General features: G+C 46.7%; 1 protein-coding gene and 1 pseudogene across 1 annotated transcript; one reads left to right on the top strand and one right to left on the bottom strand.

The window, feature by feature from the left end:
- Window positions 1-1398: 1398 nt before the first annotated feature.
- pdia4 (protein disulfide isomerase family A, member 4) lies at window positions 1399-50777 on the bottom strand. Its single transcript, XM_038797778.1, has 10 exons — window positions 50557-50777; window positions 33746-33917; window positions 32178-32383; window positions 21549-21687; window positions 21114-21319; window positions 17623-17781; window positions 15585-15736; window positions 13995-14151; window positions 7193-7426; window positions 1399-2093 (listed from the first exon to the last, which is right to left on the bottom strand). The coding sequence occupies exons 1-10, from the start codon at window positions 50633-50635 to the stop codon at window positions 1678-1680; spliced, it is 1920 nt and encodes a 639-aa protein (XP_038653706.1). The 5' UTR covers window positions 50636-50777; the 3' UTR covers window positions 1399-1677.
- Window positions 50778-67175: 16398 nt separating this feature from the next.
- LOC119965688 lies at window positions 67176-91325 on the top strand (annotated as a pseudogene).
- The last annotated feature ends 30571 nt before the right edge of the window (window positions 91326-121896 follow it).

The raw sequence follows: 121896 nt of genomic DNA, 5'->3' as shown, positions 1-121896 counted from the left end.
CAGGAAGTACAGAAGTCTGAAGACCCACACATCCAGATATAGGAACAGCTTCTTCCCCACAGCCACAAGACTCCTCAACGACTCCCCCTCGGACTGATCTGTTTCCTGTAAGAACACTATTCACGACGCCCTATGCTGCTCTTGCTCATGTATTTTCTTCGTTTGGCGCCTTGTTCCGTACTGTAACCAATCACTGTTTGTCAATGTACCGTTTGTCAATATTCTGTTGATTATTTCTTTGTCTACTATGTACGTTCCCTCGGCTGCAGAAAAATCAATCAATTACTGCCAATGAAATGATATGAAAGGGTGATATATAAATTAGTTATTTTCTTTCCATCTCACTTGCTTGCTTAAGCCCCCCAAAATTGGAAGCAGAGGCAGGTGGAACAACATGGAACAAGCGGATCTACCGTCAGATAAATGGTGTGGAGTCACTGCAGTAAACAGTTTTTCCAGTGGGATAGAGTGGAAAAAGATTAGGAAACGTTCAAGAGCTACTTTTAAGCAGTTTTTTTAAAAACCCGTACACAATTAGTTTTCAAAATAAACTCCAAGATACAAAATACCGGGCAAATATACTGAAAAACATGGCAAATATGCTGAAAAGCCAAGATCGATTTCAGTTATGTTGTTAGTCATACCATTACAAATGGAAAATTGGGCAGCACTAATACTGCATGGTGCCGAGGTCCCAGGTTCGATCCCTGCTCTGGGTCACTGTCCGTGTGGAGTTTGTACATTCGCCCCGTGTCTGCGTAGGTTTCACCCCCACAACCAAAAAAGTGGCACAGGTTAGGTGGATTGGCTATGCTAAATTGTCCCTTAATTGGAAAAAATTAATTGGGTACTCTAAATTTATTTTAAAAATAAATAAATGGAAAATTATTGTGGTCACGTTGCTCTGACTTTAGCTTTATTTTGATGCAAATACCCCAAGTCATAGAGCAAGGCCTGACCTGTAATGGACATAGTTTCAACAGATCAAATATAAAACAAGCTTTGATGTACTTAATGGCAATCCGTAAAATGGCATAGAACCTCATCTGCCATTTAGAGGGGCCTGAAAAGAGGATGATGGAGGAGGTGAAGAAAGTTGTTCATAATACATTATATGCATTTGCTTCTGGAATCTGGCTTTTAAAGTCAAATTTGATGTCAACAGTTTGAATTGAAGGTTTTTAATGCATTTCTACAATGGGTGCAAGTCGTAACATCAATCAGAACTTGAAATGACCCGAATAGGAAACTCATACTTCTGGAGTGAGTATCAAGTTGTTTTATTAGGGAAAAAACTATCCACCTTGGGTTATATTTAAATCAACCAGTTGTCAAGGATAAAACTCCACTGATCCAGCTAATGGGAAGGAGAGGGAAAAAAAAAATAGTTTATAGAAATGAATTCCTCAGGTCATCTTTATTTGAAGGTTTTTTACCAAAATATAAATTGAACAAACCATACAAACCTCACAAAAGTGATTTCACACATTCTAGGTAAATACCTCAATTACACAGGTAGAAACAAAATTCTCTGGCACAAGTTTAATCTCTTATTCCCAGTGATTTTTTTTTTTTTTCCAAAGGACTAAGGTTTTGAAACAGGTCATTTCACCTCAAATCCAAACTGCATGTTGGGAGTTTCCAAGGTCCCCTATAACTGAATAAACTGAACAATCCTTATAGCTCATCTTTGCTTCTTGACAGCTTGGTTGCATGTTCTTCCACAAATTTGCTCAAAGAGTCAAGGTCTCGTTCACTCTGGTCATATTGAATAGGATTGTCTTTACTGTTACTTGGAGCAAAGTAAATGGTAGGGTATCCTGCAGTTTTATATTTATCATTTGGCACATCATTTGCTGCTGCATCCATCTTTGCGATGATCAGGTGCTCTTCATTTTTGTACTTTTTACCGAGTTCCAAGTACACAGGTTCCAATTTTTTGCAGTGCCCACACCAAGGTGCATAGAATTCTATTAGCACATCTTTCTTTTTGTCCATAACTATTTCATCAAATGTCTTACCCACCACCACTTTTACTGGTCCTTTGTTATTCTTTGGGACTGGTTGTGACTTAACAATAGGCTTTAATTTACCTGTTAACAAAAAAAGTATTTGTGAGTACATAGTCCTTTATGGAGAAAACTCAAATGCTATCAAACATATAAAATAGCAAGTAAAGTCACCACAGTTCCAGATGACCATAGGCTGCTTGCCCCTTTGAGGGGGAAGAGCTGACTGAGATTTAACCAGAGGATCATACACCTCAGGCGAGGAGCAAGGTTGAGAAGGTCTTCATGAATAACCTCAGCCGGTATTGAAACTGCCTTACAAATCAGCTATCTAGCCAACCGAGCTAAATGATATAAATTGCACTTTAAACAGGAAAACATCTTAAGGTGCTTAAGAGGGGCAAGGAAAGACATAGGTGATATTAGGGTGACAAAATGTTTTAACTAGAGTTAACACTCTGCAAAAAAGGTTGAAAGTCACAAATTAGGGAGGAATCCTGAAGTATTTGTTAACCCACACAAGCTGCAAAGGGAAATAGATAAAAAGACGGAGCGAGGAAATTAAGATACTTATCAGAAAAAAAGTACTGGAAAAAAATTAGGAACTAAAATCTGACAAATTCAATTGAAGGTTCACAAGATTGGACTCTAGGAAGAGAGGGTTGTCCTTGGATGAAAGGAGAAGTTTATTCTATGATAAGATGAGTAAAGTGGGTCTATATTCTCCAGTTACAAGAATGAGGGGTGATCTCATTGAAACATGATTCTGGAAGGATTTGACAGGGTAGACAGAGGCGGTTTTCCTGCGCTGAGAAATCTAGAACACAGGAGCAGTGTCAGGATGAAGGGCCAATTGTTTATGACTGTTAGGAGGATAAATTTCTTCACTAAGGTTAGGAAATCTTTGAAATAGTCTACCCCGCAGGATTATTGATGTTCCATATTTTCAAGGCTGAAATAGGCAAGTTTTGTCTCAAGGAATTGAGGGATATGGGAAAGAGCTGGGAAAAGCAGAGTTGAAGCCAAAGATCGGCCATGATCTGATTGAATACTGGAGAAGGCTCAAAGGGCCATAAAAGTCAATTGCTGCTCCTGTTAATATTCTTGCATGGAGAGTTAAGGGATGAGTCAGTGCTGGAAAAGGAGGGGTATTAAAAAGCTATGAATTTTACACTCAAGACATAGGCGGTGGGGCAATCAGAGCCCACAAGGGTCAGCAAGGATGGATGCCTGACAGTTATAAGATTTATTTAGAGAGGTGGCAGAATTCTGCAGCAGAGGGATCTGGGTGTCACTGTACATGACTCAAAGATCATGTAGTACAGCAAGTGATTAGGAAGACAAATGGAATGCTGACCTTTACTGCAAGGGGGATGAATACAAAAGGGAAATCTTGTTACAGGACAAGGACATTAGTGAAACCACATCTGGTCTCATTTTCTTTGAAGGATATACATGCATTGGAAACAGTTCAGAGAAGGTTCACTTGGCTGACTGGATTTTTAGGACGAAAGCTTAGGCAAGTTGGGCCTAAATCCATTGGAGTTTAGAAGAGTGAGGTGATCTTATTGAAGCATATGATTTTGAAAGGACTTGACAGGGTTGATGCTGAAAATACATTGTCTTGTGGAAGAATCTAGAACTTGGGGCACAGTTTGAAAATAAGGGATCTCAATTGAAGACAAGACGAGGAGGAATTTTGAGATGTTATTATTTTGATTTCTCTTCCAGAGAGCAGTAGGAGATGGGTTATTGAATACATTTAAGGCTGAATTAGACAGATTTTTTGATTATTGATGGTTACAAGCAACAGGTAGGAATGTGAAGTTGAGACTACAATCGGATCAGCCATGAACTTATTGAATGGCACAGCAGCCTTGAGTGGGCTATTTCTGCTATTGCTCATGACATAACAATTTTTTTTTTTACATTCTAACTTACTGACTTATATCCCTTTGCAGATTCTTTGCATTTTCAACTTCTTTTCTATCACTGCGTCAGCAAATATGACTACGATACAGTCCGTCCTTCTCATCCATGTCTATTAATATAGGTTGTAAATGCTGGAGGCCCAATACTAATCCTGGTGGCATTCCACTTGTTAGTTTGCCAATCTGAAAGTGACCTATATCTTTTTGATTCCTGTTAGTTAGCCAATCCTCCTATCCATGCTAATATATTACCTCCAACAACATGAGGTCTTGTGCAGTGACCGCTTATGCTGCACCTTACTGAATGGCATTTGGAAATCTAAATATATTTTATCTACCCTGCTTATTACATCCTCAAAGAATATCAATTAAGTTAACAAATATTATTTCCCTTTCACAAAACCATGTTGGCTCAGATTGCATTCTGATTTTCTAAATGTCTTGATGTCGACTTCTTATCTAATGGATGCCAGCATTTTTCAAATGATGGATGGCAGACTAACTGGCCTATCATTTCTTATTTGTGTCTCTCTCCTTTCTTGAGCAGAGGGTGTTACACTTGCAATTTTACCAATCTGTTGGGACCTTCCAGAACTAGGCATTTTGGAAGAACACAATCAATGCATCCACTGGCTTTAAGAACCTTGGATGCAGGCCATTAGGTCCAGAGGACTTGTCAATTGGCAGTGCCATTAGTTTTTCTAGTACTTTTCCCCCTCTAGTATTCCTTTTGTATCTTGTTTTTCTACTATTCTTGCAATGTTTTGTCGTCTACCATGATGATAGATACAAAATACTTGTTTAAAGCCTTTGCCAGTTCCTGGTTTCCCATTAATATCCAACTTTACGGGACCAACATTTACTTTAACTACTCACTTCCTTACCTGTAAAAGTTTTTATTGTGTTTTTTATTTCTTCCTAGTTATTCTCTTATACGCCAATGTCTCCCTCTATTAATTCTTGGCCATCCTTGGCTGGTTTCTAAAAACTTCTCACTCTTCTCGGCCACCATTAAACCTTTGCAGCATTCAAAGGTTTTTCTTTCAATTTGATGCCATCCTTAGTTAGTTGTGGATGTTAAATTATTCTTGTAGCGTCTTTCTTTCTCAATAGAATTTAATGTATTGGGTGTTCAGAAATATCTCCAAATGTCTGCCAGTTACTCTACAGTCTTGCTCTGTAACCTATTTTTCTATTCCACTTTAGCCAATCCGGTCCTCAAACTTTAAATGAAGGCAACTACAGTAGTTGGATTGGAGGGAGAGAGCAGCGGGCAGTGTCAATTTCAGCGGCCGGCTGATTTCAGTGAGAGCAGCTTCCTTCTCCGGATCAAAGTGAGCCGGCCGCTGAAATTGACACAACTGACAGTTGGGGTCCATAATCCCCCCCCGCGGTATATCGCGAACCGCGGTATTGCGGAGCGCGGTATAACGGGGGACTACTGTATAAGGATTAAGGCAATAGTTTCAGACCCACGCTGCTCAACCTTAAACAGAATATGACATTTCATCACTCTTACCGGGAGGGTCCTTTGAGGTTATTAATTAATCCTGACTCATTACCTGGTCTAAAATAGTTTGTTCCCCGGCTAGTTCTAGAATGTATTGTTCAAAGCAATTGTCCCATGGGCCTACATACAGTTTTGGACTCATTCTCCAGGCTACTTTTGCCAATTTAATTAATCCAATGCACAAGATAAAAATTTCCCATGATTATTGCAGCATTTAAAAAAAAAACATTCGTCTGACAGTAGCTACTGTCAGGGGGCCTATAATAACTCCCACCAGTGATTTATCTCCATCAAAATAGATTCTACATCCAGATGTCCAAACCAAGGTAATTTTTCACTACTGTACTGATGTCATCTTTTATTAACAAGAGCCTCTGATTCTTTTCTATCTGCTGTTCCAAAACACCAAATAGACTTGAATATTCCTCAGCTGTGGTTACTTTGCAACCATATCTGAAATATCAACCATATCATACTCATTTATATTTTATTTGTACTAACAATTTAATCTTGTTTCAACTGCTTTATGCATTCAGATAGACGGAATTCCATCCTTTTACCACTTTCCCCACTCTGACCTTATTTGTTGGCGTATGTTCCTTCTTGTCACACTGCTTATCATGATCTGCATCATGAACCTGCACTATTGTTTTGTCCTTTCTCTTCAACTTCACAAATGTCCCTTCTTGAATCCCCACCCCCATTCAATTCATAATAATCTTTATTAGTGTCACAAGTAGGCTTACATTAACACAGTAATGAAGTTACTGTGAAAAGCCTCAAGTTGTCACACTACAGCACCTGTTTGGGCTCCCCGCGGGAGAATTCAGAATGCCCAATTCACCTAACAAGCACGTCTATCAGGACTTGTGGGAGGAAACCGGAGCACCCGGGAGGAAACCCCCAGACATGGGGAACATGCAGACTCCACACAGTGACCCAAGCTGGGAATTGAACCCAGGTCCCTGGCACTGTGAAGCAACAATGTTAACCACTGTGCTACCATTCTCGCCACGTGAAGCCCTCGTTATACAATTCACGAGTACACAGGTCCCACCATAGCCCTAATGGTACAGTTCCCTCTTTCCCCAGAACTGGTGTCACTGCCACATGAATCAATCTCCATTTCTCCCAGAGCAACATTTGAGCCATGCATTAAACTCTGGTCGTGTTTAGCCTATGCAATTTGCTCATGGCCCATATAGTAATGCAGGAAGTATTACCTTTGTGGTTCTGCTTTTTAATTTAGTTCTTGGTTGCTCAAGCAGAATCTCTTTCTGCTAATCTAAATGATTACCACTGCATCAAATTTCCCATGTTAACACTCATACCCTTCCAGGCTTCATCACATTGTGCTGCTTTACTGACAGCAAAACCAGTCGAAAGAGCGCTGATTACTCTCGCACCCAAATTGCAACTGCTAAGTCAGCTTCCCACTACAATTATTCAGAGCTAATTGATTGAAAACCATTCAGCCCCTCAAGCTGGTCCTGACATTCAATGAGATCATGGTTGATCTGTGACCCAATTTCTCATACCTGCCTTTGGCAGGTAGATAAATGCTACTGCCACAGTTTCTGTTAGTTAGGCTCCTTAACCAATTTGCAGTTTTAAAATTATGTCAGAATCTGACTGCTAATCTAAAGTATAGCCCAAGAAAAACTATCAGAAAAATTCCATGTTACATCATTTCCCCATGTTAGTATCTTGTCACACTCTGGATAAGATTGAAGATATTGCACCTTTCTTAAATGCCATTACAAATTCTCTCAGTATATCAGAATCAAACTCTTCCGGTTCCATTGCATATTTCTTGCCGGCTACATCCAGAATTGCCACATTCACTTCTTCACCACTGTCTGCCAGACCCAGGCTACTTAGTTCTGATGCATAATCCTCTTCGTCAGCAATTGCAAAAGTATATTCAGGGAAGTCCTTTGCTACCTCCAATACTTTTTTCCGCCAATATAGTGTAGCTGAAAGTACAAACAATATACAAGTATTAGCTTAGCATTAAACAGTTTGTACTTAATTTGAGTAAATTCCACTGAATGTGGAAAAGTTGTCGTCATGTGTGGCACTCCACAAACACAATAGCAGCAACCACTTTTAAAAATTTTTTTTAAATGACGCCAACAATTGTGTAGTGTTTTTCACATGAATACACTGGGGGGGGAATAAAGCCTGGAGATAAATAAAGTGGGAGCAGGAGGAGAGTTGCAAGGACAAGAAAAGGTGGAGTAAGGGACTTGGATAGTAGCAGTAAATCTAAGTCAGAAGGGCAGGGATTACAACTACAAGTAGTATTACACAGTAAAAAGAGACCATTGCATATCTATCATAGATGTGCTGGGGCAAATAGAAGGACGAAGCAGTCAATACCACAGATGGAATAAAAAAAAGTGTTGATTAGACTGAATTTCATTACCTAAAACCAGTCAGTGCTAAGAAATATCAAATCTGTGCACCATCTTACTCAGCCTATTACAGCAACTGCCTATACAGCTCAACCTGCAGTTATTAAAATAAAGCTTTAGGTGAGACAATAATACAAGCAGAAACATTTAGCTTTATGCTAAGAACGGTGGAGAAGAATAAACTATAGACAAAGGCAAAAGATAGGTTCAGAAAGAAAGATGGCGTCGGAGTGAGGCGACTTCTTGCAAGCTGTGCCCAGCATACCCTCTAATTCTATGCTTCTAAAACTTCATTCTAACTCTTTTAAACTCTAACAATGTTCTAATTCAATTACTTACAGATTTAGCTATCTTTAGGACCCTGGAGACACCTGAAACTGACAACCTGGTGCAGCCGACCACATGTGAGCAGCTGCCGGAGCTGCAGTCCCAGGCCTGGGAATCCCCAACAGCGGCTGCCAGAGACCAGGAAAATGCCCTAGAAGCCAGGGCCTTCACTCTTCAAGCTCCCAGAGACCTGGAAAACACCACAGAAGCTGGGACCTTCACTCTGCTGCTCTTCAACAACCAGACCAGCTCTCCAACGACCATACCAGTATCACAGCAGCTACAGCCCTACCCACCAGCTTCCAACCCCACTGACCCAGAGAGCTGCGACCCCCTGCAGGCCCCAAGCACTCCTTTCACTCCCCTCCTCTACAGTCACCCCACACTCCTAAAAATCAACTCCCACAGCATTCAGGTCTTGCGCGAGTCAGCTGGCGGGGGTATTCGCAGATATCGTCAACCTCTCTTTACAATAATCGGAGGTCCCTATCTGCTTCAAGAAGACGACCATCATCCCTGTACCAAAAAAAGTCAAGCAGTGCGCCTTAATGACTACCGTCCAGTGGCTCTGACATCCATCATGAAGTGCTTCGAAAGGTTAGTCATGGCACGAATCGACTCCAGCCTCCCAGATTGCCTTGATCCACTACAGTTCGCCTACCACTGCAACAGGTCCACGGCAGACGCCACCTCCATGGCCCTGCACTCTACCCTGGAACACCTAGATAACAAAGACACCCATGTCAGACTCCCATTTATCGACTACAGCTCAGCCTTCAACACCATCATTCCTACGAAACCCATCTCCAAACTCCGTGGCCTTGGCCTCGGCTCCTCCCTCTGCGACTGGATCCTGAACTTTCTAACCCACAGGCCACAATCAGTAAAGATAGGCAATAACACCTCCTCCAAGATCATCCTCAACACCGGTGCCTCACAAGGCTGTGTCCTCAGCCCCTTACTACACTCCTTATACACCTACAACTGCGTGGCCAAATTCCCCTCCAACTCGATTTTCAAATTTGCTGATGACACCACCGCAATGGGTCAGATTTCAAACAATGATGAGACAGAGTACAGGAATGAGATGAGAATCTGGTGAACAGGTGCAACGACAATAATCTCTCCCTGAATGTGAACAAAACGAAGGAGATTGTCATCGACTTCAGGAAGCGAAGTGGAGAACATGCCCTGTCTACATCAATGGGAACGAAGTAGAAAGGGTCGAGAGCTTCAAGTTTTTAGGTGAAATGAAATGAAATGGAAATCGCTTATTGTCACAAGTAGGCTTCAAATGAAGTTACTGTGAAAAGCCCCTAGTAGTCACATTCCGGCATCTGTTCGGGGAGGCTGTTATGGGAATTGAACCATGCTGCTGGCCTGCCTTGGTCTGCTTTCAAAGCCAGCGATTTAGCCTTGTGCTAAACAGCCCCAGATCACCAACAGCCTGTCCTGGTCCCCCCAGGCCGACACTATAGTTAAGAAAGCCCACCAACTACTCTTTCTCAGAAGACTAAGGAAATTTGGCATGTCAGCTACGACCCTCACCAACTTCTACAGATGCACCATAGAAAGCATTCTTTCTGGTTGTATCACAGGTATGGAGCCTGCTCTGCCCAAGACCGCAGGAAACTACAAAAGGTCATGAATAGCCCAGTCCATCACGCAAACCAGCCTCCCGTCCATTGACTATCTATAATTCCTGCTGCCTCAAAGGCAGCCAGCATAATTAAGGACCCTACGCACCCCAGGTATACTCTCTTCCACCTTCTTCCATCAGGAAAAAGATACCAAAGTTTGAGGTCACGGACCGACTCGAACAGCTTCTTCCCTATTGCCACCAGACCTCGCATGAAGTTGATTTTTTCTCTACACCTTGCTATAACTAACATTATATTCTGCAGTCTCTCCTTCCTTCCCTATGTACGGTATGCATTGTTTGTCCAGCATGCAAGAAACAATACTTTTCACTGTATACTAATACATGTGACAGTAATAAATCAAATCAGAATGAGGAGAAAAAATTAGCCAGTTGTTTAGAATTTTTGTTGGTGATATACAAGGATCCTAGGAAAGAAACTTCAGTTTTCAGAAACTACAATCTTCAAATACGGAGACTTTTTCTACCAGGGCTGTATGAAATGAAACCCAGGCTACCAGGGAGGAAATAGTGGATGCTCAAACCATCATTTACCGATCCTCACTGGATACAGAGGAATCGTGGACTGCTAACACTACCTTTGTTTAAGAATGGAACAAGCGATAGACTGAATAATTACCCTTGCCGGACAAACTGTTGAAGTAATTCTGAGAGATACCGGGATAAATCATTCAGAAAGGCACCGAGTAATTAAGGACAGTCAACACACATTTAAGGGAAGATCTGACCAACTTTATTGAAATTTTGTGAAGTGGTATCAAGGGGGATTTATCAGAATAGTGCAGTTAATGCGGTCTGCGTGGATTTCAGCAAGGCTTTTGACAATGTTTCACAAGATTAGTTAAAGAGCTTGTGGAATCCAGTGGAATGTAACAAGCTGGTACAAAATAGGCTCAGTGGCAGGAAATCAACAGTTAATGGATGTCTTTGCAACTGGAAAACATTTCCAATGGGGTTCTGCAGGGCTCAGTACTTGGTCTCCTCTTTTTGTGAATCCCGCCCCCGCTGGCAGCAGACCCCCCACCCCCCCCGGGGATTCTCCAGCCCGCAATGGGCCGAGTGTCGGTCCTTACCGGTGGGACCTGGCGGCACGGGCTGCCTCCGGGGTCCTCGGCATCTGGCTCTGGGGAGGTGCCCCCACGGTGGCCTGGCCCGCGATCGGGGCCCACCGATCCGCGGGCGGGCCTGTGCTGTGGGGGCAGTCTATTGTTCCATGTCAGCCGCTGTGGTCCTCCGCGATGGCCGACACGGAGAAGATCCCCCTGCGCATGGATGACGGCCACACATGCTGGTGGTCCCGTGCATGCGCCAACTCGTGCCGGCCGGCGGAGGCCCTTTGGGACCAGTTGGCATGGCGTCAAGCCCCTTCCGTCGATCAGCGCGGTGCAAACCACTCCAGGGCCGGCCTAGCCCCCGAGGACGTGGAGGATTCCGCACCTCGGGCAGCCGGATGCCGGAGTGGTTCACGCCACTCCTTGCCGCCAGGACCCCCCACCCTGCCGGGACGGGGAGAATCCCGCCCCTGAAGTCCCATGAACTCCATGGCTACAAATCAAGTGCTGGAAAATGAGTGCTGGGTGGTTTGTTTTTTTAGGCAGTGGCCTTCCACACCATACATTTTTTCTAGATTGTTCCAAATATCTGAATGGGAGGAATATGTGGGTGGTGGTGTGAGAGTGCACAATCCTTGGGAGAGCCACCACAGGCAAGTATGTATTTTCACTAGAGGGAGTGGCATCAGTCCATTCCCTTCCTCATTCAGAAACATCTAACATGAATAGTATATGCACAGGACATTCTTTGCATCTGTTTTCACCAAAGAAAATGGCTGTGGATGATGATTCTAAGGTAGGGCATGTGAACAGTCTGGATCAAAAAGGTGGTGCTATTGAGTGTTTTAAAAGGCATTAAGATAGACAAGTTTCCCGGGCTGGATGGGATTTACCCCAGACTGAGGGAAGCAAAGGAGAAAATTGCTGGGGCGTCAACTGACATCTTTGTATCCTCATTGAGAGGTGAGATCCCAGAGGACTGGAAAATAGCTGATGTGGTACCACTGTTTAAGAAAGGTAGCAGGGGTAATCCAGGAAACCATAGGCCAGTGAGCCTCATGTAGTAGGTAAATTATTATAGAGAACTCTCAGGGACAGGATTTATACCCATTTGGAAACAAATGGACTCATCATCAATAGACAGCATGGTTTTGTGAAGGGGAGGTTGTGCATCACTAACTATTTAAAAAATAAATTTACCCAATTCACTTTTTCCAATTAAAGGGTAATTTACCACGGCCAATCCACCTAGCCTGCACATCTTTGTTTTTTTTTTACATAGAATTTACAGTGCAGAAGGAGGCCATTTGGCCCATTGAGTCTGCACCGGCTCCTGGAAAGAGCACCCTAACCCAAGGTTAACACCTCCACCCTATCCCCATAACCCAGTAACCCCACCCAACACTAAGGGAAATTTTGGACACTAAGGGCAATTTATCATGTCCAATCCATCTAACCTGCACATCTTTGGACTGTGGGAGGAAACCAGAGCACCCGGAGGAAACCCACGCACACACAGGGAGGATGTGCAGACTCTGCACAGACAATGACCCAAGCCGGAATCGAACCTGGGACCCTGGAGCTGTGAAGCAATTGTGCTATCCACAATGCTACCGTGCTGCCCACGACAGGGGGAGAAACGCACACAAACATGGGGAGAATGTGCAAACTCCATAGGGACAGTGACCCAGAGCCAGGATCGAACCTGGGACCTCAGTGCCCAGAGACAGCAATGTTAACCACTGTGCCATCGTGCTGCCCGTGCATCACTAACTTGATTGAGCTTTTTTGAGGTGACAAAGGTGATTGCTAAGGGGAGGGCAGTGGATGTTGTTTACATGGACTTCAGTAAAGCTTTTGACAAGGTGCCTCATGACAGACTGATACAAAAGATGGAGTCACATGGGATCAGAGGCGAGATGGCAGGATGGATACAGAACTGGCTCAGTCACAGAAGGCAAAGGGTAGCAGTAGAAGGGTGGAATGGAAGGTTGTGACTAGTGGTGTTCCACAGGGATCTGTGCTGGGGTCTCTTGTTTGTAGTATACATAAATGATTTGGAGGAAAATGTAGCTGGTCTAAGGTTGGTGGAATGACAGCTAGTGTTGAGGATTGCAAGAGGACACAGGACATAGATGGGCAGAGAAATGGAAAATGGTGTTTAATCCGGACAAATGTGCGGCAATGCATTTTGGTAGGTAACATAAGAGGGGAAATATACACTAAATAGCAAAACTCTTGGGAATATAGAAAGTCGGAGAGATCTGGGTATGCAGGTCCACAGATCTTTGAAAGTGGCTACACAAGTGAACAAGGTAGTCAAGAAAGCATACAGAATGCCTGCCTTCATTGGACAGGGCTCGAGTATAAAAACTGGCATGCCATGCTACAGTTATGAACCGTGGTAAGGCTGCACTTGGAAAATTGCACACAATTCTGGTTGGCACACTACCAGAAGGATGGAGGCTTTGGAGAGGGTGCAGAGGAGGTTTACCAGGATGTGGGCTACGTAGAGAGGCTGAATAGACTGACAAATTCATTGAATTACAGAATGTGACGAGTGACCTGATAAGATTATGAGGGGCATGGATAAGAGTGGATGGGCAGGCATTCTTTCTCAGGGTGGAGGGATCAGTTACTAGGTTTAAGGTTCGTGGGGCAAAGTTTAGAGATGTGCAAAGCGGGTATTTTTAAAAAAAAAAACAGTGGTGAGTGCCTGGAACGCGTTGCCTGGGGAAGTTGTGGAAGCAGGTACATTAACAGCATTCAAAAGGCATCTTGACAAATATATGGATAGGATGGGTATAGAGATACTGCACCATGAAGTGCTGAGGGTTTTGGCCACGGGTGGCATCAGGATTGGTACAGGCTTGGAGGGCTGAAGGGCCTATTCTGGTGCTTTGTTCTTATTTCTGGTCTACATGGTGGCCATTTGTTCAAGGAACAACTACAAAGTACCAGTCTATTATGGAAAAGTTACGGAATGGATTGCGGTTGTAAGTGTTTTGATTCTATTTGGAATAATGCCCAATATTGAAAGAAATCAAAAACTTACTCATGTGTTTTAAAATGCTGTGACTATACTCACCCACACGATAATCAAAACTGAAATCTACGCCGTAGTACACCACCACTAATGGGCGTTTGCTGTATCGCTTTGCATCATTACTTTGCTTACGATGCCCAACTAAAGGCACAGCATTTTTTGCAATAAAGTCAGTCACTTCAGAATGAGGTAATGTGTCCTGCAACAATAAATTGAGGATTGAGTTTCATAAATGTAAGTGCAAGTTAATTCATAAGGCAACAATACAAGATTAATATTTCAACTAAAATTGGAACAAAGCCAGCATTTAGTCTATTTAAAGACAACAGAAAATTTCTTAATTTTTCTCATCAGACAACAGGAGCTCAAAAGTCCTGTGGCAGGATGAAGTTGACACATGCATAGGGGAGGATGGAAGTAGGTTGGAGTGTTATGAAACTATTATTTAGTGTTAGAATAAGATTGTAAATCCTTAGTTTGTTCTGAGTTTCCTTTCTAATTGCTGCCCCGCTGAGTGCCTTTAATCTAAAGTTCTTGTTGGTTGCTGCCACACAAATTTTATTTAAACAACAGACGTTAGGCAAATCGAAACATCCCTGGTCTAATGGACTAGCCAGGACTATCCTTTTCGGTTCTGCGGCAGAGCCCATGATGTCAGTTTAATAGACTTGGCAAGCAGCAAATCAGTAAATCTGAAATTGAGCCATCTCCTGTCATTGCTCGTGATTAGTAGAGCCATTCAGAATCTTCCGGAAGAAAGAAGGTTATGTGAAGAGCCCCATTTTGTCATGAGTTCTGAGAGAAGAGGTTCGGCCAGGAAGCAGCTGTAAGGCAGACCTGAAAGTCAGTCCTATTTTAAAAGACACAGGCAGAAATCAGATCTGTGAAAGGTCCTTCAGCAGTGCAAGGTTGCAAGCAGTTTCTCACCAGGCATGTAATACATCGTCCTCTGTCAGAATGGTTGGGAAGAACCCAAACTCAGAACTCATTATAATACTGCCGTGTTTTCTGCACAAACGGAAAAGCCTGTAACATCCTCAAGTATATCTCGGGGAGACGGAGGCTCCATCTGGTGGTCAATGGTCAGAATTGCACCAACCTGAATCTCTTGTATAAACCAATTTCCCGGAGGCTTGCATTCAGAGAAGACCAGCACCTATACAGGCCACAACTGCAGCAGCAAAAATTCATCTCAAACCTTCTTCCATTCCTGTTATTCTAAGCCTTTCCTTTCTCTTCACCTTGTGTCTGTTTTGTGTATGTCTGGATGGAGGGTGGAACTGGGTTTTGGGAATAGGTAGACTAGTAGACCATAGTTCCAATTATTTCTTTTACGTGTTTACCTTTTACTCTTGTTATAAATAAACAAACAGTTTGTTAATGTTTTACTTATAAATCTGGTGTCCGTAATTCACTAAAGCAATCAAGGGTTAAACCCCTTTAGGAAAACACAAACACAAATTAATTCACTTGTGTTGGGGCTCCAGGATCCGTGGGCTGGAACTGACCAGGCACTTACCCAAACTGACCGTGCACTCACCCAGGGTGTCTACACTATGAATGGAAGCAAATGTGGAAGGCACAAAGCAAAGGAGGTGTCAGAGGGGCAGAGAATCAGAGGGAAACATGTACCTTGATTGTCAAAGTGTGCATTTTGGGCTCATATTGGGAATTGAATTTTTCAGGTTGCATCATAACCAGCTGTCCTGGTGATACTTTCAAGTAGTTTTGTATTTCACTGCTAAAAGTGTGATGTAACCTGTAATCTTCTCGTACAGAGTTACCTAAAAGAAAAACAGTTATTATTACATATTTCCTAAGAGATTATTACAAAATATATAATCAGCTTCTTGGTCAGACCAGTTCGTCATTGATGGCCATTACTAGAGGATGGCAAGTCATCTTGATCAACCAACTTTTTTGACAGGAAATGAACATTGCAAATTTGTAGGAGTGCATTAGGTGGCTCCACGTCAGTTACACAAACTCGCCCTGTATGGCCTTCAGTAGCTCTATTACAAATTGTCAATGGTGGGGCCAAAAGCATAATTTTAAATCTACCAGCTAGCAATTGGTTTGGACAGCTCAGAAGCCACTTTGAAATTGCACCACAAACACTGATTTATTGGTCAAGTTTTATTGATGGCATCAGTAAAGAGTTACTGAAACATGCACAAGGTAGGGAAGGTCCAACTGCATTTGTTTCCATAAATACACTTGTACCAAGCAATCAGGTGACCGATCATTGGACTGCTTAACATTTACTCAAACAGTTGCCAGATGTTTTGAGGCCATCTGTTGGGGAAACAAAAACGTTTTGTTTCTTGAAAATGTGTAACTGCTAGCATAGGGAGTAGTTGAAACAAATAGTGCAGATGCATTTAAGGGCCTGCACAAGCACGAGGGAGAAGATGGTCACAATGGTAGATTTAGCTGAGAGATCTGGCTCAACAATGGAGGATGTTTGACAAAAAGAGCAGCAACTAAGATCAGAATGCAGCAAGAGCTGTGGAGGTTGTTACTGGCAGCACCTCAAATTGATAAGGATAAGGAGGTTAAAAACACTTTGTAGTTTGAGATGTTAATTACAAACAATAGAATATAAAGTCAAACGATAATGTGAAGTCCATATGAGGCTTGTTCAAGACTGGAGTACTGTATGCATTGTGGTTCTTTAAAAAAAAAGGTTTTGAGGCTCTAGGGAGGACATAGAACATTCATCAGGAAGCCAAAAATGGTTTTGCAAAATGCCGATTATGGTGATATTGATAGGACTGGTTAAAATCAGAATGGGTAAAAAAATGCTTCCAGTGCCCTGTGGGTGGTTAGAAGATCAAAAGAGGACCATAGTTACCAATACAGGATATTCAGATAAAGCAATAGAACCTTTAGTCAAGAAAATGAAATGAAAAAATGAAAATCGCTTAGTGTCACAAGTAGGCTTCAAATGAAGTTACTGTGAAAAGCCCCCAGTCACCACATTCTGGCGCCTGTTCAGGGAGGCTGGTACAGGAAGAGTTAAGCAAAAGTGGAATTCAGTCAGTGGTTGTGGCAGAAACTGCATGGCAGATAAACAAAGGGCTGAAGGGATATGGGCACAACATGACCCTGCTGTTCCTGGAGGGTAAACACTGCCATTGAATGTTTAAATTCAGTGTTTAAATTAGTATTTACCTCATTGCAAATTGTTTTTAACATTAGGATGAACTGACTGAAGTTGCAATTACTAGAGTTACATCCATTCTAAATGAGAGGGAAAGGGAAAACCTTCCCCTTGTGGAAGAGACTCAAAGCTAGGGGAACTTTTAGGGCTCATCATTTAAGACAGAAATTAGGAGACTTTTTTTCCCTCCAAGGGGCATTACGTCTGTGGAATTCTCTTATTCAGAGCAGTGGAGGCAGAGCCATTGAATATTTTAAAGGTAGAGTCAGACAGATTCCTGATTGACAAAGGAGTCAAAGGGAATAGGGGTAGACAAAAGCAGATTTGAGAGCACAATCAAATTACCATAATTGTATCAATTGGCGGAGCAGGCTGGAGAACAGGATGGCCTACACTTGCTCCTAATTTTCCTGTTTGTTCATTTGTAGATATACACTTAGCTAAGCCAGAGGCTATAACCCACAGCATGTACAATTACTCAGTTCTTCAGCATCACAAATTACTCACAGGCGTCTTGATAGGCGAGATAAGCTGGGTCTTTTTCTCCACTAAAAATTCCAATAATTATGACATCATCACCATCCTTAAGGAATTCTTGAACTTGCTTAAGAGCTTGAATTTGTTTGGCAGGTGGGCCAGCCTGTTCAATCATATGGTCTATAATACCTAAATAAAAAAAATGAACATTAGTTTTAGTTTTGCCATAACATTATGGCAATGTACAGTGCTCACATTTTACAGCATTTTACCTCTTGTTCTAAATTTCCCTTTGTGGAGACAGTCTTGTACAATTTATAGGCAGTAATTTTTCTTTTCTTTGTTCTGTTTTGCTCTTGGCATTTTAGTTGTTGTTGTAAGTTACCTTAAGGGTTAAGTCAAGGCAGGAGATCCCAGATCCGTGTCATGTTCCTCTTGGGCGATGTGGGAATTCAGAAAACTTTCAAGTGTCCAACTGCAGCTCCTGTTAGACCCCTTGAGGGCTCTGGAGCTGCGGATGGATTCACTTAGGAGCATCCACGATGCTGAGGAAGTCAGGGATAGCACGTTCAGTGAGTTAGTCACACTGCAGTTAAAAATTACTGAGGGAGATAGGAAATGGGTGGCCACAGACAGAGGAAGAGTAGGAAGGCAGAGCAGGGGTCCCCTGTGATCATCTCCCTCAAACAGATACACAGTTTTGGATACTGTTGGGGGAGATGGTCCACCAAGGTAAGGTGGCAGCCAAGTTCATGGCACCATAGCTGGTTCTGCTGCGCAGGATGGCAGCAAAAAAAAAAAAAAAAATGAAAAAAAAAATGGCAGAGCTGTAGTGATAGGGGACTCAAATGGCAAGGGGAATAGACAGACGACAGGGTGGTATGTTGCCTCCCTGGTGCAAAGGTCAAGGATGTTTGAGCGGCTGCAGGACATTCTGGAGGGGGAGGGTGAGCAGCCAGCTGTCAAGGTGCATTTAGGCACCCCAACGATACAGGTAAAAAAACATGAGGTCCTACAAGTTGAATTTAGGGAGTTTGGAATTACACTAAAAAGTAGGACCTCAAAAGGTAGTAATTTTCATGCTGTAAATCTCTTATGACTATGACAAGAATAACAAAAATTAGCATTGAGTTAAGGAACTCAAGTCGTAAATTTGTAGGAAATGCAAACTGTTTTTAAGACAGTTTGTACAAGAGACGAGACAGCCCTGGGTATGGTTTTAGGAAATTAATTTGAGGCAGAAAGGGTATCAATAGGACAGCATTCAGGATTATTGATGATTATGATCATTGATCATAATTAAGCAAAACAAAGAAAGGCCAAGAGTAGAAGTTTGAAATCCGGGAAAGGTAAAAAAAAACTGAGATGAGATTTGTGAACTGGAACCAGACCCTTGAAGGTAAAACAATGTCAGAACAGTGGGAAACATTAGAAAGAGACAGAGGGTTTGGAATAAATATATTCCCATAAAGAAGCAGAGTGGTGTTCTCAAATTTAAACCAGCTCCGCCAGATGTCAAAAGAGCATACAAAGCAAGATAGGCAAAAAAAGGGAAGAATGTGTCAGATAGTTCTGCACTGCAGAAAGCAGAGGAGAGTACAAGACTGTGCAAAGATAACATTAAGTTCTGACAAAATATTAACTCACAAAATTAGGAAAAACTAAAAGTTGCTTTACAAATAAATAAAGGAAAAGAACCAAGGAAACAGCAGATGTGCGAATTGGCTGAAAACACAGACATTATATTCCAGAACGCCAGGTATTGGACACACAGAAGCAAAGTCACTTTTAAAAGTTATATCTCACTTATAAGAGATACAAGTGCTATCTCTCATCACCTTTAAGACAGAGATAGATAGGTTCTTGATTAATAAGGGGATCAGGAGTTATGGGGAGAAGGCAGGAGAATTGGGGGGGGGGGGGGGGGGGGGGATGAGAAAATCATCAGCCATGATCGAATGGCAGAGCAGACTAGATGGGCCAAATAACTCCTAATTTTGCTCCTATGTCTTATGGTCTTATTTTGTATTTTTTAAAAATCTGGTAATGTTCTGGAGAACTGCTCTATTGAGTCCTAGTCAGCATTAAGCCACTTGCCAATCCAAAGAAATCTGCAGCTGACTTGTGTAAATTGTATTTCTCAGCAGTCAATTTTTTAATCTCCAGGAATCCAAAACTGCATCGCCTATTCACAATCTCTTTAAGAAACAGGAGCTGAAGAATGTAATTTGGCACCTCGAGTCTGCTCTCTCATTTAACAAGATCAGCTATGATCTTCAATTTCATCCTCCTGCATGATCCCATATTCCTCAAATTTCCTTACTATCCAAAAATCTACAGACCCAAAATCTAATGACCTAAGAATTGATTTTATTCAATATCTAGTACCCACAGGACAATCCCTCATTTCAGGAACCTTTTGAATGAACCACTGTTGCATTCACTCAATGGCAAATATGCCCTTCTCCAGGTTAAGGCAACCAAAACTGTACACAGCATTATTGTGGCCTTGTCAATGCCCCGGATTAAAAGAGCATCCCATAACCACAAGTGTCATGTGAGAGTACCTTTAAGAAGTGGATGTTTAAGCAATGTACCTTTAAGAAATGAAGCAGCTCATATTACTGAAGTGATGTCAGAGGGTGGGGGTAGCCGAGTTGAGCTCACTTCTGCTTTTAGTATCAGTTTGAGAGAGAACAGCTGAAAAATGCCTGGCTGGTTTGCTGTGAGCTGTTTTGAAAGGAGAACGCTGGTTTGAGGAGAAAGCTGGGAATGTTTGTGTGCTTTGCAAAAAGCTGCAAGAAGAAAACACAGAACTAGTCTGTTGATGTCTGAAAATCCAAAGACTATAAGTATATTGAATGTAACCTTATGTCTGTTGTTAAAGGTGAAGTCTTTTGGGGTTTGAAGGAATATTTTGAGGGATTATTTAGTGTTGTATTATTTTCAGGGTTATCTTTGAAGTAAGGGTGTTAAGAGATCCAATATTTATTTTAAAAAGTTAATTTGAGTTCATGGAATAAACATTGTTTTTGTGTTTAAAAATCCACGTGTCCATAATTGTAATACCACACCTGGGGAACAAGCCATGTGCTTCAAAAGCAACAATCCATTATAGGGAGAGGTTGGTTGAACTCCATGTACATACTCCATGATACATTTTGGGATTCTGAAACCGCCACTCCCATAACACAAGAAAAAGGAGAGGTAGGCCACTCAGTCCATCAAATCTGCTCTACCATTCAATGAGATCATGGCTGATCTAACGCAAGACTCCTCAACTCATTTCCCGCCTTACCCCCATAACCTGGATTCCCTTACCGATTAAGAATCAGTCTATCTCAGCCATGAACATACTTAAAAAGCCAGCCTCTACAGCTCTCTGCTGACCCTGCTTCATAATAGTGAACATTAGGTCATTGTGGTCACTGCTTCATTTCAGCACAAGTTTTTTTTTAAAAAAGCAGATTGCAGAAAACGTATCACAATAGGTATAAATGGATAATCAAGAAATATATCACCTTCTGTCTCCATTGGTCCATTATATTCAAAAGGTTTACCCTTGCGGAAAATTTTCAGGGTAGGATAGCCAGTGACTTGGTATTTGTTAGCAAGCTGTGTCTCAGTAGTGGCATCTACTTTAGCAAGTAAAATTGGCACAGAACGCTTGCCAAGCTCCTCAGCAGCCTCCTCATATTGTGGAGCAAGCTTCTTACAGTGCCCACACCTGTAACAAAGTGGAGTCAGTAGAATTGACATTTGATATCACATTATTAGCTGGGAAAATAACCAAAAAACAAAGGTAATTTATTAGCTATATTAACAGTAACAGTTACTTCCCATTATATAGTAGACAATAATATACATTATTTCTGTCTTTTTACTGCTGCTTGTCACACCAATTTCCAATGATGGCAATATACCATAAAAATGTTTTAAAAAGTGTACACACTAACCAAGGAGCGTAGAACTCCACTAGGATGATATCAGCATCATTCACAACATCATCAAAGTTATCTTCTGTCAACACGATGGTTGCTTCAGGTGGTGGAATCCAGTCAGGGGAAGCTACTTCTTTCACTTTAGACAAAAGTTCTGTAAATATTAGAAGGATGGTTTGATTAAAATGGAATTAGATAGTTGGAAAAATATGAAAGTTTAAGAAGGAGATATTAAGCGTATTAAGATATTAGGAGCAGGAGATATTAAGGATGAGGCCAAGACAGCGAATGTAAACTATTTCTTTGCCTAATTCTACAGCTATGTTAAAGATTTACAGGACAAAGCTTACAATGCTCATCACAAAAGTATGAATTTCAAAAGTTGATGACTGTTTGGCTGTTGTACTTTAAAAAGATTTTCTAATTGCTTTAAAATGCTCAAAATGTAAATCAATATCCAGATTCTGTATTAAGGCTAATGTACAGGACATCAATTGCAACAAAATAAATAAAAATGGTCAAACAAGTTTGTGCAGAGCAGCAACTTCTTTCAGGGCATCTGTGCCATATTGTAGATGTTGGGCAAATTCAAAAAAATATAAATTTTATTCAAGGCATTTTCATCTAAAGCATTTTCATATCAAAACAAAAACAGCCAAACAATGTAAACACCCCCACCCCCTTGCTCCCATGATACCATCCCCACCTTACCTCACATCCTGCCTTTGCCCACTTAACCCCCTTACCACCCCACCCCCCCATCCTCTCAAGCTTCCTTAGAGAAATCGATAAATGGCTTCCACATGTGGGAAAATCCATTCACCGACTCCCTCAGGACAACTTTACCTTCTCCAGACTCAGGAATTCCACACTTTATCTTGCAACACCAAGGGCGGCAATCCAGGAAAGGACAGCACCTTTCTCCTTACAAAGTCTCAGACAAGCAGGTACCCGAAAACCTTTCCCCCTACACAACCCATACTCTTCCTCCAGGTCCTCCAACTTCACAAAGTTGCTCCCTATGAACAGATCACCAAATGCCACCACCCCAAAACATTGCAACCAACCACCCAGCGATAAATTATAATTGTTACAGATCAGTGCCCACACCAAGGCAACCTCCAGCTTTAAGTGCTGCTTCCACTGCCCCCACACCCTTAGGACCAACACCACCACTAGGCTCACAGTACGTGGCCAGAGAGAACAGCAGAGGCACCGACAACGAAGCCCTCAAACATGTTCCCCTACATGATGCTGCCTCCTCTGACCACTCCCACATGACCCAATTCCTAACCATAGCAATATTCGCTGCCCAGTAGCAATTCATTCATCATGTTCGGCAATGGCAGCCCTTCCCCCACACTCCAGGAAAGCCCTCAACCCACATGGTCTTCACTGCCCACACAAATTTAGAGATCAGCACAATGACCTTCTTAAAAAATGATTTAGGGGTGAAGATTGAGGGGTTCTGGAACACAAACAGAAACCTTGGCAGCACCGCCATTTTTACTGTCTGCAACCACCCCACCAGCACACCCCACCTCTTGAAATCTACTTTCATCTCCTCCACCAGCCAAGCCATATTCAACTTATGCAGCTGTGCCCAGCCCTTCACTTGGATACCCAAGTATCTAAGCTTGTCCACACCCCCTAAATGACAACTCCCCAAACCTCCCTGCCCACTGTGCTTAAATCAGCAACACCTCACACTTCCCCATATTCAACTTGTATCCCGAAAACCAGCCAAATCTAAAATCCCCATGATGCGTCCGATACTGCTCAACGGGTCTGAACTGTACAGCAACATCTCGTCCGATGCATAGACCCTGTGCTCGGCTCGACTTCTCCCATCGCCTCCCCCTCCCCACTCGATCCCTCCTCAGTCCCTCATTGCCCGAAGCGCCATTGCTACTCTATCGTGAAGATGAAGAGCAACCGGCAAAGCATGCACCTCTGCCTCGTCCCCTAATGCAGCCCCAAGTACCCCAAACTCACTCGGTTCGACTGCACGTTCTCTGCCAGAACCACCCTAACACCTCCAGCAGTTACTTCCACTCCACCCGATCAAATGCCTTCTCTGCATCCATCGCCATCACTATCCTCCACCTCCCCTGAAGGCATCATGATTACATTAAGCAGCATCCTTACATTCACTGTCAACTGCCCCCCTTTTACAAAACTTGTTTGATCTTTGCCTTTCACCCCTGGGATGCAAACCATTATTTGCGAGGCCAGCACCTTCCTCAACAGCTTGGCATCTACATTCAACAATGATATTGGGCAGTATGATCCACACTGCTCCGTATCTTTAATATCAGGGAGATGGAAGCTGGGGTGGAGAGAAAGATCTGCCCTCTCCCTTGCTTCATTGTACACCACCCTCACCAGCAGTGACCCCGGGTCTGCCCCAAATGTTTATAAAACACCACTGGGAACCCATCCAACGTTGGGGCCTTCCCTGCCTGCATCGTCTCCATACTATCCATCACCTCCCTCAGCCCAATTGGGGCCACCAGTCCCTGAACCAGCTCTTCATCTACTGTGGGAAATTTCAGCCCGTCCAAAAACCACTGCATCCCCCCCTCCCGGCGCTCAGACTTGTATTGGCTTCTATAAAACACACTCCATTCACCCACACGGATTCCAACACTACCCAACCCTCATTATCCCTAACGGAGGGGCCAACATTCTGCTCGACTTATACCTGTAGTCATTTTTTTTTCTTCTTAAATTATTTTTATTCAAATTTTCACATTTTCACAAAAAAGAAAACAATAACAGAAAATTCTAAGAACAAAAAAAAACAGAACCCCCCCCCCCGTAAATACAAAAGAGAAACAATAAATTAACACCCGTCATTGGCAAAAAACAGATATTCACCCCAAAACAAAAACAAAGAGACAACCCCCCTCCCCCGGGTTGCTGCTGCTGACCTTTTGTTTTTACCGTTCTGTCAGGAGATCTAGGAATGGTTGCCATCTCCTGAAAAACCCCTGCACTGACCCACTTAGGGCAAATTTCACCCTCTCCAATTTAAGAAACTCCGCCATATCGTTGACCCAGGCCTCCACGCTTGGGGGCCTCGCATCCTTCCACTGACGAAGAATCCTCCGCCGGGCTACTAGGGACGCAAAGGCCAGAACACCGGCCTCTTTTGCCTCCTGCACTCCCAGCTCCACTGCAACCCCAAATATTGCGAGTCCCCAGCCTGGATTGACCTGGATCCTACCACCCTCAATACAGTCCTTGCTACACCCTTCCAAAATTCCCCCAGCGCTGGGCATGCCCAGAACATGTGGACATGGTTTGCTGGGCTCCCTGAGCACCTAATACACCTGTCCTCGGTCCCAAAAAACCTGCTCATCCTTGTCCCAGTCATATGAGGCCTATGCAGTACCTTAAACTTATGAGGCTAAGCCTCGCACACGAAGAGGAGTTCACCCTTTCTAGGGCATCCGCCCACGTCCCCTCCTCAATCTCCTCATCCAGCTCCTCCTCCCATTTATCTTTCAGCTCCTCCACCGAGGCCTCGTCTACCTCCTGCATCACCTGGGACACTTCAGAGATCCTCCCCTCTCCAACCCATACCCCTGAGAGCACCCTGTCCTGGATCCCACGCGGCGGCAGCAGGGGGAACCCTGCCACCTGCCAAACACCCGTACTTGCATGTACCTAAAGGTGTTCCCCGGGGCAGCCTGAACGTCCCTTCCAGCTCACCCAGGCTCGCAAACTTCCCTTCTATGAACAGGTCCACCAGCCTCCTGACACCTGCCCTGTGCCAACTCAGGAACTCGCCATCAATTCTCCCCGGAACAAACTGGCTGTTCCCCCGTATCGGGGACCCCATCGAGGCCCCCACCTCCCCACTGTGCCGCCTCCATTGCCCCCAAACCTTGAGGGTAGCTGCCACCACCGGGCTCGTGGTATACATCGTCGGAGGGAGCAGGAGCGGCGCCGTTGCAAGCGCTTCCAGGCTCGTACCCACACAGGATGCCATCTCCAACCTCTTCCATGCTGCCCCCTCCCGGTCCATTACCCACTTACGCACCATCGCTGTGTTGGCAGCACAATAATACCCACAGAGGTTGGGCAACTCCAGCCCCCATCCCTGCCCCACTCCAAGAACACCAGTCTCATCCTTGGAGTCCCGTGTGCCCACACAAACCCCGTAATGCTCCTGTTAACCCGCCTGAAAAAGGCCTTCGGGATAAGGATGGGGAGGCACTGGAACAGGAACAGAAACCTCAGGAGCACCGTCATCTTGACTGACTGCACCCTACCCGCCAAAGACAGCGGCAGCATGTCCCACCTCTTAAACTCCTCCTCCATTTGCTCCACTAGCCTTGTGAGGTTTAGCTTATGCAAGGCCCCCCAGTTCCTGGCCACCTGAACCCTCAAGTACCTGAAGCTCCTCTCCGCCCTTTTCAGTGGGAGCCTCCCAATCCCCCCCCTCCTGGTCCCCTGGGTGTACCACAAACAGCTCGCTTTTCCCAAAGTTAAGCTGAGAAATCCCCAAATTCCCAGAGAATCGCCATCACCACCGACATTCCCCCCACCGGGTCCGCCACATACAACAATCGGTCATCCGCATAGAGCGACACTCGGTGCGCCTCCCCACCCCGGACCAGCCCCCTCCAATCCCCCGACTCCCTCAGCGCCATAGCCAGGGGTTCAATTGCCAGCGCAAAAAAGTAGGGGGACAGGGGACACCCCTGGCTTGTCCCTCGGTATAGTCGAAAATACTCCAACCTCCTCTTATTCGTGGCCACACTAGCCATCGGGGCCTCACCCAACTGACAAACCCCTCCCCAAACCTTTCCAGCACCTCCCACAAGTACCCCCACTCGACCCTATCAAAGGCCTTCTCCGCATCTAGCGCCACCACTATCTCCACCTCCCCTTCCACCGCTGGCATCATAATAACGTTCAAGAGCCTCCGTATATTAGTGTTCAGCTGCCTCCCCTTCACAAACCCCGTTTGATCCTCGCGGATAACCTGCGGCACACAATCTTCTATCCTCGTGGCTAAGATCTTTGCCAACAACTTGGCGTCCACATTCAGGAGTGATATCGGCCTGTATGACCCACACTGCAGGGATCCTTGTCTCGCTTAAGGATCAAGGAGATCAGCGCCCAAGACATCGTCAGGGGCAAAGCCCCCCCCACTCCCTCGCCTCGTTGAAGGTCCTAACCAACAGGGGGCCCAGCAGGTCTGCATACACCTTGTAAAATTCAACCGGGAACCCATCCGGCCCCAGCGCCTTCCCCGACTGCATGTTCCCTATCCCTTTAACCAGCTCAAGCTCAACTGGCGCCCCCAGACCCTCCACCCGTCCCTCCTCCACCCGTGGGAATCTCAGCCAGTCCAAAAAGCACCCTATCCCCCCCTTCTCCGCCGGAGGTTCGGACCGATACAGTCTCCCATAAAAGTCCCTGAAGACCCCATTAATGTCTACCCCACTCGGCACCACATTTCCTCCCCGGTCCTCAACTCCACCAATCTCCCTAGCCGCATCCCACTTATGGAGCTGATGTGCCAGGATACTACTCGCCTTCTCCCCATACCTGTACACCGCACCCTGAGCCTTTCTCCATTGAGCCTCCGCCTTTCTGGTGGTCAATAAGTCGAACTCAGCAAGAAGGCTGCGCCGCTCCCTCAACAATCCCTCCTCCGGGGCCTCCGCGTACCTCCTGTCCACCCTCACCATCTCCCCCACCAATCTCTCCCTTTCTCTCTGCTCCCTTTCTCTCTGCTCCCCTCTCTCCCTGTGGGCCCGAATGGAGATCAACTCCCCCCGAACCACCGCCTTCAGCGCCTCCCAGACCGTCCCCACTCGGACCTCCCCATTATCGTTGGCCTCCAGGTACCTCTCGATGCATCTTCAAACCCGCCCCCTCACATCCTCGTCCGCCAGCAGCCCCACCCCCAAGCGCCACAACAGGCGCTGGTCCCTCTCCTCCCCCAGCTCGAGGTCCACCCAATGCGGGGCATGGTCAGAAATGGCTATCGCCGAGTACTCAGCGTCTACTACCCCCGCAATCAGCACCCTACTCAAAACAAAGTCGTCGATCCGGGAGTAGACCTTATGCACATGGGAGAAGTATGAAAATTCCCTGGCCCACGCGAACCTCCAAGGATCCACCCCTCCCATCTGGTCCATAAATCCCCTCAGCACCTTAGCCCCCGCAGGCCTCCTACCCGTCCTAGAACTGGATCGATCCAGTGGCGGATCCAACACCGTGTTGAAATCCCCCCCATTATCAGGCCCCCCCCACCTCCAAATCTGGAATCCGGCCCAACATGCGCCGCACGAAACCCGCATCATCCCAATTCAGGGCATATACATTAACCAGCACCACACGCTCCCCTTGCAGTTCACCATCATGTACCTCCCGTCGCTGTCTGCCAACACACTCGGCGCCTCAAATGACATCCTCTTCCCCACCAGGATCACCACCCCTCTGGTTTTTTGCAACCAGCCCCGAATGAAACACTTGGCCCACCCACCCCATCCTCAACCTGACCTGATCCGCCACCTTCAGGTGCGTCTCCTGAAGCATAGCCACGTCCGCCTTCAGCCCCCTCAGGTGCGTGAACACGCGGGACCGTTTGACCGGCCCATTCAGTCCCCTCACAGTCCAGGTGATCAGCTGGATCGGAGGGCCACCTGCCCCCCTCCCCCGTCAACTAGCCATCACCCTTCCGTAGTCCGCCACATGCCCGCGCCCCCCGCTCAGCCCGTTCCCCACAGCGACGGACCGCCATCCTGATCCCCTCTGCACGCTCCAGCTCCTTCTTGGCCATTCCAGCAGCAACCCGGTATCCCCCCCCCCCCCCCCCCCCCCCCTCTCCAGGCTGGGGCCCCCCCTAGCTGCGTAACTCCGGTCATTGTACTTCCGTAAGTCAGCCGACCCCGGCTGCTCCCGCCACCCCAATTACCATCCCCAGTGTCCCCCAACCATTCCCCCAATGCCGACCCCGCCCCCTGCTTCTCCAGCGCAGGAAGACAGGCACATGACCCAACAGAGCCGCGAACCCCACCCAAACCCGTAACCAGTGAAATAATAAAAGTCCCAACATGATATGATAAAACACCCAAGTAAACAGATAACAGTCCCGAAAAGCAGAAAAGGCAAGACAGCAAAAAAAAAAAAACATCGTCCAATAGAACCAAAAAGAGCGAAAGGATATCAAGGATGACAAAGCCATTCCCCAGCCCCCAGTTCAAGTCCAGCTTCTCTGCCTGGACAAAAGTCCAGGCCTCCTCCGGGGAGTCAAAATAAAGTTGGTGGTCTTTATAAGTGACCCACAGGCGTGCCGGCTGTAACAGGCCAAACTTGACCCCCTTCTTGTGGAGCACTGCCTTCGCCCGGTTAAACCCAGCCCTTCTCTTTGCCACCTCTGCACTCCAGTCCTGGTAAATCCTGATCTCCGTATTCTCCCACTCACTACTACTCTCCCTCTTCGCCCAACGAAGCACACACTCACGGTCAACCAAGCGTTGAAATCGGACCAGCACCGCCCTGGGTGGTGTGTTCGGCCCGGGCTTCCGAAGCCGCACCCGATGGGCACTCTCCAGCTCCAGGGGTCCCCGGAATGACCCCGCGCCCATCAGCGAGTTCAGCATCAGGACCACGTAGGCCCCCAAATCCGAACCTTCCAGCCCCTCCTAGAGGACCAAAATCCGCAGATTCTTCCGGCGGGAGCAGTTCTCCATCTCCTCCATCCTTGCCAACTATTTCTTGTGAAGCGCCTCGTGCGACTCCACTTTCACCGCCAGGCCGAGGAGTTTGTCCTCGTTCTCCGAAGCCTTTTGCTGCAGCTCCCGAATCTCTGCTGCCTGCGCCGTCTGATTCGCCCCGAGCCTGTCCAGCAATGCCCTCAATGGCTCCAGGATCTCAGCTTTTAGTTCCTGGAAGGAACGCAGCAGCAGCTCCTGCTGCTCCCTCGCCCACTGCTGCCACGCTGCCGGTTCTCCGCCCGCCGCCATCTTGTCCTTTTTGCCTCGCACCTTCTTCTGCTGCAAAGTTGATTTTCTGGTCGCTCCACTTCTAGTCCAGCCCATCCACCGGCCGCCAAGCGCCGAGGCTGCGTTCCCACCTGGGGAAAAATCAAATCAGCGCCGTTGTGGGCCCTTAAAAGAGCCCTTGGTGAAATCTTTTCCAGTTGTTCCCTTTGCTGCTAGAATCCAGCTTTCACAAGGGCCCTCAGGTCAGCTCGAGGCCTCTAACACAGCCCTTCCCCCGCCTGCATGCCGAATAGGCTTTGTCTCTCTGCTGCAGCCCCAGCCAAATCCTACACTGTTTCTGCAGGACTGGAAACCAAGAAACATATCATTCCTGGGTGAAAAAACTCCTCCTACCTTCACCTATACTTTTTCATAAAAATTCCACTCTGTATTGCTTAAAAAAAGAGCTCTTTTCTGTGATCTTAGCAGGAGCTGCCGTGTGTGTGTGACCACTCACTCCATGGTGCACACCGCAAGTCCCCTACCTGTACTCAAATTGACCATCTGGTCCTCCATAACTGCCCCACCACCCTCCCCATAGACACTAGCCCAAATTCTAATTGGAGTGATCTGTCCCACATTGTTTTGCTCCATGTATCCCTGAATGGCTGCCCTTGTGCTCGCATACTGTCAACAACACACACGCCGATCCCTTTCAAACTGCACCACACTGACACTGACCGATTTGACATCCTTGTTGAATACCCCCTCCCAAAAGAACCAGCCTTTCTCTCCCCACCTCCCAGAAACCTCCCACTTCACTCCAGTTAGCCCACCCAAGACTTCCAGCCTCCCCCTAGTTCCCCCTTTACATCCCTAAGGAGTAACAAAAGGTGCACTCACCATCATTGTTTCCCCATGATAAAACCTGCGTCCAAGAACACCCATCAAAAATTTTAAAAGAACATGCAAAATTCCTCCAAAGTTCTTCAATGTCCTCACACTCCACAGTACCTTGCCAATTCCATCACCTCCTCTGGTGTGCAGAAATAATACTCGCTTCTGGAAAGTCACCCACAGATGACTTCATCACCTTGTTAAAGAGGCCAGCCTTAACCTGGTTAAACTGGCCATTCTCTTCGCCAGCTCTGCTCCCGGGTCCTGGTACATGTGCAGTTCGCTCCCTTCCAGGGTACATTTCCTGGTCTGCCTCGCCCATTGAAGGATCCTCTCCCTATCCAGAAAGTGGTGCAACCACACCACAATCGCCCTCGGTGGCTCGTTCCCCTGCAGACTCACCACCCTGCATGCTCCGTTGACCTCCAGGGGCTGGTAAAAGACCCCTTCTCCCATCAATTTCTCTAGCATCTTTGCCACGTACGCCCTAGCCTCCGCACCTTGAATGCCTTCAGGCATCCCGACAATCCTAACATTTTGCCTTCTGGAGCGATTCTCCAGGTCTTCCACCTTCTCCCTCAGCCTCTCGCACATCACTCCCATCTCAGCCATCAATGGGACCAACTGCTCCTCGTGCTCCCCCACTTTCTGGATCGCCAGGCCCTGGGAGTCCAGCTTCTGCTCCACTTGCGCAATCCCAGATTTAAGCGATTCCACCACCTTGGCGAGGTCTTCCAGGACCTCTTTCCTCTGCTGCCGAAACTTATCACGGAGGAACTCTATCAACTGCTCTGTTGACACTGGGCAGGCAGAGCAGCCCCCTTGCTCGCCACCATCTTTTCCTGTGTCGCACCACGAAGACTCTCCTGCTCCAGTACCTCTTTCCCTCTTGCACCACTCCTAATCAGTGGATCCATCCACCAGCCACACCAGAGTAAAACATTCCTCAGGTAATCCTGCACCTCTTGCTCTCAAATACTTTGCCCGTCAGATGGTGAAAAGACCAAGAAAATCTGCAACACTCACTCCATGGTCACCACCGGAAGTTGGCAAATTTTGTTTTAACATACCTTCATGACAAACTATTATCGCAAATTGTTAATATTTCAATTTTCCTTCTTGCTTCTTCCGTTTTGAAGGCAAACTAAGGTGTAAAGCGGAAGTTACACTTGTCCGAATTAATTTAACATATAATCCTCGTATTCATGAGAAACAATTATGTCACAAGATAAAACCAAGACTCAAAATAATAGAATTAGTGATAGAATACTTAATGCATTGAAAGAATCCATTTGGCCCAGTGGGTATGTGCTGGCTCTCTGCAAAAGCAATACACCTAGTGTCATTCCCCTGTGTCAAGAACCAAAGAAATGCTGATGTTTCAGATGATGTGCTGAGGCAGCGATGGAGCCTGGCAATATTATGACAAATAACATGACAGATTAGGCATATGCCCAAAATAGTGTAATTTGCCTCAAGAGTTTACATCCTTCATCCAATGTGCTGAGACTTTTTGGCAAATTCAATAAAGTTTAGTGCCTCTGCTTGGAAAATGGCAGTGGTTTATTATAGAAGCATGTTACTTTGAGACCATAAAGCACCCTTCTAAGATGTACTGTACCAGAATAACAACTGCTTTGTCATGGTGCATGAAGTATCAAAGACTTGCTTAATTAAGTAGAGCTTTCAGACTGATAAATATTGTATCCAACATATAGGCTTCAGTTTGTTGCTGCAAAATTCTACTATGCACTCATTTGAAGTTTGTATTTAACAAGTAACCAGAAAATGTTCTTACCATCCTTTGACAATGTTCCTTTGTAGTGAACTGGCTGCCCATTTTTCACAATTTTGAATGTGGGGTACATAGCAATAGAAAATCGCTGACCCAGGCCAGACTGTGATAGGCCGTCAATTTTGGCAACAGGGATGGGAGGATCATATTCTTTCAGTTCACTGGCAATCTTTTCATATGCTGGTGCAAAGTCTTTACATTGTTCACACCTGTAGAAGAACAGAAATGGTGAATCCAAGAAATTAACCTCATGCTAAATGCAAGACAGAATTGAAAAATTGTGGCATTAACATTCCAAAATGCTGGCAATATTTCAGACTTCCAAAAAGTATAAAAAACATGTTTAGCACCCCCAGAACACTCCAAGTCCAGCCATTAAATGCAATTTACACACAATAAACTTTCAAAAACAGAAATGTGATAAAGACCAGATGATTTGTTCTAATTATGTTGATTGAGGGATACATAGTGGCAAGGAAACAAAAGATATCTTTCCCTCATCTTCAAATAGTGCTGTGGGATTTTCTCATGGCCCTCAATTTGTTCATGTTGTACATGTGTTTTGTCGCATCTGAAATATGGCACCTCAGTGCAACCCTCCCTCAGTACTGCACTGAGGGTGCCAGCCGAGATATCTCCAAGCCTTTGAAGTGAGACTTGAATCCATGACTTGAGTCGGTCAAGAATGCTACCCACCAAGCTATGGCGGGCATTCAAAAATCTGGTCTGAACAGATTAATTATGTAAATTCCACAAAAACAACTTTTTAAAAAACTCATCCAGTTGATGGCAGATTAAGCTTAATGTAGTGAAGTGTGATGTGTTGCATTTCAGAAGAGAAAATTAAGACAGGTAGTATAAATTAAGTGGTTAAATTTTAAATAGGGCATAGGATAAGAGGCTCAAATACACGATCTTTAGACGGTTGTAGATACGGTGGATACAGCTGTTAAAAAGCCTATGGATTCTCAGCTTCACAATCAGAAAAACGTATTGTACAAAACAAATTTATGGTAAATTTATAATTCATTGATTAGACCTCAGTATACGACATTTTAGACATACTTCAGAAGTGAGATTTACCATAATGGTACAAGGGTGTTGAAGGGATTTAGTTATTTGGAGAGCCCAGAGAGCTTGATTATTATGCTTAGAGCCAAAGTTAAGGGAGATTTAACAAAAACGTTCAAATTTATGAGGGGTAGAAAACACATAGGAAGAAAGTTTGCACTAGCAGAAGGATTAGTAATCAGAACATAAGGATTTAACATAATTGGCAAAAAGAGTTAAGAAGCAGATGAGTTCTTTTTTTAAAAACAGTGATGTTTCGGAATGCACTGCTTGAAAAGCAATGGGGAATAGCAACTATTTTCAGTGCTATGGTGAAGTGAAGAGCAGGGCGGGGGGAGCTATACCAGGCAGACACATAGGATCATCATCATGTGGCATAATTCTATGAGAACCTTTACGGTCAAATTGTTTACTTTTTTGTAAATATGAAAAAACATACTCTTAACAAACTTCTTTGCATCAATAAACATGGATTTTGTTTCATTAAAGTATACACCTACCAAGGTGCATGAAATTCAACCAGCACAGTTTCTTTGTCTGCAATGAAGGAATCATAGTTTGCATCTGTCAAAATCCAAACTCCATTTTCTTCCTTGACAGATTCATCATTGTCCTCTTCCTCATCGATATCTTCATCATCTTCTTCTTCTTCTCCTCCGCCTCCATCAGATTCTAGAAATAGTAAACAATTTTCACCGCTGTGCAAGGATACTAACATACAAACCATATGCTATGACCACAGCCAATGCTCATCGCTGATGTTATGGGCCAGGGTTTAGAGAACCCCAAATTGTATCATGGAGTTCCCCTGACCCACAACATTTAATAGATTGCAGTATGAGGAGCACACGGCCCACTCTACAGGTGTGGTACAGCAGAAATGGAAAAGTATTTTTAAAAAGCAAAATAATGTTTATTCTACGAACTCAAGTTAACCTTTTTAAAACAGTGAACATCTTAGCAACCATCAATTCAAATACAACCCCCCAAAAACTACAACACTAAGTAATTCCTAAAGCTTTCCGTTTAACATCCAAAAGACTTAAGTACCTTTTACCAGAAGCACATTAGGTTTACATTCACTACTGAGAACATTTATAATTCTGAATTCACCAAATGATCGAGAGATAGTCTTTTGATGGCAGAGAGAACAGCAGTACACCTGTTTGGTCTGACTTCAGCTCCAACACTGAAGCCGAAACTAAAACACACACTGCTCAAAAACGAAAGTAAAAATCTGACAGCCCAGTTCTACCCACACTCTGACATCACTGCAGTAATAAACACCCATTTCTTAAAGGTACTCACTGCAGATATTTACATACACACCCATTTATAACACCCATTTCTTAAAGGTACTCTCACATGACACCTCCCCCATGAAACGAAACATCAACTTCAAGATGGTTTCATTTTTCACTATCCTTAAGAAATGCACACAGTAAATATACTTTTTGTTAAAAAAAACAACACATGCAAACAGGTACAATAATATAGTCCATTTTTGTTCTTCCTTCAACTGAAATCCTTCGATTGACAGTCTCTTTGAACAAGGAGGTTGATCATCTGCATGATCCGTCCATTTCTCTACTCCTCGGCATTTCTCTTTAAAGTCAGATTCTTTGGTTCAATTTGATCAGAGTCCCTTGCAATTCTCCAACACAGGAGAATTGATCATTACAGCTTGCAGGCAGTCAAATGCCTGTTGAAACTCCGCTGTCCACTGACATTTTCGACGTTTCTTCAGCAAGTCCACCAGTGGAGCAACCACACTACAAAACGTTGGCACAAATTAGGATTAGGGTTCGGTCAAATCCACTCATGCCAAGAAATTGCATTATTTCCCTTTGTCTGGAGAGTTTCGGAAACTCCTCAATATCTGTCGGTTTCACATCCCGTGTGACCATTTGACCCTGCCCAATTGTATGGCCAAGGAAAGTTACTTGGGCTTTCCCAAATTCACTTTTGGCTAGGTTTTTCACCAAACCCACCTCCTGAAGTTGATCGAATAACTCCATCAGATTGTTTAAATGTTCTTTCCATGTCTGGCTGAAAATTATCAGATCGTCGATGTATACTGCACAATTGAGTAATCCTGAAACAACTTTGTTAGTTAACCGTTGAAATGTGGCTGGGGCGTTTTTCATGCTAAATAGCATAACTTTGAATTGGTAAATACCATCTGGAGTCACAAAAGCTGAAATCTCCTTCGCCCTTTCGGATAAAGGTACCTGCCAGTAACCTTTAAGTAAATCCAGTTTGGAAATAAAAGCTGATTGTCCCACTTTATCCTCCAAACGTGGGATACGATAAGAGTCCGTTTTTGTAACTGCATTAACCTTTCTATAGTCCACACACAACCATGGGCTACCATCTGGTTTTGGTATCATCACTATGTGTGAGCTCCATTGGCTGCAACCCATTTCAATTATGCTATTTTTAAGCATACTCAATCTCTTTGTTAACCTGTGCCAATTTTAAAGGGTTAGGTCTGTATGGATGTTGTTTGATTGGAACAGCATTTCCCACATCTACATCATGTATAGCCATTTTAGTACTTCCCAATTTATCTCCATAAACCTGCCCATGTAATATCAATAACTCTTTCAGGTCAGTTTGATTTTCCTCTGGAAGGTAACAACAATTTCTCCCAATTTTTAACAACATCTTCATTTTCCAATTTAATTTGAGGTATGTCAAATTCAAAGTCATCTGCATTTAGTTCGTCACTTTGAGTTAGAATCATTAAAACCTCCTTTTTCTCACCTTCCCTTTCAAAGTACCTTTTAAGCATATTCACACGACACACTCGGTGAGTCTTCCTTCCATCTGGTGTTTTTAACCACATAATTCACCTCACTTAATTGCCTTTCAATCTGATAAGGTCCACAAAACCTAGCTTTTAAAGGCTCCCTACCACTGATAACAATACTAAAACTTTATCTCCAATGGCTAAACTACAAACTTTGGATTTCCTGTCTGCTACGCGCTTCATCACGTTATGCAACTTTTAAATGTTATCATCTCGCCAATTCACCTGCTCTATTTAATCGTTCCCTAAAATTTGACATGTAATCCAATAATGTAATTGATGATTTCTCACTCACCAATTTTTCCTTATTCAATTTAAGTAGTCCTCTTACCTCATGACCAAAAATTAATTCAAAAGGACTAAATTTGGTTGGTTCATTAGGTGCGTTCCTAATTGCAAACAGTACGAACAAAATTCCTTTATCCCAATCCTCTGGATATTCCTGACAATAAGCTCTCAACATTGCCTTTAATGTCTGATGCACCTTTCTAACACTCCCTGCGATTCTGGATGGTACGTAGTTGATTTAAATTGTTTTATTCCTAAGCTATCCATAACTTCTTTGAATAACCTGGAGGCAAAATTTGATCCTTGATCCGATTGTATTTCTGTGGGTAGTCCATATCCAGTAAATAATTTAAGTAATTCCTCCACAATCTTTTTAGCTCTAATATTATATACTGGAATGGCCTCTGGAAACCTAGTGGAGACATCCATTATCGTCAAAAGATATTGATTCCCACTTTCGTTTTAGGAAGCAGTCCTACGCAATCAATTAGGACCCTTGGAAAATGTTTCTCAAATGCTGGAATGGTTATTAAGGTCACTTGTTTTATCACCGCTTGAGGTTTCCCTATCACTTGACATGTGTGACATGATTGACAAAATTTAACTACATTCTTTATGTAGTCCAGGCCAATAAAAATGTTTCTGGATTTTAGCTTTGAGTTTTCCTGATTCCCAAATGACCTTCCATTGGTACATCATGTGCAACTCACAACACCTCCTTTCTATACCCTACCGGCAATACTACTTGGTGAATGACTGCCCACTTTACATCTGCTGCATATGTAAAGGTCTCCATTTTCTCATCAAGACATCACTTTTACGGTAATAACACTCAGGTAAACACACAGAATCCTCTTCAGTGTATGCACCCTCATTACATCCGTTTTATTTCTATATCTTTTTGTTGTAACTCCGTCAATTTTCCTGAACGAAAAATATCCGCCTCATCCTCCACCCGTTCTTGTTCTTTTTCAACCAGCTGATCAAAAATTGTTTCTGATAATTGCACTTCAACTTCATCTTCACTCTGATTTCTCGTCTCGTCTAGACTTCGGTTTTTGGGCTCTTTAAGGGCCCGTAGCGGTGCTGGTTGGACTTTTCCCGGTGTGGGAACACATCCACTGCGCTTTTCTGCCGGTGGATGGACTGGACTAGGAGTGGAGCAGTTAAAAAATCGGCTTTGGAGCAGAGAAAGGTGCGAGGCAGGAGAAACAAGATGGCGGCGGGCTGGGAGCCGGCAGCGTGGGCGCAGGAGCAGTTTCAGAGAGCTGAAGGCTGAGCTTTTGGAACCGCTTAAGGCCTCGCTGGACAAGCTCACGGCGACTCAGACGGCCCAGGGTGTCAAGATCCGGGAGCTGCGGCAAAAGGCCTCGGAGAGCGAGGACGAAATCCTAGGCCTGGCAGTGAAGGTGGAGTCGCATGAGGCGCTCCACAAGAAATGACAAGCGAGGCTGGAGGTGGAGGAGAATCGCTCCCGTCGGAAGGACATGCGGATCCTGGGCATCCCGGAGGGGCTGGAAGGTTCGGACTTGGGGGGCCTATGTGGCTGTGATGTTGAACTCGCTCATAGGCGCGGGGTCATTCCAGGGGCCCTTGGAACTGGAGGGTGCCCATAGAGTGCTGATGAGGAAGCCCAAACCGAATGAGCCGCCCAGGACGGTGCTGGTCCGTTTTCACCGCTTCGTTGACCGTGAGTGTGTGCTGAGATGGGCGAAGGAGAGGAGCAGCAAGTGGGAGAATGCAGAGATTTGGATTTATCAGGACTGGAGTGCGGAGGTCGCAAAGAGAAGGGCTAGTTTTAATCGGACGAAGGCAGTACTTCGCAAGAAGGGGGTGAAGTTTGGCCTGTTACAGCCGGCACGCCTCTGGGTCACTTAGGAAGACCGCCAGCTCCACTTCGATTCCTCAGAGGATGCCTGGGCCTCTGAAGGGGAACTGCTGGCGATGGAGGGAGTTGGGAGGAGGGTCTGCCACCGTGGGGAACGGTCTTGGGGGGTTCTGCGGGCACGTGGTGAGCCGAGGGAGAGCTATGGCTGACCGGCGCAGAGGGCGGTGGAGGACTCCCCTGATTCGGCTGGTCACATGGAACGTGCGGGGGCTGAATGGGCCGGTGAAGCAATCCCGGGTCTTGGCACACCTGAAGGGGCTGGGAGCGGACGTAGCATGCTCCAGGAGACGCACCTTAAGGTGGTGAACCAGGTGAGGCTGAGAAGAGGTTGGGTTGGGCAGGTGTTCCACTCGGGGCTAGATGCGAAGAATCGAGGGGTGGCGATTTTAGTTGGTAAGAGCTTGTCATTTGTGGCGTTGAGTGTGGTGGCGGATAGCTGTGGCAGATACGTAATGGTGAGTGGTAGGCTTCAAGGGGAGCGGGTGGTTCTGGTTAATGTGTACGCCTCCAATTGGGACGATGCAGGTTTCATGCGGCGAATGTTGAGCCGGATTCCTGACCTGGAGTCGGGGGGCTTGATTTTGGGAGGGGATTTTAATACGGTGCTGGACCCAGCTCTGGATCGTTCGAGGTCTAAGACGGGCAAGAGGCCTGTGGTGGACACAGTGCTGAGGGGGTTTATGGATCAGATGGGTGGGGTAGATGCTTGGAGGTCTTTGAGGTCGGGAGTTCTCCTTTTTTTCCCATGTCCACAAGACTTATTCCCGGATTGATTTGTTTGTACTCAGCAGGGCGCTAATCCAGAGAGTGGTGGGGGCAGAGTATTCGGCGATAGTTATATCGGACCACGCTTCGCATTTGGTGGACCTGGAGCTGGGGGAGGGGAAGGATCAATGCCCGCTGTGGAGGCTAGATGTGGGACTTCTGTCAGAGGAGGGAGTATGTGGGTGGGTCCGTAGGTGCATAGAGGGGTATTTGGAAGCTACTGATAATGGGAAGGTGCAAGTTGGGGTGGTCTGGGAAACGTTGAAGGCGGTGGTTAGAGGGGAGCTGATAACTGTTCGGGCGCACAGGGAAAGGGGGGAGAGGGAGAGGTTGGTGGAAGAAATGGTAAGGGTGGACATGAGGTATGCGGATGACCCGGACGAGGGGCTTTTGAGGAAGCGTCGTAGTCTCCAAGCGGAGTTCGATATACTGACCACCCGGAAGGCGGAGGCGCAGTGGAGGAGGGCACAGGGAGCAGTATACGAGTACGGGGAGAAGGCAAGGCGGATGCTGGCCCACCAGCTCCGGAAGCGGGAGGCAGCGAGAGAGATAGGGGGAGTTAGGAATATAGGAGGGAACCTGGTGCGGGGTGCTAGGGACATTAATGGGCTGTTCAGGTCATTCTACGAGGAGCTGTAACGGTCGGTGCCCCCTAGGGAGGGGGCGGGATGAACCTCTTTCTGGACAAGCTGGAGTTCCCAAGGGTGGAGGAGGAGCGGGTTGAGGGGCTGGGAGCCCCAATCGAGTTGGAGCCGCCGATGGGGAGCATGCAGACAGGGAAAGCACCGGGACCTGATGAGTTTTAAAAGAAATTCTCAGACCTGCTGGGCCTGCTGTTAGTGAGGACCCTGAATGAGGCGAGGGAGGGGGGGGTGGGCTCTGCCCCCGACGATCTCCAGGGCAATAATTTCACTGATTCTGAAGCGGGATAATGACTCCCTCCAATGTGTCTTAGAGGCCGATCTCGCTCTTCAACGTGGACGCAAAGTTGTTGGCTAAGATACTGTCCAGGAGGGTGTAAGATGTGGTCCCACTGGTTGGCCATGAGGACCGGACGGGGTTTGTGAAGGGGAGGCAGCTAAATGTCAATGTGCGGCGGCTACTCAAAGTTATAATGATGTCAGCGGCGGATGGGGAGGCGGAAATAGTAGCATCGATGAATGCGGAGAATGCCTTCGACAGGTTGGAGTGGAGCTACCTGTGGGAGGTGCTGAGGAGATTTGGGTTTTGTGAGGGATTCATTAGGTGGGTGAAGCTGCTGTATAGTACTCCGTTAGCGAGCGTGGTGACAAACGGGAGGAGGTCAGAGGACTTTTGGTTGTCCCGGGTGCCCCTTGTCTCCCCTGCGCTTCGCGTTAGTGATTGAGCCCCTGGCCATGGCGCTGAGGGATTCGGAGGGTGTCCAGATAGCCAGGAGCTGGGGGGCCCTTCATAGGCTAAACTTTGAGGCTGGTGGAACAGATGGAGGAGTAGTTCAGGAGGTGGGATGCGTTGCCACTCTCCTTGGCGGGCAGGGTCCAGTCGGTTAAAATGACGGTACTCTCGAGGTTTTTGTTTCGCTTCCAGTGTCTCCCCAGGGCAGCACGGTAGCATTGTGGACAGCACAATCGCTTCACAGCTCCAGGGTCCCAGGTTTGATTCCCGCTTGGGTCACTGTCTGTGCGGAGTCTGCACATCCTCCCCGTGTGTGCGTGGGTTTCCTCCGGGTGCTCCGGTTTCCTCCCACAGTCCAAAGATGTGCAAGTTAGGTGGATTGGACATGATAAATTGCCCTTAGTGTCCAAAATTTCCCTTAGTGTTGGGTGGGGTTACTGGGTTAGGGGATAGGGTGGAGGTGTTAACCGTGGGTAGGGTGCTCTTTCCAGGAGCCGGTACAGACTCGATGGGCCGAATGGCCTCCTTCTGCACGGTAAATTCTACGATGATCTTGATCCCAAAGGCCTTTTTTAGGAGGGTGAATAAGAGTATTCTGGGGTTCGTGTGGGCGCTGAAAACACGAGAGTGAGGAGGGTATTCTTGGAGTGAGGCAGGGAGGTAGGTGGTTTGGCGTTGCCCAACCTGTGTGGGTACTACTGGGCTGCAAATGTGGCGATGATCCGTAGGTGGGTGATGGAGGGGGAGGGTGCCGCATGGAAGAGGATGGAGGTGGCGTCCTGTGTGGGCACGACTTTGGAGGCACTGGTGACGGCCCCGCTCCCCCCTGCAAGGTATTCGACGAGTCCACCAGTAGTGGTGGCTTCCTCAAAATTTGGGGCCAGTGGAGGTGGCATAGGGGGGGGAAGTGAAGGCCTCAATCTGGACGCCGTTACAGGGCAACCATCAGTTTGCACCAGGGAGAATAGACGGTGGGTTTTTGAGTTGGTATAGGGCAGGCGGGGGGACCTCTTCCTCGACAGGAAGTTTGCCACTTTAGAGAAGTTGGAGGGGAAGTGGGGTCTTCCCCACCGGGAATACTTTCAGGTATATGCAGGTTAGGGCGTTTGTTAGGCGGCAGGTGGCGGAGTTTCCGCTACTGCTGCCAAGGGGGGTGCAGGATAGGGTGCTCTCGGGGACATGGGTAGGTGAGGGTAGGATCTCGGCAATTTATCAGGTGATGCAGGAGGGGGAGGAGGCCTCAGTGGAGGAGCTGAAAATGAAGTGGGAGGAGGAGCTGGGGGAGGAGATCGACGAGGGGACGTGGGCAGACGCCCTGGGGAGGGTGAATTCATCCTTTTCTTGCGCTCGGCTCAGCTTAAGTCAGCTGAAGGTACTGCATAGGGCGCATATGACTGGGACCAGGTTGAGCCGATTCTTTGGGGGTGAGGACAGGTGTGGAAGGTGTCTGGCAGTCCCAGCGAACCACACCCATATGTTCTGGGCGTGTCCAGCTTTGGAGGGTTTCTGGAAGAGGGTGGCGGGGATCCTGTCGAGTGTGGTTGGCTCCAGGGTGGAACCGGGCTGGGGACTCGCTATTTTTGGAGGTGGCATCGGAGCCGGGAGTGCAGGTGGCGAGAGAGGCTGGTATTCTGGCCTTTGCGTCCCTAGTAGCCCGGCGCAGGATCTTCTTACAGTGGAGGGACACGAAGCCCCCAAGCCTGGAATCCTGGATCAGCGACATGGCTGGGTTCATTAAACCGGAGGGGGTCAAGTTTGCCCTGAGGGGGTTGGTGCAAGGGATTTTGGTGGTGGCAGCCTTTTCTTGATTTCCTGGTGGAGTGTTAGAGTGTGGTCAATATCAGCAGCAACCCGGGGGTGGGGGCTACCAGTCTGTTCAGGGGGATTGCTTTGTAACTGTGGGTTTGTTACTTTTTTGTTTTTCTTTCTCTTTGTGTTGTTAATTTATTGCTTTGTATGGGGGGGGGGGGGGGGGGGGGGGTGCTTTTGTTTCTGTTTATCTTATTGTTGGGAGAAAATTTGTTGTTGGTAAATTTGAATAAAAATCATTTATTAAAAAAAAGTTTTAACTAGAAGCCAGAGCAGCCTGCAGAAAGGACACTGGAGAGTGAACAACTCTCAACTCTGCCAGGCCATTCTGGCAGGGGTTTGCGGATGTTATGTCCAAGGTGTTGAAAACAAGGGTGGCGCCAAGTCCAGAGGTAGCGGTTTTCGGGGTGTCAGAAGATCCGGGATTCCAGGAGGAGAAAGAGGCAGGTGTTCTGGCCGTTGCCGCTCTGGTAGTCCGGAGACAGATATTATTAGCTTAGAGGGACTCAAACCCCCCGAAGTCGGAGACCTGGTTAATTGACATGGCTAGCTTTCTGTCTGGAGAAAATAAAGTTCACCCTGAGAGGGTCAATCTCAGGGTTCGTCCAGAGGTGGCAGCCGTTCGTCGACTTCTTTAAGGAAAATTAACCATCAGCAAAAAAAAAAAAGGGGGGGGGGGGCTGTGAGGTTAGTTTAGTGTAGAGTAGGGTGTTAGAAAAACTGAGACCTGAGAGAGAGGAAGACTGCTTTTGCACTATGTTTATATTTGTATGTACACTGTTTCTTCTCTTACTGTTATAAAACCATAAATACCTCAATAAAATGTTTATTTTTAAAAAACTTTTGCCAGGCCAAGCTGAACAGGACAAGGGAGTTGCAAAGATGCAGGCATCCTAGGGAATAAGATACACTCCAGACAACCAGGGAAAGAAAGAGTATCTAAGTAGTCTGAAGTTGAGAGAACAGAGACCAAGGTATTGTTCAAAAGAAATCAAGGAAGAGTAAACAAAGTGTTCAGAGTTAGAGGAAATTGCAATATTAGATTTAAATCAGAGTTCGGAGGGAGATGAAATGTTTGATGTCACTTTAATACAGTCTGGGAATTGAAGTTAAAGCAATTGTAATCAGCTGATATAGCTGTTAAGACAAGGAAATCTTAAAGTGGTTGAGAATCCAGGACTGGATTCACTGTTGAAAGTGGAGCGGACACTTTAAAAAAAAATGTAATTTGGAAAACCCGGTCTGGATTTCGGAATGCAAACCACTAAGGGAAAGCTTAATTCTGAGAAAAGATTTTAAAGTGGTTTTGGGAATAGCGTTTGGAAATTCTCATGTGACAATTATCAGGGGGAATTCTGAGCAGACATCCACAAATATTCACTTGGGATTCAGAGTGGAGAGTGTATGTGCCCACAGGCATCTTGTGTGCTTAAAAGGGACACGAGACCATTGTTGATTTAGATATGCTTTGTAATCTGTTTTAATCCTGAAACCTGTGCAATTGTTAAACTGGGGGGAGTAAAGGAATATTGTATCATAATCCAATTTTTTCATATTTAATAAATGTATTTTTCTTGTTAAAAAAAGATTTCTCGTCTCGTCTTAATCTGTGAGTTTGTGCGACCTTGTTAGGACACAATCCGGAAAATCCCAGGATATTCGTCCTTCAACACTTCAGTTGTCTGATTTTCCACTGGCTTATCAACCACAGTGGGCATCACTCCCAGCTGCGATCCAGCTATATTATTACCCAAGATAAACTGTATTCCTGGACAAGATAGTTTCTCTATTACTTCTACTACCACTTCACCACTCTTCACTGGACTTTCCAACCTTACCTTATATAATGGAACACTACTCCTCTCACCCTGAATTCCACATATTACCACCTTTTCTGGCACCATTCTTCCCAAATTACGTAACTCATCTCTTACCATTAAAGATTGACTAGCTCCTGTAGCTCTTAAAATTGTGACTTCTTTACCTGATACACATGAGTAAACTTTACCCACACATGTAAATTTGTTAAAGACATCTAGCACCTTCTTATCAATCATCTCTTGATCAGGCTGTACACTCTTTTGCACCTCCTTCGCTTCACTTGGGCTTTCCTTTACCACTCTAACAAACCCCACTGTCTTATCCTGTTTTACCACATCAGCCTTCCCAGTGCTTTTCTTCAACCACCAACACTTACTTTACATGGCCTAGTTTATTGCAGTGAAAATATTTGTAACTTTTCATGCCTCTTCCATCCTCCTGGATTTCTTTTTTAATATGAGGTACACTCTCCTTATTATCTCCCATCAGATCACCCTTACCACTTGAGTATTTCGCATGTCCTCAGTTTCTATCCTTCACAGGCTGAAACTGATGTCGGAAACCAAGCTTTGATTTATGAACTAATTCATAATCATCTGCTCTTTCTGCTGCTAACCTCGCAGTTTTAACCCTCTGTTCTTCCACACGAGTTCTCACTACATCAGGAATTGAATTTTTAAACTCCTCCAAAAGTATAATTTCTCAGAGCTTCATATGTTTGGTCTATTTTCAAAGCCCTTATCCACCTATCAAAATTACTCTGTTTGAGCCTTTCAAACTCCATGTATGTTTGACTAAATTCTTTCCTTAAATTTCTAAACCGTTGTCTGTCAGCTTCAGGCACCAGTGCATATGCACCCAAGATGAATTTTTTCACCTCCTCATACGTCCCAGATACCTCCTCCGGCAGTGATGCAAACACTTCACTAGCCCAACCTACCAGCTTTGTTTGAATCAGTAATACCCACATGCCCTGTGGCCATTTCATTTGTTTAGCCACCTTCTCAAATGAACTGAAAAAAGGCTTCTACCTTCTCCTCGTCAAACCTTGGCAATGCTTGGACATATTTAAATAGATTCCCACCAAGCCTTCGGCTATGACGCTCTTTACCACTATCCTCATCACTAGCATCTAACTGTACGTTTCCCTTTACGTCAGCCAATTTTAACTGACTGTCATGTTTCATGGCCAATTTCTCACTTCTATCCCAAAATCGCGATCCCTAATTTGAAAATCAGTGCAAGACTCGCCCACAAGAAACATCCTCATCCTATCCACCTAATCAGCACTGCTCATGATGTTATATACTCCAATCAAATCACCTCTCACCCGCCCAAACTCAAAACAAGCCGAGCCTGTCCAACCTATCCTCATAAAGCAACCTACTCATTCGAGTTAACAGTCTAGTAAGCCTCCAATGCATTTAGATCCTGTTAAATAAAGAGACCAAAACTACACAGTATGCGAGATGCCCTTGTATCGCTAAAGCATAATATCCTTACTTTATGTTAAATTCTTCCCGTAATAAAAGGATTACATTGTTTATCCATTTGAATACAATCATGCTGCAGTACTTCACAATTGTGTTTGGGGGGGGGGGGGGGGGGGGAGGAGGAGAGAGAAGAGACGTGGAAAATTAGGTTATAAAATAAAGCTATGGACCCACTGTAAGATTAAACTATGGGAAACCACTAACATCCACACCGTAATCAAAATATTCACTGCTTTTAGCTTTGAAGAGTGCAAGGATTGATTGGCAAGTTCATACACGGCAGTCAAATCCACCCAACTGGTAATTTTGTACATTACAGTCAATTCCCCAACTACTTTTGAGTGATTTAAATACAAGTTTGAGACATGGCATTTCATAATCTATAGGGCAAGTCAATTCAATAGGTTGTTGAAGTTAAAAAGGATCTGTAGCAGACTCAACAGCTTTTAAGCAGCGACTAACTGAAGTCACTGGGATTTTAGTATAATTTTTGGAAGTTCAGCAGATGCACAAAGTCTGGCTCAAGACTTGAGTGCAGTGAGACAAAGTGCTTCACTCTGAATTTGGTACACAGAGACAAGCTGCAATTTTGCTCTTTTGCAAGAGAGGAGTACTTCAATAGAGAAAGCAGGAGAGAGCAGGAGGCCAAGAGCTGAAGCTCAGAGGCAGTAATGAAATGATCAGCTAGATCACTGGCATCATAGTAGGGGACAATATAGTTATGGGGAATAGATACTCTGTAGCCAAAAGCATGAGACAAAAGACTGTTGCCTGCCCAGTGCCAGGTGCGAGAAATGGCCTTTGCCTGAACCACTCTGGGACCAGTGTCCTGATAAATTGTGTAATTAGGGTTGTAGAGAATTGGAGATGGGGAGGGGTGGGGTTTCATGTGAGGGAATACTTGGAACGTTGAAGAGAAAGGACAAGGTAATAGTGCAGGGTGCGATATAGATAATAATAACCAAAACGTGATGGGAAGACAATGCGCATGGTCAGAGTGGGAAAAGATAGCGAGAAGACAAAATTAAATAACTGAATGCAACCAGCATTTGTAACAAGATCGATGAATTAGTAGCACAAAAAAATAAATGAATACGATAACCGTTGAAAATAAATTATTTGAAGGTGGCCAGGGCTAGAATATTCAAGGTTATGTGATGTTGCAAAAGAACAAGGAAGAAAATAAAAGAACGTGAGGTGGCTCTGTTATTAAGTTACCATTTCAATCATTTCTTTTTTGTAGGCAGCCACCATTAATGACATTAAATAATGCCCAAAAATCATTGTTGGCTGATGAGCAGTTCAGTGGGTGTCACTGTATTGTTTGTACAGTGGTCAGCTTGTACTGTAAAAATGGTGATGATATTTACGGAACATTAACCTGCAGGCTTATCCAAGGGGTGGGGCAGGGGATGTAGGTGAAGAAAAATGTAAAGTCATACTATTAAAAGTCAACTGCTTACAATCATCAATTAAATCATCTGAAAGATCAATTTTAAATGTAATGAAACATAGATGGGTGCTGTTGAAAAAACAAATGAATAGTTGGAATGAATGAGGTGACTCGGGGATTTTCACAGCAACTTCATTGCAGTGTTAATGTAAGCCTACTTGTGATAATAATAAAGATTACTATCTTTGAAGTATATCCTGGTGAAACAAGAGTAAATGATGCATGGATAATATAGTATGGATTGTATTAGGAAGGCAAGTTCAGAAAGAGTGAAATAAATGAATGTTTTGAGAACTTGAATTAAATGCAAATCAGATCCAAACACCCAAAACAGGTAAAAGCCACATTCCAAGAGATTTCTTGTAGGAGGGTCATTTGGACACAAATTGCTCTCCACAGATATTGTCAGACCTGTTGGGATTTATACAGTATTTTCTGTTTTTATTACAAGAGAGTTTACTAATAAATGACCACGGTGAGAACAATATTGTTACAAATACAATGAACCATTATTTTGAAAATTATAAAAATAATGAACCACTATTTTGAAAGTGTTCACAAATGAAGGGGAGAAAACGCAAAATCATCAAGACAACAATCATCAACTGGAAACATGAAAGTCGCTTATTGTCACAAGTAGGCTTCAAATGACTTTACTGTGAAAAGCACCTAGTTGCAACATTGCGGCACCTGTTCGGGGAGGCTGGTACGGGAATTGAACAGTGCTGCTGGCCTGCCTTGGTCTGCTTTCAAAGCCAGCGATTTAGCCCTGTGCTAAACCAGCTTCTGGTTATAATATATAATTATGAAAGAATAACCCATTGAGGATTGAGTCCAGTCATCACTGGGCTTGGCCAAAATTTGGATGTTCTTGTAACAAACAGACTTAGAAATGAGCATGAACTGTGAAATTGGATAAAGGATACAAGAATATCCTCATGGTGTTGAGCGAGATTTGCAAGTGATTATGAATCAGTAGATAGAGTATGGAGGTTTCTAACCGGACATCAGAAACATTTAGTATTGTTCCACATAAAATATAGCATTGATTGAATTACAAATAGACTGCTCAGTAAACAGTAAGCTGTCATGCATCAGGTAGTACCCAAGTAGTAGCCACTTGTCTATGCACTGCTGGAGTTTGGTAGTGCACCTACTTTCTTACATCAGGAAAATTTATATTTAAATGCTATTCAAGACCAGAAGGAGGTAATTAAGCAATGAGCACTGTCATTAACTCAAAATGCAGAGTGAAATCTTCTCTATTCTTACAATCATTTCAAAGCTCCCAAAGCTAATTACATAAAACCATAGAGGAACTGCTCTGGATAATTCTTTGTCAGAATTATCAAACATGTCCAATGCCTGAAGCTGCAAGTGACTTCTGCAGTATCTCAATGAAAATTAAAGGTATTGGATGTTAAGTTTATTCTCTTCTTGTGTGGTTTCCTCATGTTCCATGTGTGCATCATCTGCATTACTAATTACATATCAGTGGACAGATTACCACCTGTGTTTGGTAGCATTGTTAGAATGTTCCCTAATACTGCAGTAGGTTAACTAAACTGGTTTAACTCAGTTGGCTAGACAGGCGATTTGTGATGCAGAGCAAGGCCAGCAGCACAGGTTCAATTCCTGTACAGGCCCATCTTCTCAACTGTGCCCCTCACTTGAGGTGTGGTGATCCTCAGGTTAAATCACAAATCAGCTTGCCCCCTCAAAGCAGCCTATGGTCACCTGGGACTTTACAAACTAAACAGAAAACAATCCCCGCACACAATTATTTCCCAACATATTAACATATGCATTATTAGGTGCAGCCTAATTTAAGAGATAGTACATTTGCCATCATAAAGATATTTGAGTCCAGGATTAAAGATTTGCTTGCTGTAATTATATAGAACCTTGGGTGAGACCTCACCTGGAATAACATGCACAATTCTGGTCTCCTTATTTAAGGAAGGATAATACTGCCTTAGACTGAATGTAACAAATATACCCTGGGATGGTCAGATTGGCATGCGAGAGACTGAGACTGGGTGGGTATTCCCTAGGGTTTCAAAGGACCAATTTGAAGCTTACAAAGTTCTTACAGGACAGAGGGGTGGATGTAGATTAATGTTCTTCCTGGCCTTGGAATCAAAAACCAAGGGGGACATAATCCCATAAGAGGCAAGTCATTTAAAATAATAATCCTCATTAGTTCACACGTAGGTTTACATTAACACTACAATGAAGTTACTGTGAAAATCCCCGAGTCGCTACACTACAGCACCTGTTTGGATACAGGGAGGGAGAATGCAGAATGTACAATTCACCTGATAAGCACACCTCTCAGGATTTATGGGAGGAAACCAGAGCACCCAAAGAAAACCCATGCAGACACAGGGAGAACGTGCAGACTACACATAGTGACTCAGGCTGGGAATCAAACTCAGGTCCCTGGCGCTGCAAAGCAACAGTGCTATCCACTGTGCTACCATAATACCCAAAGCCAAGGGAAAAAAAATTCACTGAGGATGGTGAATCTTTTAGAATTCTCCATCCTAGAAGATTGTCAAACCACCATCATAGAGTAGGTTCATGACAAGATTTGAAAAGACAAATGATACCAAGGGATTATGGAAATAGTGTGAGAAAGTGGCATTGAGGCAGATGAATGGCAGGGCATACTTAATAGGCCATATAGCCTACTTCTGTTCCTGTCATGCACTCTGCGACTTGATTTATTGTCACATGTACCGATGTACAGTGAAAAGCATTTTTCTGTGGCCAAGGGAACTTACACAGTACATACATAGTAAACAAAAGAATAATCAACAGAGACCAATGACAAATGGCACATCAACAAAGTGATTGGTTACAGTGCAGAACAAGGGGCCAAAGAAAAAACATGCAAAGGTTTTGCTCATACAGCACACCAAAAATTCTCAATAGTATACATAGAAAATAGAAGCAGGATGAGGCCAATCGGCCCTACAAGCCAGCTCCACCATTCATTATGGTTGATCATCGAGTTCAATACCCCAATTCCACCTCCCCCCCCCCCCTACATTCCTTTAGCCCCAAGAGCTATATCCAATTCCTTCTTGAAATTACACAATGTTTTGGCCTCAACTACTATCTGCGGTGTGAATTCCACAGAGTCCCCACTCTGGGTGAAGAAATTTCTCCTCACCTCAGTCCTAAAAGGTCCATTTAAAGGTCCTCAGTCCTTTATCCTCAAACAACCACCCCTAATTCTGCCCCCACCATCGAGAACATTCTTCCTGAATCGAACCTGTCTAATCCTATTAGAATATTTAAAGTTTCTATGAGATCCCTCTCACTCTTCTAAACTCAAATGAGCATAATCGTCATGACAGCACTGCCACCCCGGGTACCAGCCTGGTAAACCATTCTCCCGTCCTGCTGTTTGTTCTAAAAGGTCCGATTTGTTTATTGTTTGGAGGAATTTCAAATTCAAGCCCCATGATTTGGAGGTGTGTCAGCATTTCACTACCTGGGCTGAGTGGCGGGGCAGAAGAATTGAAGTCTCCAAACTGCCGCCAGTCATACCCGCGTGAAGCCATGCAACGAGCAGCTGGGGGGGGGGGGGGGGTGCTTACCCGCTTTGTCCTCGGCCAGCGCGGTCAGGGCGCACTGTGCGACGAGAAGCAGCAGCAACAACACTTTCGTCGGCTCCATTCGAGCTCAATGTGGTCCCAGGCCCGGAGGAGCTCGAGCGATTTAAACCCCCACCAAACTCTCTCTAACCACCGCTACCCTCCTCACTCCGTGTCTCGGGACGCTCCGTCAGCAGGCACGGGTGCGCGCGCAAGGCATCTCTTTTATAGACCTCTCGTTTTCCTGCCCATTCATTGGACGGCTGCTCTGAGTTGCCTACGTTCTATTGGTCAAACGCGGGGTCCAATGGGACGGTGCCACTCGGTGCGTCAGGGAGGCGGCGCGGCTGAAGCCGAGGGCCACGTTCGTGCTGGTGAGTGGCGGAGGAGCGAGGGCAGAGGAATGAGACGGGGAGGGACGAGGGGGAGGGGCGAGGGGGAGGAGCGAAGGCGGCTCGGCTCTGCATTGATTTCAATGGGCGAGTCTTGCGAGTTTATGTGTCTGAGTGACTACATTAAAATCAACCTGAGTAATGATGTGTTGGGTACTCTGGATCTGTGGAGACTGCCTTTACCCTAGCAGTAACACATACAGGCTACCAACACTTGAAATAGTACAACACTATTTTATTAAGCTAGGAACTGTTGAACATACTTTCACTGTGGGTCGACACTATGTTAGATTAAACTGAAGACCGATGCCTATCCTGACCAGTCTAGACTATCAGCACATGGTGAAGATCTGTGCTACAAGCTTGGAGCTCTGTCCTTCTTAGAGGCTGCATCCCGAATGAGCGGGAAAACTAGTGCCCTCTGGTTTTATAGTGAGCGTGCTCTAACTGGTGATTGGCTGCTGTGTTGTGTGTGTTGATTGGTCTTGCAGAGTGTCATTCAGTGTGTCTACACCATTATATACTAATGTGTATATTATGACATTCTCCCTTTTATAAAAAAATGTATGGTTGTGGCAATAAATAATGTGTGGTGAGAATGTTCCGAACTACGTGTGGTATGTGAAGGCATATTTACAAGACTATGTATATAAACACTAAGCTTTTTACATTGGAAGATGTCTAGTTCAGATGGACAGTATGCAACAAAAGAGTAACTAGAGCAACATTATGTACAAACCAGTGAGTTGATTAAACAAAGCAATAAAACAATTCAGAGAGTCCATGAATTCAAAAAGTTCATAAATTTAGTCTCTGAGGTGGGTGACGAATTCTGGTTGACCGCCTCAAGGGTGGGTCAAGAGCCGCCAGTTCTGAAACGGGCTGGACTGTGTCAGAGTCAGAGGGTGGCAGAGCGATGAGCTCCTTGCCCGGGGTATAAGCTGGAAGTCGTAGCGCCTGAGCTTGAGAAGAATGCGCTGCAGGCGAGGAGTCATGTAGTTAAGGTCTTTTTGAATGATATTGATCAGTGGTCGATGGTCTGTATCGACGGTAAACTGAGGGAGTCCGTAGTCATAATCATGGAATTTAACGACTCCGGTAAGAAGGCCCAGGCCCTCCTTTTCAATCTGCGCATAGTGCTGTTCGGTGAGGGTCATCGCACGCGCCGCGTATGCAACGGGGGCCCACGGTAGCATGGTGGTTAGCATCAATGCTTCACAGCTCCAGGGTCCCAGGTTCGATTCCCGGCTGGGTCACTGTGTGGAGTCTGCACGTCCTCCCCGTGTGTGCGTGGGTTTCCTCCGGGTGCTCCGGTTTCCTCCCACAGTCCAAAGATGTGCGGGTTAGGTGGATTGGCCATGCTAAATTGCCCGTAGTGTAAAGGTTAATGGGGGGATTGTTGGGTTAGGGGTATGTGGGTTTAAGTGGGATGATCATTGCTCGGCACAACATCGAGGGCCGAAGGGCCTGTTCTGTGCTGTACTGTTCTATGTTCTATGATGAGGCCTCATCACATTGAAGGAGCACTGCTCCAATGCCGGACTGACTGGCATCTGTAGAAATTTTGGTCTCTTTGGCTGGGTCAAAAAATGCCAAGACCGGGGCCATGGTCAGCTTCTCCCTGAGTTCCCGCCATTCGTGTTCGTGGGCAGGGAGCCATTGGAACTCTCATCTTCTTGACCAGGTTCCTGAGAGCCGTGGTGTGAGAGGCGAGGTTAGGGATGAATTTCCCTAAGAGGTTGACCATGCCCAACAAGAGGAGGACCCCCTTGTCCTCTGGTGTCTTCATGGCCTTAATGGCAGCTACCTGGTCCACATCCGGCTGCACGCTCAACTGTGAGATGTGGTCTCCGAGGAACTTAATTTCTGTTTGACCAAAGGAGCATTTGGCCCTGTTGAGGCGGAGGCCACGGTCACGTATCCGTCTGAAGACGCGCTGGAGGCGATTAATGTGCTCCTGCGGGGTCGTGGACCAGATGATTATGTCGTCCACATAGACGTGAACCCCTTCAATACCTTCCATCATCTGTTCCATAATCCTATGGAACACTTCTGATGCAGAGATGATCCCGAACGGTATCCTGTTGCAGCAATCTGCCAAAGGGGGTATTAAAAGTGCAGAATTTCCTGCTGGAGTCGTCGAGCTGGATCTGCCAGAACCCCTGCGAGGCGTCTAGCTTGGTACAGAACTGAGCACGAGCCATCTCACAGGTGAGTTCTTCGTGCTTTGGAATGGGATAGTGTTCTCTCATAATATTGCGGTTGAGGTCCTTGGGATCAATGCATATTCTCAATTCGCCGGAAAGTTTTTTCACGCATACCATGGAGCTGACCCAGTCTGTCGGTTCCGTGACTCTGGAAATCACTCCTTGGTCCTGGAGGTCCTGCTTGAGGCGGTCCTTGAGGGGTGCTGGGACCCTGCGAGGTGCGTGCACCACAGCCGTGGCATTCGGTTTCAACAAGATCTTGTAGGTATACGGGAGTGTGCCCATGCCCTCGAAAACATCGTGGTATTGGTTAATAATGGCATCCAGCTGCGCCCTAAAATCAGTGTCCTGAGAGGCAGACACGTCAGCAGGTGACAGGGAGTGAACCCTTTGGACAAGGTTCAGCAGTTTGCATGCTTGCGCACCAAGCAGGGAGGCTTTGGAGGATCCCACTATTTCAAATGGAAGGTTAGCTTTTAGTGACCTGTGCGCCACTTCAAGTTGGCATGAGCCACTGGCAGCAATGGCATTACCATTATAGTCTAACAGCTGGCAGGCTGATGGCAGGATGGTTGGCTTGACACGGAGGCTTTTGAGGTCAGACCGCGCAATGAGATTGGCTGAGGCGCCGGTGTCCAGGCGGAATCGGATTCGGGATCGGTTGACCGTGAGGGTACACCACTCACCGTCTGGATCAATGCTGTATACCAGGAGAGGCTGGACATTTTGCTTCGGGGGCACCCTGTGTTTGGTAATGATACTGACTCGAAAAGGTGCTTTTGGGTCCTCGGTGTCAAGGTCAGGCAGCAGGTCAGAATCGGGTTTGGTGACCATGGGTTGGATGGCGCGGACATCCCTGCGTACCTGGCTGGAGCGACGAGAGTTGGCAAGCTGAGCAGACCTGCATAAAGCAGCATAGTGGCCAAGTTTGCCACATTGTAGGCAGCGTTGGAATTTTGCAGGACATTGCCGCTTTAAGTGGGCGGAGCCACAGTTGCCGCACGTTGTTACGTCAGAACGCTCATTGTGCCACGGCGCATGCGCGGTCGTACGTGGTGAGCAGTGCGATCTTCGGCGTCGCCATCCCCTCGTTCAGTGCGCGCATGCGCGGGAGGCTGTGAAAAGCGCACAAATTGACCGCCCTCATCCAGGCTGAGGCCCTGGAGTTGCTTAATTGCTTGTACCCGGTCTGCCTCGTGGGGACCTTGCCGCGCCATTTCAGCCGCTTGGATGTGCGAGTATCGGTTAGTGGCGTGTTCATGCAGAACGCAGGTCTCGATGGCAATCGCAAGAGTGAGCTGCTTAACCTTGAGGAACTGCTGGCGTAAGGGGTCCGACTGAACACCGAAAACGATCTGGCCGCGTATCATGGAGTCGGAGGTGGACCCGTAATTACAGGACTGCGCAAGGATGCGGAGGTGGATGAGAAAGGATTGGTAAGGTTCATCCTTACCCTGCAAACACTGTTGGAAGACATAGCGCTCGAAACTTTCATTTACCTCGATGTCGCAGTGACTGTCAAATTTGAGGAGGACCGTCTTGAATTTTGATTTCTCTTCACCATCAGCAAAAGTGAGAGAGTTGAAGATGTGGACGGCGTGGTCCCCGGCCGTGGAGAGGAAGAGAGCAATCTTCCTAACGTCTGAAGCAGCTTCCAGGTCTGTGGCTTCAAGGTAAAGCTGGAAGCGTTCTTTGAAGATTTTCCAGTTGGCCCCGAGGTTGCCGGTGATGCGGAGCGGCAGTGGAGGGCGGACGCTGTCCATTTTGTAGGATGGCTGATTGCTGATCGAAGGCAGATCACTTGAAGGTAGGTCTAATAAGTTCTAACATCATGCACTGGTACCATGATGTGTTGGGTACATTGGATCTGTGGAGACTGCGTTTACCTCAGCAGTAACACATACAGGCTACCAACACTTGAAATAGTACAACACTATTTTATTAAGCTAGGAACTGTTGAACATACTTTCACTGTGGGTCGACACTATGTTAGATTAAACTGAAGACCTATGCCTATCCTGACCAGTCTAGACTATCACCACATGGTGATGATCTGTGCTACAAGCTGTGAGCTCTGTCCTTCTCCGAGGCTGCATCCCGAATGAGCGGGAAAACTAGTGCCCTCTGGCTTTCTAGTGAGCGTGCTCTAACTGGTGATTAGCTGCTGTGTTGTATGTGTTGATTGGTCTTGCAGTGTGTCAGTCAGTGTGTGTCTGCACCATTATATACTAATGTATATATTATGACAAGTAACGCGAGTGCTTCTCGGTCTTTTGGCTCAAATCCAGCATAGTATGGTTTTGATGAGATGGATTAAGGGGCATCTTCCTGTCCACTGTGCACGTTGGCTTTGTAACTTTTAAGATCAGAATAAAAATTGTATTAAAAAAATTATGTTCTTGTGGGGACCATGAATTGGATTCAAGGATTGCAAGCAAGGAGCTGGATTATGGGCTTTGTAACGCTGAGAAAGGAAAAGCAATTTTAAAAGACATGAATTTGTAAAAAAAACGTTTTTAGGCAACAGCATAGATAACATGCAAAATTCCAGTGAACAATTTCAATTTTGAATTGGTTATATCAAGAAGTAAAATGCAGGTTACTGCAGCTGCTGGATAGGCCACACTTCACATCCCTGCGTTGAAATTGGGTGATTTCAATTTAGCATGTTGGTGAATGTATTTAAATTTACTGATAGTACAAAGATAGGTGAAAAGTGGGCTGTGAGGACTCCTGGCTGTAAAGTATCATAGTACAGTGCAAAAAATAAATGCCCTTTCGGGTTACGTGGGTTTACGGGGATAGGACCGACGTAGGGTACTCTTTCAGAGGGTCAGTGCAGACTCGATGGGCCAAATGGCTTCCGTCAGCACTGTAGGAATTCTATGGCTCTACGGCAGAAGGACTGTGGCTGGAAACCCACACACACATTGGGAGAACTTCACAGGCCACAGTTGAACCTGGGTCCCTGGTGCTGTAAGGCAGCAGTGCTAACCAATGTGCCACAGTGAAATGGGATTGAGTGAATGGGCAACAAGTCAGATGGAGTATAATGTGGGTAAATGTGAGAATATTCACTTTGCGGAAAAGAATAAAAAGCAGAATATTTTTAGGTGGTGGGAGACTATTAAATATTGCTGCTGTATCAGAATTGTATTCATGCACCCGGGAGTGCAACATGATCTATGGAAAAGTTTAATATTATTGCACTTTCTACAATGACCATTTGAAATGTTTTTTGATGTTGGTTTAGATATTTTATGAAGAAAGTATATTTTGCAAACGAAAATTGTGGTCAGACGGATCTGGGTGACCTTGTCCAAGAAACAATGTTAACATATACAGTAAGGAAAGCTTTTATTGCAAGGGTATTGGAGAATAAGGATAAGGACGTTGTGTGGTTTCACAAGACATTGTGTCAAGATTTGGTCTCTTCTCCAAGGAAGGACGTAATTGACTTAGAAGAGATTGTAGTGAAGATTTATCAGATTGATAAGGGAATTGCCTATGAGAAGAGATTGAGGAGAAAGAGCCTATAGGGATTTAGACTGATGAGCCGTGATTTAATTGTAAAACAAGATCAGGAGTGAAGCTGCATGGCTAGAGGGTTTCCCTTGGCTGGACAGTCTTGAATGGCAGGGGTGGGGAGGTAGGTTTGAGAAGTGGGAGTTGGGAGAAGGCAGAGGGAGAGGGGGTGTGTGAGGGGGCAGCACGGTGGTGCAGTGGTTAGCACTGCTGCCTCAAAGCACCGAGGTCCCAGGTTCGATCCCGACTCTGGGTCACTGTCTGTGTGGAGTTTGCTCATTCTTCCCATGTTTGCGTGAGTTTCGCCCCCACAACCCAAAGATGTGCAGGGCCACGCTAAATTGGAAAAAATGAATTGGGTACTGTAAATTTTTTTTAAAAGAAGGGCTGTGTGAGGAGGGAGAGGGTGTGTGTGAGAAGGAGGGTGGAAGGGGGGGAGAAAGGGAGGAGAATGGAAGAGAAGAAGCGGGCTGGAGGTGGTGAGGAACGAGTGAAAAGGAGAAGGGATGAGAAGGGAGGGAGAACTGAGAAGAGTAGGGAGAAGGGGGAATGACAGGGAGAAGGGGGGTGATGGGGTGAAGTGCGGAGGGTGAGTATGGGGGAAATGGGGGAGAAGGGGGATGGGGCAAGAAGGGGTATTTTCAAAGGATAAGGAGATCAGCCATTTAAGACTGAGATGAGGAGAACTCTCTTCACTCAAAAGATTGTGATCCTTTGAAATTCTATCATAGAACTGAAAATGCTCAGTTGCGCATGCAAGGGCAGTAATTGTTAGTGACTTCAATGACCCTAATGTCAATTTTAATTTAATAATCTTTATTGTCACAAGTAGGCTTACATTAACACTGCAATGAAGATACTGTGAAAAGCCCCTAGTCGCCACATTCTGGCGCCTGTTTGGGTACAGAGAGTGTTCAAAATGTCCAAATTACCTAACAGCACATCTTTCGGGACTTGTGGGAGGAAACCGGAGCACCCGGAGGAAACTCATGCAGATACGGCGAGAACGTGCAGACTCCGCATAGACAGTGACCCAAGCCGGGAATCGAACCTGAGACCCTGGCGCAGTGAAGCCATAGTGCTAACCACTATGTTTCCCTGCTACAAAGTGAAAGGCTCAGAAGGCGCAAAATTCATGAACTACTGTAGCGATCTGGGATGGCCACTTACAACCAGGAACAGAGAAGCTCGCAAAGCATTGTGGGTAAAATGAACAATGTGAGATTCAGGCAGGCTCAGAGCCTGAAATGTATATTTGCGAGTGAGGAATCCAGACGGTATCGAAACCCCGACCAATTAGCATTTGATGGACCGACTAGCATTTGATGGCCCATCTCCGCCAGACAAAGGACCGGGACTTGAGTGACCGGTACAGTCCCAGACATTTCAGCGCCATTCCCTATACTAGGGAAGTGTAAACAACAGGGTCAGTGACCGCTTGGGACACGCCCATCCATCCAGACATCCGCCCATTTATTTGTTCGAATCGAACATAGTGATCAGGGATCACCCAATCATCCAAACTGAAGGACCGCCCAAAAGAGCGCGGAAACCCCAAGCATAAGAAGAGAGTCCACCATGTGTTCGTCCTCTTTTGGATCTGGTGGCCCGGCAACGACCATCTCCAATCGCAGCACCACCAGAAGCAAGTCCAAGTTCAACACCCGCTATCAGATGGATGAGCCTCGCTGAGCAGAAGTTACTTCTACAGACCTGATAGATCCAGAATCGAACAATGGGCACTGTTCCTCTGACCTAAGCCGGGTGCCTGAAGTTAAGTACAGGTTGTCTTAGTTGACAGGTGTAGTTTAACTAGTAGTGTTTATGTTGCATGATCAATTGCATGATCAGTTGCATGATCAATTGGGGCAGCAGGGTAGCATGGTGGTTAGCATAAATGCTTCACAGCTCCAGGGTCCCAGGTTCGATTCCCGGCTGGGTCACTGTCTGTGTGGAGTCTGCACGTCCTCCCCGTGTGTGCGTGGGTTTCCTCCGGGTGCTCCAGTTTCCTCCCACAGTCCAAAGATGTGCGGGTTAGGTGGATTGGCCATGCTAAATTGCCCGTAGTGTCCTAATAAAAGTAAGGTTAAGGGGGGGGGGGGTTGTTGGGTTACGGGTATAGGGTGGATACGTGGGTTTGAGTAGGGTGATCATGGCTCGGTACAACATTGAGGGCCGAAGGGCCTGTTCTGTGCTGTACTGTTCTATGTTCTATGTTCTAAATAAAATACCCTTTACTTTGAACTAACTAGCTCTTTGATCGATAGCCGGTTGAACCCTGTGGTGGTATGATTTGATACATGGCGACTCTGAGCATTAGAATATTGATATCCAAAGGAAGGAGGGAACCTCACTGACTTCCATATTTACAGTAGGTAAAGAAGGCACAACAGTTATTGGCGACATCTGACGGGATTCGCCCCAGTAGTGACCGTGTCACTCCGAGAGAACCCACAAAAGCATTTGAATTCGAAATCCAAATTGGCAAAGTAAAAGAAACCAGATGCGTAAGACCAGTATCAATCAAACCTCCAAAATTCGGAAGTGTGTAATTTGCATGCGTACTAACAAAGGGATATGAGGTAACCTCGATAGATTTTGTTGCGTGAAACTTTCGGGAGTTGTATAAACCGGAAAATAGCTTGAGCCGTACCCATGTTTGCACCACCGCTTTATTCCCCCTTGTTCCAAATTCCCAGTAGAGACAGAGATAATTGAAGGTTTGGCCGTGAAGGAAATGGAATGTCTTATGCATCCACAAGAGCCCGAGGTCGCAGCGACCAACAGAGCAGAACAGTGTCCCTTTTGGGAGGAAGAGATTAGGAAATACCTGAAGGGGAAATGATGGCCCCTATGGTCGGAATTCTGCACGAATGAGGAAACAGGTCCTGGCAGCATAGGACAGACTTGGTGGGACAGCCTGACCAAGATCCACAAAAAAAGTTTGAGTAAGGTTCGTAAGCCGATGGCAATCGTGTCCACTTTCCGAGCTCCTTAAGAAACAGACCCCATGGAAATGGCTTCCACAGCACACGGATGCCGTGGATGCGTTGAAACGCCCCCTGAGCACAGCCCCCGCTTTGAAAGCCCCAGACCCACACTCCCTATACGCGATAGAGGCCGGTCAATAGGGCTGACACAGGTGAACACTGGAAGAAACCTATAGTCATAATTTTGTGTCAACACTCTCTGGAAACCAGGAAGTAAGTGCTTTTGGTTCGAATGGAGCAGGAGGTGACTTGGATATTTGGAGGTGCAATGCAGTGGAACCAGTAAGAAACAGTGTGACATGGTGTGTGCTTGACAAGTCACTTAATCTCCTCTAAAGTCGTAGTTTGTTAAGTAAAAACAAGATTGTACTTTTTTCCACAATTGGTTACATTTCTAAAGAAATGTGAATATATTTAAAACAAAGTTTGTGTGTAAATGTAAGGATGCACATGTTCAACTGAAGTTGTTATAATTTTTAGCATTAAAAAGAATTTGGAAAAATTAGGTATTAGGAATAACATTTCAAAGTAACAAAAAAAGAATGCTGGGCGGCAGTTGGCGCAGTGGTTAGCACAGGGACTATGGGACCTGGGTTCGAATCCCAGCCCTGGGTCACTGTCCATGTGGAGTTTGCACATTCTCTTATGTCAGCGTGGGTTTCACCCCTACAGCTCAAAAATGTGCAGGTTAGGTGGATTGGCTATGCTAAATTGCACCTTAATTGGGAAAAAAAATAATTGGGTAGTTTATACTCCGTGTAGCGGAGTGGCACCAACCAATCCGGCGTTGGGCCTCCCCAAAGGTGCGGAATTCTCTGCACCTTTAGGGGCGAAGCCCTCACATTGAGGGGCTAGGCCCGTGCCAGAATGGTTGGCACCACACCGACAGGCGCCCAAACTGGCTCCAGCGGCCTTTGACGCCCGCCGCCCGGCGCCGGAGCTGGCCGAAAGGCCTTCGCCGCTTCGCGCATGCGCCGGTGCGTCAGCTGCCGCTGACGTCACCACCGGCGCATGCGCGCTGGGGGATTCTCTTCCACCTCCGCCATGGTGGAGGCCGTGGCGGCGGCGGAAGAAAAAGAGTGCCCCCTCAGCACTGGCCCGCCTGCCGATCGGTGGGCCACGATCGCGGGCCTGGCCACCGTGGGGGCACCCCCCGGGGTCCGATTGCCCCGCGCCCCCCCAGGACCCCGGGGGCCCGCTCGCGCCGCCGATCCCGCCGCCACCAGAGGTGGTTCAAACCACGGTGGCGGGAGAGGCCTCCCAGCGTCGGGACTTCGGCCCATCGCAGGCCGGAGAATCGCCATAGGGGGCTCGCCAATCGGCGGGTGGTGTTTCCCGCCCCCGCCAAGTCCTGCGGGGGGGTCGGAGAATTTCGCCCCAGATTCCTCCATTTTGGAGCTGCCAGCAAGCAAGCAACAGGTCTGTGTGAAGAACAGAAGATGGGTCATACTGTAATAAGGTAGAGAGGGCCAGAGATACAAACAGAACAGGATCTCACAACTAAATCTGCTGGAGAGAGCTTCACAGGAGAGTCCATGGTAGGACAAGGCAGTGCTGGTGTGAGCTGTATCCCGAGCTCCAGGGCATCTGGTGAACAAACAATTAAGAAGAAACTGAAATCGTGAACAAAGCAGATGATTTCTTGAGGTATGGCTTTAATTACGCCAATGCAAATCAAGAGGCAGAGCCATGTGTGCATTATGAAGGGAAGTACTGACAAATGAAGTTTAAAACCCTCAAATCTTCAACGGCATATAAGGACTTAACATGGCGAGTTCAAGGACAAACCTCTTGATTTTTTTCAAAGCATGCAGCAAGAACTTAAATCATCAGCTGAATCCTTAGCGCAAAAGCAACATTGAGTGACAAAGCAAGAGAGATCGTGAGGACCAAGCAGGCCCACCTGCCGCATTAAAGGTAAGCAACAATGGTGTGCCACGAAGGTCGGCCAGCGTGGCTCGCTAACGTCAGCATGGGACCGGAAGGTCCACCGGTTGTTAAAAGTGGGTCTGGGGAACAAAAGTTTGAAAAACACTGTGGTAACTTGTGGGTTGATTCAGAAGATGTGGGCTAGTTTTTCAATGAGTACTTTCTCTCTGTCTTCACTACAGAGAGGGAGAATCAGGCATCCTTGTTAAAGCGAAGGTGCGGGAAATATTAGATACAATTGTCATGAGAATGTCGCTTTAAGAAATGTTTGGCTGCTCATGTTACTGCAGTGATGTCAGAGTGTGGGTGGAGCTGAGCTCTGGCTCTGTTTTTAGTTTCACTTTGAGAAAAGCTTGGGTGTGTCTGTGTCTTTTGGTTTTGTGTTTCAGTGTGTTGCAGCTAAAGTCAAACAAAGCAGCTGTACTGCTGGTCGCTCTCTGCCATCCAAAGACTATTTCTGGATTATTTGGTGAATTCAGAATTATAAATGTTTTCAGTATTGAATGTAAACTCTGATGTGCTTCTGTTTAAAGGTTTGTTAAGTCTTCTTGGTGTTAAAAGAACAGCATACAGATTACTTAGTGTTGTATTCGTTGGGCGGTTCATTTGATTTACTGGTTGCTAAGATGTTCACTGTTTGTTTTAGAAAGGTTAACTTGAGTTCATAGAATAAACATTGCTTTGTTTAAAAAAATCCTTTTCCATTTCTGCTGTACCACACCTGCAGAGTGAGCTGCTCCCACAACCACAATCTATTAAAAGTTGTGGGTCAGGTGAACTCCATGATACACTTTGGGGTTCTCTAACCCCTGACCCATAACACAATAAGCATAGTGAGGGAGGACATACAGGAGGGACTGGCATCCTTCAAGGGGGATAAATAACCAGGGCCAGATGGATTGTCCCAGATTCTTGAAGGAATCCAGGGAGGAAACAGCAGAATCTCTGAGGATCATTTTCCAATCCTCACTAGAAACAGGCGATATCCCAGAGATTTGGAGGTGCAGAATATTGTATCTTTATTTAAAAAGGGTATGAGGGATTGCCCCAGAAACTATAGGCTGGTCAGTCTGACTACACTGATGGGCAAAATATTGGAAACAATTCTGAGAGACAGGATAAACTGTCACGTATAAAGGCACGGATTGAACAGGGATACTCAGCGTGGTTTTGTTAGGTGAAGATCGTGTTTTGCTAACTTGATGGTATTTTCTGAGGAAGTAACAAAGAGAATTTATGAGGGTGGTGCAGTGGATATTCTCTTCATGGATTCCAGTAAGGCATTTGACAAGGACCCTCATGGCAGACTGGTCAGAAAAGTGAGATCTCATGGGATGTAGGGGAAGGTGGTAAGTTGGATCCAAAATTGGCTCAGTGAGAGGAAATAAAGGGTAATGGTCAATGGATGTTTTTGAGAATGGAAAACAGTTTCCAGTGGTGTAACATAGGGCTCAGTGTTGGGGTCCTTGCTGTTTGTTGTATATATTAATGATTTTGCCTAAAATGTAGTTGGCGTGATTGGGAACTGACACAAACTTTGGCCATGATGTTGATAGTGAAGCCGATAGCTGTTGACTCCAGAATTATATCAATGGTTTGATGAGTAGGCAGAGAAGTGGCAAATGGAATTCAATCTGGAAAAGTGTGAGGTAATGCATTTGGGCAGGGCAAACAAAGCAAAGGAACACTCAATAAACAGCAAGATATTGAGAGGGGTTGAGGAAATGAGAGAACTTGGAGTGCATGTCCACTGGCCCTTGAAGGTGTCAGGACAGGTGGAAAAGGTGGTCAAGAAAGCATATTGAATACTTTCCTTTACTGGGTGAGGTATTGAATACAAAAGCAGGGATGGAACTGTTTAAAATTCTGGCTAGGCCACACCAATGGTCACCACATTACAGGATGGACATAATTGATTTGAAGAGAGTATAGAGGAGATTTACAAGAATGTTGCCAGGACTTTAAAATTGAAGCTATGAGGAAAGATTTGATAGGCTAGGGTTGTTTTCCTTAGAAAAGAGGAGATTAAAGTGTGACCTAATTGAGGTATACAAAATAATGAGGGACCTAGACAAGGTAGGGAAGAAAAAACAGTTTCCCTAGCTGAGGGGTCAATTACCAGGGAACAATGATGATTGGTAAAAGGATCAGAGGGGACATCAGGAAAAACGGCTTCACTCAGAGAGTGGTGGGCGGTCTGGAATTCACTGCCTAAATTGGTGCAGGGTTAATACTGAAATGCTTAACTAATTTAAAAGGTACTTGGATCTGCATCTGAAGGGTTGTAACCTGTAAGGCTGCAGGGCAGCTGCTAGAAAAATGGATTAACATGAACAGCTAGTTTATTTTTTCTCTTTTTTGACCGTACCGATATGATGGGCTGAATAGCTTCTTTCTGCACTGTAACATTTCTATGGTTTTGTTTAAGTTTGTGGTATTATTGAAAAGCCTTGTTCTACTCCAGAATAATCCACAAGTTTTCCAAAGTGGACTCAGTTTTAAATGAAGAGCTATTACCATCTCCTACCCAGTATGGTAGTAGCATCTGTGTCTGTGATGTCAGTTATGGTATTAAAATTCTGTGGGCAGTCAGTTAGCTCAGTTGGCTAGATGGCTGGTTCATGATGCAGAGCGCCGCCAACAGCGTAGCTTCAATTCCCATACCGGCTGAGGTTACCACGAAGGCATACCTTCTCAACCTTGTCACTTGTCTGAGATGTGGTGATCCTCAAGTTAAATCACCACCAGTTAGCTTTCTCTATCAAAGGGCAGAGCAGCCTATGGTCCTTGACTTTCATACCTTCTGTTTATTTATATGCATACATTGTGCCTTGGATTCCATTGCTGGAGCAATTTTTCCATTCCTGATCTCTTTCACTTTTCCCCCATTTGATCGCTCAGATTTCCTACCTCCTTATCTATGCACTTGTTTTCCCCGACAAGATACCTACTTTTTTTGCCTTACTCATCTCGCCTAACATAGCTTAAACCCTTTTCCATAGTTTAATTAATCTCATCACAAGAATAGTAATTCAGATATAATGGATGGATCACCGGGCAGCACGGTAGCACTGTGGTTAGCACAATTGCTTCACAGCTCCAGGGTCCCAGGTTCCATTCCGGCTTGGGTCACTGTCTGTACGGAGTCTGCACATCCACCCCGTGTGTGCGTGGGTTTCCTCCGGGTGCTCCGGTTTCCTCCCACAGTCCAAAGATGTGCAGGTTAGGTGGATTGGTCATGAAAATTGCCCTTAGTGTCCAAAATTGCCCTTAGTGTTGGGTGGGGTTACTGGGTTATGGGGATAGGGTGGAGGTGTTGACCTTGGGTAGGGTGCTCTTTCCAAGAGCTGGTACAGACTCAATGGGCCGAATGGCCTCTTTCTGCACTGTAAAAACTATGATCTATGATCTGTATTGTTTCAAAGTATTGGTTTCAGTGAGAATACTGGGAGAATCCCTCTGCCATTGTCGGCGAGGAAAATAGCTGCATCTTCAGCCACTTTAAAAAAATGTATAAGTCTCATGCCGTGCTTTAGGCGGACCATCCCTGATTCACTCGTCCTGGCATTACTTGATTTCAGCAATTTAGGGGCGCATCTTTTAAATGTATCCCCAGCACTCCCCAGCAATTATTCCAAATCCAATCAGGGGGGTGGCAGCCGAAGACAGCTCCACTTTTCTTGGAGGAAGCCCTGACCAAGATTGTGGGTGGGTTGGAGTAGATACACAACATTCTCTACCCTTGCATGGGCAGATGGTCTGCCAGTAAAGTCACTAAACTCATATGGGAGGTGGAGGCAGCGCTAGTGAGCGCCAACTTGCTACATTAGAGGATGGGGTTCCAGTGCAGGAAGAAGAAGATTGACCCTCTTCATGCAGCCAGGATAAGTCACACAACTAATTTGTCACAACGCACCCATTAACATACCCACCGCATAAATAGTTGTTTTGATTTTTTTTCTTAATAACCAATGGCTTATTTCCCAGCCCCTTGGTTTTCGTGTGATCTGATTTCTGCTAATAACCTTTCTTTCTTTGTCTTTTATCTTTATTGTCACAAGTAGGCTTATATTGCAATTAAGTTACTGTCAAAAGCCCCTACTCGCCAGATTCCGGCGTCCGTTCGGGTACACAGAGGGAGAATTTAGAATGTCCAAATTACCCAACAGCACGCCTTTCGGGACTAGTAGGAGGAAACCGGAGAACCCGGAGGAAACCCATGCAGACACGGGGAGAACGTGCAGACTCTGCACAGACAGTGACCCAGCCAGGAATCGAACCTGGGACCCTGGCGCTGTGAAGCTAGAGTGTTAACCACTGTGCTATTGTTCTGCTGTCCTCACAGCAAACCTAAAATAGGATTAACTCAGAAGGTTGACAAGGTGCCACGTAGAAGATTGTTAAATAAGTTAAGAGCCAATGGTGTTAAGGGTAGGATCCTAGCATGGATAAAGGATTGGCTGACTGGCAGAAGGCAGAGAGTGGGGATAAAGGGGTCTTTTTCAGGATGGCGGCCGGACAGTAGTGGTGTGTCTCTGGGGTCGGTGCTATACATTATACATTAATGATCTGGAAGAAGGAACTGAAGGCACTATTGCTAAGTTTGCTGATGATACTGTCATGCGAGAGTACCTTTACGAAATGGGTGTTTATCAAATAGCTGCAGTGATGTCATTGCGTAGGAGGAGCTGGTCTCTGCTCTGCATTTTACTTTTGTTTTGTGCTGAAAGCTGGCTTTGGATCTGTGTTTGGTTTCGCTTTCAGAGTTGGAGCTGCATCCAGCCAAACAAGGTGTAATTTTGATCACTCTGCATGTAAAGAATAACCTCAGATCACTTGCTAATTTAAAAGTGATAACTGCTCTTAGTAGAGAATTTAAAACATGCTCTCTTTGTCAAAGAGGGTCTTATGGATGTTGTTAGGAAAGATTAAGGGTTACTTATTGAGTACTGTATTCTTTGGGGGGAGTATTTGAGTTGATAGTTGTGAAGATGCTTACTGTGTGTTTATAACATGTTAACTGGATTCATAGAATAAACATTGTTTTGTTTTAAAAGTACTTTAGATCTCTGTTGTATCACACCTGTAGAGTGGACCCTTGTGCTCCCCATAACCAAAATCTATTCAAAGTTGTGGGTCAGGTGAACCCTATGATACACTTCGGTGTTCTCTAAACCCTGGCCCACCATAAAATTGGGGGCTTGAGGGATAAATGTCTCTCATGATTGGATTGGCTTAGTGAACTTAAAGACAGTGTGGGTTGAGCATATTTGTGGTTGCTTTTCAGGTGTGGTATACCAGTTTAAGTAGGGAGTGTGTTGTGGATAATAGCTCTTTCAGAGGCTAGGAAGTTTTTGGGGGTGGAGAAGGTCACACACAGTACCTTACGAACAGAGACTAAAAAAAAGGCTTTTGATTTGGCAAAAACATTGCAGTTAACATTACCTGACAGCATGCGAAAAGACGAGGTACTTACAGTGCTAGCTGACCATTTAAAATTGCCTGATTTACAGTCTGACTCATTAGAACTGATTAAACAACTGGAACATGAGAAAGAATTAAAGCAGCTTGAATACACAATGAGGGACAATGAAAAAGAGAGAAAGGTAAGAGAAAAAGAGAGGGAAAGGGAGATACAGATCAGGGAAAAAGAAAAGGAGAGAGAAGAAAGAAACAAAGAAAGAATAGCCCTAACAGAACAAAAAGAAAGAGAAAGAGAGGTGCAGATTAGGGAAAAAGAAAAAGAGAGAGAGGAAAGCGAAAAAGAGAGAGGGAAGGGAAAAAGAGAGAGAGTTTGAACTGCAGAAAATGACCATGAAACATGACAGTCAGTTAAAATTAGTGGATGTAAAGGGAAATGTACAGTTGGAGGATAGTGATGAAGATAAAGAGAAAGAGTGTCATATTTGAAGGCTTGGTGGGGAACTATTTAAATATGTCCAAGCATTGCCAAGTTTTGATGAAAAGGAGGTAGAAGCCTTTTTCATTCCATTTGAGAAGGTGGCGAAACAAATGAAATGGCCACAGCACATGTGAGTATTACTGATTCAAACAAACCTGGTAGGTAGGGCTAGTGAGGTGTTTGCATGACTATCAGAGGAGGTATCTGGGATGTATGAGGAGGTGAAAAAATCCATCTTAGGTGCATATGAACTAGTGCCTGAAGCCTACAGACAAAGGTTAAAAAATTTAAGGAAAGAATTTGGTCAAACATACATGGAGTTTGAAAGGTCAAACCGAGTAATTTTGATAGGTGATAAGGACATTGAAAATAGACCAAACGTATGAAGCGCTCAGAGAAATTATACTTTTGGAGGAGTTTAAAAGTTCAATTCCTGCTGTAGTGAGAATGCATGTGGAAGAACAGAGGGTTAAACTGCGAGATTAGCAGCAGAAATGGCAGATGATTATGAATCAGTTCATAAATCAGAGCTTGGTTTCTGACATCAGTTTCAGCCTGTGAGGGATAGAAACTGGGGAAAAGAGAAATACTCAAGTGGTAAAGGTAAAGGAGATCTGATGGGAGATAATAAGGAGAGTGTACCTCAGATTAAAAAAGAAATCCAGGAGGGTGGAAGAGAAATGTAAAGTTTCAAATGTTTTCACTGTAATAAACTAGTCCATGTAAAGTCACAGTGTTGGCGGTTGAAGAAAAGAACTGGGAAGGCTGATGTGGTAAAACAGGATAAGAGTTTGTAAAAGTGGCAAAGGAAAGGCCAAGTGAAGCAATGAAGGTGCCAAAGATTGTACTGCCTGATCAAGAGGTGATTGATAAGAAGGTGCCAGATGTCTTTAAAGCATTTACTTGCGTGGGTAAAGTTTACTCATGTGTACCAGAAGTTGCAGGTAAAGAAGTCACAATTTTAAGAGATACGAAAGCGAGTCAATCTTTATTGGTAAGAGATAAGGAGTTATGTAGTTTGGGAAGAATATTGCCAGAAAAGGTGGTAATATGTGGAATTCAGGGTGAGAAGAGTAGTGTTCCATTATATAAGGTACGGTCGGAAAGTCCAGTGAAGAGTGGTGAAGTGGTAGTAGGAGTAATAGAGAAACTATCTTGTCCAGAAATACAGTTCATATTGGGTCATGATATAGCTGGATCGCAGGTGGGAGTGATGCCTACTGTGGTTGATAAGACAGTGGAAAATCAGACAACTGAAGTGTTGAAGGACAAATATCCTGGGATTTTTCCGGATTGTGTAGCAACAAGGTTGCAAATTCACAGGTTAAGACAAGAGGAGAAATCAGAGTGAAGATAAAGTTGAATGTTCAATTATCAGAAACGACTTTTGATCAGATGGTTGGAAAAGAACAAGAACAGGTGGAGGATGAGGCGGATATTTTTAGTTCAGGAAAATTGGCGGAGTTACAACAGAAAGACATACCCATTCTGGCATTTGAGGAACCTTTTACAAGGGTCTTAATTGATTGCGTAAGACCGCTTCCTAAAACGAAAAGTGGGAATCAATTTCTTTTGACGATAATAGATGTGTTTACTAGGTTTCCAGAGGTCATTTCAGTACATAATATTACCGCGAAAAAGGTTGAGGAGGAGTTACTTGAATTCTTTACCACAGGAATACAATCAAATCAAGGATCAAATTTTACCTCAAGGTTATTCAAAGAAGTTATGGATAGCTTAGGAATAAAACAATTTAAATCAACTGCGTGCCATCCAGAATAGCAGGGAGCGTCAGAAAGATAGCATCAGACTTTAAAGACAATGTTGAGGGCTTATTGTCAAGATTATCCAGAGGATTGGGATAAAGGAATTCAAATCGTACTTTTTGCAATTAGGGATGCACCTAATGAGTCAACCAAATTCAGTCCTTTTGAACTAATTTTTGGTATTGAGGTAAGAGGACCACCTCAATTGATTAAGGAAATAATGGTGAGTGAGCAGTCGGAGCTTACATTATTAGATTGCGTGTCAAATTTTAGAGAACGATTAAATAGAGCAGTGAATTGGCACAACAACATTTAAAAGTTACACAAAATGTGATGAAACAGGTAGCGGACAAGAAATCAAAAGTTCGTAGTTTTGCTAGTGGAGATAAAACTTTAGTGTTGTTACCAGTGGTAGGCGAACCTTTAAAAGCAAGGTTTTGTGGACCATATCAGATTGAAAGAAAATTAAATTAGATGAATTATGTGGCTATAACGCCAGATGGAAGGAAAACTCACCCAGTGTGTCATGTGAATATGCTTAAAAGGTACTTTGAAAGGGAAGGGGAGCAAATGGAGGAGATTTTAATGATTCTAACTCAAAGTGAAGAACCAAATCCAGATGACTTTGAATTTGACATTTCTCAAATTAAATTGGAAAATGTGGATGTTCTTAAAAATTGGGAGAAATTGTTGAGTTAACTTCCAGAGGAAAAACAAACTGACCTGAAAGAGTTATTGATATCACATGGGCAGGTTTGTAGAGATACATTGGGAAGCACTAAAATGGCTATACATGAAGTAGATGTGGGAAACGCTATTCCAATTAAACAACATCTATATAGACTTAACCCTTTAAAATTGGCACAGGTTAACAAGGAAATTGAAAGTATGCTTAAACAGGCATAATGGAAGTTGGTTGTCAGGCATGGAAGGAACATTTAAAGCATCTGATGGAGTTATTCGATCGACTTCAGGAGGCGGGTTTGGTGGTAAACCTAACCAAAACTGAATTTGGAAAAGATCAAGTCACTTTCCTTGGCCATACAATCGGACAGGTCGAATAGTCCCACGGGATGTGAAAACAAAAGTTATTGGGGAGTTTCCAATACCCTCGACATGAAGGGAAATAATGCGATTTCTTGGCATGAGTGGATTCTACCGGAAATTTGTGCCAAATATTAGCAGTGTGGTTGCTCCATTGATGGACTTGCTAAAGAAGCGTAGCAAATTTAAGTGGACAGGGGCGTAACAACAGGCATTTGACTGCCTGAAGGTTGTGTTAACCAATGCTCCTGTTTTGGAGAATTCCAGGGGCTCTGTGACCGGATTGAATTAAAATATCTGACTTTAAAGAGAAATGCCGAGGCATAGAGAAATGGATGGATCGTGCAGAGACCTTCTTGTCCAAAGAGACTGTCAATCAAGAGGAATTCCAGTTGGAGGAAGAAGTACTAAAATGGACCATGTTATTATACATGTTTGTGTGTTTAGTTTTGTTTAAAAAAACATATATTTACTGTCAATATTTTTTAAAGGAAAGTGAAAAGGTGAAAAATGAATCCATCTGAAAGTTGATGGTTTCATTTTTCTTGGAGGGAGATGTCATGTGAGAATACCTTTAGGAAATGCATAGTTGTAGTGGGTGTACCTTTAAGAAATAGGCTGCAGAAGGACTTGGACAGGCTAGGAGAGTGGGCAAAGAAGTGGCAGATGGAATACAATGTGGAAAAATGTGAGGTTATGCACTTAGGAAGGAGAAATAGAGGTATAGACTTCTAAATGGAGAAATGCTGAGGAAATCAGAAGCACAAAGGGGCTTGGGAGTCTTTGTTCACGAGTCTCTTAAGGTTAACGTGCAGGTTCAGTTGGCAGTTCGGAAGGCAAATGCAGTGTTAGCATTCATGTCGAGAGGGCTGGAATACAAGACCAGGGATGTACCTCTGAGGCTGTATAAGGCTCTGGTCAGACCCCATTTGGAGTATTGTGACCAGTTTAGGTCCACGTATCTAAGGAAGGATGCACTGACCTTGGAAAGGGCACAGAGGGGTTCACAAGAATGATCCCTGGAATGAAGAGCTTGTCGTATGAGGAATGGTTGAGGACTCTGGGCCTGTACTCATTGGAGTTTCGAAGGCTGAGGGGGGATCTTATTGAAACTTACAGGAAAATGCAAGGCCTGGATAGAGTGGACGTGGAGAGGATGTTTTCACTAGTCGGAAAAACTGGAATCAGAGGGTACTATCTCAGTCCAAAGGGATGATCCTTTAAACAGAGATGAAGAGGAATTTCTCCAGCCAGAGGGTGGTGAACCTGTGGAACTCTTTGCTGCAGAAGGCTGTGGAGGCCAAATCACACAGTGTCTTTAAGGCATGGATAGATAGTTTCTTGATTAATAAGGGGAATCAGGGTTATGGGGAGAAGGCAGGAGAATGGGGATGAGAAAAATATCAGCCATGATTGAATGGCATAGCAGACCCGATGGGCTGAGTGGCCTAATGGTGCTCCTATGTCCTATGGTCTTGTGGTTAATTTATTGCATGCACACATTCAAAAGCCATGACAATGGCTTTTTGGAACAGCTTGTCATGGAGCCCACAAGGGAGCAGGCTATTCTGGACCTAGTGCTATGTAATGAACCAGACTTTATAAAAGATCTTAAAGTAAGGGAACACTTAGGAAGCAGCGATCATAATATGGTTGAGTTCAGTCTGCAGTTTGAAAGAGAGAAGGCAAAATCGGATGTAATGGTGTTACAGTTAAATAAAGGTAATTACGAGGGCATGAGAGAGGAACTGGCGAAAATCGACTGGAAGCAGACCCTAGTGGGGAAGACAGTAGAGCAAAAATGGCAGGAGTTTGTATGCATAATTGAGGACACTGTACAGAGGTTCATCCCCAAGAAAAGAAAGATTATCCGGGGAGGGATTAGACAGCCATGGCTGACAAAAGAGGTCAGGAAATGTATCAAAGAAAAAGAGAGATCCTATAAAGTGGCCAAAAGCACTGGGAAATCAGAAGATTGGGAAGGCTACAAAAACAAACAGAGGTTAACAAAGAGACAAATAAGGAAGGAGAGGATCAAATATGAAGGCAGGCTAGCCAGTAATATAAGAAATGATAGTAAAAGTTTCTTTCAATACATAAGAAACAAACGACAGGCCAAAGTAGACATTGGGCCAATTCAAACTGATTCTGGAAGGCTAGTGATGGGAGACGAGGAAATGGCTGGAGAACTTAATAAGTACTTTGCGTCTGTCTTCACAGTGGAAGACATGAGTAATATCCCAAAAATTATAAAGGGTCAGGGGGCTGAGTTGAGTATGGTTGCCATTACAAAAGAGATGGTGCTAAAAAAGCTAAAAGGTCTTAAAATTGACAAATCTCCTGGCCCCGATGGGCTACATCCTAGAGTTCTGAGGGAGGTGGCTGAAGAAATAGCGGAAGCGTTGGTTGAGATCTTTCAAAAATCACTGGAGTCAGGGAAAGTCCCGGACGATTGGAAGATCGCTGTTGTAACCCCCTTGTTCAAGAAAGGATCAAGACAAAAGATGGAAAATTATAGGCCAATTAGCCTAACCTCGGTTGTTGGTAAAATTCTAGAATCGATCGTTAAGGACGAGATTTCTAAATTCTTGGAAGAGCAGGGTCGGATTAGAACAAGTCAACATGGATTTAGTAAGGGGAGGTCGTGCCTGACGAACCTGTTAGAATTCTTTGAGGAGGTGACAAGTAGGTTAGACCAGGGAAACCCAGTGGATGTGGTCTATCTGGATTTCCAAAAGGCCTTTGATAAGGTGCCACACAGGAGGCTGCTGAGTGAGGTGAGGGCCCATGGTGTTCGAGGTGAGCTACTGGCATGGGTTGAGGATTGGCTGTCTGACAGAAGGCAGAGAGTTGGGATAAAAGGTTCTTTTTCGGAATGGCAGCCGGTGACCAGCGGTCTTCCACAGGGTTCAGTGTTGGGGCCGCAGCTGTTCACCATATATATTAATGATCTGGATGAAGGGACTGGGGGCATTCTAGCGAAGTTTGCCGATGATACGAAGTTAGGTGGTCAGGCAGGTAGTGCTGAGGAAGTGGGGAGGCTGCAGAAGGATCTAGACATTTTGGGAGAGTGGTGCAGGAAATGGCTGATGCAATTCAACGTGAGAAAATGTGAGGTCTTGCACTTTGGAAAAAAGAATCCAAACATAGACTACTTTCTAAACGGTGAGAAAATTCATAATGCCAAAGTACAAAGGGATTTGGGAGTGCTAGTCGAGGATTCCCTAAAGGTAAACATGCAGGTTGAGTCCGTGATTAAGAAAGCGAATACAATGTTGTCATTTATCTCAAGAGGTTTGGAATATAAAAGCAGCGATGTGCTACTGAGCCTTTATAAGGCTCTGGTTAGGCCCCATTTGGAGTACTGTGTCCAGTTTTGGGCCCCACATCTCAGGAAGGACATACTGGCACTGGAGCGTGTCCAGCGGAGATTCACACGGATGATCCCTGGAATGGCGGGTCTAACATATGAGGAACGGCTGAGGATCCTGGGATTGTATTCATTGGCGTTTAGAAGGTTAAGGGGAGATCTAATAGAAACTTACAAGATAATACATGGCTTAGAAAGGGTGGACGCAAAGAAACTGTTTCCGTTAGGCGAGGAGACGAGGACCTGTGGGCACAGCCTTAGAATTAGAGGGGGTAAATTCAGAACAGAAATGCGGAGACATTTCTTCAGCCAGAGAGTGGTGGGCCTGTGGAATTCATTGCCGCGGAGTGCAGTGGAGGCCGGGACGCTAAATGGCTTCAAGGCAGAGATAGATAAATTCTTGATGTCGTGAGGAATTAAGGGCTACGGGGAGAATGCTGGTAGGTGGAGTTGAAATGCCCATCAGCCATGATTGAATGGCGGAGTGGACTCGATGGGCCGAATGGCCTTACTTCCACTCCTATGTCTTATGGTCTTATGGACAAGGAAGGTCCACAACGTCCCCCCACTGCACTCATACAGTGGGGGGGGGGGGGGGGGGGGGGGGTTGATAGAGAAAAGAAGGCTTTGTAGTACAGAGACTACAGAAAAAATTAATATTGGTTTTTCCAGAGCAAAGTCCTATGAGTTATTTCACGGAGGTCAACGGGCTGAAAACCAGCATTGTAAAATTCTGGTGGTTTTGACATCACAAGATGTGAAGTCACAAGGCTCAGAAAGATGATTCGGTTTTATAGGTGATGGTACAAAGCTTCCAACAGTCAGGTTAGGTGGTGGCCAGTTGTCCAGCTTGGTCTGGGCTTGCTTTGGTGTGGCCTGCAAATAAAATGTTGAGCAGACTGGAGCTTACAGCTCAGGAAAGCGATGTTAATTTGCTCAACAAATCAGAGTCTTGGGTTAAGTGACCTTACCTCTCCACAATGTCTCCAATGAAGGAATTTTTTTTTAATAAACAATTTTATTGAGGTCTTTTTGGCATATAAAACAATGACATTGTATAGTACCGTATGATGCACTATCAAATACGACGAGACGAGAGTAGAGTGTAATCGAGGCTTTATTAAGCAGGATGTGTAGCCTCCTGCAGCTGCTGCCGAAATGGCTGCAGCTCAGTGAGCGCACACATTTATACTCCGCCTACTGGGCGGAGACAGCAGGCAGGGATCTACCCCCATCCCTGTAGTACAGGAGCCTTACCGTATTACATCTCGTATGTGATATATACAACAGTGGTGACTACCACATTCATCCCCTGTTAAACAGAGTCCAGCAGGGGTGGTGGAAAAACTATTTACATGCATTTTAAGGTTAACATTTTGGGGAAAGTTCCCAAATTCAGCCGATCGGATGCCTTGATCCTCCGTTGTGAGCACGGCAGTCCCGGTGGTGATGCAGGCGCCGGCTCGGTCGCCGGTGACTCCAGGAGCGTGTAGACCTCATCTTCATCCCCAGGTGGGACCAAGGGGAGGACGGATCATCCTGGAGTGGGGGCTGTGGTGAGGTGCGTTGGGGGGAGGAAGGATGGCGCCGGGGCAGAGAGAGTTATGGGGAACCAGCTGGTGCCAGGTCCCTGAGGGAGACTGTTTCTTGGCGGTCGTCGGGGTACGCCACCTAAGCGTACTGCGGGTTTGCATGGAGTAGCTGTACCCTCTCGACCAACGGGTCCGCCTTGTGGAGCCGTACGTGCTTGCAGAGGAGAACGGGTCCTGGAGCTGCCAGCCACGTTGGGAGTGAAACCCCGGAGGTAGACTTCCTGGGGAAGGCAAGGAGATGTTCATGGGGGGTTGCATTAGTTGCAGTGCAAAGTAGCAACCGAATGGAGTGAAGGGCGTCGGGGTGGACTTCCTGCCAGCGGGAGACCGGGAGAGTTTTGGACCATAGGGCCAGCTGGACGGCCTTCCAGACCATCCCATTCTCCTGCTCCACCTGCCCGTTTCCCCGGGGGTTGTAGCTGGTAGTCCTGCTCGAGGCGATGCACTTGCTGAGCAGGTACTGACGCAGCTCATCGCTCATAAAAGAGGACCCTCGGTCGCTGTGGACGAAGGCGGGGAAACCGAACAGGGCGAAGATGGCGTTGAGTGCTTTGATGACTGTGGCAGACGTCATATCAGAGCATGGGACGGCGAAGGGGAATCTGGAGTATTCGTCTACCACGTTAAGGAAGTACGTTTTTCGGTCGGTGGAGGGGAGGCGCCCTTTGAAATCCACGCTGTGGTGTTCAAAGGGACGGGAGGCCTTCACTAGATGCACGCGGTCTGGCCGGTAGAAGTGCAGTTTGCACTCCGCGCAGACCTGGCAGTCTCTGCTGATAGCCCTGCCCTCCTCAATGGAGTAGGGCAGATTGCGGGCCTTTATGAAGTGAAAGAACCGGGTGACCCCTGGGTGACAGGGAGTGTCGGATAGGGTCTGGAGTCAGTCCACTTGTGCGCTGGCACATGTACCTCGGGATAGGGCATCGGGGGGCTCGTTGAGCTTACCGGGGCGATACAAAATCTCGTAATTGTAGGTGGAGAGCTCGATCCTCCACCTCAAGATTTTATCATTTTTGATCTTGCCCCGTTGTGTGTTATTGAACATGAAGGCAACCGACCGTTGGTCAGTGAGGAGAGTGAATCTCCTGCCTGCCAGGTAATGCCTCCAATGCCGTACATCTTCTGCGATGGCTTGGGCCTCCTTCTCGACAGAGGAGTGCCAAATTTCAGAGGCATTGAGGGTGCGTGAAAAGAATGCCACGGGCCTGCCTGCCTGGTTGAGGGTGGCGGCCAGAGTGACGTCTGATGCATCGCTCTCGACTTGGAAGGGGAGCGCCTCGTCGACCGCGTGCATCGCGGCCTTGGCGATGTCGGCCTTGGTATGGTTGAAGGCCTGGTGAGCCTCGGCCATCAGGGGTAAAATGGTGGAGTGAATGAGTGGGCGGTCCTTGCCCGCATAGTTAGGGACCCACTGGGTGTAGTATGAGAAGAACCCCAGGCATCGTTTGAGGGCCTTGGGGCAGTGGGGGAGGGGGGGTTCCATGAGGGGATGTATGCGATCGGGGTCGGGACCTAGAACTCCATTTTGCACCACATAGCTGAGGATGGCTAAGCGGTTGGTGCTGAACATGCACTTCTCCTGGTTGTACGTAAGGTTCAGGAGTTTGGCGGTGTGGAAGAATTTGGAAAGGTTAGCGTCGTAGTCCTGATGGTCGTGGCCGCAGATGGTGACGTTATGCAGGCACGGGAAGGTGGCCCGCAGTCCATACCGGTCAACCATTCTGTCCATCTCCCGTTGGAAGACCGAGATTCCATTAGTAACGTCGAAGGGAACCCTAAGGAAGTGATAAAGGCGGCTGTCCGCTTCAAACGCAGTGTACGGGCCGTGCGAATGGGGAGCTGGTGGTAGGCAGATTTCAGGTCCACTGTTGAGAAGACCCGGTACTGTGCAATCTGATTGACCATATCAGATATGCGTGGGAGGGGGTACGCGTCGAGCTGCATGTACCAATTGATGTCTCTGACTGTAGTCAACGACTATCCTGTTTTTCTCCCCAGTTTTCACAATTACCACTTGGGCTCTCCAGGGGCTGTTGCTGGCCTCGATGATGCCTTCCCGCAGCAGCCGCTGGACTTCAGACCTGATGAAGGTCCTGTCCTGGGCACTGTACCCTCTGCTCCTGGTGGCGATGGGTTTGCAATCCGGGTGAGGTTTGGAAACAGAGAAAGTGGGTCGTCCTTAAGGGGCATGAGACCGCATTAAGGGGTGGTAGGGGCCAGCCGAATTTCAGAGTGAGACTTTGGAGGTTGCATTGGAAGTCCAGGCCGAGTAGCAAGGCAGCGCAGAGGTTGGGGAGGACGTAGAGCCGGAAATCGCTGAATTCTACGCCCTGGATGGTGAGGGTGGCAGTGCAGTACCCCCGGATCTCCACGGAGTGGGATCCGGAGGCCAGGGAGTTTTGTTGTGTGATGGGGTGTACCGCGAGGGAGCAGCGCCTTACCTTATCGGGGTGGATGAAGCTCTCTGTGCTCCCGGAGTCAAGAAGGCATGATGTCTTGTCCCCATCGACCTTTACCGTCGTCGACGCGGTTGCGAGGTTGTGCTGCCAGGTCTGGTTGATCGTGATGGAGGCGAGCTGTAGCTGGTGTTGGAAGGCCCCGACTGGTCGCCGGCGGTTGCAGGCGATGAGCGGCCCGATGAGGTGGCCGACGAGCAGGGCTCCTGAGGCGGGGAAGATGGCGGCGCTCACGGGGCGCACGTGGCGGGCAGCGTTAAAGATGTCAGCGCCCAGGGGCCGCACGAGGCCTGATGGGGGAAGATGGCGGCGTCCACGGGCCGCACGTGTCCTGAGGCAAGCAAGATGGTGGCGCCCACGGGCCGCACGTGTTCTGAGGCAAGCAAGATGGCGGCGCCCACGTGCCGCACGTGGGGTGCGGAGGCGGAAATGGCGGCGCCCACAGGTCGTGGGGGGTGCAGGAACAATGGGCCTGGTTACAGCGGCGATTGAGCGGGCCTGGCACACCGCAGCGAAATGTCCATTCTTCCTGCAGGCCTTGCAGAGTGCGCTCCGTGCCGGGCAGCGCTGCCAGGGCTGCTTTGTCCGCAGAAGTCGCACATGGGTCCCCCGGGGTTGGCTGGCTGCCGCGCGGTGCAGGCTTGGGGTTGGCTGGGGGTGGTCGCTGGTGGGGATCACGATGGGGTGTTCGCTGGTGGGGTCCACGATGTCCAGGAGGGAGGCGCCGTGCGTCGGGGGCGTACACCTGTACATTACGGGAGGTGACCGTTAGTGAGATCGCGAGTTTCTTGGTCGCCGCGAGGTCGAGGGTAGCCCCCTTCTAAGAGGCGCTGGCGGATGTACGCCGACCCTATGCCCGTAATGAAAGTGCTCCTGATTAGGAGTTCGGAATGTTCAACGGCTGAAACGGCCTGGCAATCGCAGTCCCTCGCCAGGGTGTGCAGGGCATGCCAGAAATCTTTCACAGGAGTTGATGTCGCGTGGGCAGGAGGTGCCTGGCGTAGAGTTTGTTGGTCTGCTGGGTGTAGTTCTCTTTCATAAGCGCCATGACCTCAGCGTAGGCAGGCGCGTCCCAGATGAGGGGAAAGATATCGGAGCTCAGCCGTGTATATAGAATCTGGGGTTTCTGTGCCTCTGTGGGTGGTTCTGGCGCAGATCCGATGTCGGCTTCAAAGCAAGCTAGCCAGTGGGTGAAGGCCGACTTGGCTATGTCTGCTTGAGGGTGCAGCTGCAGGCGATCCGACTTGATGCAGAGGTCCATCATTGTAAAATCTCTGCTTAATAAATTGATGCACTATCAACTACAACGAGATGAGAGTAGAGGGTAATCGAGGCTTTATTAAGCAGAGATGTGTAGCCTCCCGCAGCTGCTGCCGAAATGGCTGCAGCTCGGTGAGCACACACATTTATACTCTGCCTACTGGGCGGAGCCAGCAGGCAGGGATCTACCCCCATCCCTGTAGTACAGGAGCCTTACCGTATTACATCTCGTATGTGATATATACAACAGTGGTGACTACCACACCGTGCAAAAGGAAAAGCAAATAACACATAGTGCAAACCTCAACTCCATTCGCGCAAGGACCTGCCTAAACCACCCCTTACTCTACAAATGAAGGAATGTTTATCCACTGCTCGAAAAATAGTTGTCTTCATAGACTCACAGACTCTGTTGATAGGCATGATTAGTCAAATGCAAATGGCCTTCCGAAAGCTCCCTTTGAAGTTGGGCTGTGCAATCCCCAGGTGGTTTGGTAAAAACTCTGCCTACTGGGCGGAGCCAGCAGGCAGGGATCTAACCCCGTCCCTGTAGTACAGGAGCCTTACCGTATTACATCTCGTATGTGATATATACAACAGTGGTGACTACCACACCGTACAAAAGGAAAAGCAAATAACACATAGTGCAAACCTCAACTCCATTCGCGCAAGGACCTGCCTAAACCACCCCTTACTCTACAAATGAAGGAATGTTTATCCACTGCTCGAAAAATAGTTGTCTTCATAGACCAGGGGTGGGCAAACTTTTCCGTGCAAGGGCCGCATTCAGAAATTCACAATTCACAAAGGGCCGCATAGCATATTAAGTAAAATAATTACTTCACCCGGTTATGATTGTGGGCGCCTCATATAGAACATAGAACAGTACAGCACAGAACAGGCCCTTCGGCCCTCGACGTTGTGCCAAGCAATGATCACCCTACTCAAGTCAACATATCCACCCTATACCAGTAAGTAACCCAACAGCCCCCCCACCCATTAACCGCTAAAAAAAATTTAAAAAAAAATAAAAAAAAATTTTTTAAAAAAAAATTTTTTTTTTTTTTTTTTTTAATGACTTGGTGGGCCGCAGAAATACCTTTGGCGGGCCGCATGCGGCCCGCGGGCCGTAGTTTGCCCACCCCTGTCATAGGCTCACAGACTCTGTTGATAGGCATGATTAGTCAAATGCAAATGGCCTTCCGAAAGCTCCCTTTGAAGTTGAGCTGTGCAATCCCCAGGTGGTTTGGTAAAAACTCTGCAGACATAATGAGCTGTGACATTTCCAAAACTGAGAAATAATTATTTTGGAAGGGTCAGCCATCTTAATCGTCTCTGTTCAGGTTGAAAATAAGAGATAATAATAATTATATTTTCATTAAGATATGCAGAGTTAGGTTCGTGATGGAACAGATGGAGTAAGAATGTTTACTTTTATCAGATTCGGATTTTTGAATTTGCACTTTTAGCACCCTCTCAGATTGGAAGGCTTCCTAATTCATTCAGAGTTCTTAATATTTCTTCAAATCTCTCCAGACTATTTCCACCCTCTTCTACAGTTGATTTGGATGTCAAAAATATCACTTTCATACAAAAGCAAAGTACTGTGCTGGAATTATAATCTATTGAAACACACTTCATTTCACAAAGCAAGTCCTCTTTCCCAATTTTTTTATGAAATGAAATGAAATTAAAATCGCTTATTGTCATTGACCCAACCAAAAATGAAGGTGATGAAATCAATCTGATGGGATTTACATTGCTGTGGGTCTGGAGGGGTGGCGGTGTTGTAGTAGTATTGTCACAGGACTAGTGATCCAGAAACCCAGAGCAATCCAGGTTCGAATCCCATGGCAGATGGTGAAATTTGAATTCAATAAAAAATCTGGAATGATGACCATGAAACCATGACTGATTGTCATAAAAAAACCCTTCTGTCTTTCAGAGAAGGACATCTGCTCTCCTTCCCCAATCTGGCTTACATGTGTCTCTAGACCCACACAGCGATGTGGTTGACTCCTATCTGGAAATCCAGCAAATCTAACCCTGATGTATTTAAAGGTATGGCACATTACCGTTCCAGTGTAACATTTTACTCGGGAAGGATGCCAAACCATTAATTCACTCGCATAGGAGAATTTCTGCTCCTTTGCGAGAAAGGTTATCATTAGAACTTGATCGACTTCAATAAAAAGGTATTTATCTCGAGTCACACACCGGCTGACTGGGTCAGCTCATTGATTTGCGTTAAAATACACCTGGAGATCTTCGAACATAGGAGGTGTCCTCCACAACCTGGCACAGCAGCAGGGTGACGAGCTGGAGGCAGGGGATGACAAACATGTGGCCACCTCCGAGGAGGAGAGGGATGATGAGCGGTGCTGGACCAGCAGGGCTGGAGGACGATCCCAGGGAGGAACCGGTGGACCAGACGGAGGCTGCAGGTGGTATCGGCGAGAGTAGAGCAAGACTGGATGGCCAGAGAGGTCCTCATACTTACCCGCTTCACATAGGTGGTGGCCTGGTCCATTAACGCTATCTTACCCATCCCCCCACTCCCACTTCCCACCCTCCCAGGGTCTGTGCCACATCACCCCAGGGTGCCGGGACTGCTTCGGCACTATCAGCTAGTCACTGTCGAGGGCAAGTAGGTAATGAAAACCCGCAGAGAGCTTGGCGGTGGTGCTCCTCAATCTATGCCATAGTCTGTCCCCTGCCTGTCTGAGTGCTTGTTGACACCCATCACCAAGTGCAGTGTGCCCAGGGGAAGGGTCCAGATTGACACCCAGCGTCCTCGCCTCCTTCTCGGTGCCCATAGGGCCCTCGGGTTCACCTTGGGATGGAGGGGCAGCTGGTTCGAGGCCAGGCTGCCCCTGCATCATCTGGCTCTGCCAGCCCTGCTGGCTCCTCGATTTTTGCACCAATGTCTCAATGCCCTCAGCGATGTTCCTCAGTGACTGGGACATGCTCTGCAGCACCTTGGCCATTCTCATCTGAGAGCGGGACATGTCCTGCAAAACCCCATCATGATCAGCCTGGTGTTCGGTCACATCCCTCAGTGAGTCGGACATTCTGATGATGCCCTCAGCCATTGCCGTTGCCAATTGCCCGACGCCTTGGACACCTTCACTAATGCTGCCTACATTGTGCACCAGGCTCTCTATTGCGGTTGCCACCCTCGCAGTGTAGGCCTTGGTGCCATGCATTGCTGCCAACATCTCCTGCGACCTTAGCCTCTGGGACTACTCCAATCGGCTATGGGCCTGCTGGAGTGTTGCTGACATCTCCCTCTGAATGTCCTGGCCACACCCTAGCATCACTCAGCTCCGGGCAACACTATATCAGAGGCTCAGCATCAGGCTGGAATCCATCTGTGTCCTGGGGTCCAGCAGATCCCCGACTGCTGTGCTCCCTGGGGGCTCCTGCCCCCCACCTGATCTGCATCAGCAGCTGTGTGGCGCTCACCAGATTGTATCCCAGAAGCCTGTCCACTAATGTTTCCCACCAAGGTGTGCGTCTCAGTGCTGGTGGAGGGTGGGGATGACAGCTGTGACGTATCGATCGTGCCTTCCTCGGAACTCTCCTCCAAGGTGTTCGTCGAGGAGGCTGCAGAGGGGGCCACCCGGGATGGGCTGTGCTGTCGTGGAGGTCCTGTGGGAGAATGGACACGTGATCAGTCGGAGGGATGGGTCAATCAGTAAGGCAATCACTACTCGTGTTTGACAGGTCCTCCGGGTGGGGCCTGGTGGATTCTCACTTCTGCGGCTTCCGCCAATGTCCACGCGGGTGACCGCTCTGTCCACGGCCACCCCCGTCACCTCCAGGGCCCGTTCGTCGAAGGCTTTCTTAAATCCAGTGCACCTCTGCGAGTCTGGGCCCTCTCTCGATGATTATGTGTGAGCTTCTCCTGTGGAGACACAGAGAGGGCATCGTTAGCTGCTCGCGTGGCTCACATTGGTGGGAAGTGGGGTGTGAAGGAAGGATTGGAGGGTGGGATTGAAGGGGGGTGGTGAAGGGAGGGTTGGGGGCCACACGGAGAGTTGGGGGTGGATGCTCGCATGGAGGTGGAAAGATCTGGTGAGGGGTGGGGGGCGGGGGCCTCTGGTGTCAACTCACCTGTGCTGCCTGGTGTAAGTCATTGACCTTCTTACAGCAATGGAGGCTAATCCTCCTGGTCACACTCCCTGAGTTTACAGCCGCTGCCACCACATTCCAGATGGCACTGGCTGTCCTGTTATTTACCCTCCAGGACCGTTGGGAGAACAGGACATAATAATAATCTAATAATCTTTATTAGACATCCCTCCTGGCCTCGACCACATCTAGGAGCCTCGCCAGGTCCACATCGCTGAATCTTGGGGCCGGTCTTCTTGATGCCATGTGATGTGTTGGGTAAGCTGGGTCTGCAAGGACTGCGTTTACTGCAGCAGTGAGAGAGACAGGCTTCCAACACTTGAAGAAATGCAACTCTATTTTATTGAACTCTTAACTATTAAACATACTTTAACTGTGGGTTGACATTATGCTGAGTTGACTTGAGACCTGAGGCTAACCTGACCAGACAATCTTACTACCAAATGGTGTATGTTCTAGTTGTTGCTCACGGGCTCTGACTGTCTCAGAGGCTGTCTCCCAAGAGAGCGGGAAAACTAGTGCCCTCTGGGTTTATAGTGGCCGTGTCCTGTCTGGTGATTGACTGCTATGTTCTGTGTGTTCACTGGTCATCCTGTGTGTCAATCAATGCCTGTCTGTGCACCATCGTATACTTGTGTGTATATTATGACACCATTGTAGCCACCTGGGGTGGCCACGTCCCGATTCCAAAATGGACACTCGCAAAGAGTGCAGGGAAAAATGGACAGCACTAGAGAAAACAAGCAGGTGCAAGGTTTCCTGTGTATTAGGACTTGCAGAACCCAGACAGAACTGAAACTACTAGCCATTAGCATAGTAATGAGCTATCTCCGGGGACAAAAAGAAACATTGAAACAATCGAGACCAGGACAGACTTCCCGGCGCCAGTGGAAGCTAAAACAAAGGCAGGCCAACAGTTACATAAGGCCCGCCCAACGATCAGGGAACGACCCCGGTATTGGAGAAAATCAATACGACCGATTGGGACATGGTCCAATTAATTGGGACCAAGTCCGGGTCTGCCCAGAAGGGCGCAAAACCATTAAACAGAGTCCCCAAGGTCAGTTCGCTCTCTTGGAAGCTCTCGGAAGCTCTTGGAATATCTCTTCACCTTCACCTTGGTATTTGGCTCTCAGCGACGAGAGACCGCCAAGCACCAACCAAGTAAGTCTAAGGTCAACGCACGCTATGAGATAGGTGCTCCTAGCTTCTATCCCATACCAGTTCGAAGCCAGCAGTATCAGAACCGGACAACGGCCATTGTTCCTCTGACTGAGTGGGCCACTTGAAGCTAAGTATAGGCTTTTAGTAGTAGTTGTAGTTTAGCGAGTAGAGTTTATGTATGAGTAATAATTGACTGTGTGTGTAAATAAATGTGTATTGATTTCAAACTTACTAACTGGTGTATCGAGTCATTGATCAGTATGAGTAGGGAGCGAAGAGCTCTCCCACCATGGAATGTAACATCAATGCTGTGGTGCCAGCGGTAGATTCTCGTGATGGTGCCCAGGTTCATGGGCAGGGAACGCAAAAACCACTGGCCGGACTCTGTGAGAGAATGATGGTGTCTTGCATTGAGAACAGAGCGATGCTCCTCTCATCCACAGCCATATGTTTGGCTCCTGTCTGATGGAGAACTGAACGCATTCTGCTAATGAACAGGCTCATCATGGGGTTCAGAGATGCTAGATTAACTCTCATCTGTTGCAGCTCCCTCCAAGGTCAGGCGTCCTGGTGTTTTCCTCCAACTAATATCTGAGGTGGGCAGCCTCTCTACACTTTGTCAACCCATGGCCTCCTCATCACTAGAGAAGAGAGGCAGGAATGAGAGATGCCTGAGCATTGATGCTGAGGTGAGGGGCCTGCCAGCACCAGTGTGTTTTTACTAAGTCATCAGTGTGGAAGGTATAAAGCTGCCATTCTCACACTGAACAGGGACGAAGCAGCAAGTGTGTGCGAGGGTTCGCAGAGCATGGTGCCATGAAATGACAGGGTTGAGGATCTGCAGTGGTGTTTACTGCAAGAGCTACTTTAAAATGATGACCGAATGCCTAGGTTCACCCTTGCCCACTAGGTGTCTACAGTTTCTTACTCTTCCTCACTCTCTCGCTACATCTAGGTATATCCCCAGAATCCATAGCTGAGGTTGAGGTGGTTAGCTGCCTTCCACACCCTGTTTCCTGAGATTACTTGTTGGACATCCCCTGTGGGGCCTGATCCCTGAAGGTCTGGGCCTATTTTCAGGCAGCACGAGTGTTGCAGTACCACTCTCCTTGGTGCTCTAGGATGGAGATGTGTTGTTCACAGGGAAGGGGGTGTCAGATGGGCTGGGCATCCCCAGCGTCCCTGGGCTGAGCTCTTGCTGATCATCTTCCCTTCGTGTGCCATGGGTCCCTTGTGCTTCTCTATGGGATAGAGGGGCAGCTGGAGTGAGATCCAGAAGCCCAGATTCCCACCAAAACCTGCATCATGCAGTTGAAGCCTACTGCCAAGGAGCTCATGTCCTCAGTAATGGAGCACATTAGTTGAGCCATGGAGTGGACACCACCGCCATGGAATGCACATCCTGCACCAAGGTCTCCACTGCGGATGCCATCCTTGCAGTGTTGGCTTTGTCGTGTTAGGTTGACGGCACCATATCCTCGGACAATAGGCGAGTGGATTCCTCCAGTTGACAATGCAGACCGAGAAAGGATGCTGTCATCTCCTCATGATTTTAGTGACTTTACAATTCCATCAGCTCTGGGATGACTGGACCCAGGGGCGTGTCATCGGCCAGGGACTCAGCAGTGTCCTGGGATCCAGCATCCCTCAGAATGCCGGAATCCTCGGATGTCCCTGCTTCCACCTGCTATGGATCGTTAGCTGTGGAGTTTTGACCAGTGAGTGACACAGATGGCTGCCTACTACTTAATCCCACCAAGGTGTAACCACTGGACTGGTGGAGGGGATGAGTGACAGCTGTGAACCCTCTTCCAAAGGTATATCCGAGAAGTCCCCATCTGAGCTGCTTAGGTCTGTTAGTTCCAGGGGCCATGAGGATAGTCTGAGGTGCTGTCCTGTTTACCCTGCAAGGGAAGGGATATGGCAATGGTGCATCGCTGGGGATAAAGGGTGCAACATGTTTACTCATGTGAGGTTTCAGGAATGACTGTTTATCATTTTGACTGATAGAAAAAGGAAAAGGAAATAAACCGTTCCATTCCCACGGAACTTTCCCACTCTCGAAAATTCCAGGAATACACTCAGTTCCAAAACTGCTCTCGTTTGCCTTAGTTAGAAACATAGTAAAAATAGGAGCAGGAGGAGGCCATTCGGCCTTTCAAGCCCGCTCCGCCATTCATTATGATCATGGCTGCTCATCCAACACAATAGCCTAATCCCGCTTTCCCCCATATCCTTTGATCCCCTTCACCCTAAGTGCTATATCTAACTGCTTCTTGAAAACATAAAATGTTTTGGACTCAATACTTCCTGTGGCAACGAATTTCACAGGCTCACCACTCTCTGGGTGAAGACGTTTTTCCTCATCTTTGTCCTAAATGGTCAATCCCATATCCTTAGACTGCCCCCCCCCCTCATTCTGGACACACCCACTGTCGGAAACATCCTTTCTGCATCTACCTTGTCCATTCCTGTTAGAATTTTGTAGGTTTCTATGCGATCTCCCGTCATTCTTCTAAACTGCAGTGAATACAATCCTAACCGATTCAATTGCTCCTCATAAGTCAGTCCTACCATCCCAGGAATCAGTCTGGTAAACCTTCGCCACACTCCCTCTATAGCGAGAATGTCCTTCCTCAGATAAGGAGACCAAAACTGCACACAATATTCCAGGTGTGGCCTCACCAAGGCCCTGTATAATTGCAACAAGATATCCCTGCTCCTGTACTCGAATCCTCTCGCATTGAAGGCAGCATACCATTTTTCCTTCTTTACCGCCTGCTGTACCTGCATGCTTATCTTCAGTTACACTATAGATCCCTGGATTTGTAATAGTCTGAATCGGAGCTAGAGAAACCAGATTCAACCAGGTAACTTGTAAACCCTTCAATGTATACCAATGGTAGACAGTAAGAGTGGGAGAGCTCCCTGGTCAATCATGTGATTGAAAGAAATTGGAGCCTCTCCCATCACTCGAAAGCTCCAGGTTACAACATGCAAATAAAACTGTATGGTGCCACAGCAACTCCAAATCCTTGTGGGGCTGGTTGGCTCAGTTGGCTGGATGGCCAGTGTGGTTCAGATTACTGCCAACAGCACGGAGTTGGATCCCCGTTTTGGCTGTGATAGATTCAGGGCCTGTAACCTTGCTCTGCATGCGGTGGAGATTTTGGGTGTTACAGGTCAGATCTACTTCTGTGCAGAAAATGGATGACAAAGAAGTTACAGCCGTAGAATAAGAAAAGTGAGGGCAGACTTTTACTTTTAATTTGCATAAGCTGATGAGAGTTTTGCTTTTAGAAAACAAATTACGTTGCTGACATCTGGCCAAGAACTTATATCAAAGAAAAATATGTAATGTGTATCCAGCATTAATAGTACAGTTAGTGCCTGCCAGACTGTGAGGTGCCTGCCAGAGTGTGAAGGACTGCATTTTTAAATCTTCTGAAGTACTTGTACAAATCACAATCAGTTTACATTGTGTTCACACAACACAGGATACATTCATATCTTAGACAAACTCACAGTGCTTTACTTGCTTGGATTTATGTGGCTCTGCCCGGGGCTGGTAATATAGTTTCTGTGAGTATGACTAATTCATGTTGTTGCTTGACCAATCTGTGGGCATCTCCCAATTTTAGCACCAGCCCCTAGATGTTAGAAAGGGAGACAGGTGTAGACAGGATTGGATGTATCTTCGTCAGCTCCGGATTCCAGAAGATTGATGCTGGTGATGCGCCCGGTTTCATTTCTTTTATGCTTTGTAGCGGTTTGATACAACTGAATGGCTTGCCCAGAAATTTCATGGGACATTTAAAAGTCAACCACATTGCCGTGGGTCTGGAGTCACATGTAGGGCAGACCAGGTAAGAATGACAGATTTCCTTCCCTAAAGGACATTCGTGAACGATATGGATTTTTACAAATCACCATTAGACTAGCTTTTAATTCCAGACTTATTAATTGAATTCAAATTCCACCAGTTGCCGTGGTGGGATTTGAACCTGTATCTTCAGAGCATTAGCTTGGGCCTGTGGATTACTAGTCCAGTGATATTACCATTACTACACCACCACCTCCCCTTATTTGTTCCCTTGCTTTAAAAAAAAATTCCTTCTATCTCTGGTACTGTAACCTTATCTTCTAATTTGCAGGCTAACACAAAGTGAGTATTTAGCATGTGTGCTATTTCCTGATTTGGAAAGAACACCCCACCGAAGCCCACACCTCCACCCCATCCCCGTAACCCTACCTAACCTTTTTGAACACTAAGGGCAATTTAGCATGGCCAATCCACATAACCTGCACATCTTTGGACTGAGGGAGGAAACCAGAGCACCCGGAGGAAACCCACACAGACAAGGGGAAAGCGCAGACTCCGCACAGACAGTGACCCAAGCCGGGAATCGAACCTGGGACCCTGGAGCTGTGAAGCAACAGTGCCAATCACTGTGCTACCTTGCTGTATTATCAGGCAATTGAATTTCCAACACGTTACCTCAATAATTTATAATGGGACAGCTGCGCTGCAGTGAGTTCTATGGTCCTGAGTACTACTAAAGCTACTCAGTGAATAAGATTTGAATGTATTTAATTGAACAGTACAACAAAACACCACCTGGGAGCATAGTAACTCACAATTCATAATAAGTATGAAAGCAAACAACAGCTTCTGGCCATTCACGCTGGTGGAAACTTCTGATCCCGGATTTCCCGGCGATGTGGCGTAGATTCAATGACAACAGCAGGACAAGAAGATCCTGCCGCTGGTCAACAGTGGGCCACCTCCCCCCACCGGGAAACACACTGCGGGGAGGCCAGAGAACCTCGCCCAGTGTTTTGATGCAGAACAGATTTCCTGCAAGGGTTGTATTAATATGATATTGAAAGCCTTAAAATCCAAATGTTTCTACTTTTTGTCACAATTTTTCTTCTCCAAAAGGGCGGGGCCGGGGGGGGGGCACACAAAGTGAGAGCTGAGAGGCGGTGCCACCCCCGTGGATCAGCTGCAGACGGGCAATTCGGAGCCGCCATCTTGATCCAGGGCAGACACTGAGGCCGCGGCGGCTGTACTGAGGCGGTGGAGAGCTGCGGCGGCAGCTGACTGTCAGCGTCCTTCCTGCTACATCAGTACCATTGGTGTCTTCAAAATTCGAACCATCGAACTGGAGGGTACAACCATTAAACTGGGCGGCATGTGGCGCAGTGGTTAGCACTGGAACTGCGGCGCTGAGGATTCGGGTTCGAATCCTGGCCCTGGGTCACTGTCCATGTGGAGTTTGCACATTCTCCCCATATCTGCGTGGGTTTCACCCCCACAACCCAAAGATGCGCAGGTTAGGTGGATTTGCCACACTAAATTGCCCCTTAATTGGGTCCTCTAAATTTATATTAAAAAAAAATCATTAAACTACAGATTTGGAAATGCCGATTTGGGGGAACCACAGATTTGAGCCAGGGAAGTGGGATGGAAATTTTCGTAAATGGGAGGAGAAGGGGATTAAGACACTAAAAGGTTTGGTTCTTGGGGGTTGGTTTGCAGGATTGAAGGAGCTGGAAGCAAAGTATGGGCTGGAGCAGGGGAAATGTTTAAATACATACAGGTTCGAGATTTTGCCAGAAAGAAGATACAGAGCTTCCCGGTGGAGCCGGCATCCACATTGCTGGAGGAGGTGCTGACGACAGGGGGACTGGAGAAGGGGGTAGTGTCAGCGGTTTACAAAGCTATTTTGGAAGAGGAGAAGGCACCGCTGGAAGGGATCAAAGCAAAGTGGGAGGAAGAGTTGGGAGAGGATATGGAGGAGGGGTTCTGGCGTAAGGTGCTCTGGAGGGTGAATGCCTCCACCTCGTGTGCGAAGTTGGGGCTGATACAGCTGAAGGTGATATATAGAGAGTATCTCACTAGGGCGAGGATGAACCACATCTTTGAAGAGGTAGAAGATGTGTGTGAACGTTGCGGGGGAGGTGGGGGGGGGGGGTAGGGGGAGGGGGGGGGGGGACCCGCAAACCATGTTCATAAGTTTTGATCCTGTCCAAAGTTGGAGGATTACTGGAAGGAGGTTTTTAGGGTAATCTCTTAAGTGGTGCACGTGAAACTGCATCCAGGGCCTCGGGAGGCCATATTCAGGGTGTCGGACCAGCCGGGGTTGGAAACGGGTGCGGAGACATGTTGTAACCTTCGCCTGGTTGATCGCCCGAAGGCGGATCCTGTTAGGGTGGAAATCAACCTCTCCACCCTGTGCCCTGGCATGGCAGGGGGACCTGCTGGAATTCTTGAATCTTGAGAAGGTTAAGTTTGAGTTGGGGGGGAAGGAAGGAGGGGTTCTATAATTCGTGGGCATTATTCATTACGCGCTTTCAAGAACTGGATAACATCGAACATTAGGGGGCGGGGGGGGGGGGGGCTGGGAGGGTTGGGGAGGGGGACTGTGTGTGTTAATAGTGTCTATGGGTGATTCCTGATTCCTTTTTGCCATTTTTTTATGTGAACATGCGGGCTAAGGTTTGGGGTTTGCTGGGAGGATAGGATTGTTGTTATTGATATGGGGATTGACATATTTGTTACTGATTATTGTTTATTGTTGGTGGGTGTAAATTTGGGAGAAAATGTGAAAAAGGAGAACAAAAATATATATTTTAAAAATTACAGATTTAGGATACAGCAGGACAGGAGCGATTCTGGAACATCACTTCCAGTTACTACAGAGGAGCGCACGGGATTATTATTATATAATGATCAGGATTCCTTCACTAATGTTAAGCAGTGGCTGGAGGAAATAGTTTGCTATGCCAGTGAGAATGTGAACAAATTACTAGTAGGAAATAAATGTGACTTGACTACTAAGAAGGTAGTGGATTATACTACAGCTAAGGAATATGCCAACTAGTGCAAAGAATGGCACTAATGTTGAACAGGCATTTGTGACGATGGCTCCTGAGAACCACATGGGCACGGGCCCGATACACAATGATGAAAAATCCAATGTCTGAATCCAGAGCGCTCCACTGAAGCAAGGCCGTGCTGGAGGTGGCTGCTGCTAAGGGTATTAGTCCAGCACAGACAGATCTGTTCCTATTGCACAGTATACTTAAACGTCTCCAGCATTCGCCTCCTGACCATCAAAACATAATGGCCTGTTTTGATTTTTGTGACAAGTTATTTGGCAGACACTTCTGCCCAAGTGGACTTGAGACCGATTGGAAACTCCAGAAAAAATTGTCTTTATGCGGTTAACGTTTTGTCTTGAAAAGGTCTTGTGTACTGCTGTTGGAAACACTTGGATTGTAAGATATTTTGTAGTTGTCCATGTAAACCTGCATGAAAGCCCATAGTGAAATCGGTGTATTACCTCTTGTGTAAATTGTTTGGCACTTCTATCCATTTAATGAGCCCAAATATGATTAACACTGGCAAACGCTTTTAAACTGCATAATTGCTGACTATCCACTTCTAATGGGTTAGTGCTGGTTTAGCACATTGGGCTAAATTGCTGGTTTTTAAAGCAGACCAGGCAGGCCAGCAGCACGGTTCAATTCCCGTACCAGCCTCCCCGAACAGGCGCCGGAATGTGGCGCTAGGGGCTTTTCACAGTAACTTCATTGAAGGCTACTTGTGACAATAAGCAATTTTCATTTAATTTCATTTCCTCCCCTCTCACTTTAACATTAGGTCAGTAATGACTGGGATGTAAAGAGTTAACAAGTTAATTATGATGCTTCTTGCCACTAGAAGGAACCACAGAACAGTCATATATATATCATGTGACTTGGGGATTCTGGGAGAAGATGGTGAGGCATAATAGAGCAGTGGTGTACTTCTGCTAGTTAGAGGTAGCATAGTTTAACAGAGAAACCTTGAGCGCGATTCGCCGACCCCCACGCCGGGTGGGAGAATCGCGGGAGTGCCGGGCGATTCCTGCCAGGCCGCTCTGGCACCCCCACGCGATTCTCCCACCCCCCCCAAAACGGCGTGTCACGTTTTACGACAGGCCGCTCGGAGTATCGCCGCTCGCCGTTTCTAACAGGCAAGCGGCGATTCTCCAGCCTGGATGGGCCGAGCGGCCTGCCCAATCTGACCGGTTCACGCCGGCGCCAACCACACCTGGTCGCTGCCGGCATGAACAGTGTAAGAACGCTGCTTATGCGGCCTGTGGGGCGGGGGGAGGGAGGATCGAGCACCAGGGGGGTGCTCAGTGGGAGTCTGGCCCACGATCGGTGCCCACCGATCGGCGCCCGGCATCTCTAAAAGATGCACTCTTTTCCCTCCGCCGCCCCGCAAGATCAATGCTCCATTCTTGTGGGGCGCCCACGGGGAGGACGCCAACCTGCGCATGCGCGGGTGACGTCATTTAGGCGCCGCCGGCCGTATCATTCAGGCGGCACCACTTTGACGCGGGCGTAAGGCCCGGCGCGCGAAATTGATGTGCCGCCGCTCCTAGTCCCCTGGGGGTGGGAGAATAGGGGGCGAGGAGTGGCCTCCAACACTGGAGTGAAACACTCTGGTTTTCACTCCGGCGTCGGCACTTAGGGCGGAATCCTCCGCAAGGCCCGACGCCGTCGTGAAATCTGGAGAGGTTCACGAAGGCGTCGGAGGCCGCACCTTGCCCCCTATTCTCTCCCCCCCCCCCCCCCCCCCCCCCCGGGGTCTAGGAGGGCTGTGCCGTAAATCTTGACCGCGGGGCCTTGTCGCTGGCGTCAAGGCACGGCGCGCCGAGAATGACGCCTAATGACGTCAGCTGCGCATGCGCAGGTTGGCCGGCTCCAACCCGCGCATGCGCGGCTGATGTCACGACGGCTGACGGCTCAAACCTGCGCATGCGTGGTTGCCGTATTCCCCTCCGCTTCCCCGCAAGACGTGGCGGCTTGATCTTGCGGGGCGGCGGAGGGGAAAGAGTGCGTCCCTTTGAGACGTTGGCCCGACGGTCGGTGGGCACCGATCGCGGGCCAGTCCCCTCCCGAGCACGGCCGTGGTGTTCACTCCCCTCTCCGCCCCCCACAAGCCCCATACTCACCTTTGGCGCGCTGTTCACGCCGGCAGCGACCAGGTGTGGTTGCCGCCGGCGTGAACCGGTCGGTAACGGCAGGCTGCTCGGCCCATCCGGGTCGCCGTGAAAAACAGCGGCCCGCATTTTGGAGGGGTGGGAGAATCGGCGGGGGTGCCAGAGCGGCCCTTCCGCGATTCTCCCACCCGGCGTGGGAGTGGAGAATCGCGCCCTAGTCTCCCGTTGGGAGAATCCCGCCCCTTGTACTTTAGGAGTGTGAATGAATCTTAGTTAATAATAAATTTATAGTTTTGTTCATTAACAAAGCTTTGTGTTCTTTATTCAACACTACACATCCAAGCCATCCAAGTAAAGCAAAATAGAGGACAACATGCTACCAAAAGTGGACAACTTTAAATTGTAAAGAACACAATAAGTTGAGGGTTGAAATGATCCTGTGTGTTCTACTGGGCAGAATTCTTGTTGGAAGGGATTATTGAATTTGGAAGGGCAATTTTTCAATGGTTCAATTTGCAAGTTTTGAGCTGGCTACAGTGCACAAATATTCTAATGCAAATTACTGGTTTAAAAATCATAATGCATGCAAAAAGCCTGGTTCATTTGCATGGATATGGCCTTGTACTACATAGCTGTCTGTCCACCCAAATATTCAGTTACTGTGGCGTTACTGGTTATAAATTCATGCCTACACTTATCCAGGCCGTAAGTAAAGCTACAATAATGTATACCCTAAAGTAACTTGATATATTTGTGTGAAAACTAACTTGTTGATTTGGAGACCTGATGGTTGTGAAATCTTTTTGCTTTCAGCTCTGCATTCTCCACTCTCTCTCCCTACCTCCCTCCAGTATCTGGTTCTGAACTCCGTCAGTAGATGAATTAAACCCATCCAGAAAATGTGCTGCTTCGTTTGCTAAATCCTCTTGTCAACACTGGAAGCACAATTGGTCTTTTTGGTCAGCCCTTGTCTAATTGGATTGATTGTTCTCCTCCTCCCCACCGGGTCCATGTTTTGCCTTAAATTGCTGTTTTTGGTTCAAGTAGAATACAGCAATTGGAAATTTGATCCTAAGTGTTGTGATCTGTGGTTGCACAAGGCCTGTGCCGAGGTAGAACACTTTTCTTTTGGAAAGGGCAGGGCGGGGCCGAGGGAGGGTCTCCTTTTTTTTTTGCTTTTTAAAAACCGATATGTATTTTACTGCCAATGACATCGCTCTTGATGTAATTTTCTATGAGTACAATTTTATAATCCTTGTTTCTTCAGGAAGCAGACCGGTTGAAGCCCTCTCTTGCATACAGTTTATACTTTAAACTGAGCCTCCACTCTAACCAGGTGGTTAATTTGATTTGAAAATTCTAGAACTCTTCAAATGGGACAGGTGCATGGGACACCTTCCAGATTAATAGTGAGGTTTGAGTAAATGAACACTTTTTTTGTTGTATATTTTGTTTGAACTCAATCTGGATGTGACTTTACCACTGACCACTTCCATGTTTAATCACATCACTAATATCTCAGTCACGTATTCTGTAATTGTCTTTAAAACCACTTTTAGAAACTACTGTTTAGGGGCTGTTTAGCACACTGGGCTAAATCGCTGGCTTTGAAAGCAGACCAAGGCAGGCCAGCAGCACGGTTTGATTCCCGTACCAGCCTCCCCGAACAGGCACCGGACGGAATGTGACTACTAGGGGCTTTTCACAGTAACTTCATTGAAGCCTACTCGTGACAATAAGCGATTTTCATTTCATTTCATTTTCACTTTATGCACATGTTTCTGGAATGTATTGTCCTATTATGAATAAGTTTATTAGCAAATATTTGCTTGTGCTTTTAATGTTTTAATTGCAGTTCCAGTTTATTTTTAATTTTGTGATGGCACAGACCCTTTACTCCTCTTGCTAAAAAGAAATGTGAAAGAACTAACAATTTTTTTGGATTTGCATGCGGTCCTGATCACTTATTGCACCGATTAGCTAAAGTTAGCAGCAACAAATGGACACATGTTACGGGAGGCTTCGCTTTCTTGCCCTTGTTGGTTTTTGACCCTTGCTTTCACTGCATTGAACAATATCTATTTAATCCTAAATGCATTCTAGTTTGAAGCAGCTATTAAATTTACTGCACTCTTTAAAAAAAAATAAAAAAATTCCTTCACCTTTTGCACTCCTTAATGGAGTGTGCTTCTACGGATGTCTATCACACTTGCATATCGTATCCATATGATTGTTCCGCATGTGAGTATTGGCAGACCATTTAGCTGTGGGAGCATCACAGCCTGATTACATTGACACTTTATACAATTCTAGCACCGGGAGCTGAATGCTGAGTAATTTTTGCCCTTAACCGAGGAGTGCCTGGCTAGTTGTTGCTTCCGTTGGGATAACTAACTCAGCACTGAGAGAATTATATTTCCTGATCTGAACTATCCTTGGCTACTGACTTAGACTGATTGTTTAAAAGTGCAAAAACAAAATACTGCAAATGCTGCATGACCTGCTGAGCATTTCCACCATTTTTTGTTTTTATCCTATAACATACTTTTAATTTGGGTTTAATTGGGTGTTTTGAGCCTTGGTCTGATTCAAGTGACTTGTGTAGTAAACCTGCTAGATCCCATGGGACTGACTTCCACCTTTTACTGGAACTTGTTCTGGCGGTATGCCTATGGGCTATATCATAGTTGGGTGGTGTGAGACCTCCAACCAGCAGATGGCAGTACAGACACACCATGCAGTCTCCAGACCAAGGCCATGTGACCTGGGACCTGGATATAAAGAGAGGCACATCCAGCCATCTTCAGAAGAAGAAGAAGGAGAGGGTAATAAGACATACATGTAATTGGTCAGTGCTAGGTGTAAGTTCCAGAGAAGTAGCAAAACTCCATGGTAACGTGCTTTGTATCAGATTGCCAACTCGAGACTCAATAAAAGGATCCTGGTTGGACATCAAATTGTTTGATGAGTTACGTCATAAAGAACAAGGGACCAGACACAACATGGTAACACGGTGCTGAAGATTTGAGGTTCGAAATGGCAGTGATAACGTTAGGTATTCGACTTGAAGACTGGTCTGGTGAACTGCATCCTGAGGCAACCCAACATGTAAGAAATGCTCAAGCTTGAGATGGACGGACAGAGGGCCCCCATCAGCTTCAGATAGGTAACACAGGTGAGAACTGGCGGCTGTTCCAACAGCGGTTTGAACTTTGTGTATTGGCTGTGGGCATGCAGGCTCAGCCTGATGAAAGGTGAATCGCGTTGATGCTAACATTGGCAGGTTCACAAGCGCTTGAACCATATACATTATTTGTCTTTGAAAGTGAGGGGGGATCAGAAGAACTTTGATAAATTGCTTCAATAAGCATTGTTCCCCCAAGAAGAATGAAACGTTTGAACGCTATATGTTTCGTATGCGTACCAAGAGACCTGGCGAATCATTTGACAATTTTTTCACAGACTAGAGGCTGAAGACCCAGTCATGCAACTTTGGTGACTTGAAATCTTCCTTAATTTTCGTCCAAAGGGGGATGTGGTGATATGCCCATGGGCCATATCATAGTTGGATGGTGTGAGACCTTCAACCAGCAGGTGACAGTACAGACACACCATGTGGTCCCCAGACCAAGTTCATGTGACCTGGGACCTGGATAATAAGAGAGACACATGCAGTCACCTTCAGAAGATTTGTTTTTAAAAATATTTTTATTAGCATTTTTAATTTTATATAGAGTTGCATTTTGAGTTTGATATGTACAGTCCTCATGCATAAATCACAAAAAGCTAGTCTGCAAGCTCAGTAGGCAAATGGAATGTTGGCCTTTATTTCAAAGGTAAGCAGTATAATAATAGGGAAATGTTGCTAAAACTATACATGGCACTAGTTAGACCACACCGAGATTATTGTGAACAGTTTTTGTCCCCTTATCTAAGAAAAGATATACTGGCATTGGAGGCAGTCCAGAGAAGATTCACTTGGTTAATCCTGGGTTTGGAGGGTTTTTCTTTTAAGGAGAGGTTGAGTTGGTTGAGCCTGTACTCATTGGAGTTTAGAAGAATGAAAGGCGACTTATTGAGGCATATAGGATTCTCGGGGGGAGGGGGGGGGGGGCTTGACAGGGTAGTATTGAGAGGATGTTTCGTCCTGTGGGAGATCTAGGACCAGAGGGCATAATCTCAGAGTAAGGGATTGCACATTTAAGACAAAGATGAGGAGGAATTTCTTCTCTCAGAGGGTAGTGAATCTGTGGAATTCTTTACCACAGAGAGCTGTAGAGAAGAACAAAACAAAGAACAAAGAAAAATACAGCACAGGAACAGGCCCTTCGGCCCTCCCAACCTGCGCCGATCCAGATCCTTTATCTAAACCTGTTGCCTATTTACCAAGGATCTACTTCTCTCTGTTCCCCGCCCGTTCATATATCTGTCCAGATGCATCTTAAAGATGCTATTGTGCCCGCCTCTACCACCTCCGCTGGTAAAGCGTTCCAGGCACCCACCACCCTCTGCGTAAAAAAACATTCCACGCACATCTCCCTTAAACTTTCCCCCTCTCACCTTGAAATTGTGACCCCTTGTAATTGACACCCCCACTCTTGGAAAAAGCTTGTTGATATCCACTCTGTCCATACCTCTCATAATTTTGTAGACCTCAATCAGGTCCCCCCTCAACCTCCGTCTTTCCAACGAAAACAATCCTAACCTACTCAACTTTTCTACATAGCTAGCACCCTCCATACCAGGCAACATCCTGGTGAACCTCTTCTGCACCCTCTCTAAAGCATCCACATCCTTCTGGTAATGTGGCGACCAGAACTGCACGCAGTATTCCAAATGTGGCCTAGCCAAAGTCCTATACAACTGTAACATGACCTGCCGACTCTTGTACTCAATACCCCGTCCGATGAAGGCACGCATGCTGTATACCTTCTTGACCACTCTATCGACCTGCGTTGCCACCTTCAGGGTACAATGGACCTGAACTCCCAGATCTCTCTGTACATCAATTTTCCCCAGGACTCTTCCATTGACCATATAGTCCGCTCTTGAATTAGATCTTCCAAAATGCATCACCTTGCATTTGCCTGGATTGAACTCCATCTGCTATTTCTCTGCCCAACTCTCCAATCTATCTATATTTTGCTGTATTCTCTGGCAGTCCTCCTCGTTATCTGCAACTCCACCAATCTTAATATCATCTGCAAACTTGCTCATCAGACCACCTATACCCTCGTCCATATCATTTCTGTATATCACAAACAACAGTGGTCCGAGCACGGATCCCTGTGGAACACCACTAGTCACCTTTCTCCATTTTGAGACACTCCCTTCCACCACTACTCTCTGTCTCCTGTTGTCCAGCCAGTTCTTTATCCATCTAGCTAGTACACCCTGAACCCCATACGACTTCACTTTTTCCATCAACCTGCCATGGGAAACGTTATCAAACGCCTTACTGAAGTCCATGTATAAGGGGTCATTAAGTATGTTGACGGCTGAGATATCCAGATGTTTAATTAGTAAGAGGGTGATGGGGATAAATGGGGAAATTGAAGTTGAGGATTTATCAGATTGGCCATGATCTCATTGACTGGTGGGCAGAGCAGGCTCGATGGACTGAATGGCCTACCTCTGCTCCTATTTCTTATTGTTTCATCTTATGGTCACAAATTGGGAGAGGGGAGTGTACAGCGGGACCTGGGTGTCCTTGTGCACCAGTCGCTGAAGGTAAGCATGCAGATGCAGCAGGCGGTAAAGAAGGTATGTTGGCCTTCATTGCGAGAGGTTTCGAGTACAGAAGCAGGGATGTGTTGCTGCAATTTTATAGGGCTTTGGTGAGGCCACACTTAAAAATACTGTGTGCAGTTTTGGTCTCCTTTTTCTGAGGAAGGATGTTCATTCTCTCGAGGGTGTGCAGCAAAGGTTTAACAGACTGATTCCACGGATGGCGAGACTGTCATATGAGGAGAGATTGACTATGTTAGGATTGTTTTCGCTGGAGTTCGGAAGAATGAGGGGTGATCTCATAGAGACTTATAAAATTCTAACAGATCTAGATAGGGTAGATGCAGGGAAGATATTACCAATGATGGGTGTGTTCAGAACCAGGGGTCACAGTCGGAGGATTAAGGGTAAACCATTTCAGACAGAGATGAATCCCGCCCTGCCGCTCTGACGCTGGCTGCCGAATTCTCCGGTGCTGGTTTTCGGACGGGGGTGGGGATCGTGCCGCTACAGTCGGGGGCTGTTGGCAGCAGTCCCCCTGGCAATTCTCTGGGCCCCGATGGGCCAAGTGGCCACCCGTTCCTGGCCAGTCCCGCGGCATGAAATGGACATGGTCCATCCCTACGGGACCTGGCTTGTCGGCCGTCTAGCAGGGTCCTCGGTGGGGGAGGGGCCACGGTGGCCTGGACCGCAATCGGAACCCACCGATCTGCAGGCGGGCCTGTGCCGTGGGGCACTCTTTCCCTCCGCGCCGGCCTCTGTAGGGCTCCGCCATGGCTGGCGTGGAGCAGAAACCCCCTGCACATGCGCAGTAAACACGCCGGCGGTTCTGCGCATGCGCCAACTTGCGCCAGCTGGCGGCGGCCCTTTGGCGCCGATTGGCGCGGCGCCAACCCTTCCAGCGCAGGCCTAGCCCCTGGAAGGGCGGAGGATTCCGCAACTTCCGGGCGGCCCGATGCCGAGTGATTCACGCCGCTCTTAACGTCGGTACGGGCCGCCCCGCCAATTCCGGCAGAATCCCGGTCTCCTCCAGCTCCTATCTTCTATGTATCTATGGTCTAAGGAGCCTTGGTGATTTCCTGCAGTGCACCATGAAGATGGTTCACGCTGCTTCCCTATTCATCGGTGGCGGAAAGAGTGAATGTTTGTGGAAGGGATGCCACTATCTGTAGTCACATGGCATGGCATATCCTTCTCTCAATTCTGGTTCAATGAGAAGGGTGTTGTATCTTTACTATATCCAGATCCCTTGTCTAGGTGTTGGATGCCATGTTGTCCATCCAGTATTATTCTTATTGTACTTTGTCATAGTAGTCACACAACTGAGTGGCTTAGAAGCTCATTTTAGAGGACATTTAAGAGTCAACCACATTTCTCTGAGTGCGGAGTCACATAGCGATCAGATTTCGTTCCCGAATGACGATTAGTAAACCAGATAGGGTTTTTATGATAAACTGATAGTTAAGTGGTGATCATTATTGTTTCTAGCTTTTATCCAGATTTTCCAGATTTATAAATTAACTGAATTTAAATTCCTCAGTAGCTGTGCTGGAATTTGCTCTCATGTCCCCCTAATTATTTGTTCAGGCCTCTGGATGACTAGCCCAGTAATGTAATTTAGCATCTGTACTCATTAATTCAACTTCTCTGTGGCAGTGAGTTCCATATGTTCATCACTCTCTGCGGGGGGAAAAAAACCTCAGAATTTGTTATTTGATATCGTGGTGACTACCTTATATTTATGTCATCTAGTTTTGCTCTTCCCATTAGTGGAAACACTGTGGCCGGGGTTCTACAATCCCGGGGCCAAGTTCTGACGCCGGCGTGAAAAGCGGCGCCAACCACTCTGGCGTCAGCGGTCCTCGATAATCAGGTATGCTCCCCTTCCTAGGGGGCTAGGAGTGGTCGCGGCAGCTCCAGCAGTTTGTGCATGCGCACCGTGGCCGGCTCAGGTTCGCGCATGTGTGTGGGTTCCCGTCTCCATGCTAGCCCCCCGGGCAATATGGCGGAGCCCTACAGGGGCCCGGCACGGATGAACATAGGCTCCCCATGGAACCAGCCCACCTGCCGATCAGTAGGCCCCGATCGCGGCCAGGCCACCGTGGAGGCTCTCCCCGGGGTCGGATCCCCCCTTTCCCTCCTCCAGGACGGTCCCCGCAGTCACAACCTTCAGGTCCCGCCGTGTGGGACCATACGTGACACATGCCGGTGGGACTCGGCCGAACTCGGTGGGCATCGGCCCGGAGAATCGCCGGGGGGAGGGGGGGGGGGGTGTAGCCACCTAAGATGGACACTGGGCTAACAAAATGGAGAAAACAGTTTAGCCAGGACAAGCAGTCTGCAAAAGCTAATTAGCATTCTGCACGTAGCAAAACTAGTTTATGGCCAGGTGGAAGATCTCAACCAAAGGTGTAAATAGCAAAACGCTTTGCATAGTAATAAGGCAATCCAGATCTGGGCACACACAATAGCAACATTTGGTTTTGAATGGATACTTTGAGTGGACGCCCAGACGAAACGGCACCAGAAGTATCCATCACAAAAGACCCTAGAGACCGCCCCACCCATCGAGAAGAGACCCTCAGATTGGGGGATTTGTAAGACATCGATTGGGAAATTATCCAATCGATACATGGCAGGTAAAGGCCCGCCCAGAAAAGGCACGGACATTGGGGGCCCTATAAAGATAGACCCCGCACATGGTTCTGTCTGTTTTTGCTCCGGCTCCGCTTTGACTTCGACCCAGATCTGCTGTTGTATCCTGACTCCGACTCCAGCCGTTGATCCTGTCTTCCATCACCAGCCGTTGAGCACCTGCCATCGTTCAGTAAGTCCCAAAACGACGCTCGCTACGTGAACCCAGCCTTGCCTATACATTAATCAACTAGTAACGAACAGAAGGTGCAGCCCAGAAAGGAACAAAGGCCTTGTCCCCTGACCTTGCTGGTTCCCACTTAGATAAGTATTTAGTCTCGTTTAATAGTAGAAATAGGTATTAGTCTTTAGCGTGTGCATGCGTATTTATTATATTTGTATAATAAATATTGATCGTTGGAACTTACTAATCGGTGTATAGTTTTATTACTTTGAACCTGAACTTGAGATACTTGTGAGGTGTCTATATACGGCACCTGGCGACTCCGAGCTGAAATTACACACACAGAGCTGTAGCAGTGTTAAGCACACGGCCTTTAAACGGAGGCGTGTTAATACACTCCAATAAACGCGTAATACACTCAAGTAAAACGTGCAACAGGGGCGCTTTCAACAGCCGCCGACTGGCGTGGCGGCGATCCCACTGGCACCCGAAAATTGGCATCAGAGAATCGTCAAGCCTGCGTCGAGGCGGTGTGCCGCGATTCTCGCATCCCCCGGGGATTCTGCAATCCGTCGCGGAGTCGGAGAATCCCGGCCTCTGTGTCTACTTTATCAAAACCTTTCAGAATTTTAAAGGCCTGGAGTAGATGATCCCTCAGCCTCACTTTTCAAGAGAACAGAGATCTAGCCTGTTCACCTTTTTCTGATAAGTATGAAGCATTTCTGGCACCAAACTTGCAAATCCTTTTTGTACCCTCTCGAGTGCCTCTATATTCATTTTGTAATGACCAGAACCATACACAATGCTCCAAATGTAGTCTAACCAAGGTTATATTAATGTCGTCTTGTTATTTGTTGCAGTCTTTTTCAGTATTGACTATTTCAATCCCTCTCCCCAATTTAGTGTTATTGGCAGATTTTGAAATTTTACGTTTGTTTCTTGAGCCTAAATCATTAATATACATTTATACATGTATACATTAATATACATTTGGTCAAGAGTGGGGCAGCAAGACCTCACTTTCCACCTTCTGCTATTCTGAATAACTACCCTTTACCCTTAGTCTCTACTTTCAGTTCTGCAGTCAGCTAGCCATTCATTCTAAATTAACTGCAGATAATCACAGAATCCCTACAGTGCAGAAGGAGGCCATTCGGCCCATCAAGTCTGCACCAACCCTCTGAAAGAGCACCCTACCACAGTGCAGAAGGAGGCCATTTTTCAGTTAACATACTTCAGGAACACACCAATGTTGGAATGTATGCATGCATCTTTTAATTCCTCAGTTCAGATCAGCACTCAAAGTACGGGTTATGCGGCAACAACTGATGTGCTGTTCCAAGGCTTGTGTCTGAGCATTCACTTGATGAATTGGGAACTCATGCCTGCAGGTAGAGCCCTCTGCTGGAACAAGGTAGAAATGGCAGCAAGAGATTCAGTCAGGGTTGGTAGTTTGAGCTGAATTTTCCCAGCCCTGAGGAAACCGGGTTGGAGGAGAGGGCTGGGCTCGGGAAAACAAGGGGAAGCTGCAGGGCCGGTGTACACTGAAACACGTCACTCACAGCCAATTCTGAACAGAACTACTTTGATTCCCTTCCAGAATTTACATGTCAATCATTCTGCTGAGCCAATTGCAGAGGAGTGGGCAGCTGTTTCCTGACCCCCCACCCCCCTGCCGGTCAGACCTATATACCCATGCGGTTTGTAATGTTGTGAGCTATGCAGTGAGGAGTGCCAATATGGTATGGGGGGGGGGGGGGGGGGGGGGGAGAAGAAGACTCGCAGTGCCCTATGGGGGTTGTAGTCTTACTACGCACAGCAACAGTTGGGGCCCAGCATTTGGGAGTTTGAATTTGAGAAAGTGTGAACCCGAGTGGCTGTTACGTGGGCGAGGTTGGCATTGCAGGTGTAAAACCTACGCCCAGATGATGGGAACCAAGATTGCAAATGATTAACCCCCTCTATGCCTATCCCCCACCCTCCCCTCTCTCACTCACTTCAACCCCTCCCTCACCCCACCCCCCCCCCCTACCATATACTCGCTCCCTCACCCTCCCTATTCTTCCCTCACCACCCATCCTCCATTAGGAAAATACTGATTTTGAGAGTGGGAGTTTGTGTGTGTGTGTTTAAATATGTGTGAGACCCTTTTGTATCTGGGGTCCTTCAGCAGTGGGCCGACCATGGTGAGTTCTTGCAATGCATCTTGTAGATGGTACACATGGATGGCACTGTTCTTCAGTGGTGGAGGGTTTGAATGTTTTTGAAAGGGGTAGCAATCAAGCGAGCTGCTTTGTGATGGATGGTGTCAAGCTTCATGAGTGTTTTTTAGCTGCACTCATCCAGGCAAATGGAGAATATTCCATTACACTCCTGACTTGTGTCTTGTAGATGATGGACAGGCTTTGGGAGCTCAGGAGGTAAGTTACTTGCTGTAGGATTCCTATATTTTGACCTGCTACAGTAGCCACAGTATTAGTATGGCTAGTCGGGTTCAGTTTCTGATCAATGGTAACCTCCAGGATGTTGATTGTGGGAGATACACGGATGGTAATGCCATTGAATGTCATGGGGCAATGGTTAGATCCTCTCTTGTAGGAAATTGTCATTGCCTGGCACTTGTGTGGTGCGAATATAACTTGCCACAAACCTGCATATTGACCAGGTCTCGTTGCATTTGGACATGGACTGTTTCATTATCTGACGAGTCGCGAATGATGCTGAACGTTGTACAGTCATCTGCGAATATCCCACTTCTGACCTTATGATGAAAGGGAGTTCATTAATGAAGCACCTGTAGATGGTTGGACCATGAACACTACCCTGAGGAGCTCATGCAGTGATGTCCTAGAGGTGAGATGATTGATCTCCAACCACCACATCCATTTTCCTTTGTGCCAAGCATGACTCCAACCAGTGGAAAGTTCCCTCCCTGATTCTTATTAACTCTCATCTAACCTCTGGCATTCAGCTCTTTTGTCCATGTTTGAACCAAGGCTGTTAAGAGGTCAGGAACTGAGTGACCCTGGTGGAATCCAAACTGAGCATTCATGAGCAGATTATAAGAACATTAGAACATAAGAACTAGGAGCAGGAGTAGGCATCTGGCCTTTGAGCCTGCTCCGCTATTCAATGAGATCATGGCTGATCTTTTGTGGACTTAGCTCCACTTTCCCGCCTGAACACCATAACCCTTTGTTCTTCAAAAAAACTAGTGACCTTTGTCTTGAAAGCATTTAATAAATAAGCCTCAACTGCTTCACTGGGCAGGGAATTCCATAGATTCACAACCACTTGGGTGAAGAAGTTCTTCCTAAGGTCAGTCCTAAATCTACTTTCCCTTATTTTGAGGTTATGCCCCCTAGTTCTGCTTTAGCTTGCCAGTGGAAACAACCTGCTCGCATCTATCCTATCTATTCCCTTCATAATTTTATATGTTTCTATAAGATCCCCCCGCATCCTTCTAAATTCCAACCAGTACAGTCCCAGTCTACTCAACCTCTCCTCGTAATCCAACCCCCTCAACTCCGGGATTCACCTAGTGAATCTCCTCTGCACACCCTCCAGCGCCAGTACATCTTTTCTCAGGTAAAAACTGAACAAATACTCCAGGTGTGGCCTCAGTAACACCTTATACAGTTGCAGCATAACCTCCTTAGTCTTAAACTCCATCCCTCTAGCAATGAAGGACAAAACTCCATTTGCCTTCGCAATCACCTGTTGCACCTGTAAACCAACTTTTTGAGACTCATGCACTAGCACACCCAGGTCTCTCTGCAGAGCAACATGTTTTGATATTTTATCATTTAAATAATAGTCCCTTCTGCTGTTATTCCTACCAAAAATTCCTACCTCACATTTGTCAACATTTCATTCCATCTGCCAGACCCTAGCCCATTCACTGAAACTATCCAAAACCCTTTGCAGACTTCCAGTATCCTCTACACTATTTGCTTTACCACTCATCTTAGTGTCGTCTGCAAACTTGGACACATTGCACTTGGTTCCCAACTCCAAATCATCTTTGTAAATTGTTAACAATTATGGGCTCAATATTGATCCCTGAGGGACACCACTAGCTACTGATTACCAACCAGAGAAACACCCATTAATCCCCACTCTTTGCCAGAGAAACACCCAATAATCCCCACTCTTTCCTTTCTATTAATTAACCAATCCTCTATCCATGCTACTACTTTACCCATGCATCTTTATCTTATGCAGCAACCTTGTGTGGCACCTTGTTAGAAGCTTTCTGGAAATCCAGATATACCACATCCATTTGCTCCCCATTGTCTACCGCACTGGTAATGTCCTCAAAAAAATCTACTAAATTAGTTAGGCATGACCTGTCCTTTGTGAACCCATGCTGCATCCGTCCAATGGGACAATTTCCATCTAGATGCCTCGCTATTTCTTCCTTGATGATAGATTCCAGCATCTTCCCTCCTACCGAAGTATCTTCCCTACTACCGAAGTTAAGCTAACTGGCCTATAATTACCTGCTTTCTGCCTAAACAGTGGTGTCATGTTTGCTAATTTCCAATCTGCCAGGACCACCCCAGAGTCTAGTGAATTTTGGTTATTGCTGAGTAAGTGCCACTTGATAGCACTGTTGATGACTCCTTCCATCACTTTGCTGATGATGGAGAGTAGATTGATAGGGCGGTAGTTGGCTGGGTTGGATTTGCCCTTTTCCTTGTGTCCAGGATACATCTGAGCAATTTTCTGTATTGCTGGGTTGATGCCAGTGTTTTGAATTTTATAGAAGGTGCACCAAACCCATGAAGCTTCAGTGGCTCAATAGCTTAGATGTGGCAAGAGCACAAAGTGAGATTATTGACGTCTGAAACCGATGGGCACTCTTGTGGAGAGTGTTCAAGCAGGAAGATTCAGGACTTTCATGGAAAGGGAATTCAATTTAAAGGGATTACTGAATGGAAGGACTACTGTGGAAGCCAATAACTGGACGGTTCTCTCCTGAAACTCCACAGTGAGCCCAGGCAAGTTGGGGGTGTGGTGACACCCACTGAGCAGCAGAGCGGATGCAGGAACAGCACACTGCCATTCACAGAATGCATGCCACATACTGTAATAGTTTCAAAAATTCATTTATGGGATGTGGGCATTGTGGCTGAGCCAATATTGTTTATCCCTAATTGCCCTTGAACTGAGTAGTTTGCTTGGCTATTTCAGAGCTAATTATGGGACCTGTTTGATATACCTTTGTGCCTGTACATAGTTAAACTTCATTGTCGTTTCCAATAAACTTCTTTGTTATACAAGAAGCCTCCTCAGTGTACCTCGTGCAGATCTCCATTGCCGATGCCCTGAGTCGGTTCCCGTTCCCTCAATGTCTGGCACCACTGCTGTGCCACAATGGATTGTCCTGGCATTACATTTTCTAGATGCCCTACCAGTCTCCTTGGCCCACATTAGGAACGTGACATGGTCCTCTCGAAGGTCAAATGAATGGTTCTAAGTGGATGGTACCACAACAAGTCAGATCAGCTCGGGCCCTACTAACTGAGGAAACACAAACTCAGTTGTGAAGACGAGTATTGCTTTGGAGTTCCCGGGTGGTGGTACTGGTACCACCTCCAGCAAGAGAGCCGCTGCTGCTTGAGTTACACAGTGTGCACCCTGGTGAAAAGTGAAAACCTTCGTCAGGAGCTAGATACGGTGACCAGATATTGAGAACCTAGTTTTTCACTGTGACCTCTGTCAGTCACAGCAAACATTGCCACCTGTAGTTCATCTGCATCCATGGGAGTGGCCTGGCCTTCCTTGGACAAGGTTACACATTGATTTTGCTGGCCCATTCCTGGGAAGGATGTTCTTGATACTGGTGGATGCCCGCTCCAAGTGGCTGGAGGTGCAAGAAATTGTGTCAACAACCTCAGTAGCCACCATTGAAACCCTGAGGTGCATTTTTGCCATTCATGGCCTTCCAAAGGTATTGGTTTCTGATAATGGCTTGGATTTCAAAGGGGAGGAATTCCAACATTTCACATCGACTAATGACAAATACCGTATCCAAACAGTTCCTTATCATCCAGCCTTGAATGGCCTGCCAGAAAGAGCGGTGCAAACTGCTAAATCTGCAAAGAAAATGCAATCAGGTAGGCCACTCCCAGTGGCTGGATGTCCAGGAAATGTCCTCATTTCCTCTTCTCGTACAATACCATCCCTCCAATTACTACTGGTGTCACACCAGCAGAGCTACTAATTGGTTGTCACCTTTATACTCAATTAGATCTGGGGCAGAATTCTCCGACACCCCCCCCCCCCCCCCCCTCGGGGGGTCAGAGAATCGCCCGGGGCCGGCGTCAATTCCACCCACGCCATGTCCCGAATTCTCTGCCCCCGAGATTCGGCGGGGCGGGAATCGCACCGCCGGCGTGGATTAAACCACCTACCTGACCGGCGGGATTGGCAGCGCGGGCGGGCTCCGGGGTCCTGGGGGGGGGGGTGCGGGCGATCTGACCCGGGGGTTCCCCCACGGTGGCCTGGCCCGCGATCGGGGCCCACCGATCGGCGGGTGGGCCTGTGCCCTGGGCCCTGGGGGCACTCTTTTTCTTCCGCTTTCACCATGGTCTTCACCATGGCGGAGGCGGAAGAGACCCCCTCTGCTGTGCATGCGCCGGTATGACGTCAGCAGCTGGGAACCACTCTGGCGCTGGCCTAGCCCCTTAATATGAGGGTTCTCCGCACCTTTGGGGCGGCCTGACGCCGGAGTGGTTCACGCCACTCCGACACGCCGGGACCTCCCGCCCCGCCGGGTAGGGGAGAATCCCAGCCCTGGTGTTTTCCAATTTGGCAGGAAGGGTGGAATGGAGGCAAGCCTCCCAAAAGAGGTATCATGACTCTGAAAAGCAACAAATCAGTGAAAAGCTACAAATCGTTTAAAATAGGTGACCTAGTTTCTGTAAGGAACTTTGCATTTGGCCCATCGTGGATACCTGGGAAAATTGTGGCAAAATCTGGTCCTGTCTCATACCTGGTGGACTTGCAAAAGAGAGACGAGTGCAGAAGCACCTATACCATGTATGGAGCCGAGAGGCCGCAGCCCCAATGACGAACAGTTGGTTCCAGTTAGTTGGCATTACCAATGCTTGAAGCAAGAGAACCAGGGTTCAGAAGAGGCCCCTCCCATTACTCCTGAGAGGACCGGGAAGGGGTGGGCACCCAACGCACTTGTCAAGACCTCGAAGCAACTACCTGCTGTTGACAGACACTCCCTCACTGGTGGAGGAACCAGTCAAGGAACTGAGGGGTGTTCCAGCAGGCCTAAGAAATCCCCTGACAGATTGACTTAATGAAGGGTTGAACTGTGTTACTCCCCTTAGTGCCCTCATTGTACATAGTTAGCTGTAACTAAACTGTGGTGTATATATGTCTTGAGGACTTAAGGGGTAGGGATGTGTTAGCATGGTCCCTTTAAGGAGTGATCTTCCGTGAGCCATACGACCCTCTCGGGGCCTATCGCGCGAGAAATAAAGACCTACATGAAATGCCTCTGTTCCTGTATATAGTCAAACGGCATTGTCGTTTCCAATAAACCCCTATGTCATACAAGAAGCCGCCTCAGTGAAATTGCATTCCAATACAGGAGCCTTGCCTCCAGAGAGTGCAATTTGGAAATTTCACATTAATTGTTAATGATTTTCTGACTATTTTCTCTTCTTTTTCATCACTCTTATTTAACCTGCTTTGATAGAGAGTTTGATACCAAAATCATTTATCTATATTTTAGCCTTTCTGGTGCTGACTGACTGACTCTGTAGTGATTTTCTGTACAAGTTTGTATTTCAGATTACTGGTGTTCAGGATTTCCCCACCATCAGAAAAACATTTTTTCTGCAGCATGATGCAATTTGCAAGAAAGTATAATGGATGAAAAACACTCCAGAAAATACCAGTGCCGCAAAATGCTTTCTGTAATTGACATGTTTCATGGAGATTATAGTATCTTAATGTGACAGTACGAAATGTTGCACAATTCATCATGAAGTGCTAAGTAAACAACAATTTATTGCCATCAGCTCTTTCTAATTCTTGGGTAAGGCTTTTTCTATTTATGTATTGCCATGAATTTACCTAGCAACAGTAGTAAAACAAATTTAACATTAGACTACGAGATGTCCAGCAACAGGTAGAAATCTGCTTGGAGAGAGCAGTCAATTCTGAAAGTCAAATGAGATTAACATGTTAATTCATAGTTAAAGAAGTTGATAGGGGCCGGCAGCTGAATCCACAGGAGGCATAATCAAAGTAGACCAAAGGTATAATTGACTGGACAATCAGAAGCCAGAGGGGATGTTAACATCTCAGAAAGCAGCAAAGCCAGTTTCCAGCCATTAGGCTTGAAGGCCAAAGGTTTTCAGCTAGAAGCCTAGAGGTCATGTTTACACGAGACAAGCCTCTAAGTCTTAGAGCCAAGGCAGTGCAGAAAACCTCTGTAATTGCAGTTTTAAATATCTTCATTGGACCAGGAAAAGACATTTCCCAGACTTTAGTATCATCCCTGTATTGTGTGATAACCATAAACTGGGTTATTTAAATTGGATATTGTTTGGGGGAAGTCTTACGGAGTTCAGCTATTGTGTTTATATTTTGAAGCAAGGGGTACATTCTGCATAAACTGCGTGTGTTTAGTAATTCTGTAGTCCTGTTCATGTGTATTTGTCTTTACTTTTTACTTTAATAAATAGTCATTAATAATTGTTACCTGATGACTGGGCTGTTTATTCTTTCTGGGTTTAACTTGTCTCCTCACACCAAAACAAAATAAAACCATATACTCCCATGAACCAGTGTTCCAAGTTGGGATACCCTCAGGTTGCAGATAACATCAGCCTGTTTTGTGACAATATGCTTCATAAAACTGCGCGAACATCAGCAATTGACTTCTAAGATTAAATTGCCATAACTTTGTAGCTAATAATTTTAAGAGCCCTTGCTCAAACTATACCTCTCTTCTCCGATTGGATCTGAAAACACTAAATTGTTAGTTGTGAATTGAAGAATCGGCAAACTTTGAAAAAGCATTAATCCGATAAATACTTAAGAGCATTCATCATTCAACGTTCATAATCAACTATAAAATTCTAACAGGAATAGACAGGGTAGATGCAAGAAGGGTATTTCCGATGGTGGGGGTGTCCAGACCAGGGGTCACAGTCTGAGCATATGGGGTAGACCCTGTAAGACTAAGATGAGGGAGCGATCTAATGGCCGCATTGTGCCCGCTGCGGATCCGTGCAAGTCGTTTAGATTGTGGGAGAGACCGAAATCTGGATCCACGCCGGGCGCCGATCTGTTTTCGATCTAACTGGCCAGCTCTCGTTGGCAGGTTCCAGATCCTGCCCAGATGTGGCGAGGTACAAATGAATACCAATTGAGGGCAATCTCTGTAGCAGTAACGAGATGGATGCCCTATCTAACAGCCTCCCGGGAACTAATAGGCTCCACAGTGGGAGGTCACGCGACCACCCTTTAGCATACCAGTTTAAAAACAGGAAGCTAGCGCAATGGCTGCTGTGGGGATTGGAGGAGTTGAGTTGCCTTTTTAAAAATTGGACATGCAGCCCAGGGCTCCATGGGGAGACAGCATCAGGGGGGGAATGGGCCTGGTTGGAGGGCTGGGCGTCATCGGTGGAGGGTCGCCCCCTGAGCCGAGGACATGAGGGGTTCAGTGCCCGTGGGTCTAACAGGCCATCCCACAGATTGTGTGTACCCATAACAGGGGCAACTACAGCTGCTGCCCATGTCCCACTGAACACTTCCAGGGCAGAACCCTATCTGTGATAATATGGCGCAGGTCACTTTAACTCCCTCTGATTGCGAGCAGGCTCTGGCTGCACAGCTGCTTGCTCCTGCTGGTGGCTGCAGATGCCTGGACGCTACTGTTACTGCTTCCTTCTTTTTCAGTAGCTGGAAATTTTTTCTGAGTTGCCTGGGTCCTAGAACACCGGATACAGGGGCAATCTGGTTTGAAGCAAGGAGACACTGCGGACCTGGTGCGCGACATTGATCCAAATGGGCCACCTGATGAAACCGTTGGTAGAAATACGTTCGCAGATTGCTGATGTTTTTGTTGTGTGGGAAGGCGTGCACAGCCAAGGCTCCTGGACGGAGAGTGGCATTGATACGTGGAACGACAGACACATTGATGGACAGATCATTTTGATGACAAAGATCTGGACATGATGATACATACCGTGTGTTTGGCTTTTTTTGTGAAAATGAGCATCTACAACTTTGTATTGGTACCAATATGGAACGGTGACATTTCCTTGTTGTTTCATAGTCAGTTTGATATGTGGAATATTATGTAGTTGATTTTCAAATCTTTGCTACTGTTGACCGTTTAATCAACAAAATATTGTCAAGTGCATTCCAATGGGTATACGTGCCATGTCTCAGACATGTTTTATTGTGTAGCATTCCAATCAAACTGAGGCATGGATACTCTACCTGAATCCTGGAGATGTCAACATCACAGAAGCAATAGCCAACAATCAAATACTCTTGAGCTGGGCTTCAGCGCTGGGGATATCCCTGCAACCAGAGGAGGAGTATGTGGACCAGGGAAGGGTACGTGAACTTGGTATCCCTAATGTTCCCAGCAAGGGTCTGGGGTCTGAGGACTAGGGGCCCCTGCAGTGACCAGGGCTGCGTGTGCAGGACGGGGTCTCCCAGCACAACTAGCTCATTGGATGGCACTCTGAGAGAAGGCGGGACACGTAAGGGTGGGGGGGGGGGGGGGGGGGGGGGTGGGGTGGGGGGGGGGGGGGGGGCTTGGGGTCTCTGAGGGTTCAGGGGTGGAAGCCATAACTGATTGTTGGGCTCTTACCTTCTCTAAGTGCATTCCCGTAGATACACGTGCCATGGTAGTGGGTGCCTGGAACTCGCTGGAGGTGGTGGAAGCAGAGACGATAGTGACGTTTAAGGGGCATCTTGACAAATACATGAATAGGATGAGAACAGAGGGATACGGACCCCGGAAGTGTAGAAAATTTTAGTTTCGACGGGCAGCATGGTCGGCACAGGCTTGGAGGGCCGAAGGGCCTGTTCCGCTGCTGTACTTTTCTTTGTTCTTTATGTCTCAGACAGATTTTATTGCACAGCAAGAGTGGCATGGTGGCGCAGTGGTTAGCACTACTGCCTCACAGCGCTGTGGACCCAGGTTAGATCACTGTCCGTGTGGAGTTTGCACATTCTCCCCGCGTCTGCATGGGCCTCACCCCCACAACCCAAAAAGATGTGCAGGGTAGGTGGATTGGCCACGTTAAATTGCCCCTTAATTGGAAAAATAATTGGCAGGTTTAAATTAAAAAATAAAAATAAAGGTTTTAAAGCGTAGCATTCCAGATCTCACAATATGGATGTTACTGTAGACCCTATAGCAGCAGTCCTCGTGGTGCTGGTGGCAGTCCATGCGGCTAGTCGCCGGAGAAGACGGCCACGGCGGCAGCAGCATCGATGCAGGCTCAAGGCAGCACCTAGTGCAGGGGGCCGCCACACCCTGCCGACCCAACCACCGATCAGGCTGGGGAGGGACCCAAAGGGGGAGGCCAGTAATGGCCCACTCTGTACAGGCGTCATTGGTCATTTGAGGAGATTCGGACAGCATGGGCCACAGGAGGCTCCTCTTCAATAAGGACTTGGCACCCCTGGATGAAAAGGAGGATACCTGTTCTCGGTGGCTGTGAAAGTCACTGCAGCTCTAAACATTTACACCTCGGGTTCATTCTAGGGCTGGAGCAGGGACTTGGTGGCTTTTCAAACCTACAGCCCACAAGTGCATCCATGAAGTCATGGATGGCCCTGTATGCCCGGACAGTTGACTACATAAAATTTGAGCTGGACTAAGCCCATCAAGATGCCTGGGCAGCAGGATTCTCCGCCATTGCCAGGATGCCCCAAGTCTAGGACGTAATTGCTGACATACATGTTGCCTTACGCACATCGGGGCATCAGGGAGTGCCCTTCATTAACAAGATGGGGTTCCACTCCCTGAATGTTCAACTGATGTGCGACCTCCACCTCCAGATCATGCACGTGTGTGCACTCTTCCCATAGATTGTGCACGAACCTGGGCACCCAGCAACTACATCCTGGGACACCCGAAGATCCCTGGCATCTTCGAGGAGCACCCAAGGTTCACGGGTTGGCTCTTGGAGGATAAGAGGTACCCGCTGAGATCCTGGCTGATGATGCAAATAAGGAGGCCGGAGACCTATGCGGAGACCTGATATAACGAGGCCCAAGCTTCCACCTGTCATGTCATTGAGCTGTGCATCAGACTGCTGAATATGCAGTTCCGATGGCTGGACCACTCTGATGGTGCCCTCCAGTACACACACCAGAGGGTCTTCCGCTTTGTTCTGGTCTGCTGTGGCCTTCACAACCTAGCACAGTAGTGGGGTGATGAGGTGGAGGAGCAGGGAGATGCGTCCTCATTTGAGGAAGAAGACAACACGGGGCTGGACCAGGAGGGTCTGGAGTTCATGCTTGGGGAGGACCTGCAGGAGCAGCAGGAGGAAGGAGGACAGGTGGCGCTGGTGGCACTGGGAAATAACCACAGAAATGGACCGAGTGCAGAAAGATGGGATTAGTAAGGGCACCTGTGTTTTCTCCGACAGGCATGAACAAGATGGGCCGAATGATCTTCTGTGCTGTAACTTTTCTATGATTCTATGAAATACTTTATTCTTTTCTTGCGGTCGCACCCCAGTTGCACGTCAAAAGAGTGAAACCCTTTAAAAGTTACAAATACATCTGGTGCTTCCAGGGGACTTTTGTGGCTACCTGAATGTAGTCAATGCTATGTGGCTACCTGAATGTAGTCAATGCTATGTGGCTACCTGAATGTAGTCAATGCTATGTGGCTACCTGAATGTAGTCAATGCTATGTGGCTACCTGAATGTAGTCAATGCTATGTGGCTACCTGAATGTAGTCAATGCTATGTGGCTACCTGAATGTAGTCAATGCTATGTGGCTACCTGAATGTAGTCAATGCTACCTTGCACACTCGGAAACCTAGCAATGGCACCGAACACGGATGGCCTTGCCGCTTGGTTGCGTTCATGGGTGGTTAATTGGATAAAATTATTGGCACAATTAAATAGGGCGTCAGTAACCTCTTTTATGCACCAATATGTGGCAGCCTTTGAAATGCCACATATGTTGCCCATTGCAAGTCACTGCTGGCCAATAAATTGAGCACCACTGTAATCTTGAGAGCCACTGCAATGTGATTCCCACCAAATCCTCCTGGCTGCGCATCTTGATGAACAATCCAACATATCTCGGTGATCATTTCCTGAGACATCCTTAGACATCTCTGGCATTGTCCCTCTGACATCTGGAGGTAAATTGTTGTCCTCTGGGATGTGTTGATGTGCCAGTGCCCATCTTTACCAATGCTTTCCCTAGATGTTTGCATCTGGAGCAGCCTCCCCCTTTAGTGCTGCCTGCTGTTAGCCTTGCAGTCTGTGTTGTTGAATAGCAAGAAGTCTCCTTCACATTCTCTCCTCCTGCTCCCAAGGTTGCAAGAAAATCGGTTGAATGAAGCCCATGGTTATTGCGGTAATTGCACTGTGTGAAAAGGACAGACATGCTCAAACATGTAACTAATGTCCCTTTAATTGTCCAGTTGTGTACAACATTAACTCCACCCACCCAAAATCACCCTCCTCCCACTTCAATCCTATATTCAAAAAAGTTGTGCCTAAAAAGAGACCTTAAAGTTATGGTGCGTCTGGACCTTTGAAACCCAATCCTGTTCCTTCTACCCTCCAACTGACACCCTCAAACTCTCACCCATCACCCAACATTCCTCTTCCCTCTGTTAACCTTGAGCCCCCTCCCATTACCCTGAACTCTATTAACATTTCCATCATGCCATCTGTCCCCAGTGTGACTTCACCCATAACCATTCCAATATCCACTGACATTAAGCCGTACCATTAACCGTCTACATGCTTTTGACAGCTCCCATGAGACCTTAATACCTGACCCTGAGTCTGGACCTGCCCCTATATTGAATGCAACTACTCCCTTTGACTATGGCTACTCCCTCCTTCATCCAACCCCCTCAACCTGACACTACATTGATAGCGCTGGCCCTGCCCTTTAGGTAATTCATCCATAGAATCCCTACAGTGCAGAAGGAGGCCATTTGACCCATCAAGTCTGCACCCACCTTCCAAAATAGCACCCCAACTAGGCTCATGCCCCCACCGTATCCCCGTAGCCCCACCCAACCTTTGGACATTAAGGGGCAATTTACCACGGCCAATCCACCTAACCTGCACATCTTTGGACTGTGGGAGGAAACCGGAAGAAACTCACGCAGACATAGGGAGAGCATACAAATTCCACACAGACATTCACCCAAGGTCAGAATCGAACCTAGGTCCCTGGCACTGTGAGGCAGCAGTGCTAACCACATGCCATCCATCTTTCAGTCCCTGCCTTGACTCATCTACATCCTTCTTACAGGGCCAGGACACTAGAGTCTTCCCTCCAATGCACCTCCCTGCACCTGAACACCGACCTTTCAACATCCACCCCCTTGTGCCTCTTATTCACAACTGCAGAAACTGATTGGTGCACATCACTGTTATACAATCATGAACTGGGTGTCATGAGATTCTCACGTGTCATTAACCTTATTCCAAGGGTAAGACTTTATTGAAAACTATTTCACATTAATGAATATTCATGACTTGCAAATGTATTACAAATACAAATTTGCCACAGGCCAGCGTAATGCTAGACACACCGCAATCATGCTTCTGACGTTATCTCTGCGTTTCAACTTGCCGTTGGGAAATCAACATTTTGCCTAAATTTTTAAGTCGCTTTGAACAACATGTTTTCTTATCCTGGAGCTCCTTAAAATCCTCCCCATGTCTATAATGATAGGAATGTGTAGATTCTCTTCTTTCCCTTCCCACTTCCAACAATAAAAGACCAACCTTGTGAGAATGAGCACTTCACAGTCAAATACTGTACATTGACTGCTGTTCTTGCTATTGAACCTGATGGTATGCGACCTTGTGTTCTGGACTGATGATAAATTAAAATTATTTATTTTAGATTGTGGTATTCCATATCTTTGAAGGTAAATTGAAAATGAGATAAAACTTACTTTGAACAGTTATTAAATTTGTTTTCTTTCCTTAAGATAAGTTTGCAGTGAGCTGTAACTGTGCAACACGGCATGTAAGCAAGAACAGGAATTTAAGTCATGCCAAAATGTAATCAAATTGATAATACAATGGAAATTGTTCATGACCTTCAAAATTGCTATTTTGAGCAATAAATTACAAATAATACATAATAATATCCACAATTGTTCATATTCAGCTCGATCATTTATGAAAGATTAGTAGAAACAAATTGTGAAATAATTTTTACCTCTAAGTACAAATGACACAAATTTAAATAAGGCCCAAAAATAGTTGCAGGGTTTGAAATGCTTGATTAACCCTGTCCATTCTGATGTGTTGGGCAGGCTGGATCGATGTGGACTGCACTTGATGCAGTGTAGCGAGAGACAGACCTCCAACACTTGATGAGCTGCAACACGATTTTATATTTTGACTAGAGGCGGTACTGGAAGTGGCTGGGGAAGAGTCTCTGAGCCGGAAGAATGTTGATAAATGGTGTAACTGGGCAAAGAGCTTGCTCCAAGTTTCTGTAACCCAGCACTGAATACCTTGGTGCAAGAGGTGGACAGAGTAAACAGGTCCGCTATCGAGGAAACAGGTCTGCTATCATCAGGGTACCAAAAGGCCCTCCAGACGCTGCAAAGACGGTGGGAGTAGGTAGCCTTGTCTGTCAAGGTCAGTAGTGTAACCCGGAGGATCCAGACACAGGGGGCTTGATTCTCTGATCCTGAGGCTACGTGATGACGATGTCGTAAACGCCACAGAAGCAGCAATTCTGACCTCTACAGGGGGCTGGCCCCCGGCCGCTCCAGCTGCCAATACCAGCGTCAGATAGGCTCCGTGGGTCTGCGCATGCGCAGTGCGACCGGTGCCAGTGGGCGCATGTGCATTGCTACCAGCGCCATTGTGCGCAGGTACAGAGGCTTCCTTCACTGCGCCGGCCCCGACGCAACATAGCGTAGGGCTACAGGGACTGGCGCAGAGCAAAAGAGGCTCCCAGGCCGAGAGGCCAGCCCACCCGGTAGGCCCTGATCGTGGGCCAGGCCACAGCGGAGCCCCCCCTTCCTCCAGGTTAGACTCCCTCCCCACCAAGCCGTCCCCAGATGGATAGATGGATTCACGCCGAGGTCCCGCCGGGTAAGACCCCAAGTGGAAGGCACCAGCAGGATTCTTTTTTTTTTACGGCCGCTCGCCCCATCCCGTGCAGAGAATTGCCGTGGGGGGGGGGGGCCACATAGAGCGGCCGGCGCCAATGGCGCTTATTCTCTGCTCTCCGGAGAATCGGCGGACCGGCGTCAGGTTGACGTCGTGCGATTTGCGCCCGGCTCAGTGATTCTCCGACCCGGCCTGGGCTGAGAGAATCCCGCCCAGTGTTTCAAAAAGTTCAGTAACCTTGCAGGAGCGGTCAAGGAGTTTGAATACATCTTCTAATGCCGTATTCTACTGACTGCACCAGTAGCCTCAGCTCACATTATCAACCCCCATCACCAATTAACAATCCCTGTCAATTAGACCTCATCTCTAACATTCATATGCTTCATCTCATCCTCACACTTAGCACTGCTGCAAGTAACACAAACATATCTCACAGATTCACACATTCCCAGTTGTTCAATCAGGATAGTCACATCACCTAAACATATTGCATCACACGTACGTCTGCCACTGTAGGATATCCTTAGCCCGATGGAATAAACGGTACTGCTGTTACTGGGGCAGCCATGACTGAAGCTATTTATGGCAAGACTGCTGAAAGCATCTCGAATGATTGTCATACATGTTTTTTAAAACAATTTTTATTGAAGATTTTTCATTTTTAACAATATAACCATATAAAAACGGATGTTACAAGTTACACTATAAAAGAAACACAATCAACAGTATAAATTGCACCCTCCCAACCGTAAATTAAACCCCCCCCCCCAAAACTGCTGGTAACTAACTCTTGAAAAAAAGGAAATGAATAGCTGTCATATCAGAACCCCTCAACCGACCCCTGACAGTGTATTGGAACATCTCTAAATGCAAAACCTCCATAAGGTCGAACAGGCCAAGAAACTGGGCAGAGTAGGAGACCTCCACCCAAGCAGAACTCGCCTCTGGGCTATTAACGAGGCAAAGGCGCGAACATCTGCCTTCACTCCCATCTGCAGCACCGGCGAGTCCGACACCCAAAATAATAATAATCTTTATTAGTGTCACAAGTAGACTTACATTAAACTGCAATGAAGTTGCTATGAAAATCCCCTAGTCGCCACACTCCGCTGCCTGTTCGGGTACACAGGGAGAATTCAGAATGTCCAAATCTCCTAACAGCATGTCTGTCGGGACTCGTGGGACGAAACTGGAGCACCCGGAGGAAACCCACACAGAAACGGGGAGACCATGCAGACTCCACACAGACAGTGACCCAAGCAGAATTGAATCTGGGTCCCTGGCGCTGTGAAGCAACAGTGCTAACCACTGTACACCAATGGCTACCAAAGAATAAGACTACAGTTCGATGTTAAGAATTACTGACATGGTGTTAAAGAAGGAGACCCAAAAGCTGAACAACTTGGGACATGACCAGAACATAAGAGTGTGGTTAGCCAGCCCCCTAGAACACCGCTCACACTGGTCTTCCACTCCCGCAAAGAAACCACACATCCTAGCCTAAGTCAGACGAGCCGAATGCACCTCCTTAAACTGGATCAGGCTGAGCCTCGCACAAGAGTACGTGATGTTTACTCTGTGAATGGCTTGGGCCTGCCAAATGTATAAGACAGTGAAACTCTACACCTCCTTGTCCAAAATAGGTCCCAATTCCTCATCCCATTTTGCCTTCACCTCATCCACAAGGATTGACTTCACTGACAAGACCCGGCCATAAATACCCAAAATACTCTCCCCGCAGACCCAGCCAAAAGCACAATCCTCCTCAACAGGGAGGATGGTGATGTCAAGGGAAATGAGGGGAAAATCGTTCTCAAAAAGTTACCAATCTGGAAGTATCAAAACAAGTTGGCTCCAGAGAGTTGAAACTTTACCAACAGCTCCTCAAAACTGACAAACAAGTCCACATCCCTCAAGACCCTCACACCTCACACCCCCCCCCCCCCCCCCCCCCATGACCTAAACGTCGAGTCTAAACTTGAAGGCACAAAAGTATGGTTACCATGAGGGGTTTGATTTGTCGCTGTACAGAGGAGGGATCTAATTGCGTGGAGCGCGTCTGGGAGGACTTCTTGCCATTGGGAGACTTGGAGTTTTCTAGACCGGAGGGTCAGTAGGACGGTCTTCCAGACCGTCGCGTTCTCCCTCTCCACCTGCCCGTTCCCCTTGGGGTTGTAGCTAGTAGTCCTGCTCGAGGCGATGCCCTTGTCGAGCAGGTACTGACGCAGCTCGTCGCTCATAAAGGTCGAACCCCGGTCACTGTGCACGTAGCTGGGGAACGCAAACAGGGTGAAGACACTCTGCAGGGCACTAATGACTGTGTGGGAGGTCATGTCGGGGCACGGAATGGCAAAAGGGAATCGGGAGAACTCGTCTAAGATGTTGAGGAAATAAATGTTCTTGTTAGTGGAGGGGAGTGGCCCTTTGCGATCGATCGCAAGGCGTTCAAAGGGCCTAGAAGCCTTGACCAGGTGGGCCCTGTCTGGTCTATAGAAGTGTGGTTTGCACTCTGCACAGATCGGGAAGTCCCTGGTGACCGCTTTTACCTCCTCGTTGGAGAAAGGCAGGTTTCGGGCTCTGATGTAGTGGGCGAGCCGGGTGACCCCTGGGTGGCAGAGGTCATCGTGGATGGCTTTCAGACGGCTGATCTGCGTGCTGGCGCATGTCCCACGGGATAGGTCATCCGAGGGCTCGTTGAGCTTCCCCGGTCGATATTTAATATCGTAACTATAGGTGGAGAGTTCGATCCTCCACCGAAGGATTTTATCGTTTTTTATTTTGCCCCTTTGCGAGTTGTCAAACATAAAGGCAACCGATCGTTGGTCAGTAATGAGGGTGAACCTTCTACCTGCGAGGTAGTGCCTCCAGTGACGAACAGCCTCCACGATGGCTTGTGCTTCCTTCTCGACTGAGGAGTGTCGGAGTTCTGAAGCGGATAGGGTACGGGAGAAAAATGCAACGGGCCTCCCTGCCTGATTTAAAGTGGCTGCTAGAGCTACCTCTGAGGCGTCGCTCTCAACCTGAAAGGGAGTGGATTCATCCACCGCCCGCATGGCTGCTTTGGCGATGTCCTCCTTGATGCAGCTGAAGGCCTTGCGCGCCTCAGCTGACAGGGGAAATCGTGTGGCCTTAAAGAGTGGGCGGGCTTTGTCCGCATATTGAGGGACCCACTGGGCGTAGTATGAAAAGAACCCCAAGCACCGTTTGAGGGCCTTGCGGCAATGAGGGAGGGGGAGTTCTTAGAGGGGGCGCATACGGTCCGGGTCTGGGCCCAGGACTCCGTTCTCCACGACGTAGCCGAGGATGGCCAGTCTGTTTGTGCGGAAAACGCATTTCTCCTTGTTATAAGTGAGGTTTAATTTCTGTGCCGTTTGGAGAAAACGGTGGAGGTTGGCGTCGTGGTCCTGCTGGTCATAGCTGCAGATGGTAACATTGTCCAGATACGGAAACGTGGCCTGCAGCCCATACTGGTCTACCATTCGGTCCATTGCTCATTGGAACACCGAAACCCCGTTAGTGACGACGAAGGGAACCCGGAGGAAATGGAAGAGGCGGCCATCGGCCTCGAACGCCGTGTAGTGGCGGTCCTCCGGGCGGATTGGGAGCTGGTGGTATGCAGACTTCAGATCCACCGTGGAAAATAGCCGATATTGGGCGATCTGGTTAACCATGTCTGCAATTCTGGGGAGGGGATACGCGTCTAGGAGCGTAAAGCGATTTATGGTC

Source organism: Scyliorhinus canicula, chromosome 5, assembly GCF_902713615.1.
Source record: "Scyliorhinus canicula chromosome 5, sScyCan1.1, whole genome shotgun sequence".
NCBI classification, from domain to species: Eukaryota; Metazoa; Chordata; class Chondrichthyes; order Carcharhiniformes; family Scyliorhinidae; genus Scyliorhinus; species Scyliorhinus canicula.
This window is presented reverse-complemented; position numbering and strand designations above follow the sequence as displayed.

Bases quoted from the DNA above. Each gene is read 5' to 3' on its own strand.
- pdia4 (XM_038797778.1), bottom strand. From the start codon at position 50,635: ATGGAGCCGACGAAAGTGTTGTTGCTGCTGCTTCTCGTCGCACAGTGC. The intron at 33,918-50,556 runs GTAAGCACCCCC...TACTATTTCTAG, and splicing joins GCTGGCCGAGGACAAAGCGG to AATCTGATGGAGGCGGAGGA. The intron at 32,384-33,745 runs GTAGGTGTATAC...GTTCTTCTACAG, and splicing joins GTTGAATTTCATGCACCTTG to GTGTGAACAATGTAAAGACT.